The sequence below is a fragment of the Eschscholzia californica genome, unplaced genomic scaffold, assembly GCF_041429995.1.
Source record: "Eschscholzia californica isolate CP2 unplaced genomic scaffold, dmEscCali1.0.p SCAF_2, whole genome shotgun sequence".
Taxonomy (NCBI): Eukaryota; Viridiplantae; Streptophyta; class Magnoliopsida; order Ranunculales; family Papaveraceae; genus Eschscholzia; species Eschscholzia californica.
Genome location: NW_028238309.1, coordinates 59,820,261 through 59,943,720, shown reverse-complemented (window position 1 = coordinate 59,943,720; position 123,460 = coordinate 59,820,261). Strand labels below are relative to the sequence as shown.

The 123,460-nt window shown below is 35.6% G+C and overlaps 13 protein-coding genes and 1 long non-coding RNA gene across 22 annotated transcripts in view; 6 read left to right on the top strand and 8 right to left on the bottom strand.

Annotated features, from left to right (window-relative positions):
• LOC147559757 (uncharacterized) overlaps nt 1-226 on the top strand; it is a 5,937-nt gene extending 5,711 nt beyond the window's left edge. Inside the window, exon 15 of the mRNA XM_086661690.1 lies at nt 1-226. This exon is cut by the window's left edge and continues 96 nt beyond it. The gene's annotated coding sequence lies outside the window, so the exon portion shown is untranslated.
• A 1,036-nt stretch (nt 227-1,262) lies between these two features.
• On the bottom strand, nt 1,263-7,769 carry LOC147559756 (uncharacterized). 3 transcript variants are annotated; one of them, XM_086661693.1, is made up of 8 exons: nt 5,124-7,710; nt 4,907-5,015; nt 4,399-4,498; nt 3,468-3,533; nt 3,242-3,359; nt 2,681-2,763; nt 2,243-2,304; nt 1,263-1,718 (listed from the first exon to the last, which is right to left on the bottom strand). In XM_086661693.1, exons 1-8 carry the CDS (start codon nt 5,158-5,160, stop codon nt 1,607-1,609), a joined length of 687 nt encoding a protein of 228 aa, XP_086517819.1. In that variant the 5' UTR covers nt 5,161-7,710; the 3' UTR covers nt 1,263-1,606. The 3 variants fall into 3 exon arrangements, with proteins under 3 accessions (XP_086517819.1, XP_086517817.1, XP_086517818.1); XM_086661691.1 differs by lacking the exon at nt 4,907-5,015 and having other exon boundaries at nt 7,066-7,769; XM_086661692.1 differs by having other exon boundaries at nt 4,907-7,710.
• Nucleotides 7,770-11,979: 4,210 nt separating this feature from the next.
• On the bottom strand, nt 11,980-15,118 carry LOC147559755 (uncharacterized). The gene is made up of 4 exons (XM_086659213.1): nt 15,045-15,118; nt 12,450-12,534; nt 12,271-12,369; nt 11,980-12,075 (listed from the first exon to the last, which is right to left on the bottom strand). The coding sequence occupies exons 1-4, from the start codon at nt 15,116-15,118 to the stop codon at nt 11,980-11,982; spliced, it is 354 nt and encodes a 117-aa protein (XP_086515339.1).
• Nucleotides 15,119-18,105: 2,987 nt separating this feature from the next.
• LOC147559754 (rab GTPase-activating protein 22-like) lies at nt 18,106-29,743 on the bottom strand. 2 transcript variants are annotated; one of them, XM_086661688.1, is made up of 12 exons: nt 29,456-29,743; nt 29,006-29,180; nt 25,688-25,786; nt 24,169-24,272; nt 23,202-23,986; nt 22,970-23,092; nt 22,752-22,840; nt 22,456-22,656; nt 21,768-22,172; nt 20,971-21,054; nt 18,794-19,047; nt 18,106-18,332 (listed from the first exon to the last, which is right to left on the bottom strand). In XM_086661688.1, exons 2-11 carry the CDS (start codon nt 29,129-29,131, stop codon nt 19,003-19,005), a joined length of 2,061 nt encoding a protein of 686 aa, XP_086517814.1. In that variant the 5' UTR covers nt 29,132-29,180; nt 29,456-29,743; the 3' UTR covers nt 18,106-18,332; nt 18,794-19,002. The 2 variants fall into 2 exon arrangements, with proteins under 2 accessions (XP_086517814.1, XP_086517815.1); XM_086661689.1 differs by having other exon boundaries at nt 21,764-22,172; nt 29,456-29,683.
• Nucleotides 29,744-34,077: 4,334 nt separating this feature from the next.
• Nucleotides 34,078-43,758, top strand: LOC147559753 (vacuolar sorting protein 39-like). The gene is made up of 13 exons (XM_086661686.1): nt 34,078-34,894; nt 36,871-37,082; nt 37,448-37,579; nt 37,687-37,827; nt 38,812-38,924; nt 39,160-39,589; nt 39,709-40,038; nt 40,832-41,053; nt 41,306-41,548; nt 41,741-42,184; nt 42,422-42,520; nt 42,764-42,971; nt 43,517-43,758. The coding sequence occupies exons 1-12, from the start codon at nt 34,432-34,434 to the stop codon at nt 42,962-42,964; spliced, it is 3,030 nt and encodes a 1,009-aa protein (XP_086517812.1). The 5' UTR covers nt 34,078-34,431; the 3' UTR covers nt 42,965-42,971; nt 43,517-43,758.
• Nucleotides 43,759-43,946: 188 nt separating this feature from the next.
• On the bottom strand, nt 43,947-52,364 carry LOC147559752 (BAG-associated GRAM protein 1-like). The gene is made up of 19 exons (XM_086661687.1): nt 51,786-52,364; nt 48,515-48,565; nt 48,274-48,371; nt 47,915-47,990; nt 47,624-47,752; nt 47,491-47,537; nt 47,271-47,394; nt 47,018-47,134; nt 46,755-46,784; nt 46,568-46,667; nt 46,379-46,485; nt 45,756-45,896; nt 45,533-45,637; nt 45,270-45,416; nt 45,107-45,160; nt 44,945-45,008; nt 44,530-44,591; nt 44,315-44,424; nt 43,947-44,230 (listed from the first exon to the last, which is right to left on the bottom strand). The coding sequence occupies exons 1-19, from the start codon at nt 51,975-51,977 to the stop codon at nt 44,161-44,163; spliced, it is 1,824 nt and encodes a 607-aa protein (XP_086517813.1). The 5' UTR covers nt 51,978-52,364; the 3' UTR covers nt 43,947-44,160.
• A 3,952-nt stretch (nt 52,365-56,316) lies between these two features.
• LOC147559751 (Serine/Threonine-kinase) lies at nt 56,317-57,980 on the top strand. Its single transcript, XM_086657870.1, has 2 exons — nt 56,317-56,492; nt 57,214-57,980. The coding sequence occupies exons 1-2, from the start codon at nt 56,464-56,466 to the stop codon at nt 57,773-57,775; spliced, it is 591 nt and encodes a 196-aa protein (XP_086513996.1). The 5' UTR covers nt 56,317-56,463; the 3' UTR covers nt 57,776-57,980.
• Nucleotides 57,981-63,642: 5,662 nt separating this feature from the next.
• On the top strand, nt 63,643-67,814 carry IQD13 (IQ-domain 13). Its single transcript, XM_086661685.1, has 6 exons — nt 63,643-64,114; nt 65,169-65,261; nt 65,346-65,699; nt 65,989-66,234; nt 66,623-66,754; nt 66,883-67,814. Exons 2-6 carry the CDS (start codon nt 65,184-65,186, stop codon nt 67,540-67,542), a joined length of 1,470 nt encoding a protein of 489 aa, XP_086517811.1. The 5' UTR covers nt 63,643-64,114; nt 65,169-65,183; the 3' UTR covers nt 67,543-67,814.
• Nucleotides 67,815-69,102: 1,288 nt separating this feature from the next.
• On the top strand, nt 69,103-76,006 carry LOC147559749 (chromatin assembly factor 1 subunit FAS1-like). Its single transcript, XM_086661684.1, has 14 exons — nt 69,103-69,585; nt 69,827-70,290; nt 70,383-70,482; nt 71,330-71,477; nt 71,564-71,687; nt 72,060-72,418; nt 72,507-72,860; nt 73,707-73,788; nt 73,866-74,003; nt 74,201-74,605; nt 74,687-74,824; nt 74,893-74,938; nt 75,057-75,237; nt 75,777-76,006. The coding sequence occupies exons 2-13, from the start codon at nt 69,832-69,834 to the stop codon at nt 75,212-75,214; spliced, it is 2,511 nt and encodes an 836-aa protein (XP_086517810.1). The 5' UTR covers nt 69,103-69,585; nt 69,827-69,831; the 3' UTR covers nt 75,215-75,237; nt 75,777-76,006.
• A 6,703-nt stretch (nt 76,007-82,709) lies between these two features.
• LOC147559748 (stearoyl-[acyl-carrier-protein] 9-desaturase, chloroplastic-like) lies at nt 82,710-86,174 on the top strand. The gene is made up of 4 exons (XM_086661683.1): nt 82,710-83,068; nt 84,514-84,863; nt 85,011-85,165; nt 85,325-86,174. The coding sequence occupies exons 1-4, from the start codon at nt 82,947-82,949 to the stop codon at nt 85,886-85,888; spliced, it is 1,191 nt and encodes a 396-aa protein (XP_086517809.1). The 5' UTR covers nt 82,710-82,946; the 3' UTR covers nt 85,889-86,174.
• Nucleotides 86,175-90,242: 4,068 nt separating this feature from the next.
• Nucleotides 90,243-96,275, bottom strand: LOC147559747 (transcription initiation factor TFIID subunit 9-like). Of its 3 annotated transcripts, none has more exons than XM_086661657.1 (3): nt 96,081-96,275; nt 91,839-92,141; nt 90,243-90,815 (listed from the first exon to the last, which is right to left on the bottom strand). In XM_086661657.1, the coding sequence occupies exons 2-3, from the start codon at nt 92,103-92,105 to the stop codon at nt 90,546-90,548; spliced, it is 537 nt and encodes a 178-aa protein (XP_086517783.1). In that variant the 5' UTR covers nt 92,106-92,141; nt 96,081-96,275; the 3' UTR covers nt 90,243-90,545. The 3 variants fall into 3 exon arrangements, with proteins under 3 accessions (XP_086517783.1, XP_086517784.1, XP_086517785.1); XM_086661658.1 differs by having other exon boundaries at nt 96,076-96,274; XM_086661659.1 differs by having other exon boundaries at nt 96,106-96,260.
• Nucleotides 96,276-96,538: 263 nt separating this feature from the next.
• LOC147559746 (NADH dehydrogenase [ubiquinone] 1 alpha subcomplex subunit 6-like) lies at nt 96,539-99,872 on the bottom strand. Its single transcript, XM_086661656.1, has 3 exons — nt 99,733-99,872; nt 99,401-99,632; nt 96,539-97,024 (listed from the first exon to the last, which is right to left on the bottom strand). Exons 2-3 carry the CDS (start codon nt 99,611-99,613, stop codon nt 96,839-96,841), a joined length of 399 nt encoding a protein of 132 aa, XP_086517782.1. The 5' UTR covers nt 99,614-99,632; nt 99,733-99,872; the 3' UTR covers nt 96,539-96,838.
• A 5,602-nt stretch (nt 99,873-105,474) lies between these two features.
• Nucleotides 105,475-106,614, bottom strand: LOC147559745 (F-box/LRR-repeat protein 12-like). The gene has a single exon (XM_086659212.1). It carries the CDS (start codon nt 106,612-106,614, stop codon nt 105,475-105,477), a length of 1,140 nt encoding a protein of 379 aa, XP_086515338.1.
• Nucleotides 106,615-115,084: 8,470 nt separating this feature from the next.
• On the bottom strand, nt 115,085-118,306 carry LOC147559744 (uncharacterized). Of its 4 annotated transcripts, XR_015234650.1 has the most exons (7): nt 118,051-118,306; nt 117,889-117,960; nt 117,246-117,339; nt 116,491-116,585; nt 116,267-116,375; nt 115,900-115,963; nt 115,085-115,324 (listed from the first exon to the last, which is right to left on the bottom strand). It is a non-coding gene; the product is annotated as an uncharacterized LOC147559744 (long non-coding RNA). The 4 variants fall into 4 exon arrangements; XR_015234653.1 differs by lacking the exon at nt 116,491-116,585 and having other exon boundaries at nt 118,051-118,303; XR_015234651.1 differs by lacking the exon at nt 117,246-117,339 and having other exon boundaries at nt 118,051-118,303.
• Nucleotides 118,307-123,460: the final 5,154 nt, after the last annotated feature.

Below are 123,460 nucleotides of genomic sequence, written 5' to 3'. Positions count from 1 at the left end.
CTTTTACTAGGTTTTGAAACTAGGGTAGAGAAATCTCAAGCTAAGGTGTAAAAATTCTTGGGTTCTTTTGAGAGAGACATGTTTTTTTTTTCTTTATTTTGTATAGTTTACTTTAAGAACATTACTTCATTAGGAGATGAGTTTTATTTTGCTGTTTAGCTCAGTTGGTTTTGGGTCTATTACTTATAAATTTGATTCAATTGGATATTATTCTCTTGTAAAGAAATATCTCTTATTTGTACTAGAAGATCGTGATTGGATCCACATATGTGAAGTAAAAAAAAAACGGCCTTGACAAAATGGGGTGTTCGATTATAACACGGAAAACCTAACTGAGTTGCTTCTAGTAACATTTTGAGACTGAGTGAAAGTTCGAGATTGAAAATATTCAATAACCTTTGGTTAGCTCATAAATTTTACATGGAACACCAATCAAGAGCAAACGAGCAATGTTTGTGTTAATGTATATTTTAAATGCATAATTCAACTTCACTACATAAACCTGTCTTTGTGGTCTGGAAAATTCGGCACCATTAATGGGTTACTTCACTAAATGCTCCTCCAAACGAGCATGAGTTTTTTTGAAAAAAAATCGGGCGAACTCAAGATCCTGGAGCCTTATATTACGTTTTTTCTTGTGAGGAATGGAAGTTCAACTACAAAAATCTATCTGCACAATCAATTTTGTACAACCAAGTACAAAACGAAAAAATAGACTTAAAATTTATAAATCAACTCTAACAGTCAATCTCTCCAATTATCAACATAATTGTTAGCACCAGTCCTACGTAATTCTCTCTGTGGACCAAGGGGAAAGGGGCGCAGTTCTACACTTTTTTCCGTGGACCGAGGGGAAAGGGGGAGGCGCAGTGGAATGGAACGGGGATTGTACCATGAGAAAAGCAGGTAGGTTAACCTGTTTCAAATATACTACATGGATTCGGGCAATGCAATACAGTTAGACCCTCGTATCGATCGGAATGAATCACCCCTTGCACGAAGACAAAGGATCTCTCCGCAAGCTTCGTCCACGGAGGGTGAGTCAGGGTCGAATATCAAACTGAAAGACAGAGTCGATGGACAACCAGGTGAATATTCCTCTAAACTTGCAAGATACCTATTGTGCACATAAATTGGTTGTATGTTATAGCACTCCTTTGAAAGATAGGAAAGCACAGAAATGGTTAATCTTATGGACTTAACAAGATTGCTGGCTTTTCAGGTGCAATATCAGAACAGGAGCACTAAAAACACAAGATAAATTACAAAAAGGAAAAAGTCCTTCAAAGCTAATAACTGAAAACATCACTAAGCCGTTCTACTCGTTGGGTAGATTCAGTACCATCGTCTTTCTAAGGATAAAACATCATGTCATACACATTATTTATATATATAGATATTTGATAAGCAAAATGCAAGTACGAAAGATATCGGCGAATGCTGAATCAATGGTAATTTCATTCTTCTGTAAACAGATTGGGGGGGTCAACCCGTGAGACCCAGCTAGAGAAAGAAAGATCGATTACTCAAATTTGATTCTGAAGTGTATACCAGCTTTAGATATAGAGAAGGTTGTACTGGTCTCGCAAACTCAGATAGGGATATGTTATTGCTGCATAGACACGGATGTCCTAGGGAGTATAGAATTCGCGAGCTCTTCGTTCATCTTGACTGGGAGAGGTGGCATTTGATTCATTATTCCTGGCATGTCGTTCAAGCTGTACAAAGATTCGGAATATAAACATCCAAAAACGATGAATAACACAAACAAATTGAATTATGATACGATGAACAAGGACATATTCTGCAACAAAAAACTATCGGTACAATAAAATAATAGTTATATAACAAGACTCTTTTTTCCACGGGTACCGTTTTTAGGAAGTATTTTTTATTTGCCTCGTGTGTGTCTGACTCGTATGAAGGTTTGATTCAGGGTCCGCTTGAGTCAAACATGGAATAAGGCTGAATTAAGAGGTACCCAAGTCCAAAATAAACATGAAACTGCAATCTAGACTGTCAACTAGGGTTAGAAATATCCATAAAAAAAAAAACCATCCAGAAAAAAAAGAAACCATCCAAAAAAAACTAGGGTCAGAAATATAAAATATGATCACAATGAGGTGGAGGAATGATGAACTTTGGAAGTTGTTGCGTAAATCATAACGTCAATATTTACATGTACATTTATATGCAGTAAACCAAAGATTTAACTATTTAACCAAAGTTTGGTTTCACATACTCATTCAAGATGGAAAGAATGTTATCCCGAGTTTGGCAGAAGAGATTTATGTTTTCTTGATACTGCAAAAACAGAGAGAAATATAGCTCAGTGCAACCAAAAACATAAAAAGGCAGTTCATATATAGAGGCGTTGACAAGCTTAGATGCAGGAAATCTTCATTTTAATTTTTTTTTTGAACAGCGGAAGATGACCAACTTTGTAACAGGAGGTGTTAGATAAGGATATTGAATAATTCCATTCAACTGATTAAACTGAGTTCCATTCTTATCTGGTAACTGGCCTAATCCTCGTAGCAGTTTACCCCTTTGTGGAGGACGAGCAGTGAAGCAGGTATTAACACATTTACGGTCACACTTATACTTTCATTCGTAAAGAACTTAACTTATGTGATCTCTTCTATACCACAAACCAAGTATCTATCCATTGAAGAATTACCTGAAAGGAGGTAAAATTTGCAGAAATTTGGTTAAAGACCTGCGCATTTTGCTCAAGGAGTTGTCCTGTTGCACCACCAATGGCTGCACATAAGAACAAATATATCTCGTCAGTAATGCATAAAGAAATAGAACTATAGAAAATTGGACTTCCAAATGTCACAACACAGGCTAGACATATTCCCAGATACACCTAGTTCTTTTCTTTCTTAAAGGACAAGAATAGAGTTTTCATGCTGTTAAAAGGAAACCCAGATTCTTTGATACCACGAATTTTTCTTGTGGATACCTTGAACGTTTTACCAATACTTAGAATGAAAAACCCAAGTTAAAGTTTTGGTTCTTAATGTTTCCCTAATTCCTCAATGGTTGTCAATCACGAAAAAAAAATATATCTACTATTCTGCAAGGCATTCAGTTATAGTTCAAGTTTTAAACAGATCCCAAAATGAAAAAACTAAGTTTCCAATTTTCCTTTACACTACTTTTACAGGCCAAAATGTCTTGGCCTCAGAAGTAGCTAAAGGACACTACAGGGAAAGACGGAAAATCGGATCTATACCTTTAAAAGAAATGCCATCGTCATTGTCTATAGGGATCATTGGTAAAGCATATGGAGGAACATTTGGACGAGCTGCTAAGTGAGATAATGACTTGGTTGAAGGATCTGAAACTTTCTCCTGCATGATCACGGAACTAGGAATTATATCGGTAGCAAGTCAAATATTGAAAATCGACAATCAGGTTAAAAGTGAGTAGCTACAAAATGAAATCTAACATGATAGTACCTTTCTGTCCTTGTTTTTCCTTGCCAAATTATGATCGTCTTTCCTTCTTTTCCCGTTCTCCTTTTTCTGGATAAAGAACCAATCAGTAAGGCTTCTCATGATGATTTTCCTCAACTAGGCTAATCTTATCCCAATGGAGGAAGTAAAAAAAAACTGAGCATGGTTTTTGCGTAACTGGTGGAAATCACATGGAATTGATTATAGTAGAAGGTTGAGAAGATATCATTTCAGGATAGTTTTACGTATTTTTCACATGAAGTGGTTCATTTACTTCCAGTTTCTCTACATTGCAGTCAATAGAAGGAAAAGAAAACAATAATAGTGTTCAAACTAAAAAACACTCCCTTTCTGCCGACAAGAAACTAACTTCAAAATCGAGCTTTGGAAGATATGCCCCATCAAGCAGGCTCACTTCTCTGCCTAATTATTCATACTTCACATAACCAAATCGAACTTTTTAGTTTCTGTTTTATTTTGGTTGAAAGATTAGTAGCTTGGAACTGTTGTTAGCAACCCCCTCTTCCACCAGCCAAAGTCCAAACACTGCTGTTGGTCTCTTCTACAAAATCAGGTAATTTCCATCCGTATTCTACCGTAGTCCAAACACTGAAAGTACTTAACAGAGTGCAGTCTTCATTTTGGGAACACTCTGATCAATAGGCTCATGGATTCGAAGTCTACAAAACATATATTTAAGTATTTCTACAAAAATCACAAAATTTAGAAGTTAATATTCGTGAAAGAATATTTTAGTGATCATCTACTACAAACCTGTGTTTGCTCCCTATTAGATAATAATAATCTGAAGACTAAACTTTAATTTGCACCACTCTATCTATGAATTTTGTTATTGAATGTATTTAACAAGAAAACCACTCATAAGCATAAGTTCATCATTATATTACAGGACATTTGGAGCTACAAAACTCACAGTCATCCATCTGTGACGCAGGGCCACATCTCGTGCTGTCTTATCTGGTAATTCCAATGCAATACTTGTATAACGATGCACAACTGATTCAGAGGCATACCTAAGAAGTTCACGAGGAAATCAATCAGTTCAGAAACTCATACAGGAAGCTGAAAAATACATTCACGAAGGAAATTAGTCAAATGCATCCACTTGCAGGAACAAGTGAGGCTGATAAAATTAATGCCTCAATAAAGATGAAAGAGAAAATTAAATTTGAAAGGAAAGAAATCAAGTTCATTTTGTGCAAATGTTACAACCAAAAAAGGGAAACAGTTAAATCACACATTTTAAGGATAGGAATCTCCTTAATACATCTAATCAGTTCATGTAGAAGAAGAATAAATCAGAAAAACACACGACTTAATAGAGAACACAGCCGACGCAATAAAGAATGCAAAAATATCCATAATCACTCTTTATCTTTCTCTCATTCAAAACCAGCAATAGATCCTCACAGTACACTTACTTGATAAGCCCTTTTTCGAGGATTAGTTGTTCATTAGCTGTCCATTTTAATGCCAAACCTGGATCCGGGTAATGCGCTAATCCATGCGGCCGAAAAAATTTCTCCATCACTGCGACGGAACTCCCACTGTTGTAGTTAGGGTTTCCAATGGCGCTTACGAGGTTGTCCTTCGGTCCATCAAAAGAAAGATAATCGGTATTACTGTTACTATTATTACCTTCTTGATTCGCTAAAAGGTCCAGCCATGCAGCCATATTTTCTAGAACTTCAATTCGTAAAGAAAACCTGATTCGGAGGATTTTTTTTTTTCCTAATTCTCCATCAATATTGCCCAAATTGAAAACTAGATCTGGATACCAGTGGAAAGATTGAACAACTAAGGTATTTAAACCGGCAGGAGCTTTCTCTTCTGTGAATTATGAACAGTAAGGTTTACAATCTAAGAGAAATATAAAACTTCAATTCTGTGCTCATCAAACCTCGGTGAAACGCATGTGCAACATATCCACCTTCAGAGTTGTGGGAGAAATAGACCTTTGCTAAACAAACAAAAGAAAAAAACTCTCCAATCCATAACAATATACAATCATGGGAACACTTTAATCTGTATTTGCATCCAGTAACAAATGGAAATTAGAGATTTGCTACTGATAAAGAAGGAAACGTGTACTCAGAACTAGTAAGCTTGCAACACGTTCCAGAAACAGTTCAACATTCATCATAACCACCATGCCAGCTAAAGTTGTTCCTAACACTTAATCGCTACGTAACATGGACATAGGTACATCATTAATATCCAACAATAGTACACAACAACCTAGATTCCCTGTACCTTGACGCGGCGATGAACATAAGTAATAATTTCTCTCAGTAATTAGATCTAGTATCTTTCTATACAATTTCTTATTTACTTTGATTCGCCATTGTTGAATTAGATACAAATGAGCCAATAACGTACAAACCTACAATAACATACGAGATGTATGCACAGAAGCTCATGTTATACCCATATGGTGAACGATTGTAACCAACAAGAATCCGAGTATCAGATACGAGCACCTATATGCTACTCGACAAAAAAATAGATTAAGCTGGAGTCCTCGCGTTACAATGCTTTCTTGCAGTGGAGCAACCAAATTCCTCCCATTCACAAATAACTTTTTGCTCTTTATCAAAAATTTACTTGCACTTTTCTTGTTAACTCTTGCACTTATTCACTTCATTGATACTCATAACTGGAGGCAATTTGAAGTTGATAGTTGATACGATACTAATTTTCTATGAGGATACTTTTTCCTTTCGCATAATCTTCTTATATCAGCTTCTCAATAAATCACCTGGTTGTAGAACTTTTAACCCGACTAAAAGTTCATCGTTTATCTTTGCTGAACCATCATTTCATTAACTTCTGGCAGACCTTCAAAATAAAAAAGCTTCTGCAGAAATCTACCGAACGTTTCTCAGGTATGATCGTTCGGTTTAGCTTTTGGGAGTTCACGCCATTTTCCTTTATTTGGATAAAAAGATTCTTCGTGTCGACAAAAACAAGTTTAATTGCTAAGTGCTGACCAATCTTTTGTAGAGGCTTCAAAGTACTTAAAGCTATATTAATATTTACCTAAATAGAGGAAGAGACCATAAACAAAAACTGGCCCTTAAATCTATTTCGTGGGTTACGCTGGGGTGTAAGCTAGTTAAGATTAATCGATACTGTAATTAGTAAAAGTTGAGTTGCAATTATATAGCAAAACAAGTACTCCTTTAGAGTAAAACCCCTAAAGTAAGATGACTTTGGATTTCTAGCTTCACAAGTAAACCAATCAACTTAAGAACTTTTAGCACAAAAAAGGAAGACAAATAGAACCCAGTACATAACAATTAAGAAAACAGAAGACCATCAAACCCTAGATTTTGCTGAATCTATACAAAAAATTCAAACAAAAGATCCGAACTTTCAAGAAGACTAACTATACTATAGAATTCTTTCAAAAAGGTACAAACTTTCATAGAACTCGGAACGAAATAATTCATAGAAATTATATCTAATAGAGTCAGAACCATCTATTCAATTTCTGCAAATAATACCAACAGCAATCAACGAATCTAGAAAAATTAGAACTTTTTAGATAAGAAGAAGAAAATCCAAATAATTCACTTACTTGATAAGCCCTTCTTCCAAAATCAATTGTTCTTCAGCTGTCCACTTCAAGGATAACCCAGGATTAGGGCTATGCTTCAACCCACGCGGCCGAAAAGAATTTTCCCCAACTGGAACCGAATTCCCATTATTAATATTATTATTAGGGTTTCCACCTCCACCACCAGTTCCATGGTTGTTGTTGTTGTTCTTCAATCCATTAGAAGAAGAATTATGACCATTATTACTATTATTATTACTATTTCCTTCTTGATTTCCTGAAGGGTTTGCACTTGCCGCCATTACCAAACAAAAAAACACAAATCTTTGAAGAAATTTCAGACTATACTGCCTAATTTTCCCGCCAATTCTCCTTTTCTTATCACCCACCAATAAAACTTATAATCGAAGAAAAGTATTCAATAAATTGATACAATTGATGGGTTTCTTAGACTGAAGGGAGCTCTCTCGTCATCTACAAAAACTCAAGTTTTAAGAAGGTTTCGAATCTAGAGAGAGAAAGTAGAGACTGAAATTGAGAGAGAATTTTGTAGAGGAACAAGAAATGAAAGGAAATTTAGATGCTTTGGTTCAGAAAAAGGAGGAATTTTTCGTAAATTTTAGAGAGAGAAAGAGAGAGAGCTTTAGTCTGAAATAATGGCGTCTCTTTTCTCCCTCTCTCTCTATTATTCTTATTGTAGGAGCCGAACCAGAATTGTTGGGCACACTTGAAAAGACTATTTTGTCCAAAATGAGAATTGTTATGACTAGAATCTCCTTAGGAATTTTTGGGCTACTGGAGATATTCGTGAGTCCATTGTAATCGTAGCAAGGTGATGCAAAGTTGTCGCAAAACGATGTAAAGTTGTGGCAAGGCATTGTAAAGCTGTATCAACTATTTAAAAAGTATCCAGAGAGTTGAAGATTAAAAAAAATTGACTGATCTTTTTTTGTTGGATCAAAAAATTCATAAGTAATTTTGATCAAATTTCTCTATTAATTATATCCAATGTTTTAAAGGTAATATATATCCGTAGGTGGGTTGAAATCCACCGTACATGACTCGATTTCGATGTGATCCAGTCGTCCAGATATGGATTGAATTTCAGCTAAATTTTAGGGCAGACAAGTGTTATTCTTAATGATCAATCAAAATTCTCTTATGTAAATCTTAATTAAAGAAAGAGGTTTAAGGATGTGAGATTATTTACATTCATTTCAAAGCTTCATGAGTAGTCTGACTGTCTGAGTATGTACTATTGTAAGTCAAAAAATCCTCTGGGCACCCAATACTTTTTTTTTTGCAACCCTAATATGTTTTTTTTGAATCGTTAAGCGTGTGTCTCGAATCCTTGACCTCTACGTGTAAGATTATACCTCTTACCACTCCAATCAAAGGTTGTTGGCAACCCCAATATGTTGTTTGTGTTGTTTTTTTTATACCATGTCTTTTTACAAACACACACCACACGAACTCATTTTCACTCAGAATCGTGTTCACCCATATGTACTATTGTAAGTAAAAAAAATCTTTTGGGCACCCAATATGTTTTTTTTTTGCAACCCAATATGTTGTTTGTGTTGTTTGCTTGTGTACCATTCTTTTTACTATTCACACACCACACGAACTCATTTTCACTCGGAATCGTTGTTCACCCATATCTCCACACTAAGGTATATTTCACACTTTGCAAAAAAATAAAAAATAAACAACAGCCAACATGTTATTGTTTTTTTCTTGAATTTTTGGGTTTATAATCCAAAAAACGGGTCCTAATAGGACATTTAGTCCTCTCTAATCCTATAAAGGGTTTCAAAACCAAAAAAATAATATAAATGGATATCTAGTCCATTTGGTGTCATCTAGAGAGAAAACACAAATCCCTAGAATACATATTAATTTATAATACCTATACTAACCTTCTTTATATATAAAATCTGATTTACATTCTAAAATCCAAAATATCTTTTTCCATTTTTATCTCCCACCTTTCTCTCTCCAATCACGTTTATAAACATAGTAACCGTGATCTTCATTATCTTCAGTAACCGAAACCTGCTTATCTTCTCTCTCTCTCTAAATCAGAATCGTTTGATAATCATCCATTAATCTCAGAAATCTTGTTTCTTCTTCATTAGAGCAGTTGAAATCATCTTCTTCGTCGTTTATCAGGTAAGACACATTACAGAAATCATTTTTCGTTCCATTGGAACAAATTCTGAATCAGATTTAATATTGCTTTTCAAGTAATGTTAAAGGTTTTGATTTCTTCTTTTCTGTTTAATGTTTTTCATCTTCATCTTGAACTTTGTTCATGAATTTCATTATAATCGAATTTCTCTCTGTATCATCTAATCAAATCTTCATCATTATTCAGTATTTTCTCTCTCTAAGATTCATAACCGATTTTATTATGTTAATGTTGAATCCGTCTTTACTGAAGATAATGCGATTAAGAAGTGTTTGTATCTATGTATTTTGTTACTTTTTAGTAGTTTTAGGTTACAGATTTTTAGATCATTTCTTCAAATCTTCATCAAGGTTTCCGTACAATTTTTTATGCAGAGAAGATCTCGTAAGATTTGTTATAACTGAATGCAAGCGATATATAATTTAACATAAATTACGGATCGTTTACAATAAATTACATATCATTTTTTATCCAGAGTAGATCTAGTACGATTTGGTTGTAACAGAATGTAAACGATATATAATTTACACGACATTACATGATGTTTACTGAACGTAACACATACATAACGCAGACGTCTTTTGTACGATGTTTTTATAACAGAATGTAACATATATGTATTTTGTTACAAATTATTCATACTTTATAAATAATATCAAAAACATCTTACAAATCTGCATAAATTAAATATAATTTATTCAACACTACGCGTACTTTTTTCCCAAAACAGTTGTCGTTTATAGTACAATAAATGTTCCAAAAATTATATGTAATTTATTGCACATTATACATATTTTTTCACATAACAGTGACCTTGTGATTCGAATTAACGTTATGTTTGTCTCCTAACACATTATGAAGTTTAACAAACAGTATGTATAATTTATTCCATTATACATGTCGTTTCTAATAAATTATATGTTTTGTTAACAAATGTATATGTTTTCTTTTTGCAGTTTTGTTGTTACTTATGGAATTTCCTACTGAAGTTGGTCATTTGTTTCCTGGTGGTGCAAAATTATTTGGATATGCTCTTCGACAATATAGTGTAAATGTTGTTTGTCCTGCTCAAGACTACATATGCTCTTCGACAATATAGTGTAAACGATTTTTTTGTAACAGAATGTAAACGATCTGTAATGTAAAAGAAATTATGTGTAATGTAATAGAAATTATGTGTAATTTACTGAACAAGACCCAAATACATTTGATAAATTACGTTGTATACTTGACTAATGATGGTTTATTCGTCATAAATAATACATAATTTACGTATTTGTTTCATAATTTGTATTCGATGTGTATTTATGTATGAGTAAAAACGAAAACAAATGCTGCTTTAATGTTCCCAGAAAAATATACTATTTCCAAAACTGAAAGTTAAGTGAGAGAAAGTGATATATATGTTTTGTATATTAACCCCCAAATCACGCTAAATTGATCCTAGATTGATTCGGATAATAGGAAAGAGAAGATTTGATTTCCAAATCTGTTTAGAGGAGAGAGAAATTATGATTTGTTTCTATCTATTTTTTTCTAATCAATCTCCATATTTTTGGCTAATAAATCTCCATATTAAATCTGTAAAGAAGAGAGAGAAAATTGATTTGGGAAAGTTTAGATTTTGTTTCTAAACAGATTATAGAAGAGAGAGAAATTTTCGTGAGAATCTAACCGTTTTTTCCTAAATTTATCCTAAAATCAAGGTACATTAAACCGTTTGAAATTTTTGTGCAGCCCCACACATTAAAATCCCGTGAAAAACGACTGGGACATGGAAGGAATTATGTAATATATATTAAGGGCTTATAGTCCCAAGAGCAAAAGGACTAAAAATCCATTTTTTGGGAAGATTGGACCCTAAACCCTTTTTGAACATTATTTTGGGCCATATACCCACGGACCCTTTTTTTTTTTGCAAAGTGTGAAATACCAGTGACCGTGAAGGTATGGGTGAACAATATTTGTGAGTGAAAATGAGTTCGTGTGGTGTGTGTGAATAGTAAAAGAGTTAATTCCTATATGGCCCCCTACTTTGTGACCAGCTTCCTTTATGGCCCCCAAATTTCTGTAAATTCAAATGTGGCCCCCTATTTTCATGAAAATGTCATAACTACCCTTCCCATTAATATATTTTCAAAATAAAATTAAAAACAAAAACCTAAATTCCACCTCACTTCCCTCTCCACCACTCATCTCTCTCCACGTCACCTCTCTCCAACTCACCTCTCTCTCTCTCTCTCTCTCTCTCCAAGTCAGCACTCTTAAAAAAAAAAAAAAAAAAAAAAAATTTTCACTCACCTCTCTCTCTCTCTCTCTCTCCAATCAGCACTCTCATGAAGGTCGCCGGCCGGAAAATTTTCCGGCCGGCGACCTTCATACTTAAAAAAAAAAAAAAAAAATTTTTTTTTTTCACTCATCTCTCTCTCTCTAAAAATTCCGGCGAAGGGGGTTTCCCTTCGCCGGAATCTGGTCTGTTGAAGAACAGACCTGGTCTGTTCTGAACTAATTAGGTATACTAATTAGGTATTAGTTTACTTGTGATATTGAATCCTTTCAATCAACAGCTCCTAAGTCCTAACTGGATCACTGTTTTAATGATTATATTTATATTCGATCTCAGCAGGTGGAGGAATTTAGTTTTAGGTACATGTAATTTGTATTTGCCTAATACAAATTACAGTAACTGAACTAGGTCTTTTTGACAAATTATTCCAAATAGCCAAAGAACAACTGAGCAAATGTTAAAGAAAACCTGGTTTAGAGAGTTTGAGCGCCCGATTATAAGCTGACAATGCCATATCTTCTGCAGTTTGTTTACTAGCAAATTGTGTGGGCATCTGAAATAAAAGAATTCAAAATTCTGGAATTAAAAATCACATTGGATATCAGAAATCACTTCTCCATCAATTTCATAAAACCCACAAACAAACAAAAAAAGAGGGAAATTTAATCCCAATTCACTTCTTATATATTTTTGCAACCCTTTTATCAAAAACTTCATTTCAGAGCTAGAGAGAGAGGGAGAGGGTAACCTTGGAGAGCAATTGGGCCATGGAGATTCTTGAATATGGAACAACAGCTTCAAGTATAGTACTGGAAGCACCAGGAACAGAGATAAGCAATCCAAGAGCCTGTTTGTTACCCAGAGATTAGCTTCATTCATAAGAGAAAACTGCTGGATTATTACTAGTCTAGAGAGAGAGAGAGAGACCTGAGAAGCTCCACCAGCAAGATAAAGAACAGACTGTGTAGGGTTGGCGTGTATTGAAGACCAGATTCCGGCGAAGGGAAACCCCCTTCGCCGGAATTTTTAGAGAGAGAGAGATGAGTGAAAAAAAAAAATTTAATTTTTTTTTTTTTAAGTATGAAGGTCGCCGGCCGGAAAATTTTCCGGCCGGCGACCTTCATGAGAGTGCTGATTGGAGAGAGAGACAGAGAGAGGTGAGTGAAAAAAAAAAATTTTTTTTTTTTTAAGAGTGCTGACTTGGAGAGAGAGAGGGAGGTGAGTTGGAGAGAGGTGACGTGGAGAGAGATGAGTGGTGGAGAGGGAAGTGAGGTGGAATTTAGGTTTTTGTTTTTAATTTTATTTTGAAAATATATTAATGGGAAGGGTAGTTATGACATTTCCATGAAAATAGGGGGCCATATTTGAATTTACAGAAATTTGGGGGCCATAAAGGAAGCTGGTCACAAAGTAGGGGGCCATATAGGAATTAACTCATAGTAAAAAGACAAAGGTATAAAATTTTCCTATGATCCGTGTTATGTTGTACATTTGTATATTTTAACCCGTCAAAGAAAATAGAAGTTTCTGAGTATAGAAGAAGTGAATATCAAAAAGAAAAAAAATGAGAGAGAATGGAGTTAAAATTTCAACAAAAAACTGATAGAGAAACAAATGAAGAATGAACTTGAAAAGAAATGTGTTTAGTGTACAAACCTGGATAAATGATATAGGCACATGGTCAAAATATAATGTTTTTACATTTGAAGTTCCTTTACCAATTAGAAAATAGACATTATTTTTAGAGACTAAGGAGTAAATTAAAACACAAAAAGATCGAATAAATTAACTTTATTTGGATAAAACTAAGATTAAAATAAAACAAGTATCGAAGTTTTCTTTTATTTTCATGTCCTCCCTTAGATCCACGAATCCTAGCACAAAATCCTATTTTTAACCTATTCTATAAAACAACAATCACCTATAAACACTACTCCTTTCTTATTTACTTTTAAATTGTTCTCATGTCTTTCTTTCCTATGTAGCGCAGTTATTATTTATCCTATAAGTGTAAAATGTTGGTGCTGACCTTGATGTTGTGGGATGATCCAAACGTTGATGTTATAGTTGGTTTTGATGTTAATAGTGTTGCCCTTGATGTTGAAGGTCATATAGATCTAGAAACGAACTGATAGATGTTGTAGAGAAACACAGTTAGAGGTTGTTGATTATGGGTTTGGTTGAAGATCTAGTTGATTATGGGTTTGGTAGATTCTCCGCAACTCTTTCACAAACTCAAACTAGAAACAAAGCATGGACATTTTCGATTTGATGAGAGAAAATCTGATCGTAATGAAATTGGAAGATGGATTGTGATTAATTTAGAAAAAAGTAGATGGATTTTGCTAGATTTGGAGGGCCAAGTCGTTAATGGTTTGTATGAAGATGGGATTCGACAGTTTCCACGAGAGAGAGGGACCACCATGAACGGATGAACCACCTGGTGGTGGTGATGATAACCGATTCCGGACAGATTCAACTGTTGTTGTTGTTGTTGATTATGAAATGTCGAAGTTCCGTCTAAATTCTCCAATTGTGGGTTGTAATAAATAATCCACCACTTTTATCAATCCTCAAAACTCTTGTTTATCTCTCTACCCACAAAAGGGGGCATCTAAGTATTTTCGATAAACTAAGAGGCTACGCGAAAAGTTAGTCATAAACTGGGGGGATCATTTGGAAAATAACAATATTCTTTATAAGAAATCATGAGAATCCATGATAAATATGTTGCATCTATAACAGATTTCTCCATTTCTGATAAACAAGATTCATTCAGGGGGCCTTTCAAAATTGGAGGTCAAAAGCCACCGCTTTGGTGGCTTTGGGTCAGGGTTGACCCTCATGACACTTGATACACTGACGGGTCGGGTCGTTCCAAAAACTTTTTGTATTGCAAATTATAAAAAATTGAGTAAGATTACATTTTATTTGAAAAATTAGAAAATGAAAAGAAAACTAAAATCGCTAAAATAAGGAAAGAAAACACTTCATCAAAAAAAGGAAAGAAAACTTACTTTCTTGAAACATCTAAAAAGTCAAAAGACCATGTAATGAACTGAAATAATCTTTCTTTTTCGTAAAACATCAGATGTCGAAGAAGCATATATGCTTTATTTGGACTACGTTGATTATAAGTAAATGCTTTCCAAACGCCATTAGATATTTTTTTTTTGATGAAAGTAGGCTCTGCTTAACTTTATTTAATCTCAAATCATAGAAATGTTGGATTTATCTGTCTCCAACTGACTTACAATACTCTCAGGAACCGTAATCAATACACTTGGTGTGTTAGAATTGTTCCTCGTATAAGAATTAGCTAGCAAATGTGCGACTTTATTCGCATTTCTCGGACAATAAGCAAAACTACACTTATTGAGAAATGTTGTATTATTTTTTAATATCAAGCACAACAGATCGAATCTTCCATGGTATATCGTCTTCTAGGTTTGAGCAAGTCGTTACCACATTCAAGGCGTCCCTTCGATAATAAAATCATATTGAGGTAAGTCTGCAGCTAACATTGAGGCTAAAAGTGCTGCTTTAGCTTCAGCTTCAAGTGCCGATGTAGCGCTTGTTTCGTGAGCCAAGGCCATTAGATATATTTTTATAAAAATATTAAGATTAAATAGTAAACTGCCAAATAGAAAAAACATCAAATAAAATGAAAATTACCTAAATTTCTCCACGAAATCAGTAACTTTTTTTAGAATTGTCTAAGCTAAAAATTTAGTTGAACGATCGAAAGTGGCAAATGCGCTACTTTCCTGCACGAGGTGACCTTGTCTTTGGTGTTCATGGGGTAGTCGCACAATGCTTGTGAGTATGCTCTTATTGTGTTGGAGCATTTTGGTAACTTACATTTTTCAAAGAAGTATGAAATCAACTAACAACTATATATTGTATACAAATTTCAAAGTGCTTAAGTAACTTACACCAATCCTTAGTCAAGTGGAAATCTACTCAAGAGAAAACAACAATATGTCACAAACTATTTTGTTATACCAATTTATGTTATTGCGAATGTTTGAGCTTTAGTGGTATACCATTACATACAAAAACATTTTCGAGTTTATTCGCCGTATTAACATCGTACTAACAACAAAGTTAAAAATGCTTAACACACTAATCTGTTTTTCTGTTCAGCATATACTCCCATGAGGTTTGTTGATACCGAAGTACAAACCAAATTTCAAATAAGCTTACAACAAAAAAGTTCGTATTATGAATCTTCATACCATGTTATTCAAGCTACATATTATCGTATGAAGCTTCATGCTTTGTCATAAAACTCTATACTTGTATATGGAGTTCTCATAAGATCTTGTGAGTTGTTGTACTTGGCTGAAGAATGAGACGATATGATTACGATGGAATCCAATGAATAACACCAGAAAAGAAACGATTTCATCAATACATGAACAAATCTTAATAGACTCTATGAAAATGAAGATAAAGATGAACCTCACAGCATATATAACCGAAATTCTCTAAAGAAGAAAACTAGATGGTTTAAAACAAATTGAAGAAGAAACTTCGATTTCAAACGCATGGTTAAAAAAGTTATGAATCAAAAAAGAAATAAAGACTAAACCATTTCTCTTCTGTTGAAAGGAAATGAAGACTAAACTTGAAAGTTATTATCTTTTGAAAGAGAAACTCTTGGCTAATAATTTTGGGCAAAGGATTAATAAAAGTTTGAAACAATGTATCATGTGTGTGAACTACTCCCGTACCGAAATCTTTTTCATCATCATTATTATCTCTCCTTTTATGCTCTTGTACCATTTTCATCTCCCTCTTCACCGTAATCTTTGTTCTAAAGTCTACCCTCTTTCTCGATTCACATTGCGTTTGCCAAAGAGAAATGTTATTTGACCTAAAAATGAGAGCTGACTAGGCCAAAAGCTGATGTGTTCGATTTCTGTTGGTCCCGGTCTGTAGTCGACTCCATTCAGGCCAAATAACATTTTTGTTTGTCTAAAAACAAATGGTATTTGACTTCAACCTAACAAAATACAATTTCTGCTGAACCACAAACAACATTCCTCAAGCATGCTAAAGACACAACATATTATTATTAATCACTCATCTTACTACATGTATAGATTAACTTTAGGGTTATTTTCCAAATAACTCCCAACTTTGTGACCGGTTTCCTGCCTAGCCCCATACTTTGTCAAAAATACCCAGATGACCTCCTTTTTCACTTACTGTTATAACACCGTTAATCAGTCAACATTTCCCTCCCTTCCATCTCATCACCTCTTTCTACCACCTCATCTTCTCGCCACCTCACCGTCTTCTCCGCCAAGGTCGCCGACCGACCCATTTTCCGGCCGACGACCTTCAAATATTAAAAAAAAAACTTTCTTTCTTATTTTCTCCCTCCTCCCCTCTCTCTCTAAAAAAAACTCGGTCTGTTCAAGGAACAGATCCCAGTCTGTTCTTGAACAGACCTACTCCGGCGAAGGGTTTCCCTTTGCGGGAGTGTGTAAAAAGAGAGAGAGAGAGAGAGGAGAGATGATAAAAAAATGTTTTTTTAGAGAGAGGGGAGAGATGATAAAAATAAAATGTTTTTTTAAAGAGTGGGGAGAGAGAAAAAAAAATTAATGTTTGAAGGTCGCCGGCAGGAAAATTGGTCGGCCGACGACCTTGCCGGAGAAGACGATGAGGTGGCGAGAAGATGAGGTGGCAGAGAGAGGTGATGAGATGGAAGAGTGAGAAATGTTGACTGTTTAACGGTGTCATAACGGTAAGTGAAAAAGATGGACATCTGGGTATTTTTGACAGAGTAGGGAGCTGGCAAGAAACCAGTCACAAAGTTGGGAGGTACTTGGGAAATAACCCATAACTTTATTTTACACACACTCACCCACCAACAAATAATCACACTTTTCCTTTTTCCCAATAGTTTCAACTACAGATTGCTACGGACTTAACCTCTGGTTTCAACTTCCTCTTTCAGTGCCTAAGTGGTTAAAATTGTTGATATAAACTACAAAATTTGGGAGATCTCAGGTTTGATTCTATAGACAATGAAATCCTTGGTTATTGAATTTAAGTTATTAAAAGTAAATATTTTGTCTACCATGGTATGGTTACTTTATTTTTGTTTTTCACCTGAATTTCGGTCACTATAGTCGAAAGGGATATATTTCGACCATAGTAGTTGAAATATGTCCAAAATTTCGACCAATTTTCATATTTCGACTATAGTGGTCGAAATTTTGCGCCATATTGGTCAAAATTGCACAAAATTTTGGGCATATTTCAATTACTTTGTCCAAAATGTTTCTGTCAAATTTTATTTCATCATTTGTTCTGCGTTTTCAGATATAGAAAGAGAACTTGACTATTAAAATATTTTATGTTTTTGTGGTTAATTTTAAATATTAAATTATTTTCAATATTGGCATTTTAAAGTGAATATATGATGATTTATTTTTTTTGGAGGAAAATGTCTACTTACTAAAAGAACTAATTCCCCTATACTAATTGTGTCCCAGTACACTAGAGACAGATCCCTTTACTAAAGACCAAAAGAAAATAAGAAATGCCCACCAGAGGTTCTCGCTTGATATTTAAGGAGAAATAACCTATCTGATTACTTCATAAATTTCGAATATATTCACATATAATTAATGAAAATTGGATACATAATTCCTTTTAGATAAAAACGAAAACAAAAAAAGTATGGTAGGTATATAGTTTCGCCACTTAAAATGGATCGTATATTTTTCGGATGGTAGCAGCTCCAAAATCAAAACTTCTCTGCAGCTATTAAGTCTTCATTCTTGAAACTGTCCACTACATTCATAACAAGAAGAAACAAGAACGCTTAAGCTTAAGCTCTTATAAATTATTGGAAGCAAATTTGATATTTCTGAGGTTTCCTTGTCTGGAAAGCAAGGAAAGCTAGTAGTTCATCCGAAGAGCTGTTTTTCACATTAATTCGTATAAGTTCAAAGGTTGAAAGTCCATGTTTGGCGACACAGAGCATTCCCGGAAGTGAATTATATTCATAGTAAACATGTCTAGTACTCAGAATCATATTCGGAATTAGTTCTTTCAGATCAACCGAAATCACCCAAATCCAAACACGACCTTGTGAAGAGTTCTACATGTTGCCTGAAGTTCATGTGGTCCATTCACTGGGGCCGAATGTTGAACAAGTCTACATAACTAGTGCGTAGATGCTAAGATTATAACAGTTTATCCTCAAATTTTCACTGATGATTGTTGTTATGTAAAAAAGAAGGAAAAAGTACCTTGAGGCAGGATGATTGAGAAACTAGAGACTGGATGGGGAGCTTCGCCTAGCTGATTATTGCTACTGCTTTCAACTTATCAACAAAAAGACACGACAAAGTTCGGGTCTTGTCAAACTCGTACAATTTTACCAACTCGGAGTATCACCATAGTGAATGCATGAAATATGGTGCAACGGTTGACTATTCCTTGTGCTAGTGATGGGCACCTATGACTGTTCGGAATTGCTGCTTGTTCTCTTGTGCTTGATTATCTGAGGAATAGAACAGGACTTGAAGTTTTAAACTAGGCATAACAAGAAGAGAGGGAAAAATATATATAGTACGGGATGCTAAGTAATTGGTGTCGGGACTTGACTGCTCGGCCATGTCGATCCCCTAGCCAGTCAGGTGAGGCAGGAATCCCTATGGTGAAAACTCAGTTACTCGGGTTACTATTTAATTATTTGTTTAGATATACACATAAATTAGTGAATACAACATTTCTTATGTGGGAAGTTGGGAACGTAAAAAATCTGTTCTTTTGACAACTGTTCCGGAGTTTCATACAAAATGTAAAAACTAAAGAACAAAAAAAGGATAAAACAGGGGCTCAGTCAAGTTCCACTTTGTTTGGAGCTCAGGCTACCTCGAGCTGGAGTGAACTCGCAAATCGACTAGTTAGATGGGGTTATTCACAGGAGGGTGTTGTTTCCCTTGCTATTAAGGACACTTTGTCTGGTTCATTAGATAGACAAAGTTCACTGTCTTTTGGGATAACCATCCAAAATTTGAGAAGTAATTTCCAGGGTGAGTTTTCGAATGCAAGACCAACCAGAAACATATATAATCTAGTACAGTATAAAATAAAAATAAAAAAGGAAGCTTTCTTTCAAATTTTTAGTGAATTATGTTAATTTTTCAGTTTATGAAAATATAGTCATATTTAACAAACCACAAATCATTTTTTGTAAGAAATACAGCAAAAGACAACTATTTATACCATATATAGGGTCGAATAATAAAAACTTGATTTCATTTCCTGAACCAAAATGTGACATGATTTATCAACAAAATAGACAACTATTTCTATCATATATATTGTCAAAATAATAAAACTTGATTTCATATCCAGACAAATGCGACATGATTTACCAATAATTTTTTTCTAATTGTCCACCACCTCTTGGTGTAGTGGTTTGACACCCACTCCGCGACCCCGGAGGTCACAATTTGAATTACACTTAAGTAAAAATCCAAGATTTATTGAACTTGGGTATAAATAAAGTAAAGGCAGATTAGATAGATTTTATGCCCCTTAGGATGGCCTCTAAGGGTTGATATATGGCCTCTAAGGGTTGATATATGGCCTCTAAGGGTTGTCATGATGCTCATTCAGTTCATGAATCTCGATGTATCTTCGTATTATCAATGATGTATCAATGCCTTGTAATGACTCTTGTAGTATATGTCAAAAAAGAAAAATTGTTTCTAGTTCACTGGGTCATCTAACCCAGATGAAACTTATAAAGGTGATAGTTCAACACTACAGCACAAAGAAGCAAATGCTTAGAAAAAAGAAGGGTTTTTTGAACTTACCCCCTTATCACTAATTGGTAATTGAGTTTACCCCCCTCAATAATGAGTAATTGAGTTTACCCCCTTAGATTTGCTATTTTTGGCAAAAACACAAAGGTTGTGTTTGGCGTACGTGAAATAAATGTGACTATCAAGAACGATTATCATTCAATATGATTCCTCGTAGTTGACCACTTTACTTTTATTGTTTGATTTAGTCGGTAATAAAATTAGTAAAGATTGATTTTGGTTGTAATTGTGATTTTATCATCTCATGCCAAGCATGCCCTTAGGAATTTTGCTAAAAATACAAAATTCAAGGGGGTAAGCTCAATTACTAATTATTGAAGGGGGTAAACTCAATTACTAATTAGTTTTGAGGGGGTAAGTTCAAAAAACCCAAGTACACCCTAGAAAGAATACCTGCTAACCGTAACATTCTGCCTATATGTAAAAACGGTTTTTAAGGTAGATAGAATATGCAGGCTAAGCATACAACATTTCAAGTAACACTTCTAGGTTAAACGAGTATCAAAGCATGCATTTGGAGTACAGTGCACCTTGGACAAAGCTAAGCAATATAGGGAGAAACTAATCTTAAGATGAACCAAAAAACTAACCTTGTAGAAGTATTTCTTCCGAAGTTTGATTGCCATACGAATGCATCTAATTACGCTAATATTCAACATATTATCATTGAAGATCTGTAAGATATTAAACAAGAGTGAAAACAAGTTATCTTCCCTATTGAAGATAAAAAAAAAATATGGATATTAGAAATAAACATTGCATAAAATTCTAGCCTCTGCCACAAAAAGCGAGAAGGGATTATCAATGCAAAGTGATGAAAAGAACATGGTTTGAAGACCGTAATTAACAAATGACTTAGTCAAGAAAACAAGGGTTATTGTCCAAATAGTTTAATTGAAAGAGATCCACTATTGAGCTTTTGCAGACACAAGACTATGAAGTTGTAGACACATCTTAGGCAAAATGGGCTTGATGCCGTTAGAGTGGCCTGAGAGGCCTTTAATGGGTATATTAAGGCTCTCAGCAAAGCTAACCACCCATCCAGGGTAGTAGCTTTCAGAGAATTAGAATTAGGAGTTTTAAAATTTTTAAGACCTACAAGGACTCTTATGGTCGGCAGCACCATTAGGGTTGGCAGTAGCTTATAGATAGGTTTCTCATCTTCGAATCAAGAAATTAAAATCCAGCTGCTTATAGTCTTATTCTTCAGTGTTTATGCTTTTCAGTCTTTTTACTGGCATAGTTTAGTTTGACCTTAGTATAAGCGCTACATCATAAGAGACCAGAGTATGATTTCAAGTATCATAAAACAAATGAAGCTCTAAATACTAACAACTAGACTTGAATACTTGATTAACAGAATTCAAACGCAGGGAAATGCACCTGCCTTTATCAGATCATCAATTGATTGTGTTTCTTTAATAATCTTGTGGCGGTTGATAATAAGGATTGCTGCTACACAGAAGACGGGTAATTCATCATCACCATTCCTTGTTGAACTGACTACAGTACTGTTTTGCATGCGCTCATTCCTTGACCAAAAATTCCTGGTCAAGCCACAGAAAGGATAACTAACTGTTGGTTTTAATCCGTTGCTATCCGAGACAGAACCCTCTACAACTCCATTTTTGGGTTGTGATCGTCCTACCCCCTTTGAATTCCCATTACTCTCGACACTTTCTTCTCCTGTTTCAGAACCAGAATCCCTTGGAAGCTGTAAGGCCAATGGTTCAAGACAAGTTTCCTCCAATTCTCGAGATAGTGACTCATCAAAATCAGCAGCCCACATCATCTGGGTAGGTGCAAATGCAACAACATTAGGTGAAAGGTGATAATATTTTTGTGAATGCAGAATAAAGAGAATATTTTCATAAAGGTGAGCAACATCAAGAGAAGTTGACTTCTGGAGAACGAAAACAAAAAACATAACCATATCAAACACATTCGCGTAAATATGTATCTTCGCAAGGGAGCAGTTTCTGCTTCCATAATATGGCCAAGGATGTCTAGGAAGAGAGAATTTATTTGAAATGTCAATTTTGGAACTAGTAAAAAGCACCGCTAAGAGCGCCTACCTCCCACATGCAAAGAGCTTCATTAAAAGATAACTCCCGTCGAAAAAGAACCAACAGCATGCGGAAGGCAAAATGCAGGCTCTCGGCACCTATTAGTGACAAGTGGGCAAATGTCTCTTTATCCGTCAACTCCAATATTCGCCATAAAGATTGCAACTGCTTCATCACTCCAGTTGGCCCTTCCATCTGAAAATTTTCACGCTGGGAGGAATCACAAGTATATGTCAATGCAGCAAAAATGTAATCAGACAGTAAGGTATAGCTGGGCAAGTAGAGAATGATTAGGTTAAGAGTACCATTCTTCTGAGAAGCATCTCAAAGCACCAAAATGCATCTGCATTATCTTCAAAAAGTACAACAAATGGAGAGAGCAAATCGCTCATACCTATAAATCAGATAGGATGTAATGTTATAATGACTACAAAGGGTAGCAGTTAATTTGATATTCACACCCTTTATGACGAACTCTAAGAGTGACAAAATCAGAAATAAAAATCCTGGTTGAATCTACAACCTTGGCAGTATCCAGTAGCAGGATCAACCCATGCATAGACGGCAAGAATATCTGACATCCTAGCCATATTATTTGTATCCTCATAGAATTCCAAATGGCTGTCCGTTCTTACAACATCAACAACTGCATTGACATCAGACTCACAGGAATGTTTTAAAGCTTCTTAGGTAACAGTGTATAACCAATATTATCAAGTGGCTATTTCAACAAAACAAAAATGTAAATGGTTTACCTATTCGGTGAAGCGTCCAAAGCCATTCAGAAACTCTGACCTCACTGATACCCTCTTCTTCGGATATAGTTGTCTTTATAATGGCTGATTCAGGTGCATCTGATATTCTCAGTCTGTTAACTTCAGCTTTATGTTCGAAATTTCTTGACTGTTTTACTTGTTCATGGGAGCCTGACTCGAATATGTCATTTGTAAAAGAACTCACACGTGAGACATCATTAGACGGTGACCCATTTGATTCTATAATAAGATTCACGTTGTTGTTCATTTGAAAACTGTGCACGCTATCATTCACCAAATTAAAATCCTGTTCGCAAGATATATCGTCCTCTCTAAACTCTTGTTTATCACTGTCGCTTCTTTCGAATAAATTTGTGACTAAATCAAAATAAGTATCAGTGTCATTTTGTGAGACAGAACCTTCTCTCATTCCTTTAGGGGAAAAACAATTGTACGGACCCGAAGAATACATAGCACATGAAGAGTCATATGCAGCACTATCCGTGCTTCCTCTAACGCTCACAAGGTCAGCCGAATCACTAGAGCTTACCCTCTGGCATGCATGTGATGGATTTGTACAGTTACTATTCCAATCAGAAGTCTTTATCTCACTAGTAGCATCATGAGAACTTGATGATTTTGGCACCTGTGCTTCCCTTTTACCACTGTTTCTAGACACAGTCCTGGCATCCATCACCTTGGACCCCACAACATAAGCAAGAGAACCAGTTCCAACGCTTGAATGCATCTTCTGGCATTGCTTTATGAGATCCTCATATCGCTCCCTGCATGGTTGATCCAACAAGAATTTTCCAAAACAAATTCAGGGAACTCACCACATATCAGAACTCATTTGCAATGGTAAAGAAAAGGTCTAGATTTTAAACAAGCAGATATTCAAGGAACGAGCTGTGAGTGGGACTAGTACCACTTGTGAAATAAAACAAGAAACTGAAAAGGTTCTGACCTTCTGGCTGTCCTTAGTTGCCTTCGGTACTCAGTTGTGCTACCCAGTGCATAGCAACCAAGAAGAAATTCCCATACTTCGGCTCGTATTGACGGGTCCACGCCCTGACCATGCAGAAAATAATGTGTTAGTTACAAGAGCGCTAGACCAAGTAAGCTTAATAACTTAAACAATAAAGTTCGTTTTCACTTTTCAACAAGTAAGACTCTTCAGTCTTCAACATGTACAGCACATGAAACCAACAGATGTTTCATAATAAACAGTCACCAATACATGCGGCATGTCGGAGATCATTATTTTATATCGAAATTGAAAAAAATAACCTCAAATTTTGACAATTGAAATATCAACAATGGACAACATGATAAGCATCAGGCCCACTAATGTACACCGATAATGTATAAAAAAGTAGTTAAGGTTCATCTCACAACTCAACCAATTGGTAAATTACGATATAAAGGTGATAACAATACAGATGGTTATAAACATATTTCCGGTAAGCAACAAATGTGCAGCCATTGCTTGCTGTTAAAACAGAAAGAAAATATTCAATTTATGCTTCTGAAAAATTATTAAAGAAGCAGTTCAGCTGTTAGCCTGTTACTAAAACAAGAAGAACACGAGGTTCAACTGACCGTTTACCGTTTTAAAGAAAACAAATTTTTATTGTGTAGTTAAATCAGGTCGAACGGGAGGAAGTGCACTGATGTTTACGTTTCAACAAAGATCAACTAATTTGCTTCAATATTCAGTTCATTTTGTTTCGAAAACATAGTGAGCTAAACTGGGAACTTGAGAAAATCTAACTGTATAAACAATCATGGAACTGCAAATAACCACCTCAAGAAATTCAGTTTAAAGGTTTTTATTTTGTTGAAGGAAAAAAACAATAGATAAGCAACTAAACTAATCAATAGCGTGATTGGCTTCAGTTGTATTTAGTGATCCTCAAGTTTCAGTGTTGATCCATATTAGATTCCGAGATACAACTTTAGTGGAGCTTAAAAAACCAAACAATGACGTTAGCCCCACAATTACTGCAATTAACTATTCTTATGTAGTATGTTATTTTTCTCCACACCAACTGCTTGCAGTGTGGATACCATAGTGCAAGGAGTAGGACATCTAGGCATTTTTCAAATAATTTCCTTGATTATAGCATTTAAACAAAGATCGAAGTTATGTCAAATTCCAAAATTTTGTTCTGACATGCAGATTGGAAAGATCACACGGGAATGCATTCGTATTCAGTGTATTGGAGAAGATATGTCTTTTACATCATTATTCATTAATAGTTTAGACTTTAGACATCTCCATTTGATAATGCACATCCATTCGACAAAAAGGAGTACAGAAATTTCATGAGATGGCCAGCTGAGTAACTTTTATTTGAAATCATAGGAATATGTAAAGTATGTAAACTGCTAAATCTAGTGTGACCAAAAACCTAACACAAACTTGTAGGTCGAGTACTCAAGTAATTCCTAAAATGGAAGAACTGTAATGTTAAGCAGCTTACCCCACAAACAATCAACTTCAGGGCCTTTTGGAAATCAAAAACCTTCCCATCGCTATCAAAAGTGGCTCGCCACTTTTCAGGCTTCAGCATTTTGCTTCTCTGTAGCATACAAACAAAAAAAAAGAATTAGATAATGACTTCAAGCAATTTAAAATGCTACTGAGCAATCCATCAAAGATAAGATAATCACTAGTCAGAAGGAGCTCTTGGAACACACTCAGGTCAAATCATTCCAGTAGTACTGTAGTAGTTCTATTAAATACGAATTATCTAAAATAAACCTACGTAGACGAACAACCACCCCAATTAGTTGACTGCTAGACTCCAGACCTCATCTTCCATTAACACAAAAAGAACGCCCTAAGTTTCTTGTTCGATCTGTCACTTTCCAACAGCATCTCAGAATCGTCTTCGTAGGAATTAATTTAACACTTAAGTGATCCCCTCAAAATAGATCCTCATTAATAACTCGCATCTATATAACAAATCAGCTAGGTTTTTGCCATGTCATAACTTGAATTTGTAAATCTCGGACGTCTAATCTTGATCCTTCTTCTTCAAAAGGTCTTTCATATCCATCACCAATAAAATAAAGTGAAAATAACTACTCTACTTTCTACTTATGCTACCCCTCCAGTTCCCCACGAATTTCTCTTACTCCTTCCACCCGTACAAATCCTCCTCAAACTGCCCTCAATTTTTTTAATGCCGCATAATTCACTTTTTCTCTATCTCTCTCACTTGTGATTTGTGAATAACTCATCTTCAAACCTCTTGCATTTTCTGTATAGTAATCACTTTATCTCATTTTTGGTACTTCAAGGTTTCAGTCGAAGGAGTTCATAATTATTGGTATAGGAGGATTATTGATTTAAGTGAAGTTAATTGATTGTGCTGTCCTTTTGTTTTAGGTTAATTGATCAACCGAAAGGTAAAAATTTTATCACACATGTTTTATTTATGGCGGGAGAGTCCATTGAATTTTTATTCCTCTTAAATATATTATTGTTGAAATGTTTAACGCATGTACCATAAGAGTAAGACAAGGATACGACTACATATGCAATTGAGTGAAGTACTTAACGAATTACGTCGTGTCAAAGGCACGGGCTATACCTTAGTACGAACATAATAGTCCTTGAAGCCTCTAATGTCATGAGATACCCACAATATTCAATCTATAAAAAATATTTGACTTGCCAAAATTTAAATGAACAAAACTTGAACGTGGAACTTGCATAGTGCAAACCGGATAAGAATGCTTTAAGCATGTTTTGACTCCTTAGAATCTCCAGATTTACATGATTTTGTGTAGCATATAGAAACTCAACGTTCGTCTCGGCCAGCGGTAGAATAAGATTAAATATTAAAAATAATTTGAATAAAATAATATGACAAACTTAAGTCTCCAAATGTCCAACTTCATATAGTTTTTTGGTACATTGACACACCTAGGCGAATTAAAACTATTGAATTTCACATGGCAGGTATCTCAGGTCGCATTAAAAAATTAATAGAAATTTTGCATATTATGAAATTAAAATATCAGAGAATAAATGTTAGCCCCTTGAGCTTCATAAGATTTTGCTTACATGTATAATACGAGGCTAAAAATATAATATAGTCGTTCTCAAGCATTACTAAGTTTATGTGAATGAATTAGTGGTCTCAGATAGTTTGCAATACCACCAAAGACAACAACCACTTAGCATTTACATGTATAACTGAAAATATAATATACGAGGCTAAAAATGTAGTATGTGAAAAAGATAATACGCTCCTATGTAATCGAATTAATGTCTATACAACATAAAGACAATTTCTTATGAAATGATGATTGTTTTTGCTCAGTTGGTTGGGCATCTACTCCGAATGTCACATATTCAAGTTATTCAACGCACGGTGGAAGTTTGGAATCCATTATTCATCGACTTGTGTTAACAGGGTATCATAAAGTAAAGGTCGAAGTAATTGGCCTTTGGGCCCATAGGATGACTTAGGTGTCTTTTATGGCATTTACAGCCGAAAATGTCCTTAATGATGACAGTTATAGGTCTTATGCAATTCATGATGTATTTCCGTATTATATATTCATGATGTATCCATGACATGAGTATTTGGTAGGAATTTTTCTTCTTCTTTCTCTTCTCCTCCTACCACCACCATCTTTAACTGGTCCGAGAGAGTCAAAGACAAATGGTGGTAATGGTTGGAGCCTTGGAGGCAGTGGTTTGGCAGTGGTGGTCGGGGAGGGAGAGACAAAGAGTTAGAAGAACCTTTTTAATAAGGGTCACCAAGGCTGGGCCCAATTGTTATGCCCCCAAGACCAGGCCTTGACGCTGACAAATGGGCTGGAAACTGGTTATGACCAATGAAAATCCAAGCCCACTAACTGAAAATACACCAAATGCGTTTTTTTACTTCATTAGCTCAATTAAGGGTTTTCTGAATTTCAGAACGTCACACCAAACCTCGTTCTGCATAGTTATCACTTTATCTCATTTTTGTACTCCATATCATTATGTGTTTTATTGTGTTCCATCCATAAAATAAAACCTAAAAACTAAGTCAAGATTTTTTTTTTACATGGGACTCCAAGAGTCCTTACGTTAATTACATGGCATGGATACACCATGAATATACAATATGAAGATACATCATGAATTGAATAAATACTATAATTGGCATAACTAAAGACATCTTGGGTCTTAAAGACCATATAAAGACCCTGAAGGCCATCATATGGGGTCTAAAGCTCGTTTACTCTTACCTTATTTAATACCCTATTTACACAAGTCAATAAATGATGGATTTTCACTTTCTTCCTGCGACCTCCGGGATTTCGAAGTAGAATCGCACCCAACTAAGCAAGAAGTCATTTGCAATTCAAGATTGTCCTCATCAAAAAATAGCCAACTAGCCATCTTGAAAAAAATTGCAGGGGGGTAGAGGGTACATTTCACAAGTTTAGTACCATAAAAACCGCAACTTGTGGAGAATAACACAAATGACTAAAAATTAAACTTGTTTGATTATGAAAGTTGGAGTTGACATGGATCTCTGGTAGAGTGGAGAAACAACAACAACTGCAAATAGTGAAGTAGATTACTATCCCTAAATATCAAATTTTAATCAGCTTGAAATCACCCATAAAATGATCCTAAACAATTCAGAAGATTTTCCCTAATAAGAAATTAAGAATTATAGTTGATATAAGTCTCATTGGGGATCACAAGCAAAGTGGAAAAGCATACAAGTTGCTAATTAACAAGATCACATTAAACATAACAAAATTAAGCCCTAAACTAGTAAATTTACCGGTGTAGCAGCAGATTGATGAAGACAAGGCTCTCCAATATCGCGAACAATAGAACCAACGCGTTGAAGATTCACTGAACCAGCCTTCCCACAACTCCATTGCTTATCTTTTCCGTCAAACGACATTATTAATCCGCCTGACCTTTTCTCCTCTCAATCTTACTCATCCTTCATCCTAGAACAAAAAAATCTACTAATCCATTAGAAACTATCAAGTAAATCACAAACACACATCGCCATTCCAGATTTCAATTTTCAATTTCAAAATCCGACTAACGATGTAACAAATCATCGAATCGTCTGAGAGATGGATCCAAAATGAATACTAAAAAAACATAGATTTCAATCAACGCAATTTAGAGAGAGAAAGATGATCGAGATCACAATCTAGAGAGAGAAGTAAAAATTGAGAAGATCGTAGAGAGAGAAAGTAGATAGAAAAATATTGACCTGAGAATGGAAAAAGGCTTTGAGATCTCGGCGATACGGAGACAGCTCAAAAACTCCGACGCCATTAAGAGAGACGTTTTTTTTTTTCCGGAGGGTAGTGTTTTTATTTTCATTTACTTTAATTTTTATATATTTTGTTTGATCATGAGAAATTAACACTACAAAATACCAAGGATGGACTATTGACTACTCATATGGGATTCCATTGACATTTTTCTATAGATATCTAATGCTACAATTTTTTTTTCGTTGAACTATATCTAATGCTACAATGGTATTGAAAAATTCAATGTGGAACCTAAACTTTTGGCAAGTTTTAGTAAATAAATCATTCTCTCTAATTAAATTTTAATTTTGATGTGAAGGTGATATGACAGTATTTAATTTTAAAGTGTTTCAGTATATATATAATATTTGAGATTTCTATTGTGAATCTCAATTATATAATCAAAATATTAAATACAAAATTATCCGTATAGGAAATGACACCTATGTAATTCTTAACAAAAAGAAATTGTTAGACTATTGTATTTGATATGTATTTTAAATTGAGCATCTTAACAATGACATCTAGAAGAAAAAAAAAATTGAGTTTCGCGTTGTAGATACAGTAGGCCAGAAGAGAGATTCTCGACCAGTTAGTTATGCATCTATCAAAAAATTTGGATGCTACGGATTCGATTTTACGGTTAAAGTGGAATCCATCATTATTGGTTGGTGTTGAAGGATACATAGTTAATCTAAAGGTTGGAACGGCTCCCCTGGGATGCCCTTGGAGATCGTCGTCTAGACTCGAAGATGTATTTGACGAGAGCAATCATCGTCCCCATTTAATTCATATATTATTATTTAGATGCACTCACACCGTATTTTATGTAATGACTTTATATACAAAAAAAAGAATGCAACACTTTAAAAAAAAACACATAAAAATTACTTAAGTGTTATTTTCTAGATGCATAGTTTCTCAATTGAGCTTCTATCATAAATGTCACTATTGAACTCCTCTTTTAAAAGACAGCTCAAATGCAACATTTTAACAATTTGAGACCGATTTAGGTGTCATTTCCTAGATGAGTAATTTTTTTTATTTAATTTTGAGTTAACAATTGAGGTACTTACAGCATCTCCAATGCAAGACTCGATCTTAAAATTTTAAGTGTCACCTAGGACTTTAAATTTTTTTTCATAAAAAAACATCTCTAATGCAAAACTCAATTGAGACCTTAAGATGATGTGGAAACATTTAATTTTAAGATGGTCTCAATTACAAACTCTATTTTTCGAGTTCTCTTTCAAGAGTCTTAAGCAGCTTGGTCATCAAATTCAATATAGGACCAATAGAAAGTTTTTCTCTCTCAACCACTTTTTTCCTATTTAATATATGTGTGATATGTGTAACCATTGGAGTTTTTTTTAGTGTTGCATTAGAGAATGACTTCAATTAGAGACACATTAGTCAACTGAATTTTTTTTTTGTAGTTTTGAATTGGAGATGTCCTCCGATACTAGACTCAATCTATAAAATCTTAAGTGCCACGTAGGACTTTAGAGTTTTTCTTAAAAAAACATCTCCAATGCGAGACTAAATTGAAATATTAGGACGATGTGGAAGCATCTAATCTTATAATTTCTCAATCTTAAATTTTATTATTGAGATCTCTTTTGAGTATCTTAAGTATCATAGTTATCAAATTTAATTTTATGATCAACAGAAAATCTTTGTCTCTCGACTACTTTTTCCCATCAAATGTACCTCTACCATTATGGTTTTTTTAGCGTTGTACTGGAAAAGAACTTGAATGAGAGACATTTAATTTAGCGAATGAGAAAAAAGAATCTCATATATAATCTCCTTTAGATTTCACAAATAAGTCAATTAGATTTTTTAGTTTTCTATTGGAGATGCTGTAAGGGGATCTCATTGATTTTAAATGGGAAGTTAGGCCACAAATCTGATAAAAAATTTGGACTTTGGTTAAAAAGGAGCAGTCAAATTTTTTTTGGCCTTCACCTCCCTCAGTACTATTTTTAATTTGCAATAGCTTTGCAACGCCTTGCGACAACTTCACAACTGCTTCGCAACAACTTGGGAACACCTTACAACAGTTTTACAATGTCTTGCAACACCTCTGTAAAAATATATTCTTTTAACTAAACAAAATATAAACATTAGGATTTTAATAAAAAAGATATAAAATTTAGGTTTGTAACGAAAATAAAAATAACTTGTCTCTTTAACTGAAAAAATTGTCTTCGACTCAATTTCCTGATTTGAAATGGCCAGCGCTTTGGGGAAAGCTAAATAGTTTATGGGGTGTGAAGACTTGGTCAAAAATTGGTCAATTTTATTTAGGGGGAAAGCAACATAGCTTCTCCACCTGAGCTCTCTCTTTCCACCTCAGCTCTCTCTCTCCACCTCACCTCACTCTCTCTCCACCTCACCCTCTCTCCACCTCACCTTTTTATCTTCTCCGATTAGGTCGCCGACCGGAAAATTTTCCGGCCGGCGACCATGGAAAAAAAAATTCAGTCTCTCTCTCTCTAGAAACTCCGGCGAAGGGGAAGAACAGACCGGAACTCCGGCGAAGGGGAAGAACAAACCGGAACTCCGGCGAAGGAAAACCCCTTCGCCGGAGTTTCTAGAGAGAGATAGAGAAGAGTGAATTTTTTTTTCATGGTCGCCGACCGGAAAATTTTCCGGTCGGCGACCTAATCGGAGAAGAGAGAGAGAATGGTAGGGAGAGAGAAGATGAGGTGGAGAGAGAGAGAGAGAGGTGAGGTGGAGGGAGGTGAGGTGAGGTGGAGAGTTTTTTATTTTGAACCATATTCCCCATAAAATATGTTGCCCCGAAAACTTTTCAAAATTTTGCATATTCCCTTTAAAATTTCAAACTCCGGAAACTTTTTAGCTTTCCCAAAAGCGCTGGCCTTTGAAATTAAGTGTTGATACCCCATGTTAAGAGCATCTCCAATGAGACACTCTAACAAACACTCTAAAAGTCCTAGTTGTCAAGGGCCAATAGAGATTCTCTTTCCAAAATGTCAATATAGAGACACTCTAATTTTTGTTGGTCTCCAATGGAGATCTCTAAAGTGTCTATACTTAATACACATGTCCTTCTTCAATTCAATTGATAAAAAGTAGTTGAAAAGCAAGATTTTTTATTGGTTGAAATTTAAAAGTAACACTTAGAGTGTCTCAAGTAGTCACTCTCATTTTAGAGTTTCTCTCTCTAGACACTCTACAATAAATGTGTCCACCTCATATTAGAGTGTCTAATAAAGTGTTCCATTGGAGATGATTTTTTAACAAAAACTCCAAAAAGTCTATGTGGCACTCTAAGTGTTAGAGATTGAGTGTCCCATTGGAGATGCTCTAAGATCGAAATAGGAATTTCACATTAACTCGCGAGAGAAGCACGTGTAGATTAGCATAAAAGTCGGTATACGTTAGCATAAAAGTCTTATTTGACCGTTAGCATGGGAAAGATCTTTGTCAATAATAGGTGATCTATGTGAAGTTAGCTGGCTTCCATAGACTATTGGACTCTTGTTATTACTCCTTACTCGTGTATTTTGTCGTCAAGGAAAATGGCTTCTTTTGTTTGATTATTATCCATTTATCCATAGTCCCACCAAAAAATCTCATCCTATCTTATACTGAAATAAGTGAAATTGCTATGAGAAGAATATTTGACAATAAATAATCAACCAAGTAGATTCTTTTAGATTCTAAAAAGAATTAGATAGTAGCTAACAATTGTTCAATTGTAATAAAAAATGTATTATTTTTCTCTAAATACATGTCACATTCTAAGTTAATGATCGTGAAGTTTTTTCTGGTTTCAATAATTTTCATTTTTTTACGTCTAGTTTAAGACAGTTTGACCCACATTAGACAAACTCTTTATAGTGACTTGTTGATATTCGAATGGAATACTTGTTTAGTTGATTTTGATCTTATAAGTTTCAGATTCCAGACATAAATTCACACAGCCTTAAACTATATAACGACCTTTTGGATAGAAAAAATAAATCTTAATAAGTTCAAATTGTACGATATTATTTTTCTTTTTATTTTTTAATCAAAACCATATTTTCATTCATCAGCGAACATCACAAAGTACATGGTAGAATTCTTATTCTTCTCCTCAGAAAACTTCATGAGAGTTACGTACATTCAAATGTAAAGTGCCCCATGAAGGAAAAGAATTAACTAGACACAGACACAAAGATTCTAGAGATCGAAAATTAAAGACTCTAAAGGTCGACAAAAAGATCCTATAGATCGAGAATTAAAGACCTTAAAAGGTCGACAAAAAGAAAATTACAACAATAATATTAAACTAATAAAAGCGGAATCTTGATAGTGATCTTTTCTCTTTACTTGTAATTTCATCTTCAATCTTCTTGATATGTTTATATTAGAATTTGGCGATATTGAATCTTCTTTTCTCACTGACATCTTTATCCATACTTCTATTCCTTAAACATATAAACTCACCAACAAATAGATTAAATCCTTCATCGAATTTAATTTTGTAACCTTAGGAAATAAATATGTGATCCATGTTAGAAAGAGAAGAACAAGAAGAAGAAAAATCAATAATAAGAATTGCGTGAAATAAGATTTGATTCTATAAAATCTCTCTTTAAAATCTACCCTCAAAAATCTTATTATATATAATATAAACAACAAGGAGGCATCCCTTCTCCCGAAAGCACCAAGATCTAAATTGCCCAATATTGTATCTACAAGGAAGGGAAACATAAAACATTCTAGTCTCCAATTACTCCAAAACCCTTAGTCGTAGTACCATTGGAGACATAAATTCGGATTAAAAAAAAAAGCAAACACCACATAAGTTCACTAGACCACCACTTTCCTTTCTTTAATTTATTTCTTTATTCTTCCCTTCAAATTTTTCTATCTTCCCACAGCAAACCACAGAAATCAGAATTACAGAAGAAAAATGGTGCACAATGCTTACGACTCATTTCAGCTCATAAAAAATTCTCCAACAAAAATCATCACAGCTACAACTTACAAATTAAAGATCTTTTTAGGATGTTCAGATGGTTCTCTCAAAATTTACTCACCAGAATCATCATCTTCTTCTTCATCTATCGATCATTCACTATCACCCGATCGTCGTCAATTAGAAACCCTAGAATTGGGTATCAAACGTGAACAATACGTTCTTGAGAAAACCCTAAAAGGGTTTTGGAAAAAGAATTTGGTTTCAATGGAAGTATCTGAGTTAAGAGGTTTACTGATTTCACTTTCGGAATCAATTGGAGTTCATCGTCTACCGAATCTCGAGGCAATTTCTGTTATATCAAAGGCGAAGGGAGCTACTGTTTATGCTTGGGATGATCAAAGAGGTTTTCTTTGCTTTGGACGGCAGAAAAGGGTTCTCATTTTCCGGCTTGAGGGTAATTTCTGTAATTTTCACTTGTTAGTCTTCATAGAAATACTCAGGTGGAAGGTTAAAAAATAATTCCGCTATTACCATGTGCGATGACATGGTTGTCTTATTGCATTAAACAAAATGTAAATAACCCTATGAATTTTACTGGTGAACTTCGCGCAATTTGATTTGTATTGCGTACAAAACAAACCTATTCCTACACATTCACTAAACAATCGATACATTAGTGATACATTTGTGTATTTTTTACGATGCAAAAATAAATATTCAAAAGAAATGACTTCCTTAAACCTAATATATTTTTTATTTTGGACTAATCGCCCGCGGACCCAACTAAAGGACCTGATCGATTCAGACTATTCCTGTATTGGGAAAACTACAACCCAATTTTTGGTACAATCAAACTACGCCATTTTCAAAATTTGAGAACCATTATATAGTTAAAAGGATATCTAGGATTTTTAGATCTCACTTTTTTATTTTCCAAACCCTCCAGCCGGAACCGTGTTCTCTTTTCTTCTAGAGATACATACACACACACACCTGTTAAACAATATCAAGTCCTCAACCATATCTAAAGCTCTGGGAAGAGAGAAGAAAAGAGACCATTGGAACACCAAAGATGGGGACCTCCAGAAATTCTAGATATCCTTTTATGTAGGGCAAAAATGTCTCAAAATTTTAAAATGGGGTAGTTTGACAATATCAAAAACTTGAGTGGTTGTTTTCCAAAGTACCCGCTGAGCAAGGTACTCGACCGAGTTTCCCGATTTATATGCCTTCCGATTCATCTCTATATTTGCCACAAGGCCTTTAACTGTAGACCTTATTTGGCATACGTCGAGAAGGGAAGGCTTTAGCACAGTAAGTAGCTAAAAAATATAATAAAATAACTTATATTTATCTATGTTAACTGATTCTTAAAGCTAAAATAAATATCTTGTATGGGATCCCATTTCAATATATATATATTTACGTGGTAACTCAAAACCCACCAAGCTCATTTGGTGTAATGAAGCTAACTTTGGTTTAGTAGTATATGCATGTTTCTTCACTGGAGAGATGAGGTTTTGAATGTTACTGTCTGAAAAGTAAAGGTCATTCAATGTTTCAGACGAATCAGCCTTGTGCCTCGGCCTAGTCCCCGCCAGGAGTATTGTAGGCCTGCCAGTCTAGTTGGTCTATGGTCCAGCATTAGCACATTAATTGGACTTCCAGACTAGTAAGAACTCGAAGATCCTAGGTGCAATGTTCATGCTAGCCCTATTTCTTGATTCTACCAGCAATCCCAGGGCTGGATGTCATTTTCAAGGGAATTAGATGCATAGGGGTAAGGGTGGATGTAGCCTGTTTGGACTCGCAGTCGCCAATGGAAATCCCAGGAATCACCAAAAGGCTGCTCGTATAACCCTATAAAGTAGATGGTAAACCATGTGCCTGTATTTATCTTGGTCAAGTTTCATTCACCAACACAAAGAAAAGCATAACCATGTCACTTGGTAGACACCATTCAAAGAAATGCGAGCACTGCAGCAGGGGCGTAATGACTCAAGGACAAACTGAAATTCTAGCCTCAGTGACTAATTCAATTAGTTCTCTTTATGTATCTCTACTTGTTTATTATTCACTATTCATCTGTTTTCAAGACGCTGAAATTGCATGTTTTTCCAACAGTTTGTTCATATGAACTATGGAAATAATAAGACAAGAGTAAAACTTTGAAGTTTGAATTGCTGTTAAAACGTAGGTAAAAAGATGAGGGTTTTCTACTTGCTAGTGGCTAGTACACTCCATTGTAGCAGCCAGTGCAATAGTTCGTTCTAGTGTCTCTGTCTCTATGTTCTTTATCACTAAGTCCTATTTATTCTGGAAACGGTTAAAATAAATCTAGCATCCGTAATTGCCCCATATGCTTTTACCTTTGCATTTTGAGTTATCACAAGTTCACACAGGTTGCAACATGTTTACTTTTTTGGTTAGGGGGACAAGACTTCGTGGAAGTGAAGGATTTTGGGGTTCCAGATGTTGTGAAGTCAATGGCGTGGTGTGGTGATAATATATGTTTGGGAATTAGAAAGGAATATGTGATACTAAATAGCACAAATGGAGTGTTAACTGATGTGTTCCCTTCTGGAAGGATTGCGCCACCTCTAGTAGTTTCTCTTCCTTCTGGTGAGCTTCTTTTGGGGAAGGTGAGGTTTCCCTCTATTATTCTTATTGAGATCTTTATTTAACAATGTGACTCACTTAAATTTATCTTAATGGAGTTCTAGGATTTATGTTCCATCAACCATTTGGCATTAAAAGCCGTATGATGAGGACATAGGTAGAGTAGTGCAAAGGAAGTTATGCATAATATGGTTTTATGTATATCTTTCACAGAGTTCTAGGATACAAGTTCCTTTAAACATTGGAGTTAAAAGTCCTAAGGTTTGAAACTATATTAGGTCACCAGAAGGAACGTATCAATGAATGATATGGTTTATTTTAACGAGGAAAGTAACTTCTTCATCGATTTATCCCTAATGGTATCACATCTTTTTCTCCCCCATTTTAGGATAACATTGGAATATTTGTTGACCAAAATGGGAAGCTTCTTCAAGGTAGTCGAATTTCTTGGTCGGAAGCTCCCGCGTCAATTGTTATTCATATGCAATATGCAATAGCTCATTTACCTAGACATATTGAGGTAATCTACCCAACCATGTGGCTTTTTACGCGCCTTTGGTAGTTTAACATGACTAATTATATTGACTCATTAATTTCTTTTTCTTCCAAAATATGTAAATGTTACAGATAAGATCTCTCCTGGCTCCATGTCTGTTAGTGCAGACTGTCGGTCTTCGTGACACTAATCTATTTAAGAGCGGCAATAGTGTGATTGCTGTATCAGATAGTTCACTTTATGGATTGCTACCTGTTCCAATTGGTGCACAGGTACGTCTTCGGACTTTCCCATTTTTATTGCGACATATCGATGTATTCATTTTATAATTATAGGGTTTGTGGTGCCCATGGCTGGGCATGACTTTTACAAACTAACTTAGCAGTGATAAGTTAATAATAAGTGTGAAAGTTTTTAGTTTCTTCTAGTTGTCGACCTACTGCAATTCATTCTTGATTCTAAATAATTTGCATCTGTGCCATCGTAAAGTGTAAACTAAAGCATTATGAAGAAAATCCTTCGTTGGACTTTAAAGATGAAAACTATTTATGCTTCACGTGGTTAGTATATGTTCTTTTAGTGCTTACTCTTTTGCATGTATATATATACATATTAGCTGTGCTGAATAGATTGTTAATGATGTAACGCAGAGGAATAACCTTAAATTAAAACACTAAAGCAAAATGAGAAGTCATTAAGAGACAAGAACACATAAGGAGATGCAGATAAGAGTTATTACCGAGGTCCGAGGAAATATTCAATTCATAATGGTTAAAGAACAAGGAGGCACCTTTTATTGGGTTCAGCCAGCCTTAGGACTTAGGGTTCCTAATCTACTAAATACTTATTTATTATTTCAACTCCAATGAATTTGCTACTTCTGCAAATATAGAATGCCTATTAAATCTCCTAAATCTTGGTACTTATAAGATCAGGTTACCCTTTACTTTTTTTCCCCTTGGTAGTCTGCAGCTACATCAGTTAGGCTTAACTTCTCTTTTGTAAATGTACTTTTGATGTTTCCTTCTTTCATTTATTTTGCTTGGTTCCTTTCTTGTTTGCCAGTCAAGATATATCCAGTTAGCATCATGGGTCATTTCATTTACTCTCAGAATAGTGGAGTTCATGAACTTTCTTCTTAACATGGGATAACTGGTTAATTCATTATGCATTTTGTTCACGTCATCCTATGGGTTTCGGGCTAGTGGTGACATATATATCATGCATGTTTTTCCTTATTCTCGTTTTATGTGCAGATTGTACAATTGACTGCATCTAGTAAATTTGAGGAGGCATTGGCTCTATGCAAACTGCTTCCACCAGAGGATTCGAAGCTACGAATAGCTAAGGAATGTTCTATTCACATCCGGTGATTATTTACACCATATCTTCGTATTTCTAGTCGATATAAGCTGCGCACATATTCAAAATTTTGAATTGTTACCGAATCATTATCGAGTTTTCGGTTGGAGCTCTTTCTTTCTAATATATGGTTTTGAGTAAACTACTTGAAAGCCTAACTATATCGGATTCGGTATTCCTAAACTTGTTTTCCTTTTGGTATCATTAATTCTCTTAATTCATTTGTCGCAATTTGAACACAGATATGGACACTATTTGTTTGACAATGGAAGCTATGAGGAGTCCATGGAACAATTTTTGGCTTCATCAGTTGATATCACATATGTGTTGTCGCTATATCCTTCTATTGTGCATCCTAATACAACGGAGCCTCAGATTGCAGCTGATATGGCATCAGATGCTTTAGATCCATCTCGAGTTTCATCTGATGCGCCTGATGTGATGGACTCATTGAACCCTCCTGAATTTTCTGAATCTGACAAAAAGTCGAAGCTTGAATCGATGATAACAAGCCACAACGCTCTTATGGCACTTGTCAAGTATTTGCAGAATAAGAGAAATGGCATCCTTGAAAAGGCAACAGCTGAAGGAACTGAGGAGGTTGTTTCTGATGCTGTAGAAGAATATAGCAACAGGTCATCCCGTTCCAGTAGATCAAAGATTTCAAGCAAGGTATACAGCAAAATAATTATCTGATTTCCATTTCCTTTTTTTTTGCTTTCTTCTACGTTAATGGAGGTTCATTATATTTCTTTTGTATCAATGGGCTTTGTCACTTTGTGCTCGATTAGGGTCGCCATTACGTTCATCTTAGCTCAGGAGCCAGGGAGATGGCAGCTATACTGGATACTGCACTTCTCCAAGCTATGGTTCTGACAGGGCAGTCTTCAGCCTCACTGGATTTACTAAAAGGTCTGAACTATTGTAATCTTAAAATATGTGAGGAGTTTCTGAGGCAAAGGAATTACCACGAGGCGTTGTTAGAACTGTATAAGTGTAATGAGATGCACCATGAAGCTCTCAAGCTTCTGAATCAACTAGTTGAAGAATCAGATTTGGTTGACCTAGCATCTGAGCATTCCCAAAAGTTTAAGCCTGAAATGATCATCGAGTATCTCAAGGTATGAGTTCTCACATATCGGCATGTTAATTTCGTGCAATATTTCGAGTCTTATGCCTTCACAATTAACTTATTCGGATTTATTTTCGTTATACTATCGAATGTTTTATCTTCAAAACAAGTCCTAGCGAACCTTGGGATTCATGTTTTTCTGTGGTTGCACTTCATAGATTTTTTTTTTACCGGAAGAGCCATAACATTATTAAGAAACCAAAAGGTGAAGAATATCAAATGTACAGCTAAGCCCGCATAACCGCAATACATTGAACACCTCTAGGAAGATTATAAGACAACTGTTATGCTAGAATTTCGTTCCAGAAATAAAGGTGTGGAAGTTGAATCCAGCTAACTCTCTCAACCTGGAAGCCCCTAATATAAATCATGGATCTAATATCATATTTTCTTCTGAAGCTTCGTAACTTTATAGTTTCTGAAGTGGTGGTGTGATCGTAGATTTGGTCTCTAATATGGAGTTCTCAGAATGTGGTTTGCTATTGTCATTGCACTTAATAACTTGGTTGGTGAAGTATTTGTTAAAAGTCTTAACATACACAATTATTAGAAGAACTTTTTCCCCATTTTGTACTTGTTTTATGTTTTCTAGTCATTTTCGATTTTCCTGTCTTTCCAAATTCAAGAGTCATGAGTTTGTCCCTTCATTGGTTATTGACGTTTGGGAATTTTATGGAGATTTTGGAGTGAACTGCCTCTAGTATCGATGCATTTCGGATTGAGGAGGACTAAATAGAAAATTTAACATGTTATTTGCTCTTTCTTCTTTCATTTTCCTGCAGCCTCTTTGTTCAACTGAACCCATGCTCGTTTTGGAGTACTCAATGCGTGTCCTTGAAAGCTGTCCAACACAAACCATCGAGCTCTTATCATCTGGAAATATCCAAGCTGACTTGGTAAATTCTTACTTGAAACAACATGCTCCAAAAATGCAGGGCACGTACTTGGAGCTTATGATCTCGATGAACAAAAGTGGAATCGCACAAAACTTACGTAATGACCTGGTAAGAGCTCGTTTTTTTCACATGGTGCAAGGAATTGAATTAAAATTTTGTTGGACATCTATAATTGCTGGTTTGTTTGTATGTACCAAAAATGAGCAGGTTAAAGTGGGATGTGCTGTTAGAGTCTTAGACTATTATGGGATGTGAATATATTTATAAAAAGATCAGCGGATACCAAAGGAACTTTTATGTCTTTACTTGGCTACTCTACATTTTCCACACTATGATTTACTGAGAGCTAGTATTTGACAGGTGCAAATTTATCTTTCTGAAGTACTTGACTGGTATTTCGACCTAAAATCTCAACAAAAGTGGGATGAGAAATGTTATTCCCCAACACGAAAGAAGCTATTGTCTGCCTTGGACAACATATCTGGATACAACCATGAAGCTGTCTTAAAACGTCTTCCTGGAGATGCTCTATACGAGGAACGTGCTATTTTATTAGGGGCGATGAATCAACACCAGCTCGCATTGTCCTTATACGTGCACAAGGTATTATTCCTTGCCATAAAGCAATCAATCCTGCGTCTGCTACTTACTGAACTGTTCCCAGAGTCACTAATTCATCATTTCAAACTCGCGTGCATGCATGGTGTAACGTTTACCGTATTTTAGTGCATGATAGACAAATTGTACCTATTCTCCGTGAGATACTTATAGTGGCTCCTTCTGGTGATATTGTAGCTTCATGTTCCTGAACTTGCACTTGCATATTGTGACCGTGTTTATGAAGCTTGGCAGCACCAACGTTCCCCTAAATCATCTAGTAACATCTATGTGATACTTCTTCAAATATATCTGAATCCTTTGCGAACAACTAAGGAGTTTGAAAGAGGAATTATGAATCTAGACTTACCTCAGAGTAATGGCAGCCAGAAGGTTGTTTCAGCAAAAGTGAAAGTTGGGCGTTCAGGTAAAAAAGTTGCACAGATAGAAGGAGCAGAGGAGTTACGATTTAGTTCCAGTGGCGTGGATAGTGGAAGGAGTGATTGTGAAGAAGAAGATGAACAAAACCAGGAAGGTGGTCCAATTATGCTTGATGAAGCTCTAGATCTGTTGAGCCGAAAGTGGGATAAAATCAATGGAGCTCAAGCCCTCAAACTCTTACCAAGAGAAACGAAGTTACAGGTATGGCACGCAACGAAAAGAAATGCTATTACTGTTCACTGATACGAGTTCTATATAGAGTTAGTACATACATCAAAACAGCTTATTCAAAATACAGCATTCTTATTATTTGAGATAGAGCAGAAAGTATCCCGACTTTGCTCTTGTTACTTCTTGTTCCGAAAATTTCGCCCTGTATTTTTTATTTATTGCACATAATTTTTTTGCATAATGTGAGATACCTTTTGTTGTGGACAGAACTTACTCTCATTTCTGGAACCTCTTGTGAAGAAATCTAGTGAAGCCCGTCGAAACTTATCTGTGATTAGAAGTTTGAGAAACAGCGAGAATTTGCAGGTACAAATAATACAGATTATTATATATATATATATATATATATATATATATATATATATATATATATATATACATATTTCTGCTTGATAGGGTCTACCCCGTCCTTTCATTCTTGGAAGCGGGGTGCGTACCGATGAACATAACTTTGAATACTATATAAGATCTTAAAATCGTATATAAGTTGAAAGCCATCAAGTCATGCAGATAACGGGTTTCTTTTCCGTGCAATTCCATGTTAAACAGGTGAAAGAAGAACTATATAAGCAGCGGAAAGCAGTTGTGAAGGTTAACAATGATAGCATTTGCTCCCTTTGTAATAAACGTCTAGGAACCAGCGTTTTTGCAGTTTATCCAAACGGGACGACTCTTGTTCACTTTATTTGCTTCAGAGATTCTCAGAGTATAAAAGCCGTGAGAGGTTCATCACTTAAGAAGCGGGGATAATATTCAAGTAAGTCGAATCGTCTCCTGTACTTTCTATGTTTCTCATTCTACATCATTCCATTTATTCGGGTTTCATTGTTTGGAAACTGGAACTAGATCTAAACCATTTTACGACTCATGAAACACATTAACACAGTAACACTGCCATCCCAATGTTGTAACCCTAACCCACGTCGAGTACCTGGCTACCTGCCTCATTTTTCCCACTTTAAGCACCACCTCCGCCCACTCAAACTAGTTCGACATAGAAGAACGGTCACGTGCCTACAGTCTACCCTAGACCTTCCAAGGTTGTCCTGACCCACAATTTCAGGTGCAAAGCCCCACCCAGAAGACCTTGCTTGTAGTATATGTAAAACAGTGAGTGATACATTAAAACCCAAATTTGGAAGCTCTTTATTAGGAATGCGGAACTAACTCATATATAGTATACATAAAGAGAAATTAGACTTTAGGTCCCACATAAGATTTCCAATTTCTCATAAGGTTCTGAGTTCGACCAACTTTGATTTAGAGTCGTAACTCAGGCGTTGTATTATGACATGCTTGCAGGCGGGGGGAATCAGTTTCGTGGACGGAGTGAAAAGGGAATCTGTTGTGTTATTGTGTGTATTTATTGAAGTGGTTAGAAACACCGGAGAAATTGTTAGTGCTTTTTGTGTCTCCTCAATTTCTTCCTTAAAAAGTTCAACTATCTGAAAAATCTCCATTGTACATGTTTTCATGTGAGATTCCCCTTGTGTAAAAAGAAAATTTTCTTATATGATATTATATAATATCTTGTATTGTGCTTATCTGATTTATTCTCTCTAACCCTAACTTTCTCTCTGCATCTCCAAAATAGTTGTCACTTGAACTTTATCATCATTACATGGTTCCTTCTTTTGTTTCATGGACAGAAAGGGAATTTTGAGGCAGACTCTAAGATAATTCGATCTCCGCACTTTGGTAAATGATAGCATAAGAATATAAATACTGAATATGATATCTGAAATATTTACTTAACCTTAACAAAACTAATACACCAAATGGTTTCAAAAGGACATTCGAGTTTAAATTGATTCACAATGTCGAGAACTGAACAACAGAAAAAGGAAGAAATTAAATTACAAAGTAGAAACTCACCACTGCTTATTCTAGTTGAACAAAGGGTGGTATGACATACAATGGTACAAACACAAATGCCCTGTATATTTCTATCTGTCATCAAATCTGAATGATGGTCGATGATTCATATGGGCTTCGAATGACTCAGATACATTAAACCTACAAAATACAAGTACAAATCTTGGTCATATGATGAAGTAATGAATACCATATAAATTTAAAGAGATTGTTTAAGAGAATTACATATTTTCTCGAGTCTTGAGGGCTTCGTCATTCTCATCATAAGAAGAAACTTTGGTGATAGTGGTATACAAGCGTGCAACCTCTAACATAGTATTCATCTCTTTCTTGTACTGTAATTGATGAAATTGACATTATAAGCCGGAAATTCTGATTCATCATATAGAGGTTTCTCAAACTAAGAATGGGATAAGTGAGCAAAAACTTGAATCACATACCTCATTGATTGCTCCTGTTTTTATCTTAGATTGCATTATACACCATTTCTTGAAATGTGCTCCTGCAAGAAAACCATCTAAAAGGATCAAAATAGCTTGGACCTATGTACGTGTATGGAGATAATCGAAACTCTTGGTGGACACCCATAACTACTACAACTGGTAAAGTGGGAGATTCTAAGTGTACGTCAGTACGTCTTATGTAAACATAGACATAGGTAGAGGACCTAACCACTAACGCAAGAGAATACATGTTTAAGGGCATATCCGGAAACCTTATACTCATACTATTGCCGTGTTGATAGGACTGAAGATAAGGAATGGAATATAGAAGTAAACTTATCCAAATGATGGAGTGCTACCACTCGCAGCATGTGAAATGCGAAACCCTTTCAAACTAAGATGTAAAACTTACCCGCTTTTATTTCTAGATTAGAGGAGGATTCATTGACAGTTTCTAAAGACCACCTACAGTGGACCTGAAACAAGAATTTGAGCAAATGTTCATGAATTTCAAAGAGATTACGGTAGAAGAATGTTCTCTCGAAAAGGTTTAACATTTGTGACAATGGGTTACCTCAAAGTAAGATCCGAACGGAACATCATGTGCTTGTTGAACAGTCTCAAATACCTAAGAAAATAAGAAAAAAGAAGATGAATAAACCATATTCTGAAATGGGTAAGGAGTACATTGTTAAAACTGATATTGGAATATAGATTGTGAATATAATTAGATGTACCAGTTTTTTCTTGTCCGGTGATAAAACAGTATGCTGCCATTCCGTCACAGCAGTGTCTGGAGGACACATAGGACTATGACACAATGTTCTAAACTTCACTTCTCTGACCTGACCATCATATTCATCTGCAGTATGCCACGGGCCCAACTAGAGCACAAGACAAAAGAGTCGAAAAACGAAAAATTACATAAATAAAAGCCTAAAAGGAAATAGATTTTATAACCAAAATCTATTGACATGTCAAAAGATCAAACAATACTTACATTAAGATTAGTATCCTTCCGTGCAGATCGATATTCATTTGTAAACTTCGAATCATCGCTCAGAAGCTCATTAAAGAATTTTTCAGCTGTGTAAGGGAAAACATCCTAGAGAGGAGGTGTTTGTTTTTTAATTAGATGCAATTAAGAGAACTAGTTAACAGGGAAAAAATCATTTGGATTGAAGATTGTAATATTGTGGGACCTAAAAGGTACAAACACATACATTAAATATACCAACTAAGACTTCGTCTTTGATAAAAGCTTGATAATTTACGGCCTTGGGAGGATTCGCGGAAGATTTTATGTACCCTCCACCAACTCTAACGGAGCTGCTACGTGCACGCATAGTAGACTCTGCTATTTCCTACATCAGAAGAATCAAATGTGGTAGTTTTCTGGTTAGTCAAACAGTTCAGAAACTTGAATAGCTATAACAATATTTACACATGATTTGTAGAAGATTATGAGCCGGTTAAACATATGGTAAGGCCTAACAGAATTTAAGCATCAGAAGCAAAGTAATAGAGCAATCACTTGGAAATTTCGAAAACGGGGATACATGAAGCAAGGTTAATAAAAGAACGAAGAACGAATCACAAAAAGAGGATTGGGTCAAAAAAATATAGTAAACAATATGTAGCTCAATTACCACTTTGTAAGCTAGAGCAATTTGGTTAGGTTGTCACATATTTAGAGCCTCAAATTCGGTATTAGGTTCAACTTTCACTAATTGGGTCATTAATGGGTCTCGAGTCGACTGTGAACATGAATGCGACAAGAAGAGAACACACAAATACAGGATCCTCCCTTCAAATTGGTCAAACGATAGGCAAAGTATGAACAGACCTTCTTTTCAGCTTCTATAATTGCATGGAAGTCATTGGCAGCACGCTCTAATGCTCGTAATGCATGATTTCTATTCCAGAATGAAGCAAATTTATATCTGACTCTACCTGAAAAGTGGACAAACAAAAAAGATGATCATGTGCTCCCAAACTAGGTACTTGGCTAGCATCCAACTGTTAGATCACTAACCATCTGGACTTCCTAAAGGCGGTACACCATGTCCACCAGCGCCTGTGCGAAGAATAATAGTAATAGCAGGATTTATGAGTGCATGATGGCTCCTCTTTATCTGCAACAATAACAATAATACTACGTAATTCTAACATCAGTTGAACCATTGCAAGACAGAGAATCAAGAACTGATACCTATACATACCTCATCTATATCTTGAACTGGAATAATCACCTATCAAGAGAAACAAGAGCACTCTTAATTAGCGAATTTGTAAAGAGAAATGTCAACACGAGCTATCTATCTAACATTCCATATTAATGAGCTCTGGTAGAGTGCCAATCGGATACTTGGATGTATTGCGTAAATGATAGGATAAATGAAAAAGAAAAAAATGACCTCCTTTACAAAATACTAACATAAAGCTAAACGCATTCATAACCTTAATCAGTGGAGAAGATGCTAACCTTCATATGCTTAGAGAATACATTAGAATGGAAGCAAATATGCCATGAAGAGATATAGACACGTCCATGATACAAGAATGACCTCTCAAGAGCACACGAAAAACTATTTTCAACAACCTGAAACAAAAACATTTATTTTGTTAGATCAAATGTTTCCATGATTCGAAACCCTCAGAGAGACGCAAGAAGTTACAATGCAACATAAGTCAAGTTCTACATATGAAGATGACTTCACGATGAAAGGTAGGCTTACCTCATCTGGAGGAAGTTTAAAGATAGTCTGAAGCGGCCCAGGTTTTTGATGAACCACAGTGGGACCTTGCTTATCCAAAGATAACCTTCTGCGAGTATTAACTCCAGCATATCCAGTCAGAATGCTGTTGAAGTGTTCAGCATCAAAAAACCAAATCTATTAGAATAGATACATAAAGTAAAAGATATAGGAAATAACACATCTAAGAACACCCAATTACCTGGCAGAATCGCCTGGAAGTTTACTTGTTCTGATATGAAGACAGACCTGGAATAACACACATAAGTTGCTTTCTAGAAGAAAAGGTTCAGAAGCATGTGGACGATAAAACAAATGTCGGAAAGTAAAATCACCTGCCCTGATGAGTTATCTAGTGTGTGCCAGACTGCTCCAGATTGAGCTTCACCTTCAACTGGAACAGTCACAGAACCTAGAATGGTACTTTTCCATATAATATCCCAGTCGTATAAGGTTACATTAATCTACAAAAAGAATAGAAATAACAACGCAGTTCAAAAGACAACATTCAGAAGGCGCACCGCGTACCTCGTCATGTGATTATCTCACACGATACAAAAAAATAAGTACATTTTTTTTGTGAACTAAAAAGAAACTATGTAGACTGTCAAAATTGTCAATTCTACCTGTACTGGAAGCTCACCAACTAAAAAATTGAACTCCTCTCCCCACATTGGGTTTCTCGAACCAGGTACCATGGAACTAGAAAACAGTAAGAAAAAGGAGTGACAAACAAAGTTAAAATAAACCACCTTTTTCATATATATATGTATACATATTATGCGGTATTCTAGCCATTACGCTACCCAAGATCAAGAGTTCTCCACTATCTGTTGTAGCAAAGGATGATTTTGACAGTGGGAATGGTAGAATAGATGATCATGTCTTGTTGAGTTCTCAACCATCAATTAATCATCCGCGAAATAACAAATACATCCAACAGAAAGCTTGAGGAGAGGAAGAAAATGGAAATGGGATCAATCACCTGAATCTCTTCTGCTCGCCACAAGTAATGATAGCATACGGATCTGATGTGCCATTTAAGTTTGCACTAATAAGATTCCTTGCTGCCAGCAGTTCAAGCTGAGACAGAAAACACACCAGCTCTTTCTCTTATTATAAAATAAAGCTTAATGAACACTCATCATAATGAATGAAGTAAAGCTCTATGTCTAATTGCTCTATAGTTTACATCAAGACAATAGCATTTCACTGATAGGAGGTACCTTTATTGAATACACGGAATTGCTTCGGGAATGACCTTTTAACTGGCCTATCTACAAAATATGGGAAAAATATGCACGTCAAACAAATAGAAAATTACTCCATGAAGCAAGTAGGAAATGAATCAGGAAGTCATAGTCCAGCACAAACTGAAAACAGAAGTTCATGAACAGAAATTTACACAAAATGAATCATAACTAAGTTCTTGGAATATAGCGTCGCGTCGATTATGTGAAACAAAAAGAGCTACACCTAGGCTACACATGTGAAGAGTTCATTTCTTGTTGTTTCAAGACTATCATCAAATTCTTGATGAGGAACGGATGGTTGTCATTAAAGCTGATGCGTAATGAAGAAAAGAAGCGCCACACTAGCATGAAAGCATGGCCTACCTCAACAAAAATTGAATAGTACGAAAAGTAATTTATCCTAAAATATGTCGCCAAGTTTAGATGGTTGCGTTTGTAACTAGCGAAAGTTGGTTCATTTCGGAAAATGGTAACAAGAGTCCTCAAGAACCATAAGTTGCTTCTCTATCAAGTTTATACTTTTCATGTTAAGTAAATACATAAACCCAGGATACTTACATTAGGAATACCAGTTTTTCAGCCTTCTATTCTTCGTGAGACTCGACCGAAGGTAAAAGAAATAATTTAAGAGCATTTAGAAAATTTGAATTGTCTAAGAACAAATTGCTAAATTTTCCAAGAAAGCACGAAAAATAAATGAAAAGGAGTTTCCAGTTCACTTTGTCGAGGTACATGATATAAAAACAACACGAACTCGTACAAGAAGTGATGCAATACATGTTGAAGCACTCCAATCCAACTAAATACAGGGTGGAAATTATGCAGCGAAAAATGCTATACTAACGGGACACCACGGGGACTGGAACGATGTTTGGCCCATCAAGAGTTATTTTAATAGTTTGGACCCGTAAATAGACCAAGTCACAGACAGAAAACAACCTAAAACAGATTTACGCCAACCTGCCCAAGGCGTCAAGTTGTGATGGCTCAGATTAACTCAGCCATGCAAAAACCAACACGAGGGTGAGTTGTATTGCTCGTCCAAAAGCATGCATAAGCAAATAAGAAAATGAATATGAAGCATGGAAATGAAAGAAAAACAAGAATAGTATGTGACTCCAAAAACGATCAACATCCTAGTTTGGCAATTTCTTGCAACACAAATTTTTCGCTCATTGTTGCTCTCCTAAGTGCTTATCTAACCGTTAAGCATAGTCAAACACCACTGCATCAAACCCCCTATTTGTTTTTTTATTTGAAGAACTTATTCAAATCATGAGGAGCCCTCGAACCCCTATACTTTGAACCAATGAAAATAAAACCCTATACACAATTCTCTCGACTAAAGTTGCATAGAACGATGCATAAAGTTAAGAAGCGCCTCCAACTCAAGTTAGGAGGAAGGTTAGGGGTGTACTCGAGCCGAGCCGAGCCGAGTAGTAAGATGTTCAAGCTCGGTTCGTGTATTTGACTGTTTGCTCGAGCTCGTTCGAATAATTGTCCACTTGTTCAAGCTCGACTCGTATAAGTTTGAAAGAGCTCGAGCTCGAGCTCTCATTGTTTTAAGCTCGTTTACCAAAATACTTCAAATTAAAACAACTTTCTAAATTATCAAAATACTTCAATGATCATTTGTCACATACAATAATAATGATTAATGATTCATATTCCAATAATCTTTTAATGGTTGATATTTCATTTACAAGTTTCAATACTAATACGTAATTAAGTACTACACTATTATAATAGTATGTTAAACGAGCTGTTCACGAGTAGCTCGTGATATACTAAAGAATGATCAAGCTCGGCTCGTTTACATAATCGAGTATCATTTTGGGCTCGTGTTAAGCTCGTACTCGTTAAATCTCCGAGTCGAGCACGGGCAAAGTCGAGTCAAGCTCGAGCAGCTCGTTAAAAGCTCGGTTCGTGTACACCCCTGAGGAAGGTGATTTTCTTGAGTTTGTATCCCTAACCTCATTATCGGTGCCAAAGAGTTTCAGCCAATATTTTGAACCACTCGACATGACCAACCCAATGTTGATTCCTAAAAAACCATCGACCGAGTTCTTATTCACGTGGGTGTTGTACATCAAGGTTGTGTGTGTCTTGCATCATAACCATTTTTCCTTGAAAAATGTCCGACATTTTTTCCTTTCAAATACTTAAAGAATGACCACCAAAACAACATCCAAGTTCCCAACTTACGAAACAACAAAAGTTGAACAGATCTTATCTTGAAAGCAAAAGTTCCTACATTAAGTCGCCAAGCTCGAAACAGCATAGTGAGGTTCACGATAGAGATATCAACTATGGTTTAAGTTTAACTTGCACATCAATCGACTCAAAAGAACACATATATCTACAATTCCAATTATTGCACCAAATAGATCTATCACAACAATAATTTGTGAAATATCTCAATTTTTTCATTTCCCTTGGACATTTTAACAAACAAGCAAAAACTATAAGAAAACTAAATACACAAACTGTTAAGTTTGTGGCCATCCAATTCAAAACCAATTGGCAATGAGTGAAGAGGACCTAGACTTTATATTGTTGGTTGCTAGATAACTCTTCTCCCATGCGGGACTATTCTCACACGCCCCCTCACGTGTGGCGTGGTTACCCTAACACGTGTTTTCTTTTGGGTGACGTGGAACACGTATGGCTTGTAAGCGAGTGGCCCTAACTCCAATATCATGTTAAGTTTGTGGTCATCCAACTCAAAACCAATTGGCAATGGGTGGAGAGGACCTAGACATTATATTGTTGGTTTCTAGATAGCTCTTCTCCAATGTGGGACTATTCTAACACTAACGAATAGCTGAATTACATGTGAATAATCAATTAGTAGCAAAATCCTTTCATTAAGCAAAACTTTAGTAATTCTCATTTTTTCTTTTAGTTGGTACTCAGAAGAATACTAAAAGATCTCAATTTTTTCCTAAGTAGACAAATCCTATTTTATTACTCTAAAAATATTTACTTTTACTAATTAATTATTCATTTAAAGTATGTTCTAAAATTTCAACTTCTAAAGAATCATGATCTATTCTTAGTACAAGAAATAAGAACTGAAAGAGATTAAATTAACCTAAATCAAATACACTCATTCAAATTTCTAATAATTCATACTAAATCTTATGACAAAAGAACTCAAGGAAATCAACCATATCCTAAAATCAATCAAATCAAACTAAAAAAGATTCAATTTCATCAATGAATAAAACATTAAATTACTAACCCGATCATCAAGATCATCGCCAGCACCTGAACCAGAACCATTACTGACACCACGTTGATCAACATCATAACAAATTCCAGAACCACCAGAATGGAAAAATGAAAGTGCTACTATAACGAAAATCGCAGCAACAAGAGTGATTTCGATTTCTAACCAAGACGGGAAAAGAAAATTCAACACAATTTCGCTCATTTCAACTGCGATGATCGTGAAAATTGATCAATTTATTAGAAGTCTAAGGTGACATTATAAGATAATTCTAGGGTTTCAACTTCATCCGAGGGATACCGCGTGCATAGTGATGAGAGAGAGAGAGAGAGAGAAGGATTAATAGAGAGAGAAAATTACAGAGTCAAATGAAGTTAGTTGAGAGCTTTGGAGGGAGAAGAAGAAAATATGGAGTTTATATATTTTGATATTTACCAAATTAGCCATAACTTTGTAGTATATTCATGAATATTACAGTGTGAGGGTTGGTGAAATTAATGTAAATGGTGAGGGTAATTAGGGAAGGAGAATTAGAAAAGGCGCGAGCGTAACGCCTAGAAAGGGAAAGAAAAGAAAAAACTTTTTACGCCTGAATCGCCGTTGTGGTTGAAAGTGACTCTTTATCATCATTAGTACCATAGTTTAGAGGATTAATTAACTATAAAGGAATGTTCTTAAGTTTTAAATACTCAATTATAGCCTTTTTGAAAGTAGTTTATTAGAAAGATTCATTCTAGTATAATTACGTAGAGCGTTATATTTTTACATAGTCTTTAAGAGTCGTCGTATTTATGACAGTCATTGTGTTTATTCAATTAACGCTATACTTTAATGTTATACCGTCGTGATGTATCAGTGTTATGCAATAAATGATTATTGTACGTATGTAAAAGAAAAGATGTATCATCTTCTGTTCGGATATCAAGCAGATAAGTTCATACGAAGTCCTGTAGGACTCCTAGGCGATGAGACAATTTCTTAAGATGTGAAGTCCTAAGTGAAGAATTCAATGCCTCGTAGAGAGGAAGCTCCACCTTCATCTAGTGAAGAATGGTTGCTTTTAAGAGGAAGATTAGTGTCAAACGGGTGGAGCTCGCCCGCATGGTCCGCCCAAGTGTAGCCTGACCCAAATATAACTCGAGATCAACTAATCGCCTGCAGATCTGGTCCGTTAAGGGGCATCTCCATACAATGAATCTTATATATCCTTAGCGTCACAAATAGTTAAAAAGAAACATCTCAAAATAATCTAATTCTGGAGCTTAGAGCACCTTTGTAGTTGCTCTTAGTTATTCATTGGGTCTATTTTTTACCCATTGCATTTTCTTTTTGGGGGTTGTCGCTAACCGACCCATTTATCAAAACAATCTAAATCTTATCTTATACTACCCATTGAGAAAATATATTCATGGTAGTGGGTCCACAACTCGGCCTGAACTAACCTGCATATTTTGGCAAGTTACGACTTACGTAGGTCAACATGTGACCCGTTTTGGGTCCAGCTCAGATGAGTCTGTTGAACCAAACTTGACCTGTTTGGTTCAACTAACGAGGATCATCTCAACTCCGTTTGGATCGTTAGATCCAAATATAAAGTTTGGACCTTGGCTAAATATTGATCGGACTACGACCGAACCCACAAATACACATGAGATATGCTATTTGGTTCTGAAAATGGAAGTTGACCACAACCTAAAAATTGGTGTGGCCTGCTTCCGTTGGTCCAAACGCTTCTGCCCGGACCAACGCCCGATTGCGTTGGTGCATAGGCATTGCCTGCATATGCTTGTGCATCACAACCCCCGAGTTGATTGTCATCAAAGGTAGCTCCTCTGATGAAAATCACGAGAGAAAAGTGCCGTCATTACTTTGCCACGTGTGTATAGAATCCACGTGGCCATGTTAGAGCTAGTTGATTGTGAGCACGTGTGAGAGATGAATTGGATCGTTATCATGTTTTCTGACTCACACGTGATAAGATGAGGTAAGGAGGTATCTTTCCACCCCACTTAACTAGACAAAATCATTTCATTCCGTGGGGTCTACACAAATCCTTTTCTATTTTTATCACTATTACAAAACAACCCTCGTATTACTTTTGACCGGAATTTTCAAAATTAAGTAAGGTTTAATTTCGATTTGCCCCCCAATTTATGACAAATAGACATTTTAGATACCAATTATGTTCAGCGTTCATCTTGACCTCCAAATTTTGCCAAAATTACCTGTCTTTGCTTTGTGGTATTTGTGTATAGTTATTACTTTTTCTTATTTTTGTGGTTGTATTTTTTTTTTCTTTCTCTATTGTTTTTGTCGCTCTCTTTAATTTGTTTGTCCCTCTTCTCTCCATCACCACAAGCCTTCTTCATCGACAACCACCGCCACCATCTTTCTCTCTCTCTAAATCAAAATTGAAAGAGGACAGAGCCACCAACACTAAAGTTCTTCTAAAATTGTCGAATAAACAAGACCACTACCATCACCGTCTGAGCAGAAACCCCACTCTAACAAAAACAAACTTCTCTTTACTAGATTGTTTAATCGATTTAGACACAACAGGGTCACTCATTAACCACACAATATGCAATCCTAAAAACTCTAGAAATCTCATGCAATGGGTGTTTTCTATTCGGAAATTTGGCCAAAACTCCCTAAGAAATTATGACTTTGGTTAAAAAGGATTCATCAAAGTTTTTTAGGCTTCACCTCCCTGATGGCAGTTATGTAATATTCAATTTCAGTAAAAAGACCAACCTAACCCTAGTCTAAGAAAATACCTTGCAAACACCTTGCACTGCCTTGCAAAGCCTTGCAAACACCTTGCATAGCCTTGCTTGCAAACACCTTGGATAGCCTTGCAAACAAATTGCAGAGCCTTGCGAACACCTTGCAGAGCCTTGCAAAAACTTTGCAGAGCCTTGCGAACACCTTGCATGACATTTGCAAATATCTTACACAACCTTGCGAACACCTTGCAAAGCTTTGCAAATACCTTGCAGAGCCTTGCAAACACCTTGCAGAACCTTCCAAACACCTTGCAATGGCATGCAAATGGTTTGCAAATTAGTTTTTGAATTGATTTAACATGAAATTTGTTACAAATTATTATATGTTGTCAAATAAAATGTTGTATCGGAAAACTAGCTAAAACCCCTACAAATTCAAGTGTTGTCTAATAGAATGTTAAACCTATTATGTACCTCCACTGGTCAGGTTATCAACTATTCTAATTCCAATATAATCTTCTCTAAAAATGCGCATCTCAAATTCAAGTGTATCATTATTAGACATGTTGAGGTGAAGCAGGTTTTCCTCTCTGAAAAATATCTTGGAGCCCATCTTTCATTGATACTAATAAAACTAAGACCTTGAATAACTTTATTGATCATTTTCAGTCAAAAGGGTCTCTAAATGGAAGAACCATTTATTATCACAAGCTGGTCGCACTGTGGTCATCTCAGTCGTAATTGCAGCTGTTCTTCGGTACTAGATGCAATGTTTTGTCATACCAAAAGACATTTGCAAGCACATCATTATTTCTCAAAAGTCCTCCTGGTGGAGACATTCAAAATGTATTTGTACCAAAACATGGACAAATATCTTTCTCCCAAAGAGATTGGGAAGATCACGTCTTCATAACCCATGCCCGGACAACCAAGCTTTTCTGGTAAGTTAGCTTGGCTTATCGACATTGAACCCAAGTCCACATAGGTGCAATTATTTAAACCCAATAGTTTCATAAGTCATTCCAACCTAACCCCGGCGAAACAATTCATAATACATTATGAACAATGATGAAGCATTATGGGGTTTTACGTGACACCATAAGTGGAGGGGTGTTATGGTTAGAAACCTCAGGTCTACTACGATTTTTCTCCAATATTTTGGCCTAAAATTCCGTTTTGTCCCAAAGTTTGTACCAATCGTCCATGTTTAATCAATCAAGGACTAATTGGTTATTTCGTGACATTTAATGAATTTTAGATCTGTTTTTCTTAGGAATAAATGTTGGTGAAGATTTATATTTAATTAAAAAATTAAAACACTAATTAAACATGATTAGAATAAAATTCCACTTGTAGTTATCAATATAATGATAACCCAAAATGGAGGGCATTTTTGTTGAACATGGATGCCACTATACATGACCCTTAAACTGGGGAAATTTTTGATAATTAGACCTACAATTAGTTATTTTATTAATTGAACTAAATTAAAATCAATGATGAAACATCATAAAATGAAGAACTTAGAAAGATCATAGTAATACTTTTTAACAAGTACTAGTGTTTGATATTGGTACTTAAATATATATATTTAATTAAGATTATGAGGAGCTCTTATATAATTAATTGTGCCTTAAGAAAAGCAAACTTTTACTTTGTATTTGAAATTTAAAATTCTATAATACCTTTCTTTCTCTCACTCTCATTGATTTAATTGGAAAGGAATCCACCAGCCAAAGCCAAAGCAAAAGAGTGTTTTGTAATAAAGAAAAAGAAGACATCTTCATCATCCTTTCAAAACCCAACATCTCTCTCTCTCTCTCTCTCTCTCTCTCTCTCTTGTTCACAAATAAGCAAAAAAGAAAAAGGCTGATCAGTACTAGTAATCTGCCTCTACATTCAGATGATCAGCTCTTCAGTTGTTGTCATTAAATTACTCCCTAGTCTTAAGAATCTTCTTGTTCATGCAAGATCCAAAGAATTCCAATTCAAGGTATGAATCATAATTCTCTCTTCTCTCTCTCTAGTTAACTATATAGACAACCTCCAAATTAATTTTATGAAATTTGAAGGAAAAAATAGCTACCCATTTGAAACCTTTTCATTTTTTTGTTGAATTGATATTGTGGGGTGTGATAAAATGACTTTTAAGCAAAAAACTATGATCAAATTCCTATAGCAAAGTTAATTTAATTTCTATTCTCCAAGACAAATTAGGGTTTAAATTTGATTGCTTTGTGAGTTGATTAGGATGGGTTTTCAATTGACTTTGTTCATTTTGAATTTATATATAATTAAACTTAGTCCAAGCTAGGCGGAGGCTAGTTTCTTATTAGTGTGACAGTTATTTTTATTATCTCAATTCGACTTATATATCCAGATGTATACTAGTCATGTCAGATTCTCTGCGGATGATATGTTTTACTCGAATCGATCTTTATCTCAATTCGACAAATCAAGGTGGTTTACTCAAATTGATCTAATATCAGTTTGTAATTGTCATCTACATGAGTCGGACGACAATTAAACATTCTAAAATCAAACGGAGTCCGTCACTCAGACTAAATCTTGGTGTATAACTATCTTAAAATTGTACTAAAAATTAGCAAGACTAAATCTTGTTTTATAACTGTCATAATTTTGTTATATTATCATAATGATTTTTTATCTACTAACTAACTTGTATCCATTTTTTTTTGCATGTTATGTTACAGGAAGCCATGGTATCAAAGAGCAATGTTGATAGTAAATATATGGAAACCCATACCAAAACCAACAGAGTTAGCACATTATTTATGGAAACCCATTTCAAAACCAAGTGAGGTTGTTTCCACAAATTCAAGTAGACCCAAACTAAGAAAAAGTTCATCTCTTAGTGTTGCTTCTTCATTCACTAGGGTTTGTCTTTGTGCACCAATTTCTTCATACAATGAAGTTTTTAGAGCTGATATTCCACCAAGAAGAAGTAATAGTTATCCAAGATCAAAGTCTTTGGTGGTGCCCCAAGAAAGGGTAGTGCCCCAAGAAAGATTTCCTACTAATAGTAGGATTAGTACAGATCAAGGGAGGAAACTATTTAGGGGGAAATCATTAAATGATGATGTTTTAATGAGGAGATTTGTGGTTGAAGAATCAATGATGCATGTGAGGAAGAGGAATCAAATGGAGGCTATAAGAAGGAGGAATTCTATTAGAAGGAAGAAACTTGGGCCTAGCCCTCTTAGTAAAATGATAATTGCAGAAGATGAGGAGGATGAAATTGATTATTTCAATTAAAATGGAAAAAGAAAAAGACTATTGTCATTTTTTTCCTACTTTTTTTATTTGTTTTGGGTGTAATTTTTTTTTCTCAACATCTAGTTTTGTTGTTCATGGTTGGTATATTTTTGGGTACTTATGATTATCTCCAATACATTTCATAAAAAGGTCTAGGAGCAAGATTAATTGGAGTGAAGTTCCGTTAAGAATTGATTTGAAAGGAGACTATGTTCCGTCTCAGTTCTTCTTAACACTAATTCCTAGCCCAGCTTAATCTAGTGACGTCATTCAATCACTGACCTTGGATTCTTATACCTACAACTGAATCATATATATTATTACAGTGACAGCATGAACTTCACGCTTTTACTAGTCAAGATTGACTGAGAAAAATTTATGCATAAAGAGAAAAATTTATGCATAAAGAGAAAATTTATTTTACTTGGGCAAAGTAAATAAAATACTCACAAATAAGTATTTTAACTATCTACAACTATGAACCACTTTTTATCATTTGACTATCTGGAGTTGATACTTGAATGGTAATACTTGTTTTTTTTTTTTTTGATGAAAGGAATGGTAATACTTGTTAGCTCATTCAAATAACAATTCCTTACTTCTTTTTTATCTTTTAGAAATAATCTAGATACCAAATCCTTATTGGTCCAACAAAGAGTGACCAATTCAACACTTTTAGCACGCATTCCCAACTGAGCAACCAAAACAAAATTGGGAAGAGAGGGAGAAGTGGAGAACACAAACGAGAAAGAGAGAGGTTGTGGCTTCAGGCCCTCTCTATTTTATTGTTGGGAAATAGCCCCTAAATTTGTGACCAGCTTCCTGCTTGGCCCCCTACTTTATGAAAAATACTTAGATGGTCTCCTTTTTGAGTTACCGTTTTAACACCGTTAACCAGTCATCACCTCTCTCTCCTCCATCTCATCATCTCTCTCTGCCACCTCATCTTCTCGCCACCTCATCGTCTTCACCGGCGAAGGTCGCCGGCCAACCAATTTTCCGGTCAGCGACCTGTCAAACCAAAAAAAAAATAGTCTCTCTCTCTCTCTCTCCCTAAAAAAGAAAAAAAGTTGTCATCTCTCCTCTCTCTCTAAACACTCCGGTGAACCCCTTCGCCGGAGTGTTTAGAGAGAGAGAGGAGAGAAAAAAAAAATTTAGTTTGAAGATCGCCAGCAGGAAAATTTATCGGTCGGCGACCTTCGGTGGTGAAGACGATGAGGTGGCGAGAAGATGAGGTGGCAGAGAGAGATGATGAGATGGAGGAGAGAGAGGTGATGACTGGTTAACGGTGTTATAGCGGTAACTCAAAAAGGGGTCCATCTGGGTAGTTTTGATAAAGTAGGAGGCTAGAAAGGAAGCTGGTCACAAAGATGGGGGCTATTTGGGAAATAACCCTTTATTGTTTTGAGTGATTTCTTTTTCAGTTCCCTATTTTGTGATCAGCTTCTTTTTTAGAGCTTATTTTTCGTAAATTCAAATTTAATCTTCTTCCTTGGAGGGAAACAAAAAAATTAACCATTATAATTGACTGACAGTGTTATGAGCCAAATTTGAATTTACGAAAAACAGAGAGTCGAAAAAAGTTAGTCACAAAATAGGAGGCAAAAAGAAAATAACTCTATTTTCGTTTTCTTCTTTATAGAGAGCAAGTTATGACCATGAACACAATAGGGTACCTTATTGAATAAGTTTCAATCTCAGTCGAACCCAAATATTTGTCATGAAAACTTCATGATTTGTGAGATTTAAGTCATCCTCCTACCTGGTGAGGTAATTACAGATGATGATAAGTGTGACTATGTGTTTATAAGTTACAACACTCTAATCATTAAGTCATTGTTTCAATGTGTAACAATGGTAGAAAGTGTATTTAACATAGATCGATATCTAACCTGGTTTGCAATCCGCAAAACTACATTTTACAGACTAACACGAAATTTTGGACCTGGTTAGCGAAGTTGACCCTCCAAGCAAGGTTGACCTTTAGAGCAGGATTGATCGTCGTTGATGGTATGCGAGGAAGGGATTTTATTAGTGCAGTTATCAGTATAACAGATATCTATGTATGTTTTGGAATTAGACAGAGAGGCGGTGGGACTAGTTTTTTAGTATGCTATATAAACTGAAACCTTGGAGATATCTTTGTAACTTATTCTTCAATCATAGTGGAAACATCGCGTTATTGTTCGTCGTAGAGTAAATCTAGTGAACCTAACCACGCAAATTTTTTTGTTCAGTGTGATTGCTTAATTTTGTTATTATTGTTTTTGATTGTTTGATCATTAACAGATACACTTACTAAGGGGGTGGTAGTGGTTCAGGACATTAGGGGAAATTTTCATGTCCCCCAATGTCCGTGTTACTGGTTGGGGACATTTCAAATGTTCCCCAAATGTCTGTGTTATTCGTTTGGGACATTTCAAATTTCTCTAAATGTCTGTGTTATTCGTTTGAGACATTTCAAATGTCTCGAAATGTCTGCGTTATTCGTTTGAGACACGAAATGTCGAAAAATATATTTTTGAAATATTAGTACAAATATATTATTTCATGGTTATACAATAATGATAATATTAAAATAATAAATGTCTACCAATTGTCTTTCAATGATAAAATACCAATAATAATAATAATAATAAATATCCACTACACATTTTGTCCATGGATTCAATATCTTGAAATGTTTCCCAGGATATTTTGTCCATGAACCAAATGTCTTGAAATGACTCCAAGACAAAATGTCTATAAACTGAATGTCTTGAAATGTCCATAAAGACATTTTGTCTATGGATGTCTCGAAATGTGTTAAGATGTCTAGGGAACATTTTGTCTGTGAGTGTCCCCCAATGTCTTGAATCACTATCACCCCTAAGAGTACAAGCTAATAGGTAAAGATCAGTTTTTTGTTGTTTGATTGGACCATCTGAGTAAGAAAACCGATTTCTTGTAAGAAAAAAAAGTAAGAAAAAGGACTAATTCATTTTCTCACAGGTGAGAAAGTCAATTTCTTACTCTTGGCAAAAACACGCTCTCTCTCCTCCCGTCTCTCTTCTCTCACGGGTCTCTCGCTCTCTCTTCCAGTCACAACGACAACATGATCTCTCTATCCTCTCTCTCTCCTTCCCTCTCTCCCTCCCTCTCTCCCTCCCTCTCTCTCATCAGTTCAGGCAAAACCTCCTTTGTCTATCTCCCACTCTCATCCGCACAGATTGTCTCTCTCTCTCTCTCAGAACCTCTTGTGAAAAATGGGCATCACTCACTGATAGAATTGGGAACTTCTACCCAACAAGAGATGGAAGATGAATAATCAGTTCTCTTTGTCTCTGATCCCTGAATCAATTTCTCATTTCTCTACCCAAGAAGACATGGAAGATGGAGAATTTTTTTGCTTCGGTACCTTCAGCCACTTTGTAATACAAAACAAAACTATCTCGAATTTGATTTGAAATGGTCGAATAAAAAAAACAAGGAGAGTATTTGATAAGATACAATACAAAAACAGAGTTACATGGAACTCCATGATTACTGGGTATGTTAGAAATAGGGAGCTATCAAAGGCAATAAACCTGTTTGATAAATTGCCTCAACGAGATGGTGTATCGTGGAGTTTGATGGTAACATGTTATGTTTTGTGTAGGGGTAGCCAGCAAATTGAAGAGGGAAAATACTTATTCGATCGAATGCCTGAAAGAGATTTAGTTTGTTGGAATACAATTCTCAGTGGGTACGCAAGGAATGGAAAGATAGACGATGTTTTCTATCTTCTAAAAGAATGCGAGAAGGAAATATAGTCTCTTGGAATGCGATGATCACCGAGTTTTTGCAGAATGGAGACATTTTAGGTGCTATAGAGTTGGAAAGATGGGTAATGTTGCTGGTGATTCGGCTCGCTTCATGTTTATTACACATTAATCGCTGGGTATGGTTAGAATGGAAGGATAAATGAAGCTCGAAGCCTGTTTTATAAAATACCTCCACAAATGAGTGAAAAAAGACATAACGAGAAGTTAGGTTTGTAAAGAATGTTGTTTTGTGGAATACTATGATAGTGTGTTATGTTAAGGTGAGAGACCTTTGTTCAGCTAGGAATCTGATGAATGGTTGAACGAGACGTCAAATGTTCATAGGAGTTCACACGGGCCAACCTCTAAAACCAGCAAATCAGAACCATTTACGCCAAAGAAGTTGCAACAATCCATCCAAGAAGTTGAAGCAAAGCAGGTCGATGTTAGAAAAACACTAAACTGTCGGCAGAAGTCTTCAACTCCTTCCTCATAAGTGAAGAAAGATGACAACCACGCAGATTTTGGTGTGGAAGTGCTGGAACCTGGACAACTTTGTGATGTGTTACTTGTAATTATTCAAAATGATCAATCAGGAAAAGGTAGATTGAGAATCAGATGAGCTTGCTGCTCATCACAATCCATTTTGCATCAGGTTACTAGTCATTTAAAGGATAAAATTAGCAGGGATATGGTGTATTTCTCACCTATTCTATTGGACGCCACTTGGTGCATCAGGTTACAAGAAACTAATAAAGATAATGCTCTCAATCAAGCTGCTTGGTGGTTGTAAACTTATAGTTTGCAAAATTGCTACAAAACAGAAAGATGTATCTCTTCTTTGCTTTTCTAATTTATTGCTGCAAAAACTATAAGTCGACCATGTTATTCTAGATATTCAGAGAGATGTGAGCTTCAGAAATAAAATCACATATGATCTCTCTTAACTTTGCAATTTTGATTTGTGTGTTGTTAGATCTCTCTAAATACGTCTTTCGTTATGACTATTGACTACACTCTTAATATGCAGCAGGGAAGTTTGGTCGATCTATATGAAAATTAGTCTTCCACCCATGGTCCTCTTTGTTCCTCTAAATCATTCTTTCAACCTGCTTTCTCTTTCCTCATGTGAATCCTTAAATCAGGGATTCTAAACGCACCCACCTATTTTCTTACAGCTCAACCAAACACCTAAAGTTTGAAAATCACATGTGCAATTCCTGATTTTCTTTCCCATCAGAAAATGTTGGTTTTCTTACTCACAGTTTTCTCACGTATCAAACGGACCCTTAACATAAAACCTGTTCATCTCCCACTTTGCATTGAAAACCTGCCTAATCTCCGTTTTGCTCATGTCTGACTCAAATAGGGTGATTGGCACCCTTGATAAGAGGTTCACCTACATTATGCTTTCACCTCCCCTCCACCCAAAATATCTCGAAAAAAATAGTTTTTTCTTTTTTTGTATATGTTTGTTTATCCAGATTCCACATTATTTACTATTTCTCTATTTTTATCGTGACATAACAAGCCTAGAGCATCAATATCTACAATTATGTTCGACCATACAACCTCCTTAACGGCTTCACAAGTATCTAATATTCCACTTTGTGGCAGAGTCTGTAATAGAAATAGGTTTGCAACTTTTCCGAGTTCACAGCCCATTTCCATGGTAAAGATGCAACATAGAAGTGAAATTTACCTTGTCCTCGTTTGTTTCTTTTGTGTATCTCGCCATGTGCTTCATAACCTCCTAGTGCATCATTCTAGGATACCAATTAATATTGATAGACTATGCCTACAACATGACATATCGTTAACTTTTTTTTCGCTGAAAGGACATATCGTTAACCTGGTGCATCCATTGTTGTAATAAAATAAAAAATATCATCAAAATTAATCGTAATGCAACGGTTCTAATAAGGGACCAAGAAATTCGATAATCCTAGGGACAACTCACTACAAAAGTAACAAAACTTCATTTTTTTTTGTTGAACTTGTAACAAAACTTCATCTCTCAACAAAAAAAAAAAACAAAACTTCATGATTTACATATCTTGAATAAAGAGAAGTTTTCTTAGTTTTGCCATAAAAATAAAAGAAACAATTTTCTTAAAGTGGCATATCTGTCAAGCAAGCTTTCTACTTGAGTAAAGTTGGTTGGGTGGTCACTGGTCGAGTAGAAAAGTGGCCAGCTCCCTCTCTCTCTCTCTCTATTGAAAGTTAAAGAGAGAGAGAGAAATAGTGGTACACAGTCTAGAGAGAGAGAGGAAGAAGAAAAAGTAAAATTTAATCTTTACAAGGAAGAACTAGCTACAATGTTGGATTATTAGAAAAAACAAGAAAAAAAAAAGAATATGAATTAAGGGGGACAAAGGTATTTGGTGTTGGGTGGTTGAGAGAGAGAGAGAGAGAGGGAGGAAGAGAAGAGAAGGAAGAAGACTGACTCATCTCTGTCTTACCCTTTCTCTCCTTCCTTCTTGTCTCTTCATAGAACAATTTTTCTTTTCTTTTGAGGGTTCAGCAAAGCTGCTATTGGAAGAAAGATTTGTCTGAGGTACTACTTCATACACTTATTCCTTCTCTCTGTATTAGCTTAGAATCCATTTTGTGTGGGTAGTTGTGTTCTTGATATATTGTAAGAGGAATTTGAACATAATCTTTTTTTTATTAAAAGAAGATAATATTAAGACATGTTTTATTCTTTAATCCTTTTTTGTTAATGGGTCTTTGGTGTTCTTGTTTTCTTTTTTGAATTGTGAGCGCTACTCGAACCCTTGACCTCTAAAACTTGAAGACTAAACCTCTTGTCGCTCCAACCAAGGGTTGTTGGCGTTTGGTGTTCTTGTTGTTTGGATTTTTGTAGAGGACTACACCTAATAAAATTGTTAATTATCTGCTGAATTGTCTTTGATTTTCCCTTATTTCCTTACTCTCACTGAAAATTAACAATTTAGTATCTTGATGATAAATTATGTTCCACCAACTTACTTATACCTAAATCCTAACCTTGAATTTATCCCACCATACATGTCTATGTTTAATTATTACATGGACTTGAGTTAAGCTGTAATAACATTCATGTCATGATTCTTATGAACTCTGCCGATACGATGTGATAAGCACAATAACTGTCGAAATAATACTGGCCTAAAGCCCGACGAAATTAAATGACCTAATGCCCACATAAACTACTTTACTTATACCCAAGTTCAATATTCCTGGATTTGTACTTCTATGAGATTGAACCTGGGACCTCCGCATTGCGGAGTATATGCACTTACCAACCTTGGCTACCAGTTGTTGGCGCCTTTCATCTTTACTGAGGTCATGTTTTCGTAAATGAAGCTACTAATTCTAATTTGTCGTGTAGTACGTAATACTCTTATCTCCTTAATTAACTACACCTGAAAGAAAGATATACCCTTTCTAAGATTTATAACTCGGTAAAAAGTGGATTTTACAAAAAAGACGGAGTGAATGGTTCAATAACGAAAATTTGCTAATCCATTTAGGCAAGTCCATAGTATCATAAGTGAAATAAGCACATATATCAAATTGGAATGTCAATAGTGATGAACCATAAAAATGTCTTCTTTCTTGATTTGTAGGGTAAATGCAAGAGAATGGGAAAGAAAGGGAAGTGGTTATCTGCAATTAAAAAGGTTTTCGCACCCAACTCCAAAGAAAAAGGAGTTGAGGCGGTAAGTCATTATTTTGTTGTACAAGTGTTTCATCTTATTCTATGGTTAAATACTTAAACTTTGATGATTTGTGTTCTATTGTAGGAGATAGATAAGGAAACTAAAACGAAAAAGAAATGGGGATTAGGGAAGTTAAGGCATGGAGACACCAATTCTTTCATCCCTCTCCAAAGAAAACCAAGCAGTATCGAGAAAATACTCGGGGAAGCCGAAAGGGAAAAACAGAAGGTACAACTGAGAGCACCGACGTTGGATCAACAGATGACACTACCTTTGTCTCCCATGAGCTATGATCATATGAATCAGAATAACAACACCAATACCAGCACCACCGCCACCGCCACCACTACCACCCGCACCAACAATTACAGGGCACTAGCCTCTGCAAACCACAATATTGCAGCCATCAAGATACAATCAATCTATAGAGGTTATATGGTCAGTTGGTCCTCTCTATCATCTTTTAATTCCCAATCTATAGATAATACAACGAGAATGACTTACCATCTTCTCTCACTTTTCACGTCAAATTTGAGAAATGACATCAATACTCTTGTTAGATAGTAAGAAAGTTTACAAATCTGTTGTCTACTTTTGCTTATCGTAAAACAAATTTCATTTTCTAAACGATTTGATTGTTCTGAAATTGAACAAATTGTAATATTGGAGTTAGGCAACTTCCTTAATCATTTTGAGGATCTCTAATAGAGTAGTTTCTGCGTAACAGGCTAGGAGGAGCTTCAGAGCTCTGAAGGGTCTAGTTAGACTTCAAGGCGTTGTGAAAGGGCAAAGTGTGAAGCGGCAGACAATGAACGCCATGAAGTACATGCAGCTTCTTGTCAAAGTTCAAACTCAAATACAATCAAGAAGGATCCAAACGTTGGAAAATAACCAAGCCCTGCAAAACCATAATTTACAAAATAATGATAAGGATCTCGAGAATAACTTGGCAAGGTGGCTCTTAACTCAATCAGTAAGTATAACTCCCACTTTTAGGTTAATATTAACCTTTTGATGTTGCATTTCGTATTGGGTACAAGTTTGTTTTGGTCGTGCACTAGTTAGGCGGGTTCGACCCACACGGTGTAAAAATCTGCATATTCGCCTTCAAAACTTTTATGTATTAAAGTCGTTGTTGCTTTTATTTTATTTTTTCTGTTCCATGCGAGTATTTGCATTTATTCGTTATGGAATTCCAAGCATCCTTTGATTTTATATTTACCGCAAAAAATTTAAGACTAGTCTCTGCACTACACCTATTCATGTAGTTGCTACTGTTTCCGAGTCTGGATCTTGTGTATGTAGTCCCTTTCAATGTTAATTCGAAAAAGAACAACGAAAATTTGATGGATTTGATGTAGTCTGAAAAAGGGCATCAAGGACAGTGGGATGATAGCATGCTCACAAAGGAGGAATTGGATGCAAGGTTGCAAAGGAAGGTAGAAGCTATCATCAAAAGAGAGAGAGCCTTAGCTTATGTTCATTCAAACCAGGTACTTTCATTCACTTCTTCATCTATTATATATTTTCATGATAATCCGATGAATGATGACGAGCAAGCATATGAGCATTCTGCCGAGCACGTAAACAATCCATTTCTCGACCTTTTCATTTCAAACAGTTGACAAAAGCCACTTCAAAATCAGCTCAGACAGCTTTTATGGAGCTCCGTTCTGGCGGGTTCCCATGGTGGTGGAACTGGATTGAACGTCAACTTCCAGAAAATCATTCTGAAATTCGAGCCAGACAAGCAAAGAACGAACTAACACCTCGGAGACTAACTCAAATTCCTGAAAAACGACCCGAATCAAGCAACTCTAAGCTAATACCAAGTCTCGATTCACTTACACCAAGGTCTTTAAAAACGCCTGTTGCAGCTTTGGCATGTAAATCTACTCCAATAAGTCATTCGAAACCGAGGTCTAATAATGGAGCTGAATTTCCACTAAGAGATGATGATAGTTTAACAAGTTGTCCACCATTTTCGGTACCGAATTATATGACACCAACTGTTTCAGCAAAAGCAAAAGCTAGATCTCATAGTAATCCGAAAGATAGATTACCAGCAACTCCGACTCGTGAGCAGAAAAGACGGCTTTCGTTTCCATTGGCACAGAGCATTGGTTCTTTAAGATTCAATAAAGGATCTTTGTTCTTAAGCAAGGATTCTAATTCTCAAAATGTTCTAGGAAAGAACAAACCTCTTCATTCTATAGGTAATGTGAGTGTTGATTCTACTGTTTCTTTGCCTGCTGGACTTGGTAGGAAGCCATTTAAATAGTAATCTGATATCTCTGTATGTTTTGTGTGTTTTTTCTTCATTCTTGGGCTTTTTTCAGTTGGGCTTCATTCTTGGCCTTTTTCTATTGGGCTTTTTTGAGTTTCTTTCTTTAAGTCTTTTTGGGAAGTTTGGGTGGGTGTTTGTTTGGTATTCTTATAGCAAAAGCATTTTCTTATAGTACCTAATTTTAATGTAATTTAACAACAAGAGAAACCAAAGGAAAGTGATGGTTTGTACTGAAAGATTTGTTATTTTATGATTCGAGTTTGTCATTTGTATTTGCAGATGTAAAAAATCTAAGTGGTATTATCTACAGTTAGATATTGAATTTTCAGAAAATTAGAATAGAATGCGAAAAGTGGAGGACGCGGTTAAAGATGTTAAACCAAAATAATAAAATAGAAGAGAGAAAATCAGAATATAAGATGGAAGTAATATAATTGGGATGTTTTAAAAGGCCCTTCGATAGTGTTATTGGTGTATTGCGAATTATATTCGTGATGTATCAATGTCATCCAAATGTAATGACTCTTAGAGTCTAATATCAAAAAAAAATTAGAATTCTATGGACGTAGGCGCCTCTAACTAGAGAGTCGAATAAGTTAGAAGGAGATGTGAAGGTGCTTTTACCAATAATTAGAGGCTTTTAAAACTTTTTTAGCCTTGCGAATGAACCTATTAGTTCTACTACATTTTCTATAAACTATGTTTAGTTTACAAAAATGTCAAGATTTCTTCTTAGTCCCGTATATTAACTGTTAGGTTGTCATAAAAAAAAACCTTTACGTCAGAGCGAAAATAATTTTGACTTCCCAATATATTTACTTATTTTTGTTTTGTTTTCTATCTCTTGTCCTCTCAATACTTCCACCCATCGCCATCTTCAAAACCTCAATTAAACCTCTGAAAATATTTTACAAAAAAACTAATATATTTTCAATGATTTTTTCTATTTCTTATGCATCTTCTCTCCCTCCATTTTTCTCTTCGTTTACCTTACCTGCGTGACTTCATGATCGGGTATCACCGTGTTAGCGTAAGAGCTTACACTTCTGCCCACTGAGTTGTTTATCTTTTGATCATGTGTCAACAAAGAGCTTTGTTATCCATAGAAAGAAATAAAAGGAGAGGAATACTTACATCTATACATTATTAAATTTAACACAAACAAGGTAATCAAATCTATAAGATATAATGCAACATTTAACATCTTCGGTCTCCTCTCATTATCATCTCTGTTCAATGGAATATAGCGTAATGAGATTTCAACTACTCGACTAGTAAGGTTAGCTAGAAAAAATTGACTTACAGAAGATGAGAGAGTTAAAAAAGTCGAGAGAAAAAGAGGGAGCAACGTTGAAGGGAGAAGAGATACAAAGATTAAGTTAAGAAGGTAATGGTGGTCATTTACGGATTAAATGGAGAAAATAATATAAAATTTTGTTGACAACAAAATTCCATAATGTGAAAAAAAAAATAATGTACGAGACTATACAAATTTATATATTTTTTTAATTGATGTGCCTATACAAGTTGTGCCTATGGGGTATGTGTCAAATTAGGTGTGTGTTTGGCATCACTCTACAACCAAGCTAGAACCCTAGAGACGTGACGGTTGGCCATTGCTTCATAATTAAAAGGCGCGAAGACAAGCCGCCAATTTTTTCACTCCCGCTCCACTTGGCGGGAATTTTTATTCCTATCCCACCATCTGTCTTTCTCACTCTTTATCATCCGTCCGATTCATTTTTCTCATTTCTTTATTACTCCCAATCTCTCTCTCTCTCTCTCTCTCTCTCTAAACCCCCACAAAAGTGAAATCTAAAGCTAGTGTGAGAAGAGAGATTTGAATTTCGTTTCGTCTTCACTTTTTCTCTCTCTAGAAATCGACGACGAGATTTCAGAATTCTCCCGTTCCATTCTTCTTTTACCCCTATTCTCTACGGGCTCTGGCGAATCGTTTTGCAAAATCAACTCATTTTGGTGGATCCACTTGACGCTGTCTTGAAACCCTAAGAATCTTCTTAGATTGGGTCATATCGGGTAAGTCCATTCCTTTTTTGAATCTTCGATTTTACTTTATTCGATTAATAATTGTTCTGGATCTCCAGTAAGATCCTCTTTTTTGGATTTTTACTTAGTTTAATAAGCAAAAGATTGAATCTTGATTGTTGTTTTGATTTACTTCATTTGTTAGATTCGGTGTTTGAGGTTCTCATTGAATTTTGAGTCCGAAATGAAATAGTTAGCATCTGATTTAGGGTTTCTCATTGAATTTGTTAAGGTTTAATGGCTGATACAGTAATGGTAGATAATTCACCTGTTAGCGAAGCAAACCAGCAGCCGATGATGAAAGTTAAGAAATCACTTAAGAGAAAGAGAGCATCTTTGATTCCTGAAACTTTGAGTACTGAAGAGAGAGAAACTAAGGTCGAGGAGTTACGTGAAGAACTTCGCAGTTTGTTTCACTATTTCATAGAAATATTGGATCAAAAGGGACATTTGCAAGAGATGGGAAATGTTTCTTCTGGTAATTCTCTATTTGCTTGTTTACTCGAAGAGAGCAGTCTTCCGTTTTCTAAGTTGGTCGATGAGATATACGAGAAACTTAAAACTAAAGAAGGAATTACGTTAGCATCGGTGAGAAGTAGTGTGCTTTTTGTTGGGCAAAGATCAATGTATGGCATTGCTAATGCAGACGCTGATGTGCTGGAAGATGATAGTGATTCATGCTTATGGTGTTGGGAGGTGATTATTTTTGTTAACTTTTTGTTATTAGTTCTTTAATTGTCTCATTGATTTTAGCATTTGATTATGAGTTCGTTTATCGCATTGTTCAGACAAGAGACTTGAAGTTACTTCCAAAGAATCAAAGAGCAGTCCTGAATATTCGGAGGGTTTGCCGGAAGAAAATCCACGAGAGAATTGCAGTCGTTTCTGGTAATATAATAATAATAATAATCCAATTACGTAAATGGGTTTAATTACTACGCTACTTATTTGAACCTAGTAACTCAGTTTGAGTATTTAATTGCAATGTTATTTACGTGTCGGGAGTATGCAAATTGCATATTTCTTTTGATTTTCATTCGCATGTCTTCGTGTATAATACTAATTTGGTTTCATCTGAGCAAGTTCTTTGATACTTGTTTTTAATTTGTTCTGATACGCGGCAAGATGATCTTGTTACCGAAATTAAATCAAAGGAGGTTGCTTTTAATTCGTAACGCACGGAAAGGAAAGAATTTTTATGACCGAGAGGTTCTTCACCCTTGCGTTGACACGAGGACTTCATGCAATCCTTTGTACCAAATAGTGTTGAAATGAAATGGGAGTTATCATCCCGTTTGAACCTCAAAGTGACAAATAGCTTCTCGTCACCCTTATAGCTAAGTACTAACCATCGTTAGTTAATGGTATGCCAGAGATGGTTAGATAAACCTAGTGAAATTGAATTACTAGTCCTAATACAGTAATACTTATTGCCAGCTCCACCCCTCAAAATTACTTTTTCTCCGCTGTCAATATAAATATCATTTTTCTAGCATCTAGTGTCCATTATAGATCTAAGTAATACCGTGTGACTAAATTCACTACCAAGTTTGCATTTTTAATAATGATTTTAATTTTTCTTTTTTGGTTGTTACGGACTACACACGAGCCAGTTGGAAATAGTTTACAAAGCAACCCTTGCGGAAGCTGATCCAAGCCAACATTAAGGAATGATTGTCCTTTAGTTTGATATTATGTGATTTGCTGATACATGTTATGTTACCTTGCCTTTCAGCAATGATAGCTGCATTACAAATGCCTCCCAGTCATCCAACTTACAGAACTGATTTAGTCAAAGCATCAGATAAGCTTTTGAAAGTGTTAAATGAGGCTGATATACGTTTATTGGCGGAAACCATGGTGCAGAAGAGCGGAACAGATATGTATGAACATATATGAGTCTATGTCGTCTAATTTTATAATGCTCATCTTTTGTCTGATAGCCTGACAATGTTGTTTGTTATATTAGGGCTGAAAAGGAAACAAAAATCAAAGAGAAAGAGCTAATGAAGGAGCTGGAAAGAAATAAACGAGAAGCTGAAAAGGAGAAAAAGAGAATTGACCGTGAAAATCAGAAGGATAGATTGCAAAATGTATGTTCAACCTTGCAATCTAACTCTTCATGTAATTAGAATTATTAGATTCCTCTATGATTTTTTGTGATGGTTTAGTTATTTAGTTTGCATGTAATATACTGTAAGTGCGTCTGACAGCTATACCCCTATTGATTGTGGGTTGGGTGCGAATAGGGGGCTTAGTTATCGTATAGCCCTATTGATTGTAAGCTTTCACCATGGGATGGGGTTTAGCCTGTTAACTGACATCTTGTTGAGTTTTAAAAGCAAAAAAATAAGCTTGCAGTGGGAAAAGGAACAACTGTGTAGTGCATTGGTGTTCGACCACAGACCGGATGTGTTTTAATTCAAAGCATAAATATTTCTATATTGAGATGGTTTATGCTCCAGGAGAAGGAGCAGAAGAGGCTGCAAGATGAGGCAGAGAAGGAAGCAAGACGCCGCGAGAAAGAAGAAGCTGAAACAAAGAAGCATCTCAAAAGGCAGCAAGAGGAAAGTGAGAAGGAACAACGAAGACGAGAGAAGGAAGCTGCTGATATGAAAAAACAACTAGCTATACAAAAGCAGGCGACAATAATGGAACGGTTTCTGAAAAGTAAAAAGAAAAACTCAAACACACAGGATGACGTGTCTTCAACAAAATCAAGTTCATCCAAAGAAAACTATGAACATAGCCCTAATGCTGTAACCTTGTCAATGGATGTTGCCCTTTCATCCAAGGATGGTATTGATACGAGTGATCTATGGAAGTAAGTGTTACCACTTTTTGTTGCTCAAATTGTTGATGACTATTTCATCATGTGAAGGATCTTGACATCGATTTAAAATGATCACCAGGTCACATGTTGATGTTTGGAGTAGATTGGGTCGTTGTTCTTGGTCTGGCAAATCAAAACACTGGGGGATTCGTCAGAAGCCTAAGACTGCGGTCATCAAGGAACTCAAATTACAGGGGTCATCTTCTGAAGCCACCGAGCAGTCAGCAAAAGTTGTGACTTCTAATAAGGGTCTCATCCATCACGAGGAGCTGAACATTGAGAAGCTTGTCGACGAGTGGGAACAAACTATTCCAAACGATAAATCATGCAGGGACAATGTAGCTGACATCCACATCTGCAACAGAATTAGAAAGTTATTGCAATTTGACAAGAGCAACAGGCCAGCATATTATGGGACTCTGACTAATAAAAGGCAAGTTCAAGTTTCTTGAATTGTATTAACTGGTAATTAATCGTTATAAATTGTAACTTGTGTTGGGATATGCACATTCAGGGGCGGAACTATGTGTAGACTAACCCAGGCTATAGCCTGGGTTAGGTCTTATAGGTTCCGCACCAAGTTACAAACATTCATAAGAGTTAGCCCGGCTGGTTGTGGTTCTGCCTCACGCACTTGAGGGCAGTGGTTCGAATGCAAGCATCAGCTTGATTTTTAATCTTTTTTACCCAAGGTTTTGATAAAGAATAATTCTCTTTTGGCCCCTAATTTATAACAAAGTCTTGATTTTACCCTTAACACTTAACTAACTGTCGCTTTGACACCTAATTGTGTCAAAATTTTCTTTTCCGCTCCCACTATTTTTATGTTTCCTCTCTTCTCTTTTCTTTTTTTTGTGTTTCTTCCTTTTCCATTTCTTTTTCTATTATAACTTCAACCTCCACCATAGGCCTCTCCCCTACTTCTTAGCGAAGTTATTATGGTATGTCTAATTATCTACCATATTTTATTTTAACTACTTGGCAAGATAAAAGAGTTGACTTCCTTGATTTTTGTGTTCTTGTCACAAATTTAACTTCATTTTTTTTTTCTCAAACTTTGGGTACGTCTAACGGTAAAATGTAGAAAATTTTATCGTAAAATAATAAAATAAGAAGCAATTGTATTGCACAAAAAATGTCAACATCTTTCCAAAGTAATAATGTCTTAAAATTCCATAGACAAAACTTTACTTGAGTCAGCCCTGCCTAACACGAAATCCTGGCTCCGCCCCTGTGCACATTCCTCTTCAGCTTTATTGATTTAGGTTCATTATTGCAGTAATGTTGTTGGACCTCGTAACCCTTTTAAGAAGGACCCGAACTTGGATTATGAGGTTGAAAGTGATGAGGAATGGGAAGAGGTAAATTATCGATCATTATCCAAACAAATAATTTGTACTAGCAATATGATAGCTGACATTGATAATCTTATATGCAGGAGGAACCTGGTGAAAGCCTTTCTGACTGTGACAAGGACGAAGATGAAGATATTTCAGAGGGTAATCTAAAAACAGAGGACGAAGATGAAAGTGAAGATGGTTTTCTTGTACCTGATGGATATCTCTCTGAAAATGAGGTACTATTTCATTCCAAAATCTTAATTATATTTATATTTAGATTTTAGGTTTCCACTCGTTTCTCCTTTTATATAGATCGGTTTCAAATTATGAACTGGATTGAAAATCTATACGTTTAGTACGACTTAACCAGGCTATATCTAGGGTTTACATGTTTGCTGAAGTAAATAAATATTTCTATTGGCTCCATATCCAGGGTATACATGTTGATAGTATGGATGTTGATTGCTCTGATGATGAAGCTCGAACTTCAGCTAGCTGTAAAGAAGATATAGAAAATGATGAATTTAGGTTATTGTTTCGACAGCAGAAGTATATAAACAATTTGATTGAGCATGCTCTCCGAAAGAACCAGCCCTTGATCATAACAAATTTAACGAACGAAAAAGCAACACTATTCACAGCAGAAGGTCTCAATGGAACGCCAAAGATCGAACAAATGTTCTTGCAATCTCTAAGCATACGTGCTTTCCCTAGTAGTTCCCCTATAGAGATATCAACACATGATAGTGCACAAGAGGATTTCCAGTCACATTCTAAGAGCAGTGCTACACCTTTAGCACATGTATCAGTATTTGAGGAAAAAGACCTACCTGAAATTGTAAGTACATTTTCTTGTTATTTGAATCGGATATATTCTTAACTCCAATACTCATTAAACAGAAATTCTTACTGACTTCAGGTTTTATCTATCCAAGAAGGCTCACAAGGGATTAGCAAGATTATAGAATCATTGCAACGGAAGTTCCCTAACGTCTCCAAGTATCAACTAAGAAACAAAGTGCGTGAAATAGCTGAATTTGTGGATAACCGGTGGAAGGTAAATATTTCAACAATATAGAAATAAACCATCTCCTGCTTTTAATCACAAAGCAAGTTATTTTTCAGGTTAAGAAAGAGATCATGGACAAGCATGGTTTATCTATCTCCCCAGGTATAACCATCAGACCTCATTTCCGTTCTCTAACCGGTGCTTCTTTTTCTTGTTCTATTCAGCTTCTCCTCTACGTTGTGGGTAAATAACGAGGCTTTATGTATTTGGCAATTTGCAGAGAAGTTTCGAGGAAGGAGTAAGAGTATCACCACATTTTTCTCCAAAAGATGTTTGCCTCCTGGTGCTGAAACTCTTAAGAGTGAAAATACATCACCTCAACCTTGTCGTAAACGCGAGTCTCTTAGCGGAAGTGGATTCCCAGAGAACCTTTCGTAGAGACATCGTACTTGATCTGACAGGTAAGCCATTACTTTACGTTAGCATGTCTATTTCTTTACTGGCTGTGTGCCTGAATGCATTTTCATCTTTTTATCTTTTACTCCCCATCTTGCATTGGTAGGTAATGTACAGCTCTTTCACAGTTCCATTGCTAGAATCTAATGATGACTTTGTTTTGGATAGAAAATTCCAAGTCAATAGTTGCATTTTTGTGTATATTATTTAAGTACTCTATACAGAATCGGCAAGTGGTCGTTCATCGACAGGGCAAAAGTTTTAGATCTTGAGCTATCTTTTGGAGTGAAAGAAGCTCAAGTCCACAAAGTCATTAGATCAATGTGCTCTGAAATCCACCATTGGGTTAAATTAAAGAGTTACAGGGACGGGGGGCCGAGCATCGGTATCAATAGAATTGGAAATGTTGTGTTTTTTAAGAGAATCTTGAAATATTAAGATTTAATCACTTATGCCTTCCTAGGATATATATGTTACCACACAACTGAAGTGGGGTTTCACTCTAAAGGGGAGATGTCTGAAACTTTGTTTTGTTGGTTTACAGGGGCAGTCCGCAGTGGTAGATTTTGATGCAGAACAAGATGAAGAAAATCAGAAACACCCTTTTTTTGTACAAGATAAAGAATAATTATCAAAGAGAAAATGCTCTAGGGTTTCTATGTATTCCTGTTTCTTTACTTCCCCCTCTTTTGCTGTATAATGCTACAAAGTACTTCAGGATCTTGCTATAAAAGTATACACACATATATATATATACTTCTCTTGGCCTTGCCATATCAGTTGGTGTACTTAATTTCTGTAACCAAAGTAGGTTTCTCTTGCACAAATTGGCCTAGTATAACCTCAAGCCTTTATGTACTCAAAGCTTGTTTGTTTTGTATCTAGGTTAGATACTTTTTTCCTGCCCTTGAATTAATATCTAATTATTGAAAGGCCAGTGTTTGGGGAATCCAACTTTGACTCCCAAAAATCAACTTGTATTGTACTCCATAATCTTTATCTTAACTACATCCAACTCCAACTTATCACCATTGCGCCTCAACCGCCACTCTCCAAGCCCCATTGTTTGAAAAGGGGAGTCAGCACCCTTCTCAAACCCAAGGGAAAGGGAAATTGACACCCTTCTAGATGGGAGAGCCTTCCGATAAAGGGAGAACCCTTCTTCCCCGTCGGTGGAGAGAGTAAGTTGTTGCTGATGGTTCACCGTCGGTGGAGAGAAAAAGTTGTTTTGACAGTTATGGTCATTGGTGGTGATGGTCCAAAATAGGGGTGGTGAAGATGAAGACAAGTGCAGAACACGAACAACTTGATCTATGGATTCAAAACCTTTTTAAGTATCGAAGTCAAATTTGATTGACCTTAAATTTACATGCCAATTTTTTGTTGTTGGGAGGGAGGGTTACATGCCAATATTATTTTCTGAATGAATTGCCTACGATAGTCATTACAATGACATTGATATATTAAAGATGTAATGAGTACTATAACTGCCAAATTTAAATTCTTAGAAAGACAGGGTTGAAGCCCAACTAAATTATAGCCTAAAGCCCAACTTTGTTATTTATATCTTAATAACACAAGTTCAAAACACCATTGAATCCACCTCTTCCGAAAAATCGAACTTGAGACCTGTAGAATTTTCGACTTATGTGAACATGTCAAAGTTTGATGCCCCAAAGCACCGACCTTATGGAAAGGGCAGTATCTAATTTCTTTGCAAAAGAAAAAACCACTATCAAATTCTATTTTGGTTTGCTCAACAAAAAAAAAAAAAAAATCTATTTTGGTTTTGGTTAAAAAGACATGTTAATAGTCTTAGGATTAGATTTGCATCTCAAATTACGCAAACTCGCATACCTTTTCCTCGCAACTGGCACACAAGCTTTTGCATATAATGTGAATGTTTTGTAATAATAGGTGCAAACCTATCCAAGTTTATCGTGTGCAAACTCTTAAGGACTCTCTTCTTTGTAAATTTTGCATATGGAGTTGAAGGTGGAAAAAATATAAAGAATATATTTGACAAAAAGAAGTTGATCCATTTCCCCATAAAGTTTATAAAAAAATAAATGATTATCATATAATCTATTTTATTTTTGTTATATGTAACTATCAATTCGTGGATAAATTTTCTAGGTTGTACTTGTTTTTGTACTATTTTTCGAACAAATGTTCATTTATTATTAAGCACCAATATTGGTCACGAAAATGACATTCTTCAATTGTAACACTATGAAGATTGATGTATGTCTACTTCAATGCAAGAGGTTCACCATGTATGGGTTGTCATGTGAACTTAAATTTAATGTAGATATTATTTCTCCGAAAACAAACGCGGCATACTGCATATTTAAAATTTTCAACTAAAGCACATTTATCTTTTAACAAAAAACTAAAGCACATTTATTACAATAACTTTTGTTTTTTATTTCTTTTTCTTAACCAATATCAGAGTAAGGGGTTACTATAGAGTTAGACGAATTTAACAAAAAAATATCAGCAAGCTATATAATTTATTTTAGATTATTGTGTTGAACCTGAAAAAAAGGAAAACTTAAATTTGCTATGTACAGTACTTATTTTCTTTTTTTGCTTTGGCTTTATGCCATAATATTATTAGTATTTAATATGTATTTTCCTTTTATCATATATATACATATGTTAGGTGTCCACGGCGTCTCTCTTTTGGCTACTCCTTCATGAATGTAAGACAATCTAAAATGAAACTAAAAAGGAAAATAAGAAAAAAATGTAATAAAACAAAACAAAACGAAACAAAACAAGAAGACGGAACCTAAAACAACCAAGAAGAAGAAAATGTAGAAACAGGAAATTGGTCGAAGACCAAATTTTAACTTTTTTTAGTTAAAAAGATAAGTTAATTGTTTTTTGTTAAAAAGATAAGTTAATATTTTTTTGTTAAAAACTCGAATTTTGTAGTTCTTTTGTTCAAAACTCTAAATATTTGTATTTTGTTTAGTTAAAAACTCATATTTTTTTACAAAGGTGTTGCAAGGGTTTGCAAGACATTGCACAGGTGTTGCAAAGATATTATAGGTCTTGTAAGGTGTTGCAAGACGTCCCAAAGCTATTGCAAACCGGTTATAAAGTTGTTCCAAGGCGTTGCGAAACTGTCGGAAGGTGTTGCAAGACATTGCAAAGATATTGTAAGGTGTTGCAAGATGCTCCAAAGCTATTGCAAAGCAGTTGTAAAGTTGTTGCAAGGCGTGGAAAAACTATTGCAAGGTGCAAAGCTGTCACAAAGTGTTACAAATTAAAAAAGTACTTCGGGAGCTAAAGACAGAAAAAATTGACTGATCCTTCTAAACCAAATTCCAAATTTTTTAGAGAACCCGACCAAATTTCCCATGTAGTAATTCCATATAGAAATTTAAGGGGGTTTCGAGAGATATAAAAGGGAAATAAAAGTGTGAAAATATGTAGAAAGTGGGTAGTTAATAGTGATACACATGTTCTCAACATTTTAATCAATTACTATTGAGAGAACAAGTGAGAAGGAAGAGATTTTAGTGGGTGGTTTAGATAATTGTTGATAAAAGAGGGGAGAAACATGGGTGGGTTAGTTACAACCTATTTAAATTTGGGTGATTATTTTTCGAATTCAAAATTCATTTGTAGCTCTTGATCTAATTAGGTGACATGTGTATCAGAAGTTAAAATAACTATATTTTCAAGTAATTTGAACCATCAAATTAACAAACTACATATTATAATCAGATGAACGTGAATCTCCAAGACATAAATCAACCGCTCACCTCAAAAGACACTACTGCGTTTTATATAATAGACTAGGTTTCCTCCCCGTCCTACGGACGGGAAAGATCCCTCTTGGCTAACGCCTGAGAAAATAAATAAATTTAGATTACAACATTCTTGGAAAGAGAATAAAGAAGATAATGGAGAATAAATAGGGAGAGATATTAACCAACAGTTGTAAATCTGACTGAAAATGGTGAGGGAGAGAAATACGTGGGAAGGAAGTTAAATGAGAGAGAAATACGTGTGAAGTTAAATGGTGAGGGAGAGAAATACGTGGGTAGTTATGTAGGGATATCCTAACCACTTTTGGTGTCGTTTTATACTATTACCCTTCTATTTTGAAGGGATTTACACGAAAAGGGATTTTATAACAGCCATTAGATGTGATCTTTATGAAAATCCCAATAAAAATAGACGGTCAGACTTATCAGACTTATCCCCTGGATAACCGACTGAGCTGTTTTAATATAATAGATATGGGCTTTGTTAGTTTATTATTTATTTACATTATGTTCATTGGAAAAGAAATCCATGTGAAAATTAATCTATCTAATTTAAAGAAAGATGACGAGAATATTTGTCGCGCAGAGAATGAAACTACTCATTTCATTTGTTGAAGTAATATCTACTTGGACGCAAGTACAATCTGTGATAATTTCACCAGCATGCCAATTAGACTTTGTTGTTATATGTTGCGTATTAACCTAAAATAATAGCATAACTTTTGTGACTTGCGGCTGTAATGTAAACTCCTACTGCTAGGTCGAGGGGGGGGGGGGGGGCATGGCCCCTTTCGGCCTAGTTGTAGTTCCGTCCCTGAGAATGGATACCACCTTGAAGTTAGATTTGAGAATAATGAAACATTATTGTGTATTATTTCAACTACTTCATGTCAGAAGCATGATCTAGAAAGACTACTAGTTTTACTTGTTGCATTGTACCTTGGTCGAATTATACGTCGTTGTAAATTAAAAGATTACGATTAAATGCAATTACGGTTGGCATGACTTTTTGGGACATTCAAGATCTACCATGATGAATTGAATAATAATATTTTAGAGAGACTCATTACAAAATTAGAAGCTTATAATGATCAACAAATGTTATAATTGATTGTTCGTCCTTATGAAAATGGATTATTAATCGTCCTTGATGAAGATCATAATGGATCCCCCAATTTTCAGAACGACCCAAAGAGATATCTGTGGACTTAACACCTACAATTTAAACCATTCAAATATTTTATGGCATAAGTAGTCACTTCTACTAGATGTTCTCATGTTTATCTTCTCTCAAATTATTATCATGTATTTGTTAGGCTTCTTGCCCAAAGTATGAAACTAAAGACTGGTTCCTGATACTCAATGAAGTCAATAAGCATTGATAGAGCACGAGTTACTTCACATGCCTTTAGCTCATATTGTCTCTTGGTGGATATCGATGTTGAACATCTAGTTGTTCGTATTCATACAAAATGATCTAGAACAATCATTCATAAAATACATTCAATTGATTGCGCACATGATCTATGTCAATAAAAACTAAAGTGCCTCCTTTTGCATGGGACTTGCACTCTTTCGTATTGCGATTTTGATCCGCATTCGACCTACTACGATGAACAAGAAAGAAAATGAAACTATTAGATTTTATGACTCGCCCCCGATTACGTGTCCTTTTGACCCTTCACCCTCAACCAGTGGAAGCAAGCTAGCCTCTTATGTTGGTTGGCCCTTTCCCCTCTCATAAGAAAAAGGTAAGAACTCAAGCCGAGAAAAAGGGGGAAGGAAGATCTGCTCATTCATTCAGTGCCTGCGGTGAAGCGCGACCCACAACAAATGAAGGGGGGAAACTTGCTTGCTGTAGTCCTATTTTAGTGGACTAGGCTTGGTAAGCGTAAGCTATTTAAGTAGGATCGCTTCTAATCTAACTAGGCTCGAGAAGGGTAGGCTCGCTGCTTCGCTCAGCAGAAGAGTACGAGCGCTAGCTAGCTCAGTGCCCTACTAGGAATAATCAATATCCACCTTTACAACATGATGTAGACCAAAAACCTACTATATCATATATATATATATATATTTTTTTTTTTGTTGCAAGATATTTCATATTTATATGGGTTGTATGTATGTCTTAACTCACTCCCACAACACACTAAGTTGGTTAGTAGGGTCAATTTGGAATATTTATTGATGTTAATTCTTAATCTATCGTTCGATATTTGAATTATAAGTCGAGACTTTTACCACAAGTTTTGCAGATTGACACAATGAAATGACACTTTCAAATCATTAGGAGGAGGAAGCCCCCCTGTTTCTAAACTATTTGAATTGTCTACGTATACACCAAATTCGTTTCATTTTATCGTCAATTTTCGTTAGAAACAACATAATGATTTGAACTTAAACAATGAGACTCTTAATTTAAATTTATTTTGTCTGAGTAGATCCGAAGTGATTCCAACTAAGCTATTAACACGAGTCAGATAAAACCAAACACTTAATTAATATGCAAATAACTTTATTTGTATAAATGCAAGTAATCCTACCAAGATGAGTTGCAATGGGGATAGGGGTGGGATAACGGCCCGGAGGCCCGATACCCGCTTGGGTCCGCCCGGGTCCGTTAGGTACCGCGGGTACCCGATACCCGTGACGGGAAAAGCCCGGCCCGCCTGTCGGGTAGTTAGCAGGCGGGAAATGGTCATATCCCTTTGACCGGGTGACCGGACCGATTAACCCGTCCGATTAAAGACCGATGGTCAATACCGATAGGCCCGACTATTAAGTACCGAAATAACAACCTACCCGACCGATAGGCCCGTCATATCCCTTTGTAACTAATATCTCACTTTTCCCTTTTGTTAATTTAAATACCCCCAATATTGTAATGTTACTTTTTTTTTGTTGAAAGTATTATAGTCTTACATGTAAATTGTAAGTGACCAAGTCTAAGTCTAAGTGGTATTTAAGAGTATAAGAATATGAAATCTAATTTTAACTTTTCATTTAGGTATTATTTAATTGTAAATTAGGTGGTTTGGCCCGATACCGTCCGACCGATACCGGTGAGTCCCGACCGGTCTCTCGGTCACAAGCGGGATTTGGTCAATGGAAATGTTGATTTTGACCGGACCGGACCGACCGAGTAAATAGGCGAACATTGATTTTGAGTGCCCGACCGAGACCGACCGATGAAGTTAAGGCCCGCGGTCGTCCGGACCGGACCGATTCCCACCCCTAAATGGGGAGGACCACAACACTAGTATGGACAATATGAAGGGTGGATTTCATGCAGAGATGGAAATTCCACGTGGTATATCCTTCTCTCGTTACCTCTCACTTGCCAATATTCATCTTTTCTACCCCAGATTCCATTGACGTTAAAAACAATGTTCAAATATCCTCTTCCCCATTCTACCCTTACCCCAACCCAATATTTACCAACCTAATTATGTGCCCTAACTTTAATGAAAAACCATTAAAATTTTCAAAGACAAATTTCCATTTTTTTCAACAAAAAGAAAAAATAAAATAATGCGAGACATCTGAATTGACATATTCTAAAGGATAATCCTATTCAGACTCCTCCCAAAGTATAGACAAAGTCAAGAATGTAAGCATTTTGAGGGTGAGGTTTTATTCACCTTTTTACCAAATCAAAATTTTAACTAAATAGTGCCTAATTTCTTGACTTTATCCGTACTCTTTCCAATTTTAAATTGACATAGCTCAAATATTTTATATTATTTCAAATAAAAAGTAAGAAAAATTAAAAATTAGAAATGAGTTGGAAAATTAGGGTGAAAATAAACTGTGGGCGTTAAAGTAATTGTAAACCCAAGGCAGAGGGAGGTATAAAGGAAGGGCATAGGTGATTCCTTGCCACTACTTCTGTGGAGGAAAGCGAACCAAATACATTTTAGATAGAGAAAAAAAAAATGGCTCTCAAACTCAATCCCCTCACCTTTCAATCTCAAAAGCTTCCTTCTTTTTCTTTCCCTAATGTTGCCAATGTCAGATCTCCTAAGGTTTTCATGGCTTCAACCCTTCGTACCACCAAGTAATTTCTTCAACTTCTTCTCAATCTTGATTAAGTTTTAAGATCTCATTGTTTTTAACATTTTAATGCTTATATTTGTTATGGGTATTTTCGATTTTGTTCTAATTAGGTTCAGAAATGGTTTAATTTTTGTGGGTTTCTTTTGATTTTCATTATTTCTATCTCTAAATACTGATGATTCATGATCTGGGTTTTGTTCCAGTTTTTGAGAATCCGGTTAGCATTCTTGTTGAAGTTTTCAGGTTTTCTTAATGGTTCAATTGATTAATGACTGTCCATATATATATATATATATATATATTGTAGTATTTATTTTTATGATGCTATTTGTGGGTCACTGTCTGATTTTTCCCCTAATTCTCTGTTTTTTTTGGGTAAGATTTTCCATTTTTTCCTTGTCATGAAATGGGTGGGATGTCTTTTTTTCAAGTTAATAAGTTTTGGTTGTCCATCTGATTATGTCATTGTGTGAGGATGGTTAGATTGCATGATGATGTCTCTCTTTCAATTGTCAAGATTTCTTTTGGTTGAAATTAGGTTTGATTTCTGAGGCTTGGTTGTTCTGAAATGGTCAATTGTTTTCTTACCTGCATTTAATTGAATTGAATTGAATTGATTCATGCATGGGTTTGATTTTCTTTTCCTATTCTTCCCACTCCACTAGGAAATATCTGCAAGTTTTGGTTTTTCTTTTGGGACTTCTTCTATATTATTTTGTTTTGGGTCATTACTATTTTAAAAATGATATCTTCTTTCTATTCTTCATGTGTTGGAAGGGGGAGTGAAAAGGGCTATATAGAGGACAATTGTACATTTTCTCTTGTTTATAATGATATTTGCCTTCTCATTTTTCTTTTTAAGTTTCTTGGTATATATATATATATATATATATATATATATATATATAGATGTATATATAAACATGTATAACTTTCCAAATGCTTCTTTTGCCTGGGGTGTTAATCCGAGTTTGACTTGTTGGTGTTATAGTCCACCACATTGGTTGTGGGAGGGGGTGGTGGTGACTTTATAAGTGCGGGGGACCTTACCTCTTGAGCTAGCTTTTAGGGTGAGTAAACCCAAGACCACTTTGAGGCAAGTAAGGCCCTCGCACCACACCCACACGACTCTGAACCTGATGCCGCACAAACATATATGCAATGTTGTCTTTATGTGGCTAGACAAGTGTCTCAGACCATCTAATTGGCAGTGAACCGCCATCTATAACGGCTATAACTGAGTTATGCAACTGTAAAATTACTCCTACCTATTTGAATCTTAAATCTTGCTCGGGTGATCAAGGTGGTTTGATTTTTCTATTGTTTGGCTACAGTTCCAAGATATTTTTGATAGTTTAGATCATTCTATTGATTTAGATAAGTGACTTTTAGAGCTGCGGAACTTCCAACTATCAGTTTCTTACTCGATTCTTTTGTTTAATTCAGAGAAACGGAGACTGTCAAGAAGCCGTTTACTCCTCCGCGTGAGGTTCATGTTCAGGTCAGCCACTCATTGCCACAAGAGAAGATCGAAATCTTCAAATCTTTAGAAGATTGGGCAGATAGTAACATCTTGGTACATCTGAAGCCTGTCGAGAAATGTTGGCAACCACAGGACTTTCTACCCGACCCTGCCTCAGATGGATTTTATGACCAAGTGAAGGAGCTCAGAGAGAGAGCCAAGGAGATCCCAGACGATTACTTTGTTGTTTTGGTTGGGGATATGATCACAGAGGAAGCCCTTCCAACATATCAAACCATGCTTAATACATTGGATGGAGTCAGGGACGAAACAGGTGCAAGCTAGTTTAACGGGCCGGGGGTTTTGTAGTCTTCGACTTTTTTCTTTTTCATGATTTTGGGCCGTGGAATTTTTCTCTTGCTTTACCTTTCTCTCTTTGATTGTTTTCACTCTTAACTTTACTTACCCAACCAAAAAACAGGTGCAAGCCCAACTTCTTGGGCTGTTTGGACTAGGGCTTGGACTGCTGAAGAGAATAGACATGGGGATCTTCTTAACAAGTACCTCTATCTATCTGGGCGGGTAGACATGAAGCAAATTGAGAAGACAATTCAGTATTTAATTGGATCAGGAATGGTAAGATCTCACTTTCTAGCTCCCAATTTTAGCTCAGTTGCTCATAGTATCTGCAGTTCAAGTGATGCTAGAAGATTAAGCATTATTTTTTAGCACTCTCTTTTCCTTAATATTGTGAGTTTCTTAGAAATTTTGTTTGATCTTTTGTTAATTTCATAGGATCCACGAACCGAGAACAACCCGTATCTTGGATTCATCTATACCTCGTTCCAGGAGAGAGCAACTTTCATCTCCCATGGAAACACAGCTAGGCATGCAAAAGAACATGGGGACTTGAAACTAGCACAAATGTGTGGAATCATTGCTGCAGACGAGAAACGCCATGAAACAGCTTACAGCAAAATCGTGGAGAAGCTTTTTGAGATCGATCCAGATGGTACTGTCTTAGCTTTTGCTGATATGATGAAAAAGAAAATTTCAATGCCTGCCCACTTAATGTATGATGGTAAAGAAGATAATCTTTTCGAGAACTTCTCATCTGTGGCCCAACGACTTGGGGTTTACACCGCCAAAGACTATGCCGATATACTGGAATTTCTGGTAGGAAGGTGGAACGTAGACAAGTTAACTGGCCTTTCAGGAGAGGGAAGAAAAGCTCAAGAGTTTGTATGCGGGTTGACTCCAAGGATAAGAAGGTTGGAGGAGAGAGCTCAAGCTAAGAAAGTGAAGGAAGATCGACGTGTTCCTTTCAGTTGGGTATTCGGTCGAGAAGTACTGCTTTAAGCAAAGGCTAGTTGAACTCTTCACTCCCAATAAAAATTGAATTGCAATATGTAGTTAGTGGCTTGAGGAGTATAGTCGTGTTACCGTCGTCTTAGATAGACTAAGTGTTTATTTTGGGTGTTGATTTCGAATATAATATGATTTCCTATTTTCAAATGGATTGGATGGAAAGAGGAGGTTTTGTTATGTGTTTTTTTGTATGTCTCCCTCTCTTCATTTAGTGAAGCTCTGTGTTAGTACATTCTCCATTTGACCATAACTATGTTTGAGGCTATTTGAATTGAAATTTCTTGTGCAGATATTAAACCTTATGGTATTAACCGGTAGCCAGGTCTCCTTTCTGAAATGAACATTCACTACTTACTGAAATGCATATTATTATTGATGTATAATTTAAAGTTTAGCTCCCTGACATAGCACCCATGTTAAGTTTAGTACCTACTCATATTGTACAAGTGACTTGTTTCAGACTAAACACAACCAAGTTGCATAAATGCAAACTAGAAGTCTAGGAATATAAAAAATGTTCACCCTGAAACTCATTCCAATGACCTAGACTTTACACTTAGGTCCCTGTTTGGTTAGAGCCAAGAAGTATGAAAACTGATTACTTGTGGGAAATTAAAGTAGGAACAGTGTTTGAAGTTAGTATTTATAAGTTTTTTTTCTTTCTTGCGCTCGAAATATCAAAATGATCAGAAGGTCTTGTGTTGGAGTTTTATGCATTTAGAGCGACACACTTGTAACCACCTAACCCGCCCGAGTGCCTTCAATTATATGCGAAGATAGTATATATCTTTCCCAACACAAACAGAGTTGAAAGATGAAACAGTTCAGTTTCAATACGATCTTGGAGTCTATTTGCTACCAAGAATTAGAAGGAACAAAGCAAATGGTTAGATCAACTTGTGATCTTAAACAATGGGTATAGATGAGTTTAAGTACAACTTATTACTCAAGTTTCAAAAGAACACAAACAAAACACTGATTGCGGCTAGAAGCAGCATAAGGGGATCCGACGACTCACCTTCAGAAGTAGTTGGTGGAGTAGAACTTTTTGAGGAAGTCAGAAGCTTTCTGATCTTTGGTGCCTATGTCGTGCACAAGACCTTCGTTGCCTACCACATATTGCCCGATGATGTGGTGCCGTTGCTTTGCGTGCTCAACAATGTTGTTTAATTCCTCCATCCCTTTGAATAGTAGCATGTCGATGACCTGCGCATGTTTGGCTTTTTCATCAGGATATAATATATAGTTAACTTAAGAAAATGACCGGAAATGTTGACTAAAAACCAAAATTTACAACCTTGGCTAGACTTTACTATGAAGGGTTAGCAGGGCACAACGCCTCAACCCCTGCGAGGAGTTTGAGGAAAATAAACTTCAGACATATCCCCATATTTCATAGATGGACCATATTTTCACATTGAAAAGTTCCTACATATCGAAAATCACATAATTTTCATACTCCAAACATTAAAATATTTTCATATTCTCAACAAAGCTTCCTCTTCCATTGACCACCCTCAATGTCATATTTCTCAAGAAAATCACATTAACCTCCCACACCCACAAGTTCCTGTTGGTTTCGGTGTACCGATTCAACGAGTTGACTCAGCGAGTCTATAACCGAATCACTGGTGAAACTGGTTACTACTTTAATTTTATTTGTAAATTAATCAAAAACACTTTCTTTCCAAATTAATGGAGAAAAACTAAGGAATAAAACAACTCAATATCTTTCGTATTTCTAACCGATAATGTCTGTTATCCAGAACAGATGATTCGTAGTCGAATCTCACTATCGATTTAAGATCGGAAAGAGGAATTGTATCCTTCTGTGTTTACTGATTTATTACTTTAAAAAATCAACACACTTCTGATTTGGAAAATCAGAATGTCTTTGATTAAGAAATCAGATAGACTAAAAAGAAAAAGAAAATCGGAGGATTAGAAGAAGAATAATTTTTTTAATCGAGGCGAGGTATTCCTCTTTCCTTAAGACAATTGACGCCCTGTATAGTACCAAACAGTTACCGGCGTTTGTCTCCCAGGATACAACGATTAACCTTTCGATTCAATGGTACTTCGAATCAGAAAGCAGTCGAACTTGAAAGTATACTAACCTCTGACTTATGCAAATGGACCAAACTTCTTGCTTATGAAACTCCTTGAAAACTCTGCTAAATCTTTCTCTTAGACACTCTAATATGATCTTCTAACAATGCTTGACACTCTGGAAAAAACGGATTGAAATTTGGAGTTGATTTGGGTCCTATAAATAGGTTTCGAATAGATACATTCATAAGGGACAGGTCTGTTGGCTTTTAGGGACGCATCTGTTGAAAAGAAACGTGACGGATCACTTCTTAGCAACGGTTTCTGTCGGCAACAATGAGGACCGTCAGATCTCGCTCAAGATCTCGGGAGGAACGCCTGCCATCAGATCTGGCCGTGTCCGCTTTGCGTAAATGGTCCCTAAACCAACTTTTCCTTATTGCGACTTAGTCCCTAAATCAACCAAACATCGATCAAACTTCGGACTTGAATATCTCATTCATCCGGAATCGGATTTGAGTGATTCTTGAGTCTAAACTTAAGAGCTCGACGAGACGAACGCAATGGCATGCTCCGTTTCTGAGTTTGACGACTTTAACCGATCCAAAATCGGCTCCGATTCCAACAATCCATATGTCGAACCTGCAAAAGTAAAAATATAAATAGCATACCAGTAATCCCCACAATGTTTCCTACTCTACTGGCTTTTTTGAATTTCTTATCATATCATCAAAGCCAGGAATGAAATTTCCTGAAATTTAATCGAAATATTTCCTACATTTAGATTGGGCCATTGGGTGCACAAAATTACACTTACAATTATTTCATGCATAGATTGATTAGATTCCACAGACATGACAAAATGGAAATGTAGCAGAAAATCTGGAGAACTAAAACTAAGAAAATATCTCTTCCTTCATTTTTTTCTCCTTCATTTCGGATAGATATCTGTTGATTTTTATGTTATGTTTTTAATTTTTTTTTTTACAAAAATCTATTTGAATGATTTACCCTGACTTAACTCTCTAACTTGATTTTATCTTGGTAACAGTCCTGATATAATTGTTTAATTAACGATACTTTCTCAAACTAGCAGAGTTTGTTAACTGTTAATTATTATCAATAGGAATGTTATTTTTTGGGTGTCTTTGTGAGGAAGTTATTCAATTTACCCCGATACGTAACTGTGTAATTGTTAATACCCCTAAAACTAATAGATTATGTTAATCCGTTATATACATCATTTTTATGTTTCACTATGATTTTATAGTCTTGTTACATACACAAACCGAAATATATCTATGACATATTTCAATTTCGGGACTGACCGAATTTTCCATCGAAACCGAAATTTTGTTCCTTGCTTCAAAGCCCACTTGATTACGCATGTTATATGACTAGAGAAAAATACTTCTAAGTCGCAGAGGTTAAGTTCACAACTGGATCGAAACATAAAGATTTACCATACCACCGAATGAAGTCTCATTGATACTCCTCTATCTTGCAACTTAATACCGCTAACATCCTAACACCAGATCCCCGATGGAAAGAGGATACTTAGCTAGATCCCTATTATTTTTCTCTAATTGGTTCGATTCATCCGTTGCTTGTTTCGTGAGCCCTAGCTTGGCCTAAGTTCACGGGCCATGCTTGAGCTAGGTCGTAGAGAAATCACGACTCACAAACTAGTTCGTCAAATCAAAGTTCTCTAATGTCATGTCTCCTATTGCTCGTCGCACCTAAACAATTGTTTGCCTTGTCCAGATGTCCTTAATACACAAAATTCAAGTCAAAAGATGACAACACCAAATAGAGTGGTGGTTATTTGAGACACTGATAATAAATTATGATCTAAAGACGAGACAACCAAAACAGAGTCTAAGTTCAATGTATTCGTTAGAGTTATAGGTCCTTCCCCTACAACAGGGGTTGAGGTGCCATTGGCAGTAGAGACATATTTATGTCAAGATTGGTTAATGGTTGAATCATGTCTAGAATCAAATTCATATGATCTTTAGCGCCAGAATCAATTATCCAAGTACTATTCGAAACATGTGGAGACATATTTAAAGTCTTGCCTATTGAGACAAAAAAATTTCTAGGGCAAAAACATCATATGTCAAATTTCAGACTTGGACCTATTTCTTAGACTTGTTTTAAAGTCTGAAATATGTGTATTATTTTTTCGGCCAATTCAGACCACCACACAATTCAGCTAAAATTTCAGATTTTCTTAAATTAAAAAACAAACATCTAAAATCTGAATTAGAACCCAAAATAAAAAACAAACACAATCTAAGAATAGTAAAAAGACCTTCTCGAAGTTAATTTGTAGCAGGAAAGGATAAAAACAGTGGCTGTTTGGAGAACTTGAGAGCACATCAATCCTCAAGGAATCAGCTAGAGGTAGCTTTTGTATGTACTCGACACAACATTTACAAAACCAACTAGGGCTATAGCTCAATATTACACTGATACTGATGCCACAATATTTGCATTTGAGCTCATCAAACAAATCCTAAATGCTCTCTTATCTCTATCACTCTCACTCTCACTCTCAGTCTCTCTAGATATAGAGTTCACAGGCTCTTCTTAGAATTTACCTTGGACGTTTCCCTCCAAGGGGAAAAGAAACTCTCTGGGGAGTGCTTTGCATCTCTGTCTTTTGCTCCTGGGGAGGATTTGGTTCAACTACATCATCATCTTCTTCTGTTTCTTCGACTGCTTGAGGTGGTGTCCTCTTTGGGATTGCAAGTTGGTAGTTTGGACTGATCAATGTGTCCTCCTCAGGTGGGAGCGGAATCCCTGGCCCTGTAATAGACTTTGGCAATGGAGTTTTGTTTCTGTTTCTAGCCAGCTCAAGTAGGACCTGCATTTCGATGAAACATTACTCAAACATTAAGTTAAGAACAGTTTAGCGAACAATCTGTCAGAGCAGCCGATAGAAAATGGACTCACATTAAGTGCTCAAGCGAGATGCCTATCACATAAAAAAGATAGATGTTGAACAATTGAAGGACAATTTCATAAAGAATGTCAATCTAGATACAAATCATTGGGATTAATGGCTCAATATCCAAACTATGATCTATATTGTTAGGGGTGAAAATAGTGGAGTGGGGCGGATGAGTGAGGGCGAGAGTGTGAGACTGATGGCCAATCTACTATAGTACTATGGCGCTGTTTGGCATAAGGAAAAGGAATGCTATCCCCAGTAATAGCAATCTCGTAATGTGACTCTGCAAACCAATCCACCCCTAGGTTTAAGATTCCCCTTCTCGGGGCAAAATTCTATTCCTCTGAATGCGGTTCCTAATGCATTGCCCCGTACCAAATACCATTATGGAATGCCTCTTGGAAATAACATTTCATTTCCGCATGCCAAACATGACCTATAGGTATATACTTTTTGACTGCTTATATTTTTTTTAACAATAAATCAGTAAACTAGTAATAAACTGAGCCAACCAATTAATGATTGCGATAAAGAATGTAATTATCTAGTTATCTGAATGACCAAACAACAAACTTTCTATTTCCATTCAAAAAAGCGCTAAATCAGAAAGTCGGGTGCCAAAATACAAATGGAACCTTTTTAGGAGGCGGATAAAAGAACCTATTCAAAAGTTGTCATTCACTGAGTAAAAGCGATGAACTAAACTACTCAGATAAATCAAACATCACTTTCATTAAGATTAGTCTGAGATAGTAAAAACTGTGGAAACACTATAACTCCATGAATGTAGGTTAGAGTTTCGATGATCCATGTAAGTATCAACATTTTTCGCACACATGTAAGTTTGATAGTTAACTAACTCAAGTTGGTTTGCAAACAAGTTTACTAATTAAATCGTCTAAACTCTAAACTTAGAATGAGTATGAAGAATAATACCTCTCGAGGAGGAGGTTGTGAGAAACTGAAATTAACTTTAGTTTGGATAGCAAGCTTGATATCATCAGAATCAATGGCAGACTTTCCAGCATGCTCTGAATATACTTGTGCATCTGTCAACACATCGACAACATATCGGTGCCATAATTCCAAGAACTGGTGAATAACGCGAGGTTCATATTCCTCAATACCCATAGACTTTAACAGCGATTTAACAATTTTCGCATCTCTGGGTAATTCATCATCCCCAATCTCCTTATTAGCCATTTCTTTTTATATGTTTCTCTTCAGTAGCTCTTCTACCTGTACGAATAAGAAATCTCAAATCCACATCTAGAGATATATAGTTTCTTCCGTTATAGTTGAACTCGATTACCCATATGAAAATTTTAGTAATTGTTCAAAATTTAGGGCTAAATAATATAATTATGAGTACCGAAATTCATTCAAACATTTAACAAACAACTCTCAGGAAGATTTTTATTGTGATGAATCCGTTAATTTAAGTTCACGACTCATAATAATTTCTGTCTTTTATGATCAAGTAATTAGCATAAGAAAAGATTGTAGCTAGGTTAGGGAAAAGGGTTACTAGATAAATTAAATCTGCAAAGCATTCCGGAAACTGGGTTAGAGAGATAGAGACATCAAATCTGGAATTATGCAAACCCTAGTTTCAAACATCGCAAGTACTCATTAGGCAAAGAGAAAAGGGAAAAAGGGTGGAATCGACCTGTTCAGCGTTTACTTGTTTATCAGTCCAGCGGGCTGGTTTGGCTAACTTAAAGATACCGGGCACAATGAACCTTAAAGTCATATGCCTCATTTGAAAAATAAAGAAAACCAATGACAATCATAAACATTGCAAAATAAGGAGACCATGAGTAACACAACTATGAATTGAGAGGTAAAATCTGACCTCAATAAGTTCTAGCATTTGGCATAATCAGTATTTTGTATAATCTATACAATTCTCTTTGCATATAATCTAGTGACTGAGCTTGATAATCTTTGATATCATGACTGAAAATTTTCCTGCACCACGTATTAACCTATGCAATTCTCTTTGCATATAATCTAGAACAATCCTCCCATAATCAAGCTAGTAGTTTAAGATTTGCAGAGAATTTAAAAAACAAAGGGGGGGGGGGGGGGGGGGGGGGTAGTGGAGCAAGACTTTCGCGGACTCTTGAGAGTCCGCGAAAGTCTGAGGCATTCAAATCCAGACATTTGAGAGTCCACGAAAGTCTGAGGCATTCAAATCCAGACATTTGAGAGTCCACGAAAGTCTGAGGCATTCAAATCCAGACATTTGAGAGTCCACGAAAGTCTGAGGCATTCAAATCCAGACATTTGAGAGTCTATGAAAGTCCGAGGCATTCGATTGTAGACAAAATATGTCCCAGACTTTGGTGGACTTCATAGTTTGATGAATTTGTGAAGGATTTGGGACAAATTTGGAAGCCAAAATGTCTTTCAAAAAACAAGAGACATTTGAAGTCCATCATGTGATCAAACAACAATAATAATATTAAAATAATAAATGTCTACCAAATGTCCATCAATGTCCACAAATATTCACAGATGTTTACGAAAGTCGAAAAATATATTTTTGAAATGTTAGTATAAATATATTATTTCATGTGATTAAACAATAATAATAATATTAAAATAATAAATGTCTACCAAATGTCCATCAATGTCCACAAATATTCACAGATGTCTACGAAAGTCGAAAAATATATTTTTGAAATGTTAGTATAAACATATTATTTCATGTGATTAAACAATAATAATAATATTAAAATAGTAAATGTCTACCAAATGTCCATCAATGTCCACAATATTTACAGATGTCTACGAAAGTCGAAAAATATATTTTTGAAATGTTAGTATAAATATATTATTTCATGTAATTAAAAAATAATAATAATATTAAAATAATAAATATCTACCAAATGTCCATCAATGTCCACAAATATTCACAGATGTTTACGAAAGTCGAAAAATATATTTTTGAAATGTTAGTATTAATATATTATTTCATGTGATTAAATAATAATAATAATATTAAAATAGTAAATGTCTACCAAATGTCCATCAATGTCCACAAATATTCACAGATGTCTACAAAAGTCGAAAAATATATTTTTGATTAGCACAAATATAATATGCATTACACATTTTGTCAATGGACTCAAGATCTTAAAATGTCCCCAGGACATTTTGTCTATGGATCAAATGTCTTGAAATGTCTATAAAGACATTTTGTCTACAAACTCTCAATGTCTTGAAATGTCTATGAACACATGTTGTCTATAATAACTCATCCGAAATGTCTTGAAATGTCTACGGGACATTTTGTCTATGAAAGTCTGTGAAAGTCCCGCTCCACTACCCCCCCCTAAATGTTAAAAATGATGTCTATACATGTGCAAATCAACACTTGACTACAACCACTAGGAACATAAAGAAAATTAACAAAGCGAAGTTCAAGCGAATAACTAAAAGAATCAATTGAAAAGAACTAAAATTCTGTGAAGCATCAAGCATTAAACTGTAAAGAGCTGGCACAAAAGTCAGATGTTTCCATTAAAAACCCATAACTATAAACTATTGATTATTGAAATGATTATGAGCATTTACGGTAGTCAAACACGTTCAACATTGGCATACAAATCTATAGTCGAGATTCGAGAACATTATACGATTAATCATATAACACAATCTAGTACGTTCAGGACGATGAGTATATAATGTATCCCTCCATTCCTATATTTAACATACAATCTATTATTTTCTATCATATATTGTTGTTAATTTTTGCATATCCGATGTGAGTCGGCATTTCATTATTTAACCATGTATGGTTCACACCACATTAGCTACCACAAAAGAGATCTTAACACAATCTAAAATAAACTACTAACTTCAAGGAATGCATAGTTATGATCAAATAAGCAGAGTTATTCTAACATCGTGAAATACCGAAAAAGATGAACTAAATACTCAAAACAAAACAAAAAGTCAAAAACAAAAATTTCATTAAAACTCTCTGATATAATTATTTAGACAAATAACCTATGAATGTAGAGAACCTTATTTACAAAATCAGATAACCTAAAATGATTTCAGCCAGAGTAGGTTCAGTTTCAGATATGAGATAACCCTAAGTATATAAAAGCAAAAAACCAAAAACTCCTATTACAAAAGAACTCTATTTGCAGAATCGAGCACCCGAACAGTACCTCCTAGCTTATCTACAATGGCTAAGATTACACCTCCCAAATGATGGAGATACTATCTCATCAAGTATCAAATTTGTGAGCTCTAGATTTTTATAATAAGTGCAGAACTGTGGGTCTTATCAAGCTTTTGTATCTGGGAGGATGCAAGTACCAAATGCTAATTACTATTTCCGATTTTTGAATTAAGAATAGGTTTTTTGGTATGAACTTAACACATAATGTGTTCTTTGATTCATGCGGCATCAAGAGTCAATGTGGATCACGATTGAACTCAAAGAACCAATTTCATTCTTATTTTCATCCATAAAATATCAGCCATAAAGAACATAATTAAAATAAAAACAAACACAATGTAGATCAACTGTATAAAAATTCCATTTATTCAAATTGGGTTATAGATGAGGAGGGTAAATGATGTACACTTACTATGACGTAATTGCTTAACGTATTAAGTTATATATCAACAAATCAGGGGGGCGATAATCGATTATGAAATGTTCAAATAGATTGTAAGACATGTTCCTTGCCTGTTTGATTTTTGTTCCTTGCCTATAAGAGACCAAAATACCATAAACAAAATCTCAAAAGACTCTTTGAGCAAGGCATTTATAGTGACACAAACATATAAAAAACCCCAATGCTTGCAATTTCCGCAAAATTGCAGATGAGATTTCATACTTTCCAAACATCAGCAGTACTTTTTAAGTTTAGTCTTTGAAATCCAATAATTCTAAGTTTATGGATTTGAACTTCAATAGGATTTCCAATTCACATGACTCAAACACACCCTTAATAATTAAAAGTTGATTTTGCCCTAAAACAGAAGAAAAAAAGATGAAACAAGACTAAGAAGCCAAAATGATTCATGGAGGTCTAAATATGTTGCCCTAAAAGCTAAAACAGACTGAAACTAAATTAAAGCTCTAAATCACCATTAGTTACCATCAATCATCAACCAATATCAAACATAAGGATATCTACATAATTACCCTACATGGAGAAAATGAAAGAGCCCTAACTCGATCTTGGGAGATGAAGGGTAGAGGCAGAGAGGACGCGTGAGAAAGAAGAGTGGGAAGGAAGGAGCTGTTTTAGGGGAATGAGAGTATGAGAGTATGAGAGTACGAGAGTTGAGAGTTGAGACTTGAGATGAGACTGAGAAAGAAAACGGCATATTTGAAAAGAAAACGGCATATTTGTTATAATTTGATTTTTAATTCGATGATTTTTAATTAAATCTGAACCATCCATTTTTGAATAGTTAAATTCCAAGGTTATTGACTGTACTTTTTAGTTGTACTCAGAAAGGTCTTGTGTTGATGTTTTATGCATTTATATGTCTCATTTCGCATTTATATGTCTCATTTCAGTTTTCTCTTCTTGAAACAATAGAATTATAAAATTCATATACTGTTCTGACGGTAGAGAGATACGCTTGTTACCACCTAATCGGAGCAGAATGAGCTTCAATTATTTTTAGTACTTTAAAGCAGATCTTAACATCATAGGCCGAAGAGAGTATATATCTTTTCCAACACAAACACAGTTGAAAGATGAATATGATCTTGGAGTCGACTTACTACCAAGAATTAGAAGGAACAAAACAAATGGTTAGATCAACTTATGACCTTAAACAATGGGTATAGATGAGTTTAAGTATAACTTATTAATCGAGTTTCAAAAAGGACTCAAGCGGAAAGGTTAATAGCGGCTTGAAGGAGCGAAAGGGGATCAGACTACGACGACTCAGCTTCAGAAGTAGTTGGTGGAGTAGAACTTTTTGAGGAAGTCAGAAGCTTCCTGATCTTTGGTGCCTATGTCGTGCACGAGACCTTCATTGCCAACTACATATTGCCCGATGATGTGGTGCCGTTGCTTTGCGTGCTCAACAATGTTGTTTAATTCCTCCATCCCTTTGAATAGTAGCATGTCGATAACCTGCACATGTTTCGCTTTTTCATCAGGATATACAGTAAAATAACAACATTTCATTATTTCATAAGGTTTATGGGCTCTTCTTTGCCTCCCCAAGACCCAAGTTTCCATCTCTAATTTCCTCTGCTAAAACAAGATGACAGGTCTGCAAGGGTTTATTTTCTTTGATGCTTCCCACCAGAAAACAAAAGCATTAACTTGGTTCATAAGAGATGAAGACTAGAGGACTTCGATCCATGCATCAACTAGTTATTGTTTATGATGTTGTAATTCTAATCAAGGAAAGTTCTAATGTTTCAACCGAAAAAAAAAGGAAAGTTCTAATGATCATCAAAAACATTTCAAACCAATGAAACAGTCAGCAGGATTTGGGGGAAAGAATTAAAATGATGAGTAAGGCATTCCGGGGAAATTATTTCCATCATTTCTACAAATTTTAGTTATTTTCACACTGACCAAAATATTTCATTTCCAAACTGACTGAAATATAAACTGAAACTGAATATACAACCTTGGTCAGACCTTACTGTGAAGGGGTAGCAGGACACAACGCCTCAACCCTTGCAAGGAGTTTGCAGAAAATACCCAAAATTTGATCATCTTTGTATGGGCTCGAACGAAACTAAAATACAACATAATCTATGGATTGGAGACTTATCCCCATAATTTCATATATAATTATATGGAATATATTTTCACATTGAGACAGTTCCCTTACATCGAATTATCGCATAATTTTCATACTCAGACTTTAAAATATTTTGAAATTCTCAACTATGTAGTTGGTCTCGGTCTCGGTCCGGCCGAAGGCCGAGACCGAGACCGAGACGAGACCGAGACAGGCCGAGATTCTCGGTGAGACAGCAAATATAGAAATTAGCTAAATTCTAAAATAGTTCACTTCATTAGGTTAATAAAACTTAATTTCTGTATAAGGAAATCCCAATCTACTAAACTTTTGAAAGTTTCAAAAGAATTTATTAGTTTCTCTCTAAGGCATAAACCCTAAATATTCTATATAGTATTATTGCTGTTTATATTAGATACACTGGGAATGTAATAAGTAATTAAGATTTGAGAATATAATAAATAGTAGTTTTTTCCAAAAAAAAAATCTAAATATTTGGAAGTTGCTGTCTCGGTCTCGGGTTGTCTCCGCCGAGAAACTCGGCCAAGCCCTAACTCGGGGTCTCGGCCGAGTCTCGTCTCGGGAGAGGGCTGAGACCGAGACGAGACCCGAGATTCTCGGCCGTCTCGGCCGAGACCAACTACATAGATTCTCAACTAGTATTTCTTCCTCTTCCACTAGTCACCCTCAATGTCGTATTTCTCAAGAAAATCACATTAAGCCTCCCACGTCCACAAGTTCCCATATGTCGAACCGGTAATATTGTTCAATGCCTCTGGTATCTTTTCCTAAGATTTGAGTTGAATAATTTCTGAAATAGCAAAAGTAAAAAACAGCACACTAGTAATACCCACAATGTTTCCTACTCTACTAGTTGTTTTGAATTACTTATCATATCTTCAAGGCCCACGTGATTGTGCATGTTATATGACTAGGAGGAAAATACTTCTAAGCCACAGAGGTTAAGTACACAAACCACCACCGGAATTGAAACATAAAGATTTACCATACAACCGAATGAAGTCTCATTTTTAATCTTCTATCTTGCCACTTAATACCATTGACATCTATAAACAAGATCCCCGAATATATCGAGTTATTGACTACTTCCTTGTGAATCGAAAATGAGGCTAAAAAGTGTGTTGTGACCTCAAGAGTGTATAATCATGAACCACCCTCCTAAAGGTAAGAAAGTCTCCTCCACATAGTACAGTTCTATATCGACAAAGTAGCTACTAAGCTAGATCCCTATTATTTTTCTCTGTAATTGGTTCTCATAGAGAAATCACCACTCACAAACTAGTTGGTCAAAATCAAAAGTTCTATACTGTCATGTCTCCTATTGCTCGTCGCGCCTAAACAATTCCTTAAATTTATCAACCATTGCCATAACTCTCTCACTACTCTACAATAGTAGCTCTTGAACTATAAGAATGGTAAATTAGGAATCTGATGGGTAAGTAACCCTACTAAGCCAAGCTGTTTTCTCATTTCGACCTAAAAATTGGATCTTTGACCTAGGTTTTGATTCGAAAATCAAGACAAAAGATGAAATTTCTCATAAGCTAAGAAGACTAATAAATCTGAGAAAGCAAACCAAAATACCCCAAAATGTAAGTAACCTTTTGGAACAATTCAATGAATTCCAAATCTCAAAAGAAAAATGAAGAACCCTAACAACAGGAAAGAAAAGTAACAGTAAATCTGACGGGGGGTAGTTACTAAAGGAGGAATGTGAAGTGATAAAATACCTTAGGGTTAGTGATCTGGGCGTTGTTGCGGATTTGAGCAGAGATGGAAGAACGAAGCTGAGATACAGTAGCGACATCACGAAGATTGTAGATTTCCATAACGGTGGGGATCGATCTGCATGCACTTCTAAAGAAATCGAAAGTTCGTTTTCTTGCTTCTTCAATGGTGGCAGAATTGGGTGGAACTTTGAAACTCCTCAAAGTAAACGCCATTTTCTCACTGATTTCTCAACTACAAATATAGACCACATTTCACCTGCTTCAGTATTATATATATATATATATATATATATATATATATATGACAGAGAATTCTAGAGAGAGAGAGTCACCTGTGTATTAAGGAGAATGCCGGCACCGGAGAGAGAGAGGGACAGACGGTTTGATTGGGGATTTCTGAGAAGGAAAGAATACAATTTACAGAGGGGGAAGTTTCAAAAACGCCTCTAATAAGTGTAATTGGCACCCCTATACTTTAACTATGTAAATCTATGACTATATTATAAGCTCCAAATGGGTGGTTATGTGCCGAATTTTATTACAAAATTTGACTCAAAGATACACCCAATTTAACTCAGATGTTTTGAGTTGAAAACGGTGGACTCAGACCTAGTTCTGTTACAAAATTCAGCTCAAGGTCTACCGAGTTTAACGCCAATATTATAAAATTGAAATTGTAGTTTAACTTGAATTAAAATTTCGATCTGAGTCCATCGATTTAAGTTGTATTCAATAGTTAAAGGCTTTTTGGTATAAGTGAACTTAAGCCAATTTTGTAATCAAATCGGCTCGACTCCACCAATTTTAAGTTAACAAAAAAAATGTGAGAGTGCCTGAGGACAATTTTAACTATTTTCGGAGATATGGGGGCGCATGTTTTTTAGTCGAATTTTATTTTAGTTTGACTCAAGATCCACTCAATTTAACTCAGATGTTTTGAGTTGAAATCGATGGAATCAGATCGAAATTAGTTACAAAATTCGACTCAAGGTCTATCGAATTTAATGCCAATGTTTTAAAGTTGAACTTGAAATTTAATTCAGTGGACTTGAGCTAAAAATTTGGGCATGAGTCCACCGGTTTGAGTTGTATTCAATAGTTACAAAGCCTTTTGGGATCGGTGAACTTAAGTCGATTTTGTAATCAAATGAGTTCGACTCCACCAATTTTAAGTTAAAAAAAATGTGGGAGTGCCTGTGTTTGAGAGGTCAATCTTAACCATTTTCTGAGATATGGGGGCACCAATAACTGGGAGGCTCCAATAATATTTACGAAAGGTACCTTTAAAACTTCCCTTTACCGATTGCATTTAGTTTGTTGTTTTACCCAGCTATTGAATATGTATTCATTTTTTTGTTGTTGAGAAATTGACTACAATATACGTTAATCGTTATAAGACATTGATACATCTTGATGATGTGATAAACACGATAATCGTCTAAGTTAAACTAATAATGAAATTTTTTTTTCTATTCATCCTTCCATTTTGGTCCCTACCCCCAGCCCTCCGCCGATGCGGCAACATATCACTTGAGTGTGAAGCAATTGGAGAAACCAAAATGGACCAAAATGGAGGGATGGATAGAATTTCTCAAAATAAAGTTGCTCCCTAAGTTGAATCTAATTGGAAAAAGTTTTTATCAATATAGATCAAATAATCCATTGGGTGTACATTCAGAGATGGATAAAATTGCTCTGCTTGAAAATTATTTTGAATTCCCAAAATCACAGCCTTATCGGTAAGTCAATTACTCACTCAAAAATAATTTCCTCTATGGCCTCTCTCTTTCTTCACCGAGATTTTTTTTTATCTTCACCACCACCACTACTTCTGGCATGCCACCACCACTTCCAGCAGGCTACCACCACAATTATAATCTTTTGATATCTCTCTCTCCATCGCTCACATGTTCTCCCTCTCCCTCGCCTCTCCCTCACCTCTCTGACATAGCCTCAACATACCACATCTGCTGAGGGGATGAAAATGACCAAGAGAAAGCTTCCTGATGTAGACGCAGCGGAAATATAAAAACGATAAATAAAGTAAACGAAGAACGGTAAAATAACTGAATAAACTTAATAAACTATAAACTTTGATTTGGTTTTCTCTTCAATATGTCATAAACAAAGACTGGACTCCCTTTTATAGATTACTAGACTTTCCTTGATAGACACAAACTGGACTTTCCTAAATAATAGAAACACTAAAAATAATGAAACTTCCTAAACATAGATTCATTATGAATCATACTTAAATTAGGACTCTTATTAAACTGCTAATCTTTGGCCGACTAGGGCATGTTCGTGTGGCCTTGTGGGGCCGTTTGGGATGCGCCTGCATCAGGTCCCCTTTCCCCAGAAGGTTCGTCCCTAACCTTTTCGATGAAGAAAACAATTTGATGTACCCGCATACGATGAGTTTTGCCATACCGATCCGTAATGCCCACTTTTCACGAAATTTCTTGGAAATACGTAGAAGACAATGATGGACTAGTGAACCCACTAGCATCCGGACCCTTTGACGCGCCAAGATTCGCAAAATCAACAATAGTGAAGAAATATCCAACAAATTGCGACATCGACCGTCATCTTTGAGTTTGAGGAAAGAAATCACAAATACAACCTTTTTTATTGGGAAAACAACAATGAATGTCGTCTTCAATTCCAATATGAAAACCACCTTGTTTCGTTTCATAACCACCTGAAATAACTGAACAAGGTGTCGACTATCTTCAAACCCGTAGAAGAAACTCGTAGAAGCATAACCAAGTGCGATTAATATATCGATCTGGAAACATGTAGCGTTGATATGATACTCAAAAACTACCTTCCCATGTTCATCTTCGTGAATTTTATAAACCCGAACTCGATAATCACGTGAAAATTTAGTTACATTCCGAGCCCACATAATTCCAAAATTTATATGTTTGACATAAGCCCTGCTTTTTCTAGAAGGTATTGTAGCAAAATTACCTATCGCATGAATATTTCTAAGAAATTCCTTATCGAACACATTAGAGACGTGAATGATCAGTCCCATCAATTTGAACACTTCAATAAAGTTTGGTTTATCAATACCATGAATCCTCCCCAATACCAGAGTCATTGGCTTTCTTGTATCTACAAGATATAATTGACACATACTAGCAACACAAAAACTAAACCCATCATAATTAAGCCCAAAGGTTTTTATCTTCTCACCAGGAACAATATGTGGTTGTAGATCTTGTATCATAACAAAAGATGGTTGCTGAAGATAACCTCTATTTGATGGATTACCCATTAACATAGCCCATAAATCCGATCCTTGAAAGATATTTCCAAAAGGATTAACGCAAGAAGCCGAAGTTCGAGTTTGTGAAACTGTAAAGGCTCCTGGATCCCAAACAAAGTAAAGAATTTCTTCGTCGTGAGAAAAATCATAGTCTTCACTTAGCAAAGGAATGCCTTCTTTAGACGATGATCCAGAATAGAAACTGTACGATTGATTCAAGGGTTTTGTGATCGAGTTCCTGTTATGAATATAGTGAGTACGTTTTTCTTCATGGTAGTTATAAATTAGCCTCAAATTTCCTTGCCCAACTTCTATGGTGTCATATTCACTTCCCTTGGAAGTATACATGGTGGAACTGGCAAAAATATTAAGCCAATACTTTGGAGCATCTTTCTGGGGTTTACCCAAGTATGTCTTAGCATAAGAATTTCCTAAGGGCAAAGAAACGTTGACTAAGGGTAATATTTTGAACTTGATTACGTTGTCGCTTGAATCCAGAAAAGTAACTAAGCCACTGATAACTTTTTCTTCCACCAAATTCGAAAGAATTTTGTTATGTTCAAAGTGAACGCCTTTATTGGTATCATCTTCTTCTATTATTTCTTTGTAGTTGGAATCATCTTTTTCACAATCTCCCTCTTCAACTTCTTCATGATCAACTTCTTCCACTTCTTTGTATTCTTCTTTTTCTTCTTCATGATTGAAAGATAAAATCGACGAAGAATATGGTTGACGTATTAATGTTCTGAGGTCATCACACATATCTTGAATCTTAGCTAAATCGGATAGTAGTGATTGAACCGTTTCGGCAGACGTCGTTTGTGGTGACGGTGGTGGTGTATAAGAAGATGGAGGTGATGGTAAATAAGAGTACGGAGGTGGTGTATAAGAAGATGGAGGTGATGGTGAATATGGTGGTGAGTACGGTAGTGGTGTATACGAGGACGGAGGTGGTGTATAAGAGTAATATGAATGTGAAGTTGTATAAGACAATGGTGGGGGTGGTGACGGTGATGATGAATACGGTGGTGGTGAATGATTAGAGTACGGAGGTGGAGTATAAGAGTACGGAGGTGGAGTATAAGAGTACGGTGGTGGTGTATAAGAGTACGGAGGTGGTGGTGATGGTGGTGGTTCGGTGTTTGTCGGATAATAAGAGGATGGAGGTTGCGATGAGTTTTCTCGTACGGTTTCTCCCGGATTCCAATGATAATCGTACGAATTCTTATTCTCATACACACATGATGCACATGAACATCGATTCGTTATCCCTTGATGAGTATAATCTGATTGAATATAATCATCTTGACGAATAGAATACGATCGATACGGATTTACCAGGTCTGGAAAAAAATTTCCAGAATCATTATCCAAAAACTTTGGTGGCTCTGAATACCACATGATGTAGACGCAGCGGAAATATAAAAACGATAAATAAAGTAAACGAAGAACGGTAAAATAACTGAATAAACTTAATAAACTATAAACTTTGATTTGGTTTTCTCTTCAATATGTCATAAACAAAGACTGGACTCCCTTTTATAGATTACTAGACTTTCCTTGATAGACACAAACTGGACTTTCCTAAATAATAGAAACACTAAAAATAATAAAACTTCCTAAACATAGATTCATTATGAATCATACTTAAATTAGGACTCTTATTAAACTGCTAATCTTTGGCCGACTAGGACATGTTCGTGTGGCCTCGTGGGGCCGTGTGCGCCTGCATCACTTCCCCTTCTTGCAATAGGTTTGTTATGCTGCGATGAAGAAAATGAGGGGGGGATCAAACTTCCCCTTCTTCTTCTTCTTCACCCCTCAAGAGAAGGGAGATAGAGAAAGATAGGGGAAAGGAGAAGAAAAGAGGAAGAAAAGAGAGATGGTGGTGGGCTGGTGGCCGGCTACACACTACAAAAATGATGTTTATTAGCGACGGTTTTCTTATATGTTGTGGCCAATAGTGATATTTCCTAGTTCCTACGACATATAAGATACCGCCAGAATAATCAAAATTTCCTACGGATTTCCAATCAATCGTCGGTACAAGCCATCACAAGTGGTGGTTTTTGGTGATATAACATAGGAAGATCACATATTCAAAAAAAGATGGGAAGATCAATATTGGCTTCTTATTGATTCTTCAATCATTTTTGTTGATTAAAAATGGAAGATCACTATAATAATAAATACTAGCTTAACGTAATCATACACGTCTAGTTCGGTAATGTCGTGCACTTAATGCAACCATGCACACAAATTAGGAATTCCACTTGGTACCCGCCATAAAAAATTGTTCTTATTATTTCGACTCCATGACTCCGGCCAACATTACTACTGGTACAAAACTAGCTAGTACTGCATGCTTTAATCCTAAACTAATATAGCAACCCTAGTTTTAAGTTTGTTTCCCATTGAACAAGGATAGATAGATACAAGTTGTAGACAGAAATCATGAAACCCTAGTTATGGAACAAACAAGCACATAACACAACCATCAATGAATAAGTAGGGTTTGAAATCCCCTAAACAGTACTAAGATAAGAAAGTTAAAAGAAGTTTCATATATGATATATGAACCACTGGTCTTATTTCACAAACACGAACACATGCATAATCCTTCAAACTATAAGTCTAATTTTGTAAAATCATCTTAAAATTAAACTAAATTTTGATCAGCTCCAACGATACCTGTTCTTGATACTGTACTCTAGCAACACTCAACCGAAACCTGAAAAAAGAAGTGTTCAATTTTCGTCACGAAATTCTTTTACCTCCGTGAAAGACACACCAACCATTATTAATCCCATATCTCCACCTCGGCTCGCCTCGACATGAACGAGCTTATTGCTTCGTTAGTAATCCAAGAGCATCTGGACATGCGTAATAGTGCAAGACGCCTACACCCAGTGCTCAAAACATTGAGCACATCGTCATTGAAGTTCAGACACCGGTTCACATGAAGTATCTCCAAGTTATGACAATTATTCGAAATAGCTCTCCATCCAGAAAATAGGACATTGTGACATAATGCAAGGTTCCATTCTTTCAACAATGGGGACCCTTTCGAAATCATTATAACCACTTCGTCAGTTGCTGCTCGACAAGATCTAAAATTAAGAACTTGGAGGTTCTTGGTGAATCCCATTCCTATTTTCAACAGTCCATTCCCAAGAATGCACCAACTTAGATCTGCAAGATTCAGAGATTTAAGCCCACCACCACTAACGATGTTTGCTATTCCATCTGGTTCAAGATTACATGATTCAGCTTCAACAATAGCTAGGGTTTCTGAACACCCAATAAAGCCATCTCCGTATACCTTTTTGCAATGTGAGATATTGACTTCACGGAGCTGACGACATCCTCGTGAGAGAAAGTGTATTCCGTGGTCGGAAATGTCTTTACAGTGTGAGAGGTTTACATCTTCTAAGGCTGGACATGATGTAGCCAATGACTCCACACTAACATCTGTGATGTGGCACTTGTACAGACTTATGGATTTCAAACGAGAGCATCGAGAAGCCATAATCTCAATTCCGTCATCGGAAATGAGAAAACAACAATCTAGATTTAGTTTCTCAAGTGTTGATCCGATTAATTGTAAGCAGGCTAGACCGAAATTTGTTAACATGGTGCAACCAGATAGAGACACAGATGTAAGATTCGGGAAACGACTCACTATTTTAGCGACATGGAAAGAGTTAGCCTCAAAAGGTCTTGGTGATAGTGAAATGCTGCAACTTGAAATTATCGAACTCTTGAGATCTAACGATCGACGAGAAAAGTTATGAATCTCAAACCACCTCTTGCAAGTGAGACCAAAAGAATTCCGCTCTTCTTCAGTTTCAATTCGTTTGAGAATATCAAAAAGGTTATCATCTCGGAGTTCCATGATTGAAGTTTGATAACCTTTCCCAAAGTTCTTTATTTCGGCCATTGTCCTGTTTATGAAGAATAAGGAGTATGAATCTTCTCAGTGAACTTCTAATAAGTTAAGCCTGATTAAGTAGGTTTGGTTTTCGATGCATAATAAGAACCCTAATAGATGGATATACAATTTACCTCGTCAACTTGCACAAATTGGTCCCTTTTGATAGATTTACTGTATTGGGAGTATATTTTGGACTGGCACGAGTACACGAAATCAGATTCCTGCAAGACCAACAACCCCAAAAGATATAAGAAAATGAATAAGGAAAGTACTAACCTATTAATCTCATAAAAACTACGAAAAAATTTAATATTTAAGTAACTTTATATTACATTAATATTGGTAATAAAACTCACACATAAATTGATCATATAACCTCTAAGGAAAGACAATGAAGTAATAAGTTCTGTCTGCCCATCAAAAGTGTCATGAGATTTATCAGACTGCACACATTTGTGTATTTCTTGAGATTTAGTAAACAACCAATCCATTTCTAGTAATATGTCTTGCCTTGGAGGATACATTGATATATACTCGTATCAGAGACAATCATTGCGTGAGTATAATGCGAAAATTGTGCGTAATTATGTGTGCACACAATCATGTTAGAATCATGAATTAATACTAGTCCAGGATGTAAAAATTGTAAGTAAACATAATTTGCAAATTAACTAAGACAGGTGTTTATACGTGTACAGGCTAAATTATCCCTTGTACTTCCCTTTTTCATTTCATACCCGTAAGCCATAAGGTATTTTTTTCGTACAAAGTTTGTCCGTATGGGAAGAATTGAGATCATAGTTAGGAAGTATCAATATAGGTATTATCTCTTTCATGAGATCAAAGGGATTTGGATATTAGAGTACTTGTGTGATCTCATCGTAGAGAAAATACGAGGCAAGAGGAATTACACCTCTAAACATGTAAAAACAAATCATGAACTTACATGATGAAAAACTGTAGCAAGCACCAGAATTGATTGAATAAAAAAACTAAAAGGGCGTCATGACAAAATAGGAGAGAGCTAAAAAGTGTGAACAATTTTATCGAATGGGATATGAAGTAACTGAAGGGACATGGAATGATCAAAGTCTAATTTATGCTCTGATACCATGATAGAATAGAGAAATAAGTTGAAAAGACCTACTTGGATCATTGATGTAGTAAACTATTACTAAGGAACTCCATATATAGAGTTAACGATCGAGAGAATAAAGGAAAATCTACTATGTGCGATTATATATTACTCGTACTCCTAACATTAGGCACCTACGAATAAGTATTAGACTTGAAACTAACTTCGCGTACTTGAAGACTTAGCCCATGTTTAGTATAATCTTATTGTTTTTCTTAAAGTAGCTCATTAGGTGATGGTTTAACGTGTTAAGGAAGTACTTGATACATCTTCTAGAGAAGTGCAAAAAGAATTATCTCGTGCATGACGAGGGTGAGAATATTTTCCTTTCATATTGACTAAAGTTCTTTCATGCATGGAAAGAACCTTTCGACCTTTATATGAGCACATCAACGTTATTTCTCATATCTGTCGAACACAATTAACCCATCTAATGTTTGATTTGTACAATTCAAGGTAACCATTATAGTATTATATACTAAGTGAAGTTCATTAGTTCGAAAGATCATAGAAAGAACCTTAAATGTTTCATTTACAAAACACTCAAACATCAATTAGGCTTAGTATTAGCTTCAAACGACACAACTCAAAAAATTAACAGAAAAAGGAACATCTTGAATTTTCAGTGTTATAATATTACCCGAACAAACATTCAGGTAATGTTTCTATTTTCTCTAAGTTAGATCTGAAATCTGACTCGAGATATGTATCGACTCAAGTCAGATTTTAGAATGGTCGTTGTTGTCAGACTCTTTGGAATGACTTATTTGAGTTGATTTTGGACCCATCAGACGAAAAATTCATATGTAAACGAATCAGATTTAGACATTGACAAAAAAACACCATAACCCAACAAAGTGAAATTCAAATACAATTAGCAAACAATTTAAATAGAAGATGTTTAAGCACCATTTTAGATAAAAAAAAAAACTTAATATCAGATATATTATGCAAAAAAATTTCATTTTTATTCCTCTAGCCACAAAAATATTTTTCAGAATACCCTATAATTGGACAACAACTTAGGGCATAATCATCCATGGACCATGGTATATGAGTTTTTTTTTCAGAAATATATATTTTTTCCTTTGAACAGTGAAAGAATTATATAAATAGTGAAAGATCACAACAAATAAACTATTTCATGCTTTTCAGATTGAATCAACCTAATTGATCATTCTGAAAATAATCAGAGAGAATTTTTTTTCTTGTAAATATACAGAAATGAAAGCTTGTGTTTTCTACTTTACCTTGGCTTAGCAAACCAGTAAGAGAGACTTGGAACCTGAAACTAGAGAGGGAGAAAGAGATATGTAGAGAAAGAGTGAGGGAGAGATATTGCTAGGGTTGCAAACAAGGATGAAGGGTTTATATGGAGAATTGTCTATATGGGATCAACAACTTGTTAGAAGATTCTACCTCATTTAAGTTTCCCCCTCATTTACAAACATTTATTTATTTACCAAAGAAGGTTCCTAGACAAATAAGTTTTCCTTTTAGTCCTACTTTTAAAATTATATTTCAAATTAGTACAGTTTTTAAGTTTTTTATAACGAAAATATCGCATTAGTCTATATTTTTGGGTTGTATAATGCTATTCCATGGAACGCCTAAGGCCTTATGCGCTCTTATGATAAATAATTATCTAGAATAGAATAGAAGAAAATTATAAGTTAGACCCCCTGAAGTTTATCAATTTTGTACAAAGACAAAATTTGTCTAACTTTAAGTTCAATCCTAAATTTTAAAGATTTATTGGTTAAATTGTCATTATCTCCTGCTTAAAGTACCTTCGTCAGAATTAGAAATGAATTTACTCCTTTGTTTAATATATTTTTCTAATAATTAGAAAAATATTTCCTCTTTGTTTCTCTCTAGAAACTAATTATTAATTTAATTAGTCTCTTCACATCCCTATTAGCGGATGGGAGATTTTATAGGCAATGCCCAAAGTTGTTATAGGCAATTCCGTTAAAGGCAATTCCTAGTTTGATTAAAGGCAATGTGATATACGTGACAAATCGAGATGATGAGATCCACGAAGAATATTTAGAGAAATTCAAAGATATATGAAGATTTTAAAAGATTTTGTTTCTTATATTTATAATATCAATAATCTAATATTACTATTAGATAGAAATTATATAGTTTCCTAGATTAGTCAAGAAACGTAGGAACGCATAAACCTAATTTACTCTATAAATATGAGTTGGGCAGAAGAGTTTTATTCATTCAGTTATGTCTGACCAATGTAGTTGAATATTGATAATGAAGGGAATCTTTGACCGAACCACGTTAAGTTATCGTGTCAACTATTTCAATTTATTTATCTGATCATCACATAATCGTAAATTTAACATGGTTTCTGAGCAGGTTTCAATTTCAATCCTGAATCAAGAGTTGATAAAATACTTTAGGGTTAGTGATCTGGGCGTTGTTGAGGATTTGAGCAGAGATGGAAGAACGAATCTGAGATACAGTTGCGACATCGTGAAGATTGTAGATTTCCATAACGGTGGGGATCGATCTGCCTGCACTTCTAAAGAAATTGAAAGTTCGTTTTCTCGCTTGTTCAATGGTGGCAGAATTGGGTGGATTTGAAACTCCTCAAAAGTAAACGCCACTTTGTCACTGATTTGGAGACTACCCCTGGTTGCAGCCAGGGGTAGATTCTGTAATTTTTTATTGGAGTAGTGGTATTTTAGGAACAGTCAGGGGTAGCATTTGTATTTTCTGTGGTAGAGTTGATATTTTAGGAATTTTCATGCTCTATTCTGTTTTAGGAAAGTCTCCACTCTCCACGTTGGGGAAGAAGTCTTGGCTTTGGGAAGAAACCGTGGAAGAAATGTTTGGGGAGGAATGACAATCTAGGTTTTTTTTGGTGTGAAGGTTTTAGGATTTCGATCTAAAAAGGGAGCTAAAAGTTGATAGTCTCTTTATGACCGCCTTTACTGATCTATTAGTAAGATGTGTTTCTTTCATCTCAACAAAAAAAAGAGATGTGTTTCTTTCATTTATCTCACTTGTAGGCTTCTAGGGATTTTCCTTTTAAACCTTCAATTCCCCAACCACGATTAGTTTAGTTTAGGTTCTCTGAATTCAAACTGTGATCGTTTTAGTTCCTATCTTACTTTTGGTGATGGGATGCAAATAAAGTGATCAACAAAAACTTTTGTTGTCCGTTTCTAAGATTTGTTCCTTAATTTCTTGAATTTTATATGATGATGAGTACTTTATATTTGGGCAGTAGAGCGGCAAAATTTGGTGAACTCAAAGGTCCTTAAGTTAAGATTTAAGTAATGATTAAAAAAAATTCATCAAAAGATACAAGTACAATTCCAACATTTTGTCTCTTAAAATTACTTTCTTGGCTGGTTTAACTTTTAATTGTTCTGGCTCGTTTTGGGTCTTCTCTTCGACTTGAGTTGGTCGCCTAGGCACTCCAAGGTGAGAGACATGGTGAAACAAGAGGAGATCGATTTGATGCTTGTGCTTTGCTTGTCTATGACACTTAAACATCGTAGTCAAAGTCATCCATCATGAAATCTTGATTCAGACAATTATATATATGACGACAATGATATAAAATAGACATATAATCACCAAAAGATCGCCTCTAAATTATAATTTTGCGAGTACGCACAAGTTGCAACAAAAAAAATAATTCATGTGGTAATTTTCAGCTAGTCAGGACCAACTTCAAATTCTGGCTCCGCCCTTGTTCACAACTACAAAAATATAACACATTTCACTTGCTTCAGTAAATATATATATATATACACACACACACATACGAGAGAGAGATTTCTAGAGAGAGAAAGTGAATTATATATATATAGAGAGAGGGTCACCTGTGTATTAAGGTGAATGCCGACACAGGAGAGAGGGTCAAACGGTTTGATTGGGAATCTGTGAGAAGGAAAGACTACGGGGGGGGGGGGGGGGGTAGTGGATCAAGACATTGGGGGACATTTTCATGTCCCCCAATGTCCGTGTTATTCGTTGGGGACATTTGAAATGTCCCCAAATGTCCGTGTTATTGGTTGGGGACATTTTAAATGTCCCGAAATGTCTGCGTTATTGGTTCGGGACATTTCAAATGTCCCGAAATGTCTCCAAATGTCCGTGTTATTGGTTGGAGACATTTCAAATGTCCCGAAATGTCCGTGTTATTGGTTGGGGACATTTTAAATGTCTCCAAATGTCCGTGTTATTCGTTTGGGACACGAATTTGGGGACATTTCAAGACAAATTAGTTTTGGGGACATTTGGAGACATTTTAGTGTAAATTTGGAGAGCTTTTGGAGAGAAAATGTCTCTCAAAATATGGAAGACATTTGAGGAAACTTGGGGACATTTCAGTGAGAAAGAAAATAAAAATAATTATTATTATCAAATTAGATTAAATAATATATAATAAATAATATATAAAATATTATCATATTATTAAATTATACTATTATTATATTATTATCTTATTATTATATTACTATATTATATTATTATTATATTCTCTTATTATATTATTGTATTATTATATAGTATTATATTATAATATTATTATTCTATTATAGTAATAATGATATTATTATCATATTACTATATTGTGCTATTATTATATTATTATATTATTATAATATTACTTTATTATTATATTACTATATTTTATTATTATAGTAATATAATATTATTATATTATATTTTATTATTATATTAATATTTTATTATATTATATTTTATTATCATATTATATTATATTGTATTATTATATTATTATATTATTATATTATTATTATTATATTATTATTATATTATGTTATTTTATTATTATATTATGTTATTTTATTTTATTATATTATTATTATATTAATGTCCACAGATATCTACAGATGTCTATCAATGTCCACAGATATCTACGGATGTCTACGAAAGTCTACGAAAGTCAAAAAATATATTTCAGATTAGTGGTACAAATATATCATTTCATATGATTATATAATAATGATAATATTAAAATAATAATAAATGTCCAATTATCCATCAATGTCCTCAGATATCCACGGTTGTCTACAAAAGTCTAAAAATATATTTTTGAAATATGAGTAAAAATATATTATTTCATAATTCATATGGTTAAACAATAATAATAAAATTAAAATAATTGTCTACCAACTGTCCTTCAATGTCCTCGGATATCCACAGATGTCCACAAATATCGAAAAATATATTTTTGAAATATGAGTACAAATATATTATTTCATATGGTTAGACAATATAAATGTCTACCAATTGTCCTTCAATGATGAGATAATAATAATAATAATAATAATAATAATAATAATAATAATAATAATAATAAAGATAATAATAATAACAATAATAGTAATAATAATAATAATAATAATAATAATAATAATAATAATAATAATAATAATAATAATGTCCACTACACATTTGGTCCATGGATTCAGTATGTTGAAATGTCCCCGGAACATTTTGTCCGTGAACCAAATGTCTTGAAATGTCTCTTAAGACATTTTGTCTATGAATCAAATGTCTTGAAATGTCTATAAAGACATTTTGTCTACGAATCAAATGTCTTGAAATGTCTATAAAGACATTTTGTCTACAGACAAATGTCCCGAAATGTCTTGAAATGTCCACGGAACATTTTGTCTCTGATTGTCCCCTAATGTCCCCCAATGTCTTGATCCACTACCCCCCCTACAATTTACAGAGGGGGCAGTTTTAGAAACGCCTCCAATAATTGTAATTGGCACCCCTACGCCTCATTTAACTTGATAAATCTAGTTTGACGATATTATAGACACCTCCAACTCAGATGTTTTGAGGTAAAATTTCGGCATGAGTCTACCGATTTGAGTCATATCCAATAGTTACAAGGCTTTTTAGAATCGGTGGATTCAAGTCGGTTTTGTAACTAAATCGGCTCGACTCCACCAATTTTAAGCTGAAAAATTAATGTGGGAGTGCCTTTTTTTTAGAGGGAAAATTTTAGCAATTTTCTGGGATATGGAGGGCGCCAATAATCGGGAGGCCCCCATTAACATTTACGGAAGGCACCTTTAAATATTCCCTTTACATAGTGCATTTTGTAAGATCATTTACTAACCTAATTACCCTAAGTCAGTTACCAACTCAAGGGACTAGGGGCGAGCAGAGGTCGGTTGCCGACCATTTAGGATCAAGTCGAAGCTGAACCAATCAATAGTGGTTTGGTTAAATCATCGACCAAAGTCGGGCCGATCAAATCGTCAACCAACTTCTTTCGAGCCGATTCATACTAGATTTATGTCTTCTTCTTCTTGAAGTTTCTTCCTTTTACTTTCTCTCTCTAAAAAAAATTCAATACTAAGAACTCATAGATCTGAAATGACTACTTTGCTAAGCTCATCAGGACTCTTAGGACACTGATCTTTGCTAAGCACTATGCCATGTGCCATGGGAAGGAATCCTTTTTGGAGTTTGTCATCTCAAACCGTTGAAGAATCTTATCTATATAAGTTTCTTGACTGAGTCCGATCAACCTCCTTGATCTGTCTCTACAGATCTTGATTCCTAATATGTATTCTGCCTCCCCTAAGTCCTTCATAGAGAAACATTTTCGAAGCCAGTCTTTAACTGATTCCAACATCGGAATATTGTTTCCTATGATTAATATGTCATCGACATAAAGGACGAAGAAAACTAGGTTGCTCCCACTAACCTTCTTGTAAACACAAGACTCTTCTGCATTCTTGAGAAATTCAAATTCTTTGATTTTCTCGTCGAATCGAAGATTCCAACTCCGGCTTGCTTGTTTGAGTCCATAAATGGATTTCTTAAGCTTGCAAACTTTTCCAGCATTTTTGGAATCTACAAACCTTCGGGTTGTGTCATGTACACATCCTCTTCCAAGTGTCCGTTTAGGAAGGCGGTTTTGACATCCATTTGCCACTACAAAAAAAAGCGCCATTAGGGACGGCTAAAAACCGTCCCAAAAACGTAAAAACCGTCCCCAATAAAGTATTGGGGACAGATTTTATCCGTCCCACAAAGTGGCGTCCCAAATATTATTGGGGACAGATATAGCGACGGATAGTTTTTGTCCCCAATATTATTTTGGGACGATTTTTATCTGTCCCTAAATAAAGAGTTATTAGGGACAAATTATTATCTGCCCTTAAATTTTTTGACAAAATTACTTCTTTGTTCGGATCTGGGAACATTAATATCTGTCCCTAAAAGTTTGGCGGGAATGTTCAATAACTTCTGTTTCGGGCAGTCAAATTTCCTTTGAGATAAATATTTTTAGATAGAAGTTATCCATGATGACATAAATTGGACAACTAAAATGATTTAAACATCGATAATCAAAATAATTTGTCCATACAAAAAGATAATATATTTCGTTTATAGCGATTGTCAACCAAAGCCTTTAGAAACTTGGGTATTTAACATCCACTAACAATTGTACCAAGGAAAAATATATAGAAAAAACGTTCAAGAGTATGCCATTCGCTTGAATCTCTGTTACTGAACTTTATCGACGCCCTTAACATAGAAATGATGTTCTGAAAACTGCAACAAAACAAAAAGATATGAAGTAAGTACTAGAATATTCAATAAAGCTATACAACAAGTGACAACCAAAACTGAAAAGGTAAAAGAATTGGCAATAGGCTGTTGTTTTATGAATAACTAGTATAAACAAAAAGAAGCTGAAAATTATAACTCTCATATTTGTAACGAATACAGAAACAAGTTATAATATTTCAGTAAGATAATTTTAAAAAGATGAAAAAACAAAGTGAGAATCTAGTGTAACACTTTAAGTGTATTTTAAGCTTGGCAGTCCAATTGTTTTTTCTGGTCCAAACGAAAAAAAGAGAACGTCATCCGCATTTTCTTAACTAGGATGTCAACCTTGTTTACATTCAAAACCAGAGCTACTTCACAATAACCCCCTTCCTTAGACATGTCGCCGAGTTATCCATGATTGCAAGGGATGTATAAATTGATCAAATTTCAAAGAGAAGCAAAATAGCATTTTCGATATTCAAAATTTGAAAGGTCATGTTATAGAGTCAGTGAGGAAGCTAGCAGTGCAATAACAACTAGACTAGAAATAGGGAAAGAAGTCGAGAAACACTCACATTATGGTACACAAAGTTGGTACAAGTTAAATGTTAAACGTATCTTCCAGATTCTCCAAACACCCTGTAAAAGAACTCAATTATGTTACTTAACTTTCCAAATTTTAACCCAAATTAACTCTTGAACCATAAAATGCGAAAAACAACAAGAATACGAGAGATTAACCGGAACAGAAAAACTCCTCAACTGCAAGATCTATTTGATCTTATCACTGGATTCATTTATTTTATTTAATCAATCATAGAACCAATTAGTAACTCCGCAACAGATTTAATCATGAGTTATTAATGGAAGAATTTACTTAATAGATCGGGTATGTAGAAAAAAAGCATAAAGAAAGAATACAAGCAAGCTTTTGTTACTTACAGTTAGAAAATCCGGAACATAAGGTTAACTACTTCACACATTTCTCGCATAATCCCCAATCCTCGTAGCAGCCCAAACAACCATCAGCAAAGCACTAAACTGAAAAGCCCTACAATGTCCAACCGCATTGGATTTGGATATTCAGTCATTGAGAAGAGATCAAGGAAGACCATTGGTTGTTGTTGCAAGTAAATAAATTTATTGAACCTCAAAATCCTATTTACCACCAAAACTTGAAATTCCTATAACTGCATATAAAATATGGAGGCTCGAGCTATGTAAAACCATAATCTGAGTTCCTTCGCAAAAGGAATTCAACCTGAAAATTTGAAACAAATAAAAAAATCTACAATTTTATATAATGAACTAACTGCCTATGAAATACACAATTTTCTGAATACTCTCTTGGTAATATTACCACGATACCTGAAGTTTTATCTGTTCGAAACATCAAGGTTTAATATCTTACGCAAAAGTTAGAAGATAGAGACTATACATATATGAATTAACAAGCTATCCTAAGCTACATCCTGGACTAGCTGAATACTTAACAAAATCTCTCTATGTTTTTCAACTTTTTCGTGCTAATTAGCTTGTTATTTCTTCTTAGTTTTGTGTGACCCCAGAATCTACGACTAGTCCGGTTCTTAAACTAAGAGATGTTATGTGACAAACCAATACATAGATGATAGCTTAACCTTGTTTTCTATGATTTCTTACCATCCTCATCTCTACAAAGCTTGTAAGGGTAGTGGACCAGATTCAAGACAACAACACATAGTTAAGGATAAGTAGACAACAACAAATATAACACATACATAAGAAAAGTTTCTTTGAGTCAAATGATCAAACATGTAAAGAGCAAATAATATAATGAAAGATAATGTACCAAAAACATCCATTTTTTTAATGGTAGAGGATTAAGAAAGTGCAAGATTAGAAAAATAATAATGGAAGTGAAATGAAACTAAACCGTTACCTTTTGATTGAATCATTGAATAGAAACGATCCTAGAGATGAGCTTAAACTAGATGGAAAATAGTGGATCTCTTTGCAGCCGGTATTCGTGATTACTATGGTTTTCAAAAGAGATAAAGTGAGTTCACAAGAGGGGTGCTTATGAAATCTGAAGAATATAAACAACATATAGAAAACCTCCCAATTTACAGAAAATCTCAAATCAAACAGACAGAAGCTTATAAAAAGAGGGGGTTTCAAATCTAAGGTCTGAATAGGAAGACCACAGAAAAAGCTGCATAAAAATCATAGAAAACCTAAACTATGGTTACCTATTTCCACTGAAACCTTCTGCTTCTAATATTGTATCTTTCATGGACAACTGAAACACAAAACTTGTATTCGACAATTTCACACTTTCAGAACAGTTACCAATTCTAATTTTAAAGAATGAGGTTTGTTCCAATTTCACACCTTCAGAACAGTTCTCAATTCGAGAAAGTTTAGACTAATTACATATTTCTATAAGGGATTATGATCTATAAAAACTATTTTGACCCATAATTTAAATCAAACCTTAAATCATTCTTCTCAATGCTGATTTTAGGTCATAAACTCTCAATTGCTTAATTTGAAGAAGAAGAATATGAAGAAGAACAACAAACCTAGTTGTGGTTTTGCTGGAAAAATCTGGTTCGTGGAACAATCGAATATAAACTCTGAGATTGAAAAAATTGCTGCAAAAAGGAATTAAGGTTTCATGTTATGAACGTATTAATCGATTGATTTGTTTAACAAGAAGATGAAGAAGAAGGGAAGAGCAAAACCTGGTGGTGAGGTGATGCCGCAAGAAAACCCTAAAAGAAGAAGATGAACAAATTGCAGAGGCTACAACTGCGATTTAAAGGAACAATAGAGAAGGAAATCGTGTTGTAGATGAAGAACAAAGAGGGAAATCGTGATTTAGAGGAACCCTAGCTGAAACGAGAAGAAGAAAAGTAAAAATCGTGGGGAAAGAGGAGAGAGAAAATAAGGAAAAAAAGAGAGAAAGGGGTGTATCTATTTGCGCCAACTTTTTCCAATGTTTCGCGCCCATCTTTTTGCCCAAATTTCCCAATGTTCCGCGTCCAAGTTTTTGGTCCCTAAAACAATTTAATCGTCCCCATTATAATCTTAGTAGGGACAGATATAAGAAAATGGTCCATATTTTGTTTATATTAGGGACATACGTAAAAATGCCGGTCCCTATTGACCGTTTTTTTTGTAGTGTGCCAAATCTCATAATCATAATGAGCTGCAATTGCTAGAATGATCTGAATGGATTTAAGCATTGGGACAGGAGAAAAGGTTTCATCATAGTCTATACCATGAATCTGTTTGTATCCTTTTGCCACGAGTCTAGCTTTGAAAACGCTAACGTTTTCATCCTTGTTAGTTTTTACTTTGAAAACCCATTTGCATTCAATCGGTGTTGCTCCATCAGGCAAATCGATCAAGTCCCATACTTGATTTTCTGACATGGAATCCATTTCCGATCTCATGGCCTTTAGCCATTTTTCGGAGTCGGGCCTCGTCATAGTTTGGTTGTAGGTACTCGACTCATTATCTTCTAGCAGTAAGACATCTGTTTTCTGAGATAATTCTTGGAGCCTTTGAGATCTACGAGGGGCCTGAGCAACTTTTGGAGTGTTCTCAACTATTTGAGATGTCTCCTGCGAATTTAATTCGACTTGTGCAGGAGGTTCCACGAGTTTTTCTATCTCGACCTCATTTTCCTCTTCCATACTTTGTGGATAGATAGGAGCTGCTAAACCTCTTGATATCTCTATATCCATGTTTATTTGTTGCTCATATCGAATTTCATCGATATCTACATTTCTCCCACTTGTCTGCTTGGAAAGGAATTCCTTTTCAAGGAAGACACCATCTCGAGCAACAAACACTTTTTTCTCAGATTCGTGGTAGAAGTAGTAACCCCTTATCTCTTTTGGATAACCCACAAAGAGACATTTGTCTGATTTGGGTGCGAGTTTATCTCCTTGTAAACGTTTTACATAAACTTCGCATCCCCAGACTTAAAGAAAAGACAACTTTGGAACATTTCCAAACCATAAGTCATATGGCGTCTTTTCTACAGCTTTTGACGGAGCTCGGTTAAGTGTGAAAGCAGCCGTTTCTAACAAGGTGCGATTTCTCCTTTCGGAAACACCATTCATCTGAGGCGTTCCTGGCGGAGTGAGTTGAGATACTATACCACAACTCCTAAAATGATCGTCAAATTCTTGACTCAAATATTCACCACCTCGATCGGATCGAATGGCTTTTATTTTCTTGTCAAGTTGATTCTCTACTTTGTTCTGAAATTGTTTGAACATGTCAAACGATTCGGACTTATGCCTCATCAAGTATATGTAACCATAACGAGTGAAGTCATCCGTGAACGTGATGAAGTAGCCATAGTTACCTCTCGCCGGAGTACTCATTGGTTTGCATACATCCGTATGTATGAGTTCCAAAGGTTCTTTGGCTCGGTCTCATTTTCCTTTAAAAGAAAACCTCGTCATTTTACCCATTAAACATGATTCGTATGTGTCATATGATTCTAAATTACACGAACCTAGAAGTCCATGCTTATGGAGCTTCTTCATGCGTGTCATGTTAATGTGACCCAAACGACAATGTCAAAGGTAACTTGGATTCGAATCATCTGACTGTAGCCTTTTGGTTTCTATGTTAAAGACTTCGTTCTCAATATTCGTAATATAGAGACCGTTGTATAACTTAGCACTGGTATAAAACATTTCACCTTTATATAAAGAACAACGCTGGTTTTATAGGTGATGTCCCTCTTTGTCTAACTCCGAGACAGAGATAATGTTTCTAGAAATAGAGGGTACATAATAGCAATTATGAAGTTCTAAAACTAGACCAGTTTCTAAAGGTAGACTGAATATTCCTACAGCTTTCGCAGCAACCATTGCTCTATTTGCTACTCGTAGGACAAGCTCCTTTGCAGATAAATACTTGATTCCCTTAAGGCCCTGCACATCAGAAATGATATGAGCACCACATCCGGTATCGAATACCCATGATTGAGAATCAAATATAATTGCTAAGTTAACTTCGATAACATAGATACCTTGGTCGTAACCGTGAGTTCCTTCCTTCTTCCCTTTGTTCTTCTGAATCAGTTGAAGTTCTTTCTTTGATTCAGACATTCCAATGCCACTCCGGATTGCTTTGGAAGTCCCGTACTTCCTCAACCGTGATTTGTTTCGGGACATGCTCCTTAATCGACGGATGATTGTTTGCGCATGCATTTTCCTGAATCTCTTTTGAAGATTAGGCTCTATGGTGGCCAACATAAGGCAAGTTACTGAAACTGATTTCATCCGGATACTTTCGGCCTGCTTTTGTTCCTCAACCATTGAGTTTGCAGTTATCCTTGGAATAGGGGTATCCAGTACGCTTTCTTTGGTTGTAGACTTGAGAACAATTCTCAATCTCTTTTCCTAATCAAGGAAGTTATCCATGTTCAATTTGTCCTCATCGAGGATTGAACATAGGTTGAAAAAATTGATTTTCGCCATAGTAAAACTACATGAAACAGAAAAAGGATTTTGCTAAGTATTACATTCGATAAATTTTGCAAAAAGTTCTAAGTTTTTGCCACATTATTTAAGATAAAACGTGTCCCTAGATGAATAATGCGATTACGAGATCCCATCTCTCAAGAACTAAGCGGACTAGGACCCTGCCCTTAATTCCCATTGATTTAGGTGAGTGAACACTTTCACTGATCATACCATATGATTCTCGGTTGATGGATTACATGTTTAGTGTAAAATCCATCATTTTGCCTCGAGTATCCAAGACTCTCTTGTTGATCTCGTTGAGTAGAACCATTTAGAAATGTAGGCCTCTTCTATAGGCCTACCCGCAATGTCCCAAGGTAGAAGAGGTACTCTGCGAAGGCCGACCCACCTTCCTCGATCAAGGGCGCAAGGAGTGTCTTAATTTGGATAGGCACTATACTCAAAATTACTTTTAGGGACTTTTACGCTAGTCTGGCGTTTGTTTTAGTGAACTAATTAGCCTAACTAACATCCACGACATAAAGCGTAAAAAGTAAGTAAATGGCGCGAGAAAGTAAATCAAGCACATATGGATCCTAGTATGACCCCTAACCTAGAAGATCTAATCTCCTTTGGTTTGCTTCTGTTTCGCCTTTTAGTTCGTCTAGATCTCCATCTTTGAACCTCCATTGATTTCTCCCACTCGCATTTGGATTTCCTCCTGGAGTTTCTTCAATGGACTTATAAACCCTAAACTCTAATTACAAGACTCAAACGATTCGCAGATCGTGTAAACTTGAAATTAAAATTATTACAAATTATGCACCCATCTGTGCTTAAAACAAGAATAAGAAATAAATTCTATGGCCATACTAGTTTCCGCATTCACATCACATGCAATCATATAGTAATATATTTCAAGGCTAACAATTATATATGCATGTATATCTGGGAGATACTCATGTCGACATCCATATGTCATGTACGGACCTTAAGTCTACATCAAAGGATTAGACTAATGGTGCGTCTTGGTTTGATTTTAAAATCCGATTAAGAGAAATTCCGTTTGGGCCTTTAATGGCCCGGGTTAATTTCGGAAATATTTGGATTGGAATTGGAAGAAAATTTGGATAAAACTCCCACCCGAATGATGGTCCCTTTCGTGGTCCGAAAAGTCTTGAAAAGCCCGGGACAAGTCTTAGACAAGTCCGGGCCCAAGCCCAAAAAAGACTCGGACAAGGTCCAGACATGGCACGGCCCATAGGGCCGACATGTCCGGGCTGGGGCCTTTAGGCCTGATCTCCTCCTGGTCGGAGCCAGGACGCTAGTCCATGCATGATGGGTCATGAAAATGTCCCATCTAAGTCGTTTAATTTAGCCAAGTTAGTCGGTTTCGAGTCTTTATTATAATAAAATGGTTGGTTTTCTTAATTAGGTGTCTTTTGCGGAGTTAGATGTGAAAAACGGTTAAAAACGAGGAAAAGATGCATGAAGGGTATTTTGGGTCATTTGGAGTCAAGGACAATCTGGTAATTTGGCCAAGTCAGTGCGTGGTTGAAAAATAGAGGTCGAGACGAGTCCGTAGGAGAAAACGGAAGTCAAATCGGAGTCCGGACGAAGGAATAAATCAAGGTCAAAGTTGAGTCAAAGGCAGTTGACCAGGTGAGACACATTCGGTAAACATTCGGACGTGCGGGATTCTTCGGGACACGTGGCGCTCTTTGGAGGACAGTACATCTAATTCCCGTGTTTCCGCTTAACATCGAAATGGCCCTTATAAGCATGATCTGGTGTAGCTCGTTGCAAATTTCCTCCGTGGTCCCGCTCCCATGTTCTAATCTTGACCGTTCCCCTCCGCGTGTCCCAGATCGACGGCTGCTGACCATCCCGTCCTTTATTTATTCTTCCGTGTTAACCGAAGCTGTGTATTACGGTAGTCCCAGACGCGTGTCCATCTCTTGTCCCTCCAGATCCGCGCGCTTCAGGATCCGACGGTTTCTGAGTCGTCCCACTTTGTTATGCTATGTCCGTTCACACCCTAACGAACAGATTCTCGCCCATTCTCCAGCCGACAAGTGTCCCACTCAATTTCTCCATTTAAAACCCTAGCCGCCTCACTATTCTGTTGAGGGGTTTTATAAATTCGAAAATGACCCTCATTTTTTATGGAATTTGATTGGTGATTTCTTTCCATTAATTTCTTAGTATTTTCATTTATTTTACAATGTCAATGAATGTCACTCTAGATTCCATGTATAGTTAACTTAGGAATCTAAGGTTGTGAATGAAACCCATTTTGGATCTTTATAATACTTGTTCTTGATTAATTAAATCTTTTGATGTGCTTTAATGTCTATTGATTGTTTATCTATATGGATTGGATTTTCTTTCCATTACTCATGCCTCATAATTAGATATTTCATACTTTCGTTAAGTTGTTAGATGGAGTATGCTTTTTAGATGATGAATAATAGTTAAGCAATCCGAATCTCTATAAGGTAGACAATTAGAATTAGTAATTATAAAATTGTTTTATCTAGAATATCATCCGGAATCCAAATAGTTCATTATATTGGATCCCGAGTAAATACAAAAGAGATTTAAGTAATTAAGTACTTGTTTTATAAAGTGAAATTGTGCGGTGGATTTTATAACCTTAGAT

What these genes read in the sequence shown, in the direction of transcription:
- LOC147559753 (XM_086661686.1), top strand. Translation starts at nt 34,432, where the DNA reads ATGGTGCACAATGCTTACGACTCATTTCAGCTCATAAAAAATTCTCCA. An exon ending in ATTTACCTAGACATATTGAG is followed by an intron (nt 37,580 to 37,686) that starts GTAATCTACCCA and finishes TAAATGTTACAG; the next exon opens with ATAAGATCTCTCCTGGCTCC. An exon ending in CTGTTCCAATTGGTGCACAG is followed by an intron (nt 37,828 to 38,811) that starts GTACGTCTTCGG and finishes TTTTATGTGCAG; the next exon opens with ATTGTACAATTGACTGCATC.
- LOC147559754 (XM_086661688.1), bottom strand. Translation starts at nt 29,131, where the DNA reads ATGTCGTTTGACGGAAAAGATAAGCAATGGAGTTGTGGGAAGGCTGGT. An exon ending in ATCAATCTGCTGCTACACCG is followed by an intron (nt 25,787 to 29,005) that starts GTAAATTTACTA and finishes TGTATGCTACAG; the next exon opens with AGAAGCAAAATGCTGAAGCC. An exon ending in CAATTGATGATCTGATAAAG is followed by an intron (nt 21,055 to 21,767) that starts GCAGGTGCATTT and finishes AATATCTTACAG; the next exon opens with ATCTTCAATGATAATATGTT.
- LOC147559752 (XM_086661687.1), bottom strand. Translation starts at nt 51,977, where the DNA reads ATGAGCGAAATTGTGTTGAATTTTCTTTTCCCGTCTTGGTTAGAAATC. An exon ending in TAGATAACTCATCAGGGCAG is followed by an intron (nt 47,538 to 47,623) that starts GTGATTTTACTT and finishes GTGTTATTCCAG; the next exon opens with GTCTGTCTTCATATCAGAAC. An exon ending in GCCTTTAGGAAGTCCAGATG is followed by an intron (nt 46,486 to 46,567) that starts GTTAGTGATCTA and finishes TCCACTTTTCAG; the next exon opens with GTAGAGTCAGATATAAATTT.
- LOC147559756 (XM_086661691.1), bottom strand. Translation starts at nt 7,346, where the DNA reads ATGGCGGCAAGTGCAAACCCTTCAGGAAATCAAGAAGGAAATAGTAAT. An exon ending in TGCGTCACAGATGGATGACT is followed by an intron (nt 3,534 to 4,398) that starts GTGAGTTTTGTA and finishes TTCTTTATCCAG; the next exon opens with AAAAAGGAGAACGGGAAAAG. An exon ending in CAAATTTTACCTCCTTTCAG is followed by an intron (nt 2,305 to 2,680) that starts GTAATTCTTCAA and finishes CTGTTTTTGCAG; the next exon opens with TATCAAGAAAACATAAATCT.
- LOC147559746 (XM_086661656.1), bottom strand. Translation starts at nt 99,613, where the DNA reads ATGGCGTTTACTTTGAGGAGTTTCAAAGTTCCACCCAATTCTGCCACC. An exon ending in CCCAGATCACTAACCCTAAG is followed by an intron (nt 97,025 to 99,400) that starts GTATTTTATCAC and finishes AAACATGTGCAG; the next exon opens with GTTATCGACATGCTACTATT.
- LOC147559745 (XM_086659212.1), bottom strand. Translation starts at nt 106,614, where the DNA reads ATGGCCGAAATAAAGAACTTTGGGAAAGGTTATCAAACTTCAATCATG.
- LOC147559755 (XM_086659213.1), bottom strand. Translation starts at nt 15,118, where the DNA reads ATGGCCTTGGCTCACGAAACAAGCGCTACATCGGCACTTGAAGCTGAA. An exon ending in GCAGCACTTTTAGCCTCAAT is followed by an intron (nt 12,535 to 15,044) that starts GTTAGCTGCAGA and finishes ATTCCGGCGAAG; the next exon opens with GGGGTTTCCCTTCGCCGGAA. An exon ending in TGGCCCAATTGCTCTCCAAG is followed by an intron (nt 12,076 to 12,270) that starts GTTACCCTCTCC and finishes CTTTTATTTCAG; the next exon opens with ATGCCCACACAATTTGCTAG.
- LOC147559749 (XM_086661684.1), top strand. Translation starts at nt 69,832, where the DNA reads ATGGCTGATACAGTAATGGTAGATAATTCACCTGTTAGCGAAGCAAAC. An exon ending in GATACGAGTGATCTATGGAA is followed by an intron (nt 72,419 to 72,506) that starts GTAAGTGTTACC and finishes AATGATCACCAG; the next exon opens with GTCACATGTTGATGTTTGGA. An exon ending in GATATCTCTCTGAAAATGAG is followed by an intron (nt 74,004 to 74,200) that starts GTACTATTTCAT and finishes CTCCATATCCAG; the next exon opens with GGTATACATGTTGATAGTAT.
- LOC147559747 (XM_086661657.1), bottom strand. Translation starts at nt 92,105, where the DNA reads ATGGCTAATAAGGAGATTGGGGATGATGAATTACCCAGAGATGCGAAA. An exon ending in CACAACCTCCTCCTCGAGAG is followed by an intron (nt 90,816 to 91,838) that starts GTATTATTCTTC and finishes ATCGAAATGCAG; the next exon opens with GTCCTACTTGAGCTGGCTAG.
- LOC147559748 (XM_086661683.1), top strand. Translation starts at nt 82,947, where the DNA reads ATGGCTCTCAAACTCAATCCCCTCACCTTTCAATCTCAAAAGCTTCCT. An exon ending in TCAACCCTTCGTACCACCAA is followed by an intron (nt 83,069 to 84,513) that starts GTAATTTCTTCA and finishes TGTTTAATTCAG; the next exon opens with AGAAACGGAGACTGTCAAGA. An exon ending in ATTTAATTGGATCAGGAATG is followed by an intron (nt 85,166 to 85,324) that starts GTAAGATCTCAC and finishes TTAATTTCATAG; the next exon opens with GATCCACGAACCGAGAACAA.
- LOC147559751 (XM_086657870.1), top strand. Translation starts at nt 56,464, where the DNA reads ATGCAAGATCCAAAGAATTCCAATTCAAG. An exon ending in CCAAAGAATTCCAATTCAAG is followed by an intron (nt 56,493 to 57,213) that starts GTATGAATCATA and finishes GTTATGTTACAG; the next exon opens with GAAGCCATGGTATCAAAGAG.
- IQD13 (XM_086661685.1), top strand. Translation starts at nt 65,184, where the DNA reads ATGGGAAAGAAAGGGAAGTGGTTATCTGCAATTAAAAAGGTTTTCGCA. An exon ending in CAATCTATAGAGGTTATATG is followed by an intron (nt 65,700 to 65,988) that starts GTCAGTTGGTCC and finishes TCTGCGTAACAG; the next exon opens with GCTAGGAGGAGCTTCAGAGC. An exon ending in GGTGGCTCTTAACTCAATCA is followed by an intron (nt 66,235 to 66,622) that starts GTAAGTATAACT and finishes GATTTGATGTAG; the next exon opens with TCTGAAAAAGGGCATCAAGG.